The following is a 109,658-nucleotide window of genomic DNA, read 5'->3' as shown; positions in this document are numbered from 1 at the left end:
GCTGTCACCCCGCTGTGCCTTAACACATGCAGTGTTACCTATGGCATGAGTTTTTCTTGTCTGCAGCTTGAGGTGCAGTTCCCCCCCAAACCCCTGCACTGATCCTCTTGAAACTTGGCAGGCTTTGTGACCTCAGCAAGAGCTACCAGCCCTGCAGTCTTGAGCCCTGCTGTGCTGTAACACAGATGTGACAGGAGTCTTGCTTTCAAGAATTTGGGGTGCAGTTCCCCCCAAAACCCTGCACTGATCTTGAAACTTGGCAGGATTCATGCTCTCTACAGAGTCTACCACCCCTGAAAATTTCATCCAAATCAGACAAAAAAATAACAAAGTTATAGATATTTTATTGTTTTCCCATTATACCCTATGGCCGGATCTCCGAGGCGGCTCAGAAACGCTTTGGGAGCTTCGAACCGCTTCAGGAAGCCCAACGAGGCCAGCGCTTCAACTCGGACACGCTGCTTCAGACCCCGAGGCATCCAAAGCTTCTCCAGATCCGAAGATCTGTCCAAAGCCTCGCACAGCCCTAATGAATACATGCAGCAATACACTGTAGGATTTTTTTTCTCTTGAGTTGGAGCACGTGCTAAAATTCAACTGGAGTGCATATGCCATGATGGCTCTTTGGTTGACACTGATTGCCCACCTGGCTCCTGACCCACTCAAGACTGCTGAGTTCTTTCAAAAGGCTGGCCCTGAGAGAGACCCTATCAGTCCAGCTGGCAGGACAGGATGCTTTATCCATGCACTGCTGAGCTTCTCCATGCACATGGGAGGAAGATGACAAGATATCTTTAGTTCAGGGCTCTTACCCCAGGCCCTGTCTCTCAAACCTCTTCCCAGGGTGGGCAAGTGGCAGCAGTGTGATGAAGAACAATGATAACTGACACTAACTGGCCTCCTTCCTGGAAGGTTCAGTGGAGGAGTAAATGGGCTATGGCAGTCTAGCTACTTCCTTGCAACAGAGATGGACATCTGAAGCCTGAGGTACCTTAGAGGTGTGGGGCATCTAGAACTTGTGCTACCTTTCTGATATCCCTAGAAATTTATTTTTTTTAAACAAAAAAAACAAAAAAAAAAAAAAGGAGAATTCAAATTTATTATCTGTGTTGCAGTAGCTCCTGAACTGGACACTGATGGCCACCCACAGTAGTGGCTTATCAGGACTGTCCTAAGAAAACACTAATTGCTTCCAGTTTGGAACAAAGCCCTGGTGACTCAGTGGCACTCCTAAGAGTCTGCACACCCAAGGTTGTTACCTGAAAATGATAGTGGCAAGAGATAACAAATGATACTAGACCTAGAGCTGATGTAAAAAGACAGCTAAGGAACAGATTTCCTTTGGAAAATTAATTTCCATCCTATTTGACTCCACTGATATAAATCTATCCTTTTTGTCCAAATGTGGTTTTGGAGAACCACTGTAGATGGGCACTGGTTTTTGGGAATCAACTTCCCAATTTCTTCAACTCCATTTTTCTCATGCAGAATCTTTTTCCTAGGTCCTCTCTCAATAAAAAGGCCTAAAGAGTATTTTCATCTCCTGATTCAGTTGTTATCAGACCTCAGAACCAGATGGACATCCTAGTGGCAAAAAGGAGTGGATTCTCCATTCCCTCTTGCCAGTGAAGTCAGGAGTAACTTCACTGAACTCAGTTACCCTGGGCTAAATGAGATACAGCACGGATGATGCTTAACATTTTACAAGAGAAAGAGTCCCTCTGGCTTGTTGTCCCCATGCATTAGGAAAATATAACTTGAATGAATAAGAGTTTGACACCCTGTCAACTGCAGCCTCTGCACCCTGCTCTCCTGTCTGCCAGTTTGTAAAGGCAAAGTTCCTCCTGTATCTCCAAGGGATTAGAAAGAACTGTTAAGTGCCAGTGCTGGCAGCATTAGATTACGAGGCCAAGCGATGAGTGAAATGCATAAAGCTCTTCAAGACCTTTCATGCTCCTAGTACACTGTATTTCTTTTCAGTATTCAGCCCTTACTCTGCAAAAGCTCGTTTGTTCTTCTGACCCAATTTCCTGAGATGCTTGTCAATGCTCTTTGTTCTCATTGCAAGCACGAAACCCCCCGGCTCTCAGATGGCCTATTGTATGTTACAGTGAGGTGGCCTTGGGTCAAAACCACTCTGTGGCAAAGAGCCAGCATGAAGCTTACACACCACTTAAATCCCACTTATACCCTCCAAAATGGGCAGAAGTGGAGCCAGAGCTTTGTACTCACCTTCCAGCTTAGGTACAATTTTCATCCTTTGTGCTTGGATGATATGGATACAAGTGACCCTGTCGCAGGAGAGGCGCTACAGAAACAGGCTTTTCAGATTGCTTTTGTGTAGACTGCCTGCCTACTCGGTGATGTTCAGCACAAAGCTACACCTACAATGCAGCCATCTTGGTCAGTGGGCTACTTTTAGGACTTACTATTAATAGAAATTGGAAATCTCAAACATGTATTGTTACATTCAGCCTTCAAAGGAGTGAGGGCTTAAGGTGCTCAGTTGTCATGGGGTAATCTATCCTGGCTGTACAGAGTACTATGGCCTGTCTCCATTTGAATCCTGTCTTTGGCAAAAGCAATACTGATCCTACAAGGATTATCAGAGGTGTATTTTGCAGAGGGCAGACAAGCCTGCTGGCTTTCCCTAACTACCGCCAATGCTGTATAAAGGGTCATTTCTTACCTGAGGCTAGCCCGTTGGGTGCTGTATCTTTTTAATATCTGTACTCTAGACCAGGGGTGAGCAACCCCCAGCATGCATGGCCATTTTGCTCAGCACACCACCGCCAGCTCAGGCTCTAAGCAGCTGCTGCCAGCCACAGAGCCCAGGCTGCTCCCAGCAGGCAGCTGGGAGGCTGCAAGGCCTGCTGCAATCAGACCAGGCTCCATGGGCTGGCTGCAGCTGGGAGGCTGCAAACAGCTGCTCCAGGCTCCAACATGTTGGCACTCCAGCACCTTCCAAGGTAGACATTGTGGTTTTTTTTAGCACTCCAGCCAAAAAAGATTGCCTACCCCTGCTCTAGACTGTTCCTCTTCCACAGAGAAACCCACAAGAAAGGCCATAATGAAAATGGTCCCCTGTTTGCTCTTGGTGGAACCAGGTGGCCCGTCTCCTATGAAGTGAACTGCTGTCCTAAATCCTGTGTATGAAGGAGGCAAAGTGGCTTCCAGAAGTATCCCTGGCATCCTGGATCCTAAAGCTGAATTAACACATAAGTCTTCCCCTCCTTGGGGTAGGCACAGTGGGCAGGCAGGTTTCAAAATGGATGGAGAACTAAATCTGTCCTTACTAACAAGATGTCTTCTTATCATGTTGATGGACTTTTTATGAGTTTGCTCAGGAATATTGGCCCATTGGCCCTGCCTTTTAAGAAAAAACAGAAAAACAGGATACATGAAACATTTAAAGGTGGGAGGGACCTCAATGCAAGTTGGAACAGAAGGGCAGAGGGTGGCAAAACATGCCTAGTAGGCCACTGCCGCTGAGCTCAAGCATAGCCTATGGGACTGCCCTAGTTTATGCTAAGGCTTAGACTAACCTCTGGCCTAGCACAGAAGTTCTGCAAAGGTGGCCTATGCCCACTCCAGTTACAGCAAGCTCAACTGTGATGCAGCTCCCAATCCTTCCACTGCAATTTGGGTGAGACTCGCATACATTTTAAATGGATGCAGATGACAAGCCAAGGCACAAAGCAGTGCAGACAGAGACATGTAAATGCATTGGGCCTAGGTCTTCATTCCCTTATCCTTTGTGTAAAACAGCACAAAATGTTGCTTGCTGAGAACAAGCTCTGCAGTGGTGAGTGCAACCACACTGAAAAGCAAGAAAGAGCCAGACTCCAGAGGATATACACAGAAGGGCAAGCCTTGGGATATTTCTAGCTCTCATCCCTCACAGCATCATTTCTCTTACTATGAAAAAGATTCTGTTGCTGTGAGTATCATTATGAAGCAGGTCAAATCTCTATGAAACCTGGGAACATAGGTACTAAATGGGAGGAAATAGAGAAAAGAAGGCATCATTCCTTTATTTCCTAGAAACAGTTAAGTGAAAATTCACTGCAATATTTAGTATTACAATAGAGTATTGAATCCTTCCTGCTTGATTAATCAACCAAGAGCTTGTGCTTGGCAGAGTTGTTATTATTATTATTTAGATATGTTGCTTTGCCTGGGGACATTTTGGTTTGGTTATTCTAGTCAACAAGGGAGGAACATATCTTTAAGGAGGGACCGACTGACTCAAGGGATGATCCCTGAGCTACAGGTCCCCTTGCCTCTAGGCCAATGGCTGGATTCTAGCCCAGATGAGCAGCAGGGAAAAAATACATCCTGATGGATTCACAGTGGCTTGCATGCAATGGGTTGGGTAAGGCTCAGCCTGTTCCCACAGAATATTAGGCTCACGTCTAGCAGTGCTTTTAATGACATCAAGAGGTTGCAGATACTCGGCAGTTCTCAAGATCCCATATCCAAAGTGTGTATGTCCATATCCAAATCCTCACATCCAGTTCCCGCCACCCTGAGTGTCTATATCCAAATCCTGAGGGTCTAACCAAATCCTCAGCCTCCGCAGAGCTGTTTAGGACTAGATAAGCTCAGTCCTGGCACTGGGAAGACATACTGCAGGACCCAGAGCCTGAGGTACAAAGCAGAGCAGGAGCTAAAGGGCTTTTTGGCCACTCAAATACTGATTCTTGGGGCACAGAGGGGCACCCTAAGCTCCAGGATTCACAGGGAGTGCAGGGCTTCTTCCTGGTCGGCTCGGAGGCCAAGCCCAGCAGTGCAGCCCCCGACTGTGAACAAAGGCTTACCTGTGCCCCAGGAACAGGTAGGCCCAAAACTAGCCACAGAACCAGGGGGCTGCCTGACCTCGGCCTCTTCACCTCCACGTCCATGCCCGGGGAAGGTCCTCCATGAATGCCTCCAAAATTGCACCAGTCGCCTCCTGCGACCTGCTTTTTTACCTCGGTGTCCCTCCAGCAGAGCCCTTCCAGAAGTTGGCATGGCTGGTGCTTAATTAAATTAGCTCTTGATGATGAGGAGTGCAGGTAGGGCGTGGGGTAGGGGCTGGAAGGCAACAACAGAGCGCTGCGGAACTGCCCCAGGGGAAACTGAGGCAGGCAGTGAGAAACTCACTGAAAGGGGGCCGCAGGCTGAATGGGGTGACTTTGCCCCTGGGAACGGAGTGGGTTTTGTGGGGCTGGGCTGCACTGCTGCAGGTCGGGGGCTTAGAAAATAGATGCTGGGCCAGGGTACGCTTGAGGGTGACCTCAGGATTGACCCTAAGGAGCAGCATAGACGATGCTGGCGTGTGTGAACATTTGTAAACAATGGGCCTGACTCTGACCTCTGTTCCAGAAGCAAGTGCCATGAAGCACAAGAGCCAGATCTGGTACCCTTTGCTATAAGCAGAACTTAACTGATTTCAAAGATATATCCCACATGGGGCAGCATCAGATCCAACGTTTTGAAGTACACACAGAGACTCAGGGTACATGCCGAGGCAGCAAGGTGGGTTTAGCATGGAGCTCAATGTTTTTAAAGAATGGGAAGCATGGCCTGATGGCCTGCAAGAATTGGGCTTGAGGACCCAGGAGATGGTTTCTAGTCCTACATGACCAATGTTCCTAGTATTGCAATAAGCTTTGTATGTGCAGTCTCCTACCCCCCAGAAACTCAGACATCTGCTGGCATGGGCTCCTGGCAAATCACCCCCCTAAGGAGTGACATTAAGCATCATTTGGAGCAGAAGATACTCCAAGGAGATGCCTCTTCCACCTATATTGATTATTATCAGAACTCATTCACCTACAACCATGTCATGCTGAGAAAAATCATTATCCAACATGATGCACATTCTAGGACACTGATGAATATTACAGATAGCTAGATTCCTCCACTCATGTACCTTTTGCTGGACCTCTGGCATATTTACTTTCTTAGGAAATAGTAATAGATAGTCTGTGCTCATGTTAAGTGGCCAGAGGAGAAAACTGTTTCCTGTGCAATGCTGAGCACTGTTTCTTCAAGGTGTCTCTCTAACACACTGCTGGATCTGGCTCAAGCCAGTAGATAAGTCAGCTCGCCAATCACAGACAATACCGGGATCGCCACATGGAGGTTTCTGAAAAATCACTATCAAAAGCCTCCTTCAAATCCTGTTCACAGCTCACCTCTGTGGTGATGTTTATGCAATCTGCAAGTCAAATGCAGCAGAGAGAAACTCTTGATATCCACTATAGCATTCTACTAGCACTAGATCAAGAACCTTAGCAATGGAGTCAATCCAGATCACTGTCATACCTCTTTTTTATTGAAACAGGAATGAACCAGTTGCAAATAAGAGCAGAATTTGGCCAACGCTTTGCATCCATCTAATCAAGAGAAAACTGCAGATAATTAATGAGTAGATCATTTTTACTTCTGAATTCCAAAGGCTTTCTAATATCGGCAAAGAGCACAATACTGCCCCATTTCCTAATAGGATGAACGCAGCTTGGGTTGCAAAGAATAGCAAAACCTGAAGCGCTACCTCAATACAGACAGAACTCCTGCATCTGCAAATAAATCAGTGAAAACCATGTAGATTCACTGCCTTGAAGCAGCTCAAGTTTTCAGTCTACAGGCTTTAGAGCATTTGATAAAGGAAGGTCAGTTTTGTTGTCCCCACTTTACAGGTAAGGCACAGTGAAGTAAAGGCTGAATTCCAAATCAATGTCAATTGGAGTTGGGTATCCAATTCCCTTTAACAGCTCTACAAGTCCCAGCTGATATAGCCAGTCTAAGTCACACAACAGGTCATTTGAATGTAACATTTACTAGGGCTGTACGAAATTTTGCCGACCGTTTCATTCCGACACTGTTTTGACCAATTTCGAGGTCGAAACAGCAAAATTGGAACGAAACAAAGGCCGTAAAAATTCCCTCAAAACAAAACAGGGCACCAGGAAGCAGCCCAGCTGGACTGACTTCCTATTCCCAGCACAAGATCCAGCAAGGGGCTCTGCTCTACATCACACTGAGGGCAGGAAGCAGCCCAGCTGGGCTGCTTCCTGGTGCCCCACACTAGATCGCGCTGGGAGGCAGCCCAGGTGGGCTGCTTCCCAGTGCCCTGCCCTACATGGGAACACACTGCATATCCGTGCTACATCTCCCCATCCCCAGCAAAACTCGAAACAGTGTCGAAACAGCTTTTCTGTTTCCACAGAATGGAACGGAACAGCTGTTTCAACTCAAAATGAAATTTGAGATGAAACACTGTTCCCTCAAACCGTCAAAACTGAAGGGGAAACAGAACGGTGCCATTTGGAAAGAGCCATTTGACGGCCGTTGTTTCGTTCCAATTTTGCCATTTCAACCAATTGCGAATGAAACGGCCGGCGAAATTTTGCACAGCCCTAGTAAATGATAATTATATTCAAATGACCTGTTGTATGACTTAGACTGGCTATATTAGTTGGGACTTCTAGAGCTGTTGGGACTTGTAGAGCATTGATTTGGAAGGAGAACATCAGGAACCTGCAATCCATGGGACGTCCAGCAGTACAGCACAGGTAAGCAATAAGGGGCCCACTGGGCATCAGAGCCGGGGGGCAACAAAGGCGCCAGTCACAGGGCTCAAGTGCCTATATACTAATGCTAGGAGCATGGGGAACAAGCAGGATGAACTAGCACTCCTGCTTGCAGAAAACACTTACGACTTAGTGGGGTTAACAGAAACCTGGTGGGACTCTACCCACAACTGGGCAGTATAGATTGAGGGCTATAAGCTGTACAGAAAGGATAGATAGGAAGAAGAAGGGGAGGGGTTGCGCTTTATGTCAAGGAGCGTTACACATTGACCCTTATCAAAATGGAATTGGAGGAGGAAAAAGTAGAAGGATTGTGAGTTAGGATACGTGGAGGTCAAGGGGAAAGGGATTTGGTGGTGGGGGTCTGCTACAGACCCCCACATCAAGGCAAAGAACTAGATTTGGAACTCCTCAGGCAGCTCGGAGACCATAAAGACTAGAGAAGTGGTAGTCATGGGGGACCTAAACTACCTCAGGTTGCAACCCAAATGAGGGTTGTGGGGGCAATGCCGGTGGTGCCACACACACAAAGGACAAGATGTGCCGCATGCCAGGAGCTCCGCCACCCCTGGGCCACCACCAATATGCGGGTCGCAGCAAAAAAAAGTTAGGAACTACTAGACTAGACACTCTGAATTTAAGCTAGCAGGATGTACCTTTCTAAGCATACACAGCAGTCTGCAAAGCACATAAGATGCACCCCCTGCTGCAAGGTACTTTTTATACAATTATAATGAGATTTACTTAAAAAAAAAAAATCTGTTTTCTGGTTTATTAAGATGAGGGGAATAACAGTGAGAATATTAAGCACCTAGATGCTGTTGTTGACAAGGAGATTCTCATCTTTAGGTGGCTAAATGCCTCGGGTCCATTTTGCAAATAGAATCTGTGGAAGAGCCAGGAACTGAAGCAGGTAATTCTTCTCTCTTTCTTCACAGCTGCTCTCAATGCCATTAGCTAAGCAAGAGAGTTGCTACCACACTTCCCTCACCCACATCTCTTGCTCTGTCTCTAACTTTTTCTCTCTCTTGTGCTTCTAAATTTAAATCACAATTCATTTCTGCTCCCAATGTAACATGAATCACAGATTAAAACTGAACCTGGGCTGCTTAGCTCCGCTCTTAGAAACTACAAATACCTCTACGTCCCAGGAACCAGACACTTAGGTTCAGCTGCCACAGCTTGCTGCAAAGGGACAGTGTTGATTACTAGCACCCATTTCAGTTGATGGGAAAATCAGCTTCTCCCTGGCTCCACACACTGAATGTTCACACTTGAAGAAATGAAATTCTGCTAGCATTGTGTCAAGATGTGTCCCACACGCTAACACAAGGCAGCCCATTTGGAGAAAGCAGCTTTCTGTAAGACTACTTTGTAATCATTAAGGGCATTTATACATGTACTCCAAGAGCGGGAGACTCACTTTAATTAGAGCGGATCCAAATGTGCAGAGAGGCTGCTCCGATGCGTTGCAATTACAATGCGTGCAAGTAGACTCCATAAATCGAGTCTGCTGGAGTGTGGTAATTACCGTGCTCCAACAGACTCCAGTGTCACATGTATCAGTGTCCCCTCACTGAAAAATGGCAGTGGGGGCACTTTAACTAAAGCTTATCCCTGCCGCCATCTTTCAGTGCAGGGATGCTGATACACATGACACTGGAATCTGCTAGAGCAGACTTGATTAATGGAGTCTGCCCCAACAGACTTGATTAACTGAGTCTGTTGTGATGCACTGTAATTACAGCGTGTTGGAGCAGCCTCGCTGCCCATGTATAGGCACCCTAAGGCTGTAACTGTGTAGCACCTATCGGGCAAAAACAAGATGCTCTCAACCAGCACTCATTTAAGCAGCGACATTAAACCGTAAAAACATCTGTTTGCATCAAACATATCTCCCAGTCAGATTTTTCTATGGTTCAGATGAAGGGAGGAGGGAACTGACACAAAGATCCACCAATTCCACCCTTTAGGCAGATTCAAACCAAGGAGATAAACATTTTCACTGGCACACACACCAAGCAAAGCAGGCAGCAAAGAGGCTTTGCAGGACGTGCATTCTGCATACTTTCGCCTTCTGAAGCATGGCCAAATGTGACAAACAGTCCAGGGGCTGAAGCAAAAGGCAAATGAATGCAGACCAGTGTTAGAGGAATGAACCATTCCCATCATCCTTGAGTCATGTCTATGACACAAGTGATAACGGGCTTTTGTAAAAATACAAGTGCCCAAAATAAGAGTCACAACATTGTTAGCACTGGAGATAAAGGCCCTGAAATGCCCATAGACACCAAGAGCAAATTGTCACGTCCATGCTAGAATTAACCATGCCTGATATTCCTCAGCAATGAATTGCTAAGACTATCTTTGTTCAGTCTTTTCTGCTTGGCTCTAATTAGCACTGCTTGATATTCATAACTGGATATTTAAACAGTCTCTAGTTCATATGAATATGGATTAAAGTAGTGGTTCTCAACCTTTTTTTGTACTTGGACCCATTTTTAAATATCAGTGGCTAGTCCCAACCCAGCGCCTCTCACTCCCAACCCACTGCCCTGCCTCCAGGCACCAGCCATGCAGTGTGTGGGCCCCAAGCAGCCCCTTGCAGGCTGGAGCTCTGCCAGCCTTCGAGGGAAAAGCCAGTTTCCCATGTTTTTCTCCTTTAAAGGAGAATCCATTTTTAAAGTCAGTTGATCCATTTTTTAAGTTTGTTCATGACCCTTTCATATATTCTTGTGGCCCTGTTCTGGGTCAAGACTCACAGGTTGTGAAATGCTGGGTTAAAGCATGGTATCATGGAGGATAGAATTAAGTTCTCCCAGGTGCTACCCAGGGAACCTCCAACAACAGTCACAATATAAGCTAGAGATGAGCGACAGCAGGCCAGGCCAAAGTTTTGGACACCTGGAATGCTACAAATTAGTCCTAGACAAATTTAGAAGTCATACTTATTCCTGTTTCATGACGAGCCGTAGAATGGGAGTGAAAGAAACATGGAAGGCCAAATGATTTCCTTATGAACTCTCAAGGAAGGTTTTGGTGTCCTAATGCCACATAGTTCAGTGCACAGAAACTGTGATGATGAGTCATTTGACAGGCCGAGCAAGCGGTAGGACACACAATATTAAAGCCAATTTCCTATGAAGTTTTCTTTGACTAAAGTTAAGAAAACTGAACAGCTAAGTAATGGGGAATTAGGAGGAAAGGGATTGCTTGATGTAGGCTCATGCAGAGCCTTTGAAGATGGCCAATTACATAAATACCAACTCCATTAACAAACCCTCCACTGCTGTTGTTAAAAGCGAGGCACTCCATGCTCCTTACTAGGAAAAGCTGCTTTTTGCTCATCACTGAGCTCCTTGCATAGAAGTATTGCAAGACTGAGGCCCGTTAGTTCTCTGAAGATTGCACATGCATTTTGGATGCTCCCTTTCATAATTTCATAGTTGGTAGGGTCGAAAGGGACCTGAGCAGATCATCAAGTCTGACCCCTGCCATGGCAGGAAAGAGTACCGGGGTCAAACGACCCCAGCAAGTTGTTCATCCAGCCTCCTTTTAAAGACCTTTAAACGGTTTCAGCAGAGCTAAAGATCCTTGCAACATTCATCAGATTAGTGCATTAAGTGTTTTGTTACAGCTTCACAGGAAAGGTGCTAATCCATTTTATGCAGTTTCTCAGAAAATTTTTCCTCCTTTACAAACTACAGGACATCAAAGTTTTCAGGTTTCTTGGGCGAGATGAAATCTTCTGTTTTAAATGGTCTTCACTATAGTTAGATTTTACATTACCGACACACCCTTTTTTCCAGCAAAGACAAGAACTGGGAGGTTGGTCAGTGCTATGTAGAGGCTACTGTCATATAGACAGGATAAATAAAACACAGGCCCACTTTGCTGTTTGAGGTCAGCTTTGAGATATAGCTGTGAGGCTGTGGATGGACAAAGTTGCCCGATATTGCTCTCTGTACCTGCGATGTGGATAAACAAAGGCTAAAGTCCTGAGAAATGTTCATCTTGTGCTTTTGTGCAGCTCTCTGTATTATAAAAACCAACCAGATGTCACAAGTCTTGCAGATCTGCAGTAAACTAAACTACTCAACTCACATCAAGGAAAAGCTTGCAAGGACTTGTTTCTACACTGCACCATAAACCACAGAACTTGCCCCCAACTCATGCTATTGGATTGACATTGATCTCGTTACATTATAAAACCTGAAATGACTTCCTGGGTGCATCTACACATTGATGAATGTGCTTTTGCTAATGCACATTAAATTTAGTACCTCCATTGTGAGGTACTAGAAAAAGGCGCATTAGCTTACTTTAATGTGCATTAGCAAAAATGCATAGTTTTTCTATGATGCTTTAATGCTCATTAAAATAGGCTAATCCGCATTAAAGCACACATGTAGACACACCCCCCGAGTCCCAATTCTAAACTAAGTCCTGAAAGTGGAATTAGGAGGCAGTCCACTCTTGCTGTCAGTCAAGGTTTCCTGGCACTGCGAAAAGTAATTTTCCATTTGACCTCAACCACTATTGCCCTAGCATCTGTAAATGGCCTTAACAGTGACTTCCTGAAGCCATAGTAGAAGTGCTCATGGCGCAGCTCTGTCAGATTCCAATGAATCTGCAAATTCTGCTAAATACCTTGTCACAAGGACAAAAAAAGGAAGGAAGTGACCTCCTGCTTGAATGTTTATTTGCAAGGTAGGCAATGGGCATTCAAAAGGTTGTTTTGTAGATGCCAATGGCACCTTGCACAGTAGCAACCTAATTATCAACCGAGTAGTAGAGATATCTATAGACCTTTTTTTTTTTTTATCATCTTCCATTCTGCAGGCTGTCAGGAGATGCAAAGAAAAATCAGTCTTCAGGGACACCAGACTGCCTGCAACTCTGGCAGGGCAGTCCCTATGCTTCCACATTCCTTGCTTGTCTAACTGCATCCCAGCTATGCAGTTGATCCAAGAAGATACCACCCTAAGAAATCTTTGCTTGCTGGGGACATACAAGCCTTAAAGCCTCTCCTGAGCCTGTTCAGCTCTGTTTTCTGGTGGAATCTATATTTGGCATAAACTGATCGATGCAACTAGAACAGACTTTATTCTATTATAAGCAAATAATGTGTGATCCCAGCTAGCTGTTTCTATTTAAGCAACATGCCTGAGGCTCGTTACAGCACATTAGTGTAGAAATGTACTCACACAGTCACTCTTAATTCACCGTTAGTGTCTGACAAGAGTAGGTGTTCGGGTTCTGGAAGTGCCCATCTTTCCTTAGCAGGGAGGAAACAGAGGGAGGACACAGGGCATTAGTGAAGAGATCTACCACTTGATTCACTGAAGAAAAAAAAAAAGAGATGACGTCTACAGTACAGTGTAGCAAGATAGAAGCTTGTGGACAGTGAATGGTGGGAAGGGGTTTGTGTAAGTCTGGTGTTCATAGTCTCAGATTTACTCCCCCCCCAATGTTCCCATTCATCTGATGCTAATTTGTCCAGAATCTGCGGGGCAGACAACCGAGTGACCTGACCTGTCATACCTTCTTTGAAGTCAATGGAGCTATAGTACAATGAAGCTGTGCCACAAATTTCAAGTGCTCCTGGGAAGGCACCGTCTCCTTTGCTACTTTATTTGTGATTCTCAGCACTACGCAGACTTTTTTTGAGTGACTATGTGCCACTGTAGTAGAATCAACAACAGCAAAGGATTAACAAGAAAGGAGACATAAATGAACCAAAGGCAGAGCTTGAAATAGAACCCAGGGGTCCCACACTTGCAAATACAAATCATACCTTGTTCTCTTCATCAATGGAACTGAAACACCTTTACAAAAGGAAGCTGATGTCATTATCCTCTTTTGCAGATGGGAAAAAAGCAAAGTGACTTGACAAAGTCAAACAAGACACCGGTAGTAAAGATTGGAATGGAACCTGGTCTCCTGGGCCCCAATCCAATGCTCTAACCACCAGGTCACCCTGCTGTCCCCAGTAAAATCTTTGAAAACTGAAGCAAAGTCACACAAGTCAGGAGCAGCACTTAGAAGCACAGGACTTCTGGTTCCCAGGCCTTTGGCTCTTGCCAACAGACCCTACACTCTTTTGGTTTTTATGCATTTTCTGCTTGTTATTATGCATTTTCTGCTCCTTAAAGAAGCAGTGTTCACAAGAAAAAATCTCCTGCAGTCAACAGGAGCTACCAACAGTTGGAGTTAGCAACGCTGCTTTATTTGTAGGGTCTTGTGTTGCTTTATTAGTTAGCAGGGGAGACAGCTGGAGCCAGTAATGAGTGTCAAAGGATGTAACTGGGCCCCCCAGCACAAAGAAGGGAAAAATACCTTTCCTAATGGGAAATCCTCCAAACTCTGCTTACTTTATTGACCAAAGTCTAGCAGAAACAGGAAGACAATGACGATCATTGAAATACCAGTTACTGTCACTGGAAAATGCATCTTTAAGGGAAAGTCTGGGGGGTTGTTTCTGAAGAGCTACCATCTTGGTAATTAAGCATTATAGACTGATTAAGCAGTATGTAGTCATCCTCCATCCAATTCTTTCAGCACACACTATTAGTCATGTGCTACAACTCCGCTAAAACTTGTCAACGTGCCTGTGGTACCCAGAGCAAACCATCTCACTTTACGCATAGCCAAATGGAATATTTTCCTCTTGATGCAGTACATGTCATGCTCCATTTACACTGTGAATATCTGGCCATATTCTCTCTGAATCCACTGTCATCCACTGTAGTTGAAATGCACTAACCAAGCTAATTTAGCAATGCCTCTGCCAGGATGGAATCCAGCTCCCTCTGCCTTTGCAGTGCTGAAACAGCTTGCAGCAAAGCATGCCAGGGCTTGAGCCTAGGGTACTCAACAGCAAAGCTCAAGCCTCTACTTGAATTGTCTGTTCTAGGTACTTCCAGTGTAGAGTCTGATCTATTTATTTATGGCAACCTTAACATGGTTCTTCCTGGCAGCATGCTTACCATTAGCAATGCCATCAGTATGATGACTAAATGCTATGAAATGGGTTTGAGGGCTCATAAGCAACTCAGGTAAAGGATTCAAGCAAAACAGCCAACTCCAAGAAAAGCCTAGGCTCACCCCAGTACATCTGTCACCTCAGTGCTGAAGACCTGCAAAATGAGACTGCCGGACCAAGCCACTATGCAAAAGGAGATCAATGTCTTTCTGCTCCAAGATATTCACTTAGCGGGCACCAAAAAAGTGTTGAAACACCCCACTTCAGGATAGCAATGGGGAAGAGCCAATGCCACCCAGAACATGGTCTGGCTGCATGAGGGAGACTAGGTTTGGAACATCAGCCTGATGGACTCAACCCCTTCAACACATCACATGTGACATCATCACATCATCGCACACTCAGCTGCCCATTTTATGGACAGAAAAAATAACTGCCCTTATCTCTTAGTCAAAGATAGGAAGAAGGAAAAGAGGATCATTTGAAGTTGGCTTCCCATCTTATATTATTATACAGTACCATTGCCTTTTGGTCTGCAGGCAGCACACACGAGTAGGATTCATGATACTTGGGTTTTACCCCCTCACTCTGCCATAGGGTTGCTGTGTGACCAGAAGTAAGACACTCCACACCATGTGCCTCACAGTTTCACCATCTGTACAATGGGGATATTGCTACCTTTCCAACTGTCTTTCATGCAGGCTTTGAACTTTGCAGAGCCAACCTATTAAATAGGTACTTTGCGTCGGTCTTTCATCAGCCCCATGGGACGCCCATGCCCGCTACTGGGCCAGGAAGTCCGGGTGAGGGTGATCCCCTGCCCTCCATTAATGCTGACTTCGTGAAGGAACATCTTGAGAAGCTGGATACCTTCAAGTCAGCCGGCCCTGACAATCTTCACCCCAGGGTACTCAAGGAGCTGGCGAGCATCATAGCCCAGCCTCTAGCGTGGATCTTTGAAAACTCTTGGCGCTCTGGTGTAGTGCCCGAAGACTGGAAGAAGGCCAGTGTGGTGCCTATCTTCAAGAAAGGGAGGAAAGTGGATCCGGCTAACTATAGGCCCATCAGCCTGACTTCTATCCCAGGGAACATCTTAGAAAAGTTTATTAAGGAGGCCATCCTTAATGGACTGGCCAGTGCCAACATCTTAAGGGATAGCCAGCACGAGTTTGTTGCGGGTAGGTCTTGCTTGACCAATCTCATTTCCTTCTACGACCAGGTGACCTATCACCTGGACAAGGGAGATGAGATTGATGTCATATATCTTGACTTCAAAAAAGCCTTCGATCTGGTGTCCCATGATCGCCTCTTGGAGAAACTGGCCAATTGTCGCCTTGGGTCCTCCACGATCCACTGGCTGGAAAACTGGCTCCGGGGTCGGACCCAGAGGGTAGTAATTGATGGAAGTCACTCATCATGGTGCGCTGTGACCAGTGGGATCCCCCAGGGCTCTGTCCTTGGACCCATACTGTTCAACATCTTCATTAATGATGTGGACACTGGAGTCAGAAGCGGACTGGCCAAGTTCGCCAATGACACCAAACTTTGGGGCAAAGCATCCACACCAGAAGACAGGCGGGTGATCCAGGCTGACCTGGACAGGCTCAGCAAGTGGGCGGACGAGAATCTGATGGTGTTCAATGCCGATAAATGCAAGGTTCTCCATCTCGGGGAAAAAAAACCCGCAGCATCCTTATAGGCTCGGCAGTGCTTTGTTGGCTAGCACTATGGAAGAAAGAGACTTGGGGGTCATCATTGACCACAAGATGAACATGAGCCTGCAATGCGATGCTGCGGCTAGTAAAGCGACCAAAACGCTGGCTTGCATCCATAGATGCTTCTCAAGCAAATCCCGGGACGTCATTCTCCCCCTGTACTCGGCCTTAGTGAGGCCGCAGCTGGAGTACTGCGTCCAGTTTCGGGCTCCACAATTCAAAAAGGATGTGGAGAAGCTTGAGAGAGTCCAGAGAAGAGCCACGCGCATGATCAGAGGTCAGGGAAGCAAACCCTACCATGACAGGCTGAGAGCCCTGGGGCTCTTTAGCCTGGAAAAGCACAGGCTCAGGGGTGATCTGATGGCCACCTATAAGTTTATCAGGGGTGACCACCAGTATTTGGGGGAATGTTTGTTCACCAGAGCGCCCCAAGGGATGACAAGGTCGAATGGTCACAAACTACTACAAGATCGTTTCAGGCTGGACATAAGGAAGAATTTCTTTACTGTCCGAGCCCCCAAGGTCTGGAATAGCCTGCCGCCGGAGGTTGTTCAAGCGCCTTCATTGAACACCTTCAAGATGAAACTGGATGCTTATCTTGCTGGGATCCTATGACCCCAGCTGACTTCCTGCCCTTTGGGCGGGGGGCTGGACTCGATGATCTTCTGAGGTCCCTTCCAGCCCTAATGTCTATGAAATCTATGAAAAGAGCTTGGTATTATCCTTTTATAGAGTTGCTCCAAGCTTGAGTGCACAACTGGCAAATGCAAATTTGTTCCTTATAAAAAAAAAAACAAAACAAGGCAGCTAGAGCTTCTGCTGATACCTCCAGCAGCTTGGTCATTCTTGCATCCTTAGCATTTCCCTGTGCATAAACTTGACAGTGGAGTACTACGTTCAGATTCTGTTACCAGTCCTAATGAAAAAGGCAAAAGGAGCAGGAGAAAGAAATGTAAAAAAATTTTCAGTTTGTTGAGATATCACACACAAGAGAAAAACTTTCAGGGCTGGGTCCACAATCTCTTTGCAGACAATGACACTAAAATGGAAAATACCAGTACAGAATTAAAAATGTGTCCTGAGAGTCAACCTACAGTACCAAGTGGGTAACTGGAAGTTGCTAGTGGTGACTGGTTGTTCCTAACTTTAGGAGAACAAATCCCTCATATTGACAACTAGGGAAAAATATGAGATATGGTCCTTGACTACTAGCAGAGACCTGAATACAAACTACACCCTAACTGCCCTTATGACCTGTCTTCACTCACTCATTAGACATGCGCAAATCATTATATCCACACTAAGCCCAACTATACAATTCTATGTCTCTTCAGATGGCAGTCTCCAAGAAAGTTACAGTGCAAACACCAAAGCGTAACAGAAAAATAAAGCTTCCAAAGCACTGCGTGTAGCACATAAAAAAAAAAAAACCTACTAGATTTACTAAAAATAATCCATGACAATCAGGAAAAAGTTGGAGTTGGCTGCATATGAGGAAAAGATGGATTTGACTTAACAGTAAAAGTAATTATGATACAGCATAATCATTCAGCCACAAGGAAGAAAAAATCATGACCTTGGCATTTACAGTATAAATGCATCCAAGTAAAGAATCCATTCATTAAGCAATTTAGTATGATAGGCATCTTGGCCAACACAGTGAGGACTGACCTCCAGGGACAACAGTATGAGACTCAAATAGCTTAAGTCTTAAGCCGAAGAACAACAAAGCTCTGAATGAGAGTGTATCAGACTCGCATCCGTCGCAGGTTGGGCACAGAGCTGGGAAATCATATTCCCCACACTTAGTAGTGAGCTATATAAGCAGTTTGGCCAAGATCCTCAAAGAAATTCAAGTGCCCAATTTGAATTTCAGTGTCAGAGCGTACACACTAGATTGACAGGCTGAAGTTCCATGACTTGGCATGGGTTCCAAGTGAATCTACTCTTTGTACATCTGAACCACTTGACCAGTCAGTAACAAGCACTGCACTGCCTTTACATCTTTAGCTATTGCATGGTATGCATTGTACCTTACAATCAAAGGGCTTGAACACACAACACATTTACATCAGCATAACTTACATCCATTCTGTACACTGGAATCCAGAGCAGACAGGCAAGCAACTTATACCAGACCAGCAGGCTATTATACTGCACCTCATCACTAGGTGTGAGAAGAGCTAGTGTCAAGCTGTTTCCTATAACAAGTGGTTAGGGTATACTGTGAACAACTGAACCCTTTTCTGGTGTAATGTTACTCCCGATTCTTTCAGGGACAGTTTTACCACAGATCGGTGTGGAAGTTCCACAGATAGCGGTTACTCTGTGTGTCTGCTCCTAGTTTACTACTGTCGAAAATGTCCATCACACTGGCATGAATGTCGCACGTTCCAATTCTCAACAACTGCTCACATTCAACACTCAGTCATAATTGCCCTGGTCTATCAGCAAGGCAAGTTAACTCAATACTGTGCTTGGTTAGCATCTGTGGAGTGACAGATAGTTAAAGTCACGGTCTTTGAGCCCTTTCAGATGTGACAGAATGAAAACAAATACTAGGATCTAATACTACCAGAACAAGCTCCACTACATCTTTACACAAACACGTGTCATTTTTTCCAAAATATATATCTAAATTCCTTCTAGATGTATATTTGATTTCTACTTTATTACTGACACTAGAAATGAAACATCAGACAGCCAGTATATCATTAAAAAAAATGAAAAAGAATCAAGGCTTTTTCTCATTATTTGCTGTCCAGCTGCAAAACGTCAGCTGCTCACATATATCTTTCCCCATTGGAAAGAGGTACTGTCAAGAACGGACACGAAGTAGTCCAGTCTCCCATAATGGGGCAGAACAGTCCCCATGAGTCACCTTTCTGCATCAGTTTAAGACATTATGTCTCAAGACACTGGAAAATAAAATCAACTGGCATTTTAATTAACCTCCTTCAAACAATTCCAAGGAGCAACGTAACATGATCCTATAATCCAAGTACAATACCAAAGGAAAGAGAGAAGGAATCAAAGAACAAAAATAAGATAAGCTTGGGACCCACAGCAAGTGTGAGGTATATGCCCTGGTTTGTAAAGTCACCTTTACTTTCCCAAGTAAAGTGGAAAATCTGTGGCACAGCTTCATTGTACTATAGCTCCATTGACTTCAAAGAAGCTATGACATTTCAGGTCGCTCAACTGTCTGCCCCACAGATTCTGTACAAATTTGCATCAGATGGATGGGAGCATGGGAAAGTGGGGTGGGAGGGGTGTAAATCTGAGACTATGAACACCAGACTTACACAAACCCCTTCCCACCATTCACTGTCCACAAGCTACACTGTCCTGTAGATGTAATCTCTCTTCTTTTCAGTAAATCAAGACAGAATCAAGTGATCACCTGTAAAGTAGTTTATATTCTGCCCCTTCTTATTCTTCTTATCAAAAGCTGGTACCAGCTACCCAAAGAGCAAGTCAGAAGGGACTGGGTCATTAGAATAAGCATATAGCCACGCTGGCTGTAGCGCTAGGTTGGGAACATCTAGCATAATCACCATGGTAGCACAGAGGTCAGGATGGGTTATTTTGCTGTTACTACAGTGTGGACTTGCCTTTGATGTCAAAAGCTTTGGACAAGGAGACTGGATTAGTACATCATTATCTAGATTGACTAGATATTGTTTGTTGATACATGGCAATTAACAGCTGAATAACCAAGTACTTAGAGCAGGTAGCATAGTACTTTCAAGTGGTTTTGGCTAATGTCAAATCAGTGTTCTCGAGCATGATACAGTCCAAATTGATTAAGGCTGTGGCTTCTGGCTTTAAGAAATGTCAGTTCCAGCCAGACACATTCTTAATTATATCATTGAAATTTTGCCGTGCGGTGTCTGGTCTAAAGGATTCAACATAAAAGGAAGACTGCAACAAGCATACTATCGATCCATCTACTCTAGTATCCTCCCTCTGATAGGGACCTGCAGCAGAAACTTCAGAAGAAGGGTCAAGAAACGGATGATTACAGACCAACCTGTCCACGGGGAAAATTTCTTCCAAACTCCAGTGGGGAGCATCAAACCTGCATACAGGATTAATACGTGCAAGTTGAGAAGTCTCTGCAAGCAGCAACGCTTCCAATATTTTCTGCCAACTCTTCAATCACTATTCTATTACTGTCTAATGTTTCCCAACTGTGCATGGCAAGATGAGTTAACTATCCAGCTGTTCAATATAAAATACATGAAGCTGCAACAGATTAAAAACTAGCTTCTAATTGGCTAATGCTACACTTCCTAGGTACTGCTCTGACAATCAAAGACATTAGAAATTAAATATGCTTGAATACCAATGTTATGCTTCCCCTGAAATGTAAAAGGTGAATGCAACATTGCATTTAAGTCACGCATTCATTTATGAGCCTCATTTTAAATACAATGTCCTTATCTTTCTCTGACATTACACCAGTGTAATTCCACTCATTTCACTCATCTGTGTTGGCAAATGAAAGAGAGACAGACCTCTAGCTTCTGGAGAAAACATTTTAAAAGAGAGGTTCTGACCATTTTAGTAATAACAGCCAGTAAGGATCAAACAATTTCAGCCATTCATTGTTCTTAAAATGCACAAATCCCCAAGTGATGGATTACCTGCAAGGCAAGATTTCTATGCACAGTGCCTTGCTATTCAGAATTCTGCACAAACTTAATTTCCACCCTCCTCTTTCATCCTTCCTCACAACTGGGTATCAAAGCACACACAATAGTTTTCAATGCACAATTGTTTCACTGTTGGAGTCTCCCAGGTACCAGCTAGTCAGTACTGACAGCCAAAATAGCCAAAAAACAGGAGACAAATTGGACCATTTTGGAAAAAAAAAAAAAAGAAAAAAAATTCTCTTGCCTCCACTTCAATCCATGTGACTATCTGCATCTCCATTCTCCTCCAGACCTCTCCTGCTCCTCCATATTAATAAAAACTCTGACAAACACAGTCAGAAGACCAATTAAAATTGCCCTTACTGAGAAACACTGAACATTTTGGAGATGATTTGTCTTTCCCAATCTTTGTAATGAAAGATTCCCAAACATCTTCAACCTCTGTATCTCCCTCCTAATGCTGCATAGATCCTGAAAACACCTGAATGTCTCTTTGCCCTAAAAGTGGCACGGAAGTTGTATACAGCATGGGGGTCATCTATGCCCAAGAGAAAGACATCAAGTCGTTGATTTGAATTGATCTAATAAAAGATATCTATCTAGTTTACCCAAAGAACCTTGCCTGCCTGCCTATGTCCTTAGACCAACATGGCTACAACCTACACCCCTGAACCAAATTGTTGAGGCATTCGAGCCCCTGTGTTGCTGAAAGACATGAAGCGACAGGGAGAGTTTCTGTGAACAGTTTAATGACAGATTTCAAATGTGTTCGAGTCCACGGATGATCAGCACTGCTTTTTGCAGCTAGTGGCTGATTTCTGAAAAGGTCAACCTGACAACGGGAGAACTGACAGCCCAGGGAAGAAAGAAGTCCCCAAAGTTTAAGTTGGTACTAAGCATTTAATTCCTTCTACCACCAGCCACCTCACTGAAAGCGAGTCAGGTCCGACTGAGCACTCTAGTACCCATCATTTCAAAATCTGAATTCAAGATGCTGCTGTTCTGCTTATGAAAACAGACCATACACAGGTGATTAAAAGATGAGCTGCATTTTAATAAATCATGGGTATCTTCCTGGAATATTACTCCAATTCTAAGATTGGATGTAATCCACTCCCAGCTTCAGGAACCTCACACACATGCACAACTCTGTATGGGCTGGGAGGCTGATAAATATACAGCAGCAGTTACCTTCAATAACACCTGTGCTAGGAAGCTCTGACCTCCACAGTGGGGTGAGCAGTACCTCATCCAAAACCAACTTGCACGTCCTTACATGGTTGAGCCAAAGCACCAGAACTAAGCATCTACGACTTTCCCTGCAGGTACGAAGTTTACAGACCATAAGCAGTCAATATTTTGCTAAGATCTGTACTATTAAAAGTTGAAAGCTTTAAAAGAAAATCACCAAGGACTGAAAATGTAACAAGTATGGAGTTATTGGTCCTTCCCGCCAGAAAGAATTGTGCCTTTCTATGGGTCAGAGAGGTTGCATAAATTGGAAAATGATTTGCTCATCTTGGTGAGAACTATGTTCCTGCATTCATGTTCCATCAAGACTTCAACAACCCCACACACCTTTGGAGAGAGAAATTGTACAGAACAGATGAGGAAACAAAATGCGTAGTGAGGAAGTGCGTAAGGGGAAAATATTTAGAAGTAATCCTAAGAGATACAGTCTTGGGACTGAAGAGCAATGCTTCTGTACTTCTTCTGTGTAGGACCACTTATTGACTGGGTGCCAGCAAGTAGATTTTAAAAATCTGAACAAATGAATGCATGTATGATATTATTCAATTTTCTTCCCAAAAGCATTTATGGCCAACATACGTGAAACAGTCTGGCAAAAAAACCACTGGAAGAGAACTCATCTCACGATCAGGGTCCCAGCATGGCATTGGGGTGACCAGACTGGGTTGCTTCTCCTGCCGAGACACCGGTCAAGCCATTTAGCCTCTGTCCCTCAGGTCCTCCACCTGCATAGTGAAGATAATTACACTTCCTCCCAACACAGCTATAGGGAAAATACATTTAAAAGATTAGTGAGGGACTGCATATACATAGCCATAATAGAACTAGGCATACAACATCATTTTGTTTGAAAGCCTTGAATTGTTCTTCTCATTATTTTTTTTTTTCCAATGGTACATAATCAACTCCTCAGATATTTTTAATGTGTTTCAGATTAAGAGAATAAGGGTGCCGGACAATCTGTAGTTTGTCTTGATGTAAAATCAGTTCCTGTTTGGGCAAATCAGGAAATGGGAAATCTAATTGCCGCTTTCTTTGAGCAGAACCAGACAATGCTGTCCATCTCTGCTACACGTTAAGACTGTCACAGAAACAGAGCAGCAACCACCAAATAGCAAGTAAAAGCTTAATTTACTCCTCTAAAGGATGGTTCCCTGTTTGGGAAATCTTTCCAGTAGAGCTGTATGCAAACTGAACCATGCTACTGCTATTTAGAAGTGATATGGCATAGATCAAAGGTGTATTTAAACTACTGGTGCATATACCCCATATAATCAATGTTTCAAATTGTTGAGTCTCCTTGGTGTGTGTCAAATCCCAGAATAAGTTCACAAAAAAAGCTGTCTTCATTCATTTTGAACATGGGGAAGACAAGGCACATCAGGCTGGAGTATTTTGATCCAGCTTACTGGTAGGGTTATGACAATAACCTGGGTCTCCTGAGCTCACTCCAGTCCCTGACCCTAGAACTGCACTGCTTCTCCCTCAACAAAGTTTAGTTTTTAAACAAATATGGGCAAAACAACCTTGTACAAGTGGGGAAAGTAAGGCACAGAGGAGGTAAACAGCTTGCCATAAAGATGTGAAGACCAACCCAGTAGATATCAATGGTGGGACAAAAAAAAAAAAAAAGAATGCAAGTCTTGAGGGTCAGTGATTCATTTACATCATACTGCCTTGACATTTGAAAGCACTGAAAGGCTTTTGATTTCCTCCTAAATATTTATAAAGAGTATTTGAAGATGGGTGTAATAGATCCATGCAACTGAGAAATGGAACACTTGGACTTCAGTCCTGCTTCTAACCACAAATCCCTCTGCTTAGGCAAATCACTTGAGTGGACTACCTCTGCATCCTATCTGTACAAATAGGATACCATCCACCTTCAGTGCCTCCCTGGCATGTCTTGGCAACTTGACCCACGTTCTCAAAACATTCTGAAGATTAGAAGACTCTACTTGTCTTACTGTACTGAACTGTAAATGCAACGTTTCACTGGGAATTAAGTTGTCAAAAACACAACCTTCAAAGCTGTAGGCTTTTGAAGGTTATAAACAGAAGTTTTACTTTTGGGCTAACAACTTGCAACCGTGCTTATTTTCTATTGTCTTTCCTTTTCTACAACGTATTGTCTTCTACTGCCCTTAGGCACCACAAGTCTGTCCCTCATACAAAGATGTTCAACAAGCTTAAAAGATCCTCCAAGTTTAGAAAGGTATTTAAAACTCTCAGATTTGTATTCATATTCTTTTTCCGTCACATTGTTAACTTCAGCTCCCACTGATCACTGGCTGAATTGCTTAGGAAGACTGAAAACAACCTCTACTGAGGAGAGAAGGTCATGGATATCTATTCATTCCAAAAGTGCAGTTTCCTAATAAAACCCTGATTCACATTCAGTTTCCATTAAACATGCCAAATTATTGTTGTGGGCATACCCTTAAAAACAAGTATTTGCATTGTCAATTACTGAATAAAGTTTAAATAATAAAGCTTATCATCAAGTGTTTAATCCAAAGGCTAATGACAACATCAGCAAAATGGGTTTTAGATCGTACCCCAACAGGACAGATTTCAAGTTCACAAAGTATTATTATGAATAACTAGTCTGACCTCCTAAATAGCAGAGATCACAGAGATTACAGAAGTTCACCATGTTTTACCCAGAAGTCATTAACTTCTGGTTGAGCTGCAGAGTTTTTTTTAGGGAAGACATCCAGTCTTGAGTTTACTATGCTTCTGTCTTATCTGTTCCATTGATGATGACCCTCATTTCATTCCCTACCTTATTTATAAGTCTGAATTTGTCTAGCTCCCCACATAGGTAATTCTGAACCATTATCTAAAAATGCTGTCCTCCACCCACTTTAATACACAAATTAAATGTTTTAAAAGTCAGCATCAAATTCCCGTTACTTCTTAATGAGCTAATCTAAACCTGAAAGCTCACTTTCAGACATGGACTAGACAACTTAGTTTCTAGGCAAGATCTACAAGTACCATGGAAGGTCTGTAAACAAAACACATTACTAGTAAAGCAAGTTGCTTTTTTAAAAACTTGGCTTGCATGAAAAATGAGTGCATCAAGTAGCTTTAATTTTTAGTTAAAAGGAAACAGTGAGAAGCACGCTGAACAACTCTGTGGAATGATTCCTGTTGCAAAATTTGTACTGATCTAGGAGCAGAGAGGTGATTACCCAGATTAATCTTAAATCAGGCAGAAGGTAGGGCAGGGTGGCACCTTATGAGCACCTATAAACGAGCATGGAGGCTGCTCCGACACTCTGGGGCACACTGGAGCAGACTTGAGTCCACTGGAGTGTGGATGAGCACTTTAGTTCAAGCACCACCACTGCCATTTTTAAATGGCAGGGATGCCGATACAAGAGACAAGGCAGCACTTAGAGTGGATGTCAGAGCTGCTTTAATTAAGTACTGCCCCCGGAGCATGTGTAAAAGTGCCTAATCAAGTGCCTAAAAGAGACTGACTGGTTCAGAGAGGCACAAGCTTTCACAGGCAACAACTTCATCAGCATCTGAAATGGTAGGCTGGTACCTGTAAAAGTTCATGCCTCCCTGAACCAGTAGTGTCCAGGGTGCTACCATGCCCTCCATTCTACTAACCTAGCATGAATGACTGGGGTAGCAGGAAATTATGATTTATAACCTACAAATAATTTCAAAGACTTCTCCTTAGCTTTTCTTCCAATAAATCATTCTGTAACAGGAGGGATGTCAGGGTTGCCGCGCTCTCCCCTGCCACCTCCTTTACCGTGCCAAGCTGTCGGCTCGCACCCAATTCTCGCCCGCCACGACCTCGATTGTATATATTTTAATAGGGAGGCTGCCTTCCTTCTTCTTGTCACAACCCAAGTTGTAAGTTTTTGTTTTGTGTGCTTCGGCAAAGCTAAATTGCTCCCCGCTAAATTGTTCCCGCCAAATTGCAGCTTCTTTGCACGGTGGAGTTTTCTGCTGCAACAGAGAACCCCGGGTGCAAAAGAAGTTCCCGCCAATTCATAGCTTTCTTTGCAGTGTGCATTTCTAAGTTGCAGCACAGTGATGCACGTTGCAAAGAGTTCCCGCCATTTGTATTCTAATTCGAGCCCCATTATTGGTTTACGTTAAATTATTCACACGTGGCAGCTAGCGATTGGCCTGCTAGCCGTATAAAAGGCTTGTGTGGTTTCCGCCTTAGTTGGAGGACTCCACGAACACCAGGAGAAGGAGACTTCGCGCTGTGTGAAGATCTCTAAGCGCTGCGGATCCTCACGGACCCAACGCATTTTAAGCAGGCAACAGAGGTCTGATCAGCCTCTAGCCTCTCCCCGTCGCCGAACGATCCTAGACGTATCCTTCCCTGCGCGCCAAAGAGACGGATCCACGGAGCCTAGCAAACTTCGTGTGAGTGAGTGTATTCAGATCTCTTTACCGGACGGATTTTCTCCGGTTGGTCCGACAGGCTCGCGGTTTAGAGCCTCCAACCGGATGGGCTAGAAGAGTGTTCCCGGAGGAACTCTAGTCCGCCTCTCTTCTTTTCTATCCGCAACTGTAACTCAAGCAAGTTTTTTCAGCCTGCACCGCGACCATCTCGGTGTAAGTAAACAATCTTAAAATCAACCGTTACGTGTCTGTGCCTAATTCTAGCTCGGCGACCTCCCTCTCCGACCCGGCCTGCCCGGGCTGCCGGCCACAGCCCACGTGCAGAGCGACGAAAAGGGCCCGGGGTCTGACCCGGCCTGCACGCTTCTTGGCCACGGTTGTCCGGTTACTTCTAGTTCTTCTACGGTAGTGTGTTTTCTGTACTCCTCAGCCTTATGGGCTATGCATGGCTCCTACCACCCCAATACTACGCCCCAAGCCTCGCAGATGTGATAGAAGTTGTTAGGCCTCTCTCTTCGCGCCCTCTCTAGCGCTCGGGCTCTCCAGTCCCGTCTCTCTCTCTTTCTGTGCCCTTCTCTCCAGGGCCTTCTCAACAGTACCACCCTTCTCTCCAGGGCCTTCTCAACAGTACCACCCTTCTCTCCAGGGCCTTCTCAACAGTACCACCCTTCTCTCCAGGGCCTTCTCAACAGTACCACCCTTCTCTCCAGGGCCTTCTCAACAGTACCACCCTTCTCTCCAGGGCCTTCTCAACAGTACCACCCTTCTCTCCAGGGCCTTCTCAACAGTACCACCCTTCTCTCCAGGGCCTTCTCAATAGTTGCCCCCTTTTCTGAGGCTCACTACGCCTGCACTGGGGCTTCTCACAATGCTCCCTTCTCTGGGGCTTCTCAACTGCCCCTCTCTGGGGCTGGGGTTTATGTACCCCACATGCAGCACCCTCACTGACGCTGGGATCCCCACACTATTCTGAGTCCCCTACAAGGCCTCCTCCATCTCCTAATAGCCTCTCCCAAACCACCGGTGTAACAAATAGTAACATAAACACAAGCCTCTTGGCTACAACATGAACACAAGCCACTAGCTATAACTATACTCAGGCCTACCAGGTTCTGTATCCTACCGCGGTGACCAACGCTGCTCTGGCATTCAAGCTTAGCTTCTCTTTCCTGGCAGGGAGCTCCTTCTTCCTTAGCTGCTGATAGGAACTGACTCTGGCCTCCTGCCCGTGATTTATATAGGAGCCAGGCCCTGCCCCTTTCTTCAGCTGCCTAGGCAGGTGTGGGTCATTATCCCACTAGTTGCCTCTGCAACCAGCACCCGAGGAGTCTTCCCTGCTCTCTCAGTAGCAGGCACCTTAGTGCCCTGCTACACATTCTATAGGAGAGAAAATGCACATTTCAATAAAGTGTATTTAAAGTTCACTCTCTCCATCTAAATATTGCAAGTGACTGAACTGGCCTTGGATTCCATTAACCTGGGGGAAGATTTTGCAGAACTATGTCCCTCGTTCATTTTCTGCTCCTTACATAGTACTGTTTGATCCACTGGGTGAAGTACTATTTGCTCTCAGATTATCATTACACTCTTAAACCACAACTGCAAAAGAAACAATTTAACTGGATTGCAGAGCTTTAAAAAAAACAAACAAACCCATTGTTACCTGTTCTAGAAATGGCAGCATTCACAGGAGAGCCGCACAGAGTTTAGGTGCGACACCGTTCATGTAATTCTGTCCCCGTGAGGAAGAAAGTAAATACAACAGCTGTAAAATGAAAATTGATGCTTAAAATGTCATCAACTCGCAAACAAAAAATTTGCAGGACCGAATAGAGTGACTAGTAGCAAGCCAACCTTTCCCATAGTGAGCTCCTTAAGGAATTGCATTGGACAGTCAAGGTGTACACCTTTCTTGACATAATAAACCTCACTTCCTACAATGGTAACGTTGACACTGCACTAACAACTGGAGGTTTGAACTATGGGGAGGTCATACAAGCATATAGGAAGTGACAGCCCACGTCTCAAAGTCTGCAGTACAAAATCTTTGTCTGCATTACCAATAATGCTTTAATATGGCCAAATAAGTTGATACTCATGATGTTTCATATCTTGGTCAGGATTTAGGATCTTTTAAACTGAGAGCAGATTGCCAACAAGCAGCTCAACATCCAAAGAGAGATCCTCAAGAGGGTCATGCTAATCGATATATAACAACAGTATATTATGACAGCAGTCCTATTGTCTTCAGGAAGTAGCACTGTGGACCTATTTTTTTCTTATCACAAGTCCAAGTCCCAACTTAAATGGGAGAAAAAGGTAGCTAACGATTAGCAAGTCCTACCTAATTCATCTAACACAGGAGACTCCAACCTAAAAGGCATTAGCATTTATAAAACATTTAGTGTGTGCAGAGAATGAATATTTGGTATCTATAGAAAATGAGATAAGTTTTTAATAAAATCACTGCAGCTATGGAATCACATAGCTTAGCATGGTTCAGGAATAGCTTAGGTGCTTATGTAAAAGTAACTGCAGTTACTCTAGCAAGTTTTAATACCAATCCTCATGCTTCCGAAAAGGTCCCTTTGCGTCTCCCTGTTACTCTCCCTCATTTTGCCACTTGGCTTAGGACTGATTTTCAACATATTCAACAGATCATGTTATTCAAAATAGCTACCTGTGACTGGAATTCAAGCTTCTGTTCTTACCCTCTCTTTAGAGCTCATTCATTTTGTCAAGAGTTTTCACAATATGGGACCATCTTGTCCCACTATTTTAAGAATACATCCCAAATGAGCAACTGCTTAAAAAGAGACAAGATACCTATGACATCCATGTCCATGCTAATTTTCTTTATCCTCCTGGCATTGAAAATACTCAAAGAATGTCACTATGGCCTCGTTCCTGAGCATTTGTTCCTCGGATATTAGTTTTGCACTTCATGTCTTCTTTCCTCCCCAAAGATTTTCTATTGCAGTTTTGTTGTATCTATTGTATACCAATAGATACTCACCCTTCATGATGATCTTTTCATGCTAACTTCTTTTATAGTCAGAGCCTAATGTTCATTTATTGTTTAGAAGACAGTTATTCCTGTTATTTAGTCATTTCAGGAAGCGAGACACTTTCCAGTGATCATTTCAAGTTTGTCTCTCAGAAGCATACAGACTTACATTATCTGCATAATGCAATTCCAATAGCAACTGATTTACCCCTGTGGAAGGCACAATATGAAAAAGAGCTGTTGAAATTATCCTAACTGCTATGCTTTGAAAAGCCCAGAGTACCTGGAGACCAAAATGAAACAAAATTACAGAAACTTAAAAATAAAGAAAAAATAAAGAAAGAAACTTCTTTATCTCTGAAAAGGAAACCCACCAATAAAACCTACTTTTTCAAGCAAAAGTTTAAAACATACACCCAGAGTGACCTGGTTTTTTTCATAATGTACATGTCAAAGCCCAGAATTCCTAAATCAATGAAGATAGGTGCTTGGTGCTTCAGAAAAAAAATCTAGTCTCTTATTTAAGACCCTTAATAGGAATTGGGCATCTAAGTTGAAAATTTCTGCCTCAGGCTCCATGAGGATAAAACCATGGCAGAGTTCCCCTGGTGGCATTAAAAAAAAAAAAAAATCAGCACCTGTCAGGCAGGTCCCACACAATATGCACCACCCACAATCACACACAACTTTTACAAGGTCAACCACAAGACAAAACAGGCACCTCTGGCAGAAAAGGAAAGACATTAATGAGAGAATTAATTCCACTTCAAATGATTTATTCACAAGTTGCCACGTTTTGCTAAACATGTATTTTATCCTTGTTAGAGTGTACAAAGAGTTTTATACTTTTCTAACAATATCAACTTTAAAAATAGGCTACAGTGGAGGCAAGTCTCACTTTGCATCCAAAATTCTGTAAATAGGAATTCAAAATATCAACAAACATAAAAAAAAATACCACTATGTACAAAACCAATACAAAATGTACATCTTATCCTTGACTGAAACAATTAAACAACAAACGAAGAAGTTAATCCCTTATTCTCAGCTCCTATTTGGGATCCTGTGACCTTGCATAACTGATGTGAAGTTTGTGTTAAAACATGTAACTCAAAAGGCACTCAAAGGTCACAAGGTCCTGAGCTTAAAGCGGGACATGGATTCCCAATGAACAGTTAAAACAAGTCACAAGTTACAAAAAAAAATACTCAAAATATTTTAAAACTGATATTTGGTATACCCAAGAATATTAGGATTCCTTCAAATCCTAGCACAAAATTTTGATTATGTCAATAGAAAGACACAAGAGACAAAGAGCACACCTCGCAGAATTCAGTATATCAAAAGAAGACATATGAATGACTTGTCTGAAAGTTTCAAAAATTGACCTTCCTGTGGTTACTCTAAAAAAAAAAAAAAACCAAAACAAACAAAAAAAACCCAACAGAAAATAAAAAAATATTTTCCACAAAGTTAAAAAATGAACTAAGGTCAAGGGGGTGGAGAAGCATATATGGGACACGAAAAAGGTTAAAAAAAACAAAACCCAAAAATCAGGTTGGAAAACCTGTATTCAGTTAAATAACAGACGTTAAAGGGCAAAATCTAAACAGGCCTATTTTGCCCTGGTGCAAGGACTAGCATGAGTTTAATTTGAATCTTAATATTTACATTGCAGTTATAAAAAAGTACAATCTTGCGGATAGCAAAGAAAACATTATTTTTTACTCAGATATAATGAGTGCTCCAGAATTTTATATCTAAGCTAGTACCATCATTCACACTGACTCACTGTCATCACTTAGGCTCAGATTTTGCCCATAAAAAAGAGTAACAATTCAAATATGGAATGGCTCTTGTCTGAGATGCAGAACAGAAAATACAAGCAAACAAACTTATCGTATAACTAGTTTTGGCCTATATGGTTTCAGATCTTCCTTCAGATATGCATAGGAATATACTGAGGCTAAGAGTAGCCATGTATATTTGCTACAGTATAAGGCCTTTTATTTGCCATAGCTTTGTGCGTCAGCAGGGCATTTAAATTAAAGCAGGCATACAGAGTTATCAAAGTGCTACTATGTTTCACTGAACAGATCTCAGGTTTCAGAATTATCAAGTGGTCCCTCATTCTCTGTCTTCTTCTCTGGCGATGTGTATAAGAAGTTACAGCAGATAAAGAGAGGAAAAATCAGAAGTCTGCTGTCCAAGTTCATTACTACTTGTTCCTGCAAAGCAAATATAAAGGAAAGTTTTCAGTTAAGTTTAGAACAATAAGTATTAAGTCTAAAAGGTGATATACTAAATATGTGCAACTCTCTATACAAGTACGGGAATAGACTCCAGTAAAATTATGACAGGCTGTGAAATCCATCTAAGACTGTTACCCACACAAAAAATAACACCTGGAAGTCTTCACTGAACAGCCACTTGAATGAAGTCAAATAGAGAAAACAAGAGCCAATCTAAAGTGACATAACCCCCACCTTTCCTTCTGAACCACTCTAAATTGATCATTTTTAATGCCATTAATTTGGGCAAAGCATTTTCTAAGGACATTTTACACGTGCTCTGGGACGTGGCACTGGGTGCTTTAATTAGCAAGCTGCGCTAATTAAAAGCTCCCACGCATCATGTGCATCAGTGTCCCCGTGCTGAAAAATGGTGGCAGGATGCTTTGAACTAAAGCTCATTGAACATGTTTCAGTTCAAAGCGCCCCACTCGCTGCCATTTTTTCAGTGCGGCATGCTGATACACGTTACGCAGAAGGCTGCCAGAGCACGTCAATTTCTGTGCTCCAGCAGACTCGATTAATCGAGTCTGCTTCAACGTGCTGGTTTTCCAGTGCGTCAGAGCAGGCTCCTCCACGCCTGCAGGAACTCTATTAGGCCAAAATACCATCCCTTTATCTCCCCCATATGCCCACAGTCAGGGCCTCCTGGTACTGGGGTGGCCGAGTCATCTCTACCAGCCAAGTATAAGTGAAAGGTAGAAGGCTCTACAAGGTATTTCTAGCTATTTAATAGGTGTATTGGGTTGGGTCTCTATCTTGGAGGGGCTATTCTTTTTGGCAATTTAAGCAGTTAGCATGCTTAACATTGGGGAAAAACCTGGGCAAAACTGGAAATGCATCCCTCAGGAAGCTATGAATGTAAGAGAACAAAACCTCTGTGCACCTAACTCACTAAGTATCAGTATCTTAATTTCCCAACTGTAAGATATCATTACATATAAAAGTACATTCCCTCAACTAAACACTACTGACACAACAAAGAAAGAAGTCTCAGGAACATGTAACCCTGAAGTAATGAATTCAACATGCCTGCATGGTAGCCTGTCAATAGAACCAGTCGATGCCATACTGGTCTTGTCAGTCATCTTCAGACCCACAGATAAGGAAGGTCATCACGCAGAAAGACAATCATCCTCGACTGTGGCAGACTGCCGATGACGACGCATGGTAACTATGCCCCAAACCTCCATAATACTTATTTTATGTCGAGGTTATCAAGGCACACCCCCCTATCCACATCTTTCAAATTCATTTTGAATTTGTCCTTTAGGCACCTCAGAGACTGATGGATCTCAGATGCCAAGTAATTTCTTGGGACATGATTAAAATACAAGATTCTCATACAGTTGCTATTTATCAAGCAATCGGATATTGTAATTGAAAGACTGGCACGGACATATTTCAGTCAGAGGCAAATGTTTACCTATGACGCTGCGGAAATAAGCCCTCTGCCAATCATTTCTTAAACCTGGTTCACCTGTCCCTAGCATTACAACTGTTGGGGAACCCTCAATCTTAAAGCTATTAAGACGACAGTGCACGTGCCAGCAGGACCCTGCTGTATTCCAGAACTTGTATCATCTGACTAGTTTAATTACAGTCAGGTATAATATAATGTCCATTTAAGTACCCTGCTTTAGTTTTTCCTTCTAAGTCAGTCTTATTAACTTCAGCTTCCTATTGTGAACACATTCTTAAAATTCTACGCACCTACAACTTTTTCTTCTTTAAAAGGGTATTTTTTTCTTTTCACTTGCTTGCTGCTGTCATATCTAAACCTCCCAATTACCAGTTGCAAGACCCGAACATACCTGATCTTTCTCCAGAGTTAGGATCTGATATCCTGTGGTTCTACTGCAAATGGGTTTCCCACTGCTATCAAAAGAGGCTAGACGTAACCTAGGGATATAATGCAAGTTAAATGACTAGATGCAGCCTCCTGTAACTTATTTTCAGGGTAATGGAAGAAGCCAGCTTCTCAGAGGGAGACTAACATCTCCATACAGCATATTTTCTGGTTACAAAACCACTGTTGTTCACCAGTTAAAATGGGAAATCAGTTGAGATGGTGGTTTTAAATCTAAAAATTGTGAGTACTGAATTCTTAGTCACTCCTCACCTGAATGCTATGTTTCTCCGGGGCTGCAAACTGACCGACCCACTGCACGGCTGATTCAGTGTGTTCCGTTTGAATATGATATAGCGGTTTGTATACGTAACAAGCAGGTCAAAGCCAAAGTTGAATCCAGTCCATCGCCAGCAGTACTAGAGGACACAGGAAAAAGAAAAGGCAGCTTAATTACTTGTACTCTTATGTCAGCTACAATTAATATGAGAATTACACCTATATAGCAACCTGCAGGATCCTGAAGTACTTCAGAACCTTACATATAGGTCAAGGTCCCTAACCTGCAGTAGTCCTGCATTTACCTCTGCATGGAAACCACTGAATTAAACAGACCGATCATGGATGCAGGGATCAACTTGCAGCCAGTGGCAGAAGAGGGGATTTTGAAGGGTGGGGGTAAGTACCTTTTTAACAGCACACAACATAAGAGCTCAAGAGCTGCCATTTACTGGATCAGACCATAGATACATCATGTCCAGTTCCCTGCCTGACAGTGGCAGAGACTGAATACTGAAAGGGAGAGTGAACAGGGTACGACAAGGATGTTTTCCACTGTTCTTCTCCCACTTGCAGCCTCCAGAATTTGAGGTCTATGGAGTTCTGATTCAGAAGCTGTACCCCTAAACTCCCATGCTCAATAACAGCTGAACTACACAACAGTATTCAAATACCTCAGAGGCTGCCATGGTTTCCCTGCTTTACCTGTGGCAGGTTAGAGTGTTATGTCTTGTGCTGTGTCAGGGTTGACAGTAGTTTTACAAAGAGCTTAGATTATGGATTTGTTTAGGATGGTTTGGATGGGAATGGTCCTGCCTCAAGAAGGGGGTTGGGACTGGATGACCTCTGGGGGTCCCTTCCAGCCCCACTTCTCTAGGATTCTACGATCTATGACCACTGCCACATCCACTTGAAACTCCAGAGTAATACAGGCAGACAACTCCCCAACCTGGAATTCAAATCAGGACATCAGTTTTCACAGACACTTCGCTCTTGCATAGAGCCATGGAGTATTAACTATCAGGACTCCAATTTTATACCACGGGTCGAGGAAAGGTGTTATACTTTAGTAACATATCCAAGGAGCACAATTCCAGAGCGCCACTGGCTACATAAATCCATACAATTAATTTCAGGCACATTCTCAGGTCAAGTGAGCTCAGCATTCAGTATGAAAACAACTGCATCAACATTTTTAATGCTTTTCTGCCAGGCCTGCTATGTAAGGATATACACAATATGTTGCATATATTAAGCATTCATCCAAGAGGCTGAATATCAAACTGTGATAAAATATTAAGTGTTGACAAACAATTTTGTTGTATAAGGTAGCCATAAATGGCACTGTGGGCTTCCCATCTTTAATATGGGAACCACTTCCACAAAAACATGCTCAATTTCTGGATACAAGTTTGTTCTTCAACGATAGCCAGCTCTGCAAAACAGATGCGTTATGGACTAGAGTGACTATGCATCTAGGTGGTATTTTTATACTCGCCTCTTTGAAAAATTAAGTTTTAACAAAACCAAAACTTCAGTTAATTTTCAAAAGTGATAGATAAACCTGTGCCTCTCAACTAAGTTTCAAATTACCACTGCAAACCTCATTCTTTTCTTTATATGCTCCACATTTAGACTTCATTTTATGGCAAGAGCACAATGATTTTAATGGCATTTGAGAAGGTAAGAAATGCCATTTTCCCTGTGAAAGCAACGTTTTCATTATCATTTTTCTTTTTGACGCCACTTTTGAAAAAGCCAGTGAAAGCTTGGTGTTTGAAATGTGTAATACATTTAAGTAAGCTTAACTTAACACACTAAGGCGGAATTTATACTTACATCACCATCCTTTGCAAGCTTTCTACCACACCTCATGCTGTTTCCTTCAAGTTCTTCTTTATTGATTTCCTGAGGGCTATGAACAAGAAAGATTTGACAATGAATTATCTGTAAGTAGTAAATAATTTGCAAGGAAAGCCTTTATGGCATTCTAATCTAAATCATCTCCCAGATCACAGCACACATTCTGATGGATTAAATACATCTTTTACAAAAGCTGTAGGAGGCTGGGGTGATGCATGATTGACAGCCCAGAGGTCACAAGTTTGAGGACCTAGTTGAAGTGCTCACAGCACAGCCCTGTCAGATTCCAATGAATGTGTGAATTCTGCTAAATACCTTGTCACAAGGACACAAAAAAGGAAAGGAAAGGACAAAAGCTATACCATTTAGTTCAGTTTTTCCACCCCTCTTATCACTTACCCTAACCCTGTGCTGTTTTGCTTCTGAACTGAAACCATAAGCAAGACAAAAGCTATGCAAACGTCAAAGAGAAGATCACCTTCTACAGCTAAGAAAAAGGGCAGACACTGAATTTGGATTCTATCTAGCTTGAGACATTTCACCTCAACTATATAAAAGGTTATTACTACCAATTTTAATAAAATACTTGTTCATTTGTACAGTGGAAAGAATCTCTGTTGCAACTAGGCTGCCTGATGCCAATCAGTCAGTCATTTGTTATATGATCCAAATACCACCTCCAAGTTGCAACTGTGATCTTGTTGGGGAACATGCGTGTAGAAAATATACCCTGTGATCTGTTTATCCTCCTAGTACAGACAGATTGAAAGACTGCAACAAAATTAACCTGCAAAGCAACACACACAAAAAATCATCTAATAGAATGTTCATTTTGGCAGTCATTGGACTTTCGAAACTATAATAGAAAAAATAAATCACTGTTGCCGTTAGAGAAATGACTGTGCATCTTTGTGGAAAACCAGTGTTATGAAGGTACACTTCAATGGGGAATGATTTATACAATTTCACAAATACATAGCAGATTAAGTAAACTTTCTACACAAGTTATACCGCTTTAAAGGTCCAAGTAGTACAATCCCCTTAAGGCTGGTGCAGCTTTGCCAACATAAAACTACTTTATACTCACATAACTATTCTCATCTGACACAGGAAATATCACTAAGTTATACTGATACAAAAACTGTGCAGACCAGGCACCAAAGTCCTCAAAAGTCATACTGTGGTCTGCAGGGGGGTAGGTTGTAGCCGTGTTGGTCTAAGGACATAGGCAGACAAGGTTCCTTGGGTGAATCTGATATCTTTTATTAGACCTTCCTGGATGGAATGAAAAGTAAAGAAGCCAGGGGCTGGGGAGTCAGTTGTCAGGCAGGTTATAATGTGTCAGAAATCCAACGTCTATATTTAGTCCATGATATGAGGAAATACCAGGTTTCGTTGAATCAATCCTAAAACCGCTCGTCACCCACAAAGCAGGTTTTGTACAAGACACTACAGACTTTCTACGGAAACTTAAAAACATAGACCACCTTCCCAGCAACACACTCCTAGCCACCATGGACGTTACCAGCCTATATACCAACATCCCACACCAGGATGGTATCCAAGCCTGCCTTACATATCTACAGGAACAAGATTACAACTCAGAATACAGACCCAAAGATATTACTGACCTTATACACTTCATCCTCACACACAGCAATTTCACTTTTAATAATCAACACTTCCTCCAGATGATGGGAACAGCTATGGGCACTAAAATGGCCCCACAGTATGCCAACCTTTTTATGAGCCACCTGGAAGAAGACTTTCTCAAGAACTGCACCATCAAACCCTTGCTATACTTAAGATATATCGATGACGACATCATCATTTGGACTGAGAACCCGCAATCTCTGATTGAGTTCCATGAGAAATTCAACAACCACCATCCCTCCATCCGACTTTCTCTAGACTGCACCAGCATCTCCTTTTTAGACACGATGATCAGTATCCAGAATGATAAAATACACACCACGTTATACAAGAAACCCACAGACCAACATACATATCAGCACAGAACCAGCAATCACCCTAAACACACCAAAAAAGCTGCGATATACAGCCAAGTCCTCAGATACCGCCGCATTTGTACTGAAGAGAACACCCGGGATTACCACCTCACCAATCTTAAAAAGGCTTTCACCCAGCAAGGACACTCCTCCAGAGAGGTAGATCGCACTTTTGAAAGAGCCACCTGGATACCACGTGAAGAACTGCTGCAGTACAGAACACCCCCCCCACAAATCACACACCGCTGGTTATGACATATCATCCCTCTCTTGAACCTGTATGAAAAATCCTCAAACAACTGCAACCCATACTAGAAAGAGACCCTATTCTTAAAAAGATCTTCCCAGAGCCACCCATCCTAGCCTTCAAACAAGCACCGAACCTCGCCAACCTCATCACCAGAAGCAAACTTCCTCAAGCCCAGAACACACCAAAAGGATCCAGACCGTGCCATGACAAGAAATGCAAAACCTGCCAACACATCTCTACCACCCCTACAATCACTACACCCCACAACAGAGCCATCAGCATCCCTGGATCTTACAGCTGCACCTCCAGAAATGTAATATATCTCATCCAATGCACCAAAGGCCCTGATGGAAGATATGTAGGAGAGACCAAACAACAACTGCGCACCAGAATGAACGCACACCGGAAATCTATCAAAGACAGAAACACCCAATTACCGGTGGGGGCACATTTCTCACAAGGAAACCACTCTCTTGCCAATCTCTCAGTCTTGATCCTCAAAGGAAACTTGCACAACACTTCCCAGAGACGAGCCTATGAACTCCATTTCATCAACCTGCTGGGTACTAGAGATCATGGAGTAAGTATAGACATTGGATTTATGACACATTATAATCTGCCTGGCAACTGACTCCCCAGCCCAGCCGCTGGCTTCTTTACTTTTCATTCCATCCAGGAAGAGCACACACCAACTGCAGAAACGTCCTTAGCCTGACGAAGGGTTTTTGAACCCGAAAGCTTGCTTAATAACTATTCTCCAACTATTTGGGTTGGTCTAATAAAAGATATCAGATTCACCCAAGGAACCTTGTCTGCCTATATTGTGGTCTGACTTTTAAAGAAGCATAAAGCAGTTAAACCAGATAGGGAAATGCTTCATCTAATAATATCTGCAAGAAACTTTACTAATAAATACTTAAAATTGAAAATATAAATAGCTATAAAGAAACAAATATTAAATTACAAATAAAAACTCTCCCAACAAATTAAATCTGTAATCTACCAATTTAAGTGTGATGACAGTTTTTAAATCTCGAATAGTTAATGAAACACACAAATTGGGAATGCTAAAAACTCCTTTTCTAATGGCCAAAGGTGTGTATATTTAAGTACTCCATATATCCTAACAGAATAAGTCTTATAACAGCCAAGATAGTACCAGACTCCATCTTTGCTAATGACCTATTTGATAACTGAGCAACTTCGCAAAGAACAGTGAATGAAATGTTCAAATCCCTTTAATCACTGGCAGGACTGCCTTAAAATAAAGGGACGGTGCTAAATGTCATAGGCAGTTTTATTGCAAAAAAATCACTTAATTCTCTTTGCACCCATTACACTGTACACCATGTGAAAAGACCATCAACCCCACTACTTAATACTGCTGTGCAGAAAACAAACCAAACCATTTTCCCATTCTGTTCGGACTAGTTTCTAGTTTTGGTGAACTCTATGGGAAACTCAAGTACTTCAACGGCTGCACTTCAAAGACAATAGAAAAATCAGGGGAATAAGGGAGGAGGAGTTGAGGATAAAATAGCCACCATGGACAAAATCAGGAAAGGAATAAGTTTTCTCCAAGTAGAAAATGCTAACGTTACGATTCTTAAGCTATAAGTAAACAAACAAACAAAGCTTCAGGACTGACTGCATTATCCCAGCCTTGCACCTGCCCTGCCTCTTCCCCCACCAGCAATAAAATACTGTTAATTATAGGCAAGTTGAACAGAGTACAACAAAAAGCCAGGTATGCTCCTGTCTGGCTCTACTGATGCAACAAAACTGAAGTTCATGGGGATATATAGGTAGCTCTTTAAGTAACAACTAACTATTATCTCTAAGTAACAACTAACTCCCCACAAAACATTCAAATACTGTGCAGGCCATAAAGAAAGTAGCTTTCTATCCCCATTCTGCCTCAGTTTCCACATTAAGAAATCAAGGGATCTGCTTTCAAGTTAGTTCAGGGGCAGGCAATTATTTTTGCCCACGGGTCACACAGGCAGTTCTGGGGAGCTGCCGTGGGCCGGTCAGCACCCCACCCCACAACAGCCCCAAGCCCACACGCCACTGCCAACAGCACCCAGCTCCGCCCCACCTTTTTAGGCAGCCCAGGTGGCAGCAGCTTCTTCTGGCTGCCACCGCTGCTGGCCCCAGCCCTGTGGTACTGGCAGGGACCTGCATGCACAGCCTCAACCCCACCCTGCCCACATCTGCTCCGGACTCGGCCTGGTGCAACAGGCTAGCTGCAACCCGCACAGACAGCCCTGCCCCGTGCCTGCTCCACACTCACCTACCCAAGCTAAGCAACGGCAGCAGCCAGGCAGAAACTGCTGCTCAGCATGGGGGGAAAAGCACCTCCTCCCTCTCGCTGCTGCCAGGATGCTTCTTGCTGCTGCCGCCTAGGCTGCCCTGCCACTTCTGTCTGCTCTGTCACCACCACCTCCAGGCCACCCAGTGGGGCAGCTGTGTAGAGGAGTAGCATGGCAGCCTGGGCACAGACTCTAGGCAGCTGTAGCAAGGGCCTGGCAGTGGTGAGGGGGAGAGGCTGCTTTTCCCCACCCCCCCATACTGAGCAGTAGCTTCTGCCAGGCCGCTGCCACCACTGCTGCTGCTTAGCTTGGGCAGGTGGACCAGAGCAGGCACAAGGCAGGCTGGGTCGGGTCAGGGCTGTGCATGCAGGTTCTGGCTGATCCACAGCTAGTCTGTTCTGCCAGGCTGAATCTGGAGCAGGTGTGAAGCAGGCCAGGATCAGGGCTGTGCATGCAGGTCCCTACCAGTACCACAGGGCTGGAGCCAGCAGCAGTCAGAAGGAGCTGCTGCTGCCTGAGCTGCCTAGAAAGGCAGTTCAGCTGCAGAGCCGCCCCAGCCCCACCGTGTGCTTAGAAAGCAGCATGACACGTCACGTGACAGACACTGCATAGGCCAGGCAGGACCAAAGGACCCGCCACGGCTGGACAAAGGGCCGTATTTTGCCCACCCCCAAGCTAGTCAGTGTGGAAAAGGAACAGAAGGCGCTTCAAGTGCCAGCTCTGTGATCAAGCACCAGACTCAGTACATTAATTTGCTGAATATGCTCTCATACTTTAAAGATTATTCAAATGACAACTGTAAAATTATAACTAACGAATGTTAATTTAAGCTTCTATTCATTAATATCACAAGTCAATTACCCTCATAAAAGCACAGCAATATCAAAGATAACACTTCTGTCAGCGTTTCCTCTGATATAGTTTCATAGTAGCTAGGGTCAGGAGGGACCTGAACAGATCATCTCGCCTGACCCCCTGCCACAGGCAGGAATGAATGCTGGGTTCACAAGACCCCAGACAGGTGATCATCTAACCTCTTTTTGAATTTACCCAAGGTAGGGGCGAGGACCGCTTCCCTGGGAAGTTGGTTCCAGATTTTGGCCACCCTAACTGTAAAATACTGCCTTCTCATCTCTAACCTAAACCTATTCTCCATCAGCTTATTACTCCATCAGCTCAGTTCCCTGTCACCCCAAATGGTGCTGGGGAGAAAGGGGCTCTGCTTATTTGCTGCTGATCTCCCCTGATGAGTTTGTAGGCAGCCACCAGGTCCCCCCTCAGCCTCCTCTTGCTGAGGCTGCACAGGTTCAGGTCCCTCAGTCTCTCCTCATAGGGCCTGTCCTGCTGCCCTCTCACCAAGCAGGTGGCCCTCCTCTGAACCCTCTCCAGGCTGGCCACATCCTTTTTAAAGTCCGGTGCTGTACTTCATATTTCCCAAACGAAGTACAGCTACCTATCACAGAAAAAGATACAGTGGGAGCAAAACCGCGTTATATGGTGGTGTTGTCACACAATAAGCAAATTAAGAGCCGATTCAGAACAGAGAATAGTTTTGGCCTCTATACTATGCTTCACTAGTCCCTACTGTATCACTACTAACTTGAACAACATCATTTATTTTGAGGAAAAAAGTGAAAAAGATACAAAGGAAAAACTCCAGTCGTGTGAAAGCTGAATGAGAAACAACTTATATTTGAGGTTGAGTGCACTATCCCACCAATATTTACTTAATTAAAATGACTGGGGTTCCTGCCTCCCCCTGACCCCTGCCACGTTCTTCTCTCATTTGCAGCTTCCAGCATTTAAGATCTAGGAAATTTGATCCAGAGGTTATATCCCCAACTGCCATGCTCAATAACTCCCTTCCCCCTCCAAGAACTTTTCCAATTTTCCTGCGGCTAATGTGAATAAGTTACTATTCAGACCTTCACATACATCACAAAGGAATGTTGCTGGTGATAAACACTGATGTATATGACAAAAACCACACAGAAAATAGTATTTGTCTCTAATCGTGATGCAGAAAGTAAGTAACAGGTCCTTGACAGCTTTGTTTTGCAAAAAAAGGGAAATCAACTAAGGCTTGAGCAAAAGTGATTGTGAACAGATGCAAACCCTGAGTGCAAAATATTTAATAAAATAATCCATTTCTGCTTATTTCTCATTTTTCTGTAAGTTCTAATGTTATGGCAGAGAAAGGTGTATACCAGAGAAAGGTTTTACTTCAAGTTAGAAAAAAAAGAAACCCTGTAATATACCTACCCAATATCATTGTCTTGTTCTGCTCTGAGCATGGCAAACCACTGCTGTTTGTAAACAGAGGACAGCCATTCTAAAATTAAAAATATATATATATGTATAAATGGACATGGGGTATTCTTGGGGAGGTGGCAGAAAAGAGATAATCAAAACATTTAAAACATTTAAAATAAAGAAATTAAATTATAAAGAGTTGAATAAATTTTACAGTATATAAATAGCCAAGTCACACCCTGTCAGTTAACATTTCACTTGTATTCTCTCCCTGTAACACTAATCAGAACTATATGATGCTGCAAGCATCAATAAAATGACCATGGCTGAAACTTAAAATTATATTGGTCTGTTCTATCAAGCCAACACTATTCCCACCAAAATACCTATGCGACTAAATAAAGTATTTTATCTGTTTACCAAGATCAGTTAAACTGGTAGACCACTAATAAGATACATTACAAAGCAGATATTCAATATCTTATGTCTAGGTAGCATCCCTTAAATAAACACATCATAATTTAAGCTTAGAGGCATTATTTAAAGAGATGGTACCTAAGCCTCACGGTGTCAAATAAGGTATGGAAATGCAAACAATGAAAACAATAAGTGAGGTGTAAAAAAGCCACAAAGATGAAACTATGACAAGAGTCAAAGTAAAGGGAAGGCTGTAAACACTGGGGACATGAGAGAGGCTAACACGTTATGGGATGGATTATTTTTTTAGCTTAATAAGAAAGTTTAACGGCTACAATAACGTTAGCAGTAAAAACAGGAAAGTTCCAAGGTCAAAACAGAGAATCTATGGCCCAATGGCATACAAGAAGAAAGAAAAGATCCATGCAGAGAAGCAAAGTGGGGCAAATTTACTATTCTGAAGATAGGAGAGAAGGGAAAATAAGCAAGCAGATGAGGACAGGTGCAAGGTACAAAACATCTACTGAGAGTTGGAGGGATATTTAATAGGTTATAAACAGGAGACCAGTACAGTTAGCAAAAAGGAAGGAATGGCATGCACACTCAGGTCCTAAATCATTTCTGTGCATGAAACGCGGGGAACCACTCCTGACTGCATTAACTGCAATGACAAAACTCAGACTGGACTTCAAGTATCCAAAATACTCAATAGAAAGTGAACGCTATAAAAGGTGTTTCAAGAAAACCAGAATTAGAACTCCAGACGTGTTCTGAAGAATAAGGAGGGAAGTTTGGAGTCCAAGGTACTATGGTTTTTATACTATTTTTCACTTGCAAATTCTAACTGCATCTCACCTGTTTACTTAGTTGTACGAACATTACCAGGGAAGTTTCTAAAATAAAACAAGTTTTATTCTGCGACTGTTGAACTATAGTAAAACAAGACAAAGTTTTATTTAAACAAAAGTGAGATTTCACTCTGAAATAAGAATGACAAATACCATTGGATTTCACTCCTAAACTTCTTGTCTAAATGCAGAAAGCCTCACCACAGTGTCTATCATCCGCTCCACAACAGGTTATTCTCATTATTCAAAAAAATTTAACTTGGAACAATGTAAACCATTTCTACTAAAACTTAATATAGTTTCTGAAACTACAGAAGTTTTCAAGTATCAAAAAAAAAAAAAAAAATGTGTTGCCGACATCCAATTACCAGAGTAAACTACTCAAAAACAAACTACCTGCATTCAACATAAATCCATTAAATCCTCCCCTCCCCCAGAAAAAAAGAGTCATTCCCAGATTGTTCAGTAAATGAATATTACCAGTTCACAAAAAGCATCAAGCATTAAAATCCAATTGTATAAGTTCACTCAGCATTAAGGTAACCATGCTACAAGCCTATTACTTTTAAGAAGCATTCTTGACACATTTGCTTACATGAAACATTTGCCACCCAAAGCATGTTTTTAACAAAAGTCTGAATGCTTTATGCTCAGATCTGGTCTCCTGTAATATGGAACCCACTTTAAAATAAAAGTCACCACAAGCCAGTTCTTTTCCTACGTGCAATCCTGCCACAGTCAAATGTTAACTTAAACAAGTGTTGGCTTCAGCTCGGGAAGTGCTCAGTTAAGTCATGGGAGAGAATGCCAGAAATTGTGCTGTCCATTTGAAAACACCGCATGACAAGTTGTCAGAAGCAGCAATTTGCCAATCATCTCTTTTCCTGGACTGGAGAAAGGAACCCAAAAATTCTCCTTGACACCTGCTTTTCCCTTCTCTGTTGTGTCAGAAGACAACAATACAGGATCTGACAACAAAGCAAGTCACCCCGAATGCTGAAGTTCATCTTGAATGACTTAAGAAAACAGATCCTTCTTTTAGCACAACAGATGCACAGAAGTGGCTTCCATTTCTGTGCTCAGGCTTTTCCTTTTTCAAGATGGACAAGAAAAGCAACAACAACAACAAATGAAAATGAGTGCACTGATAACAGATTTTTTGGGCCGATATTGATAGTCAATTTTTAAGGAGGCATATCGGCCAATACCAATCCGATTTCCGATACAGCTGCATGCAGCTGATAAGTCTGTTGTGGTGGAAAGGGATAGGGGAGGGAAGGGGCATGGGGCAAGCACTGCCCATCCGGGGCACAGGATGGAGCCACGGCTCATTTGGGGGGGAGGGCATATATCCCCAGGTCTGCGAAGGGCTAGGTGGGTAGGCCGCAGCTAGGACTGTGCCAGGCTCTTTTTGGCCAAGGCTGGGCTCGGGTCAGGGGCTATGGAGAGGGATGCAGACACCCCAAATTTCACCATAGCCCCATTCCCAGCACTGATGCGCTCCCAGCACAGGCCTAGCTCAACACTCCACCTCCACCCATATACTCGGAAGAGCCAGGGCTGTGCTGGGTGTGCTGCAGCGGGGCTATGGTGAAATTTGTAGTGGCTGCAACCCCCTGTCCAAGCCCAGCCCCTGCTGAGAAGAGCCCAGCACAGCCCCGGCTCCAGCCTGCAGCTGCATCTCGCCTGCCCTGCCCAGATCCAAGGGCACATGCTGTGGCTCCATCCCATACCCTACCCTACCGCACCTGGGCAGCGTGCCTGCCCCTGCCCCCTCCTTCACCACGGAAGGCAATGATCTGCTCTCCCCCCCCACACCCCTCCATCACAACGGACTTACCAGCTGCACACAGCTCTGCTCCCTCACTGTCTGAGTGCTGTGCTGAGGCGGCATGCACACACAAGCATTTATCAGCCAAATCGGGTCAATTTCCAATACAGCTAATTTTCTTTATATCGGTACCGATCCAATATTGGACCGATGTATTTGTGCACCTCTTTAAAAAAAAAAAAATTACATATTACAGATCTCTTGTGTTACAAGAGATAAGAAATATTAGTGTGAGTTGGTAATGTCCAAGACTGAATTCCACCATATCTTTTGCTGGCATGTTCTTCAAGTATTTATGACAGTTATTCTTCTTAGACCAAAACTGGTAAACTCTCTTCTAGCAGCTCAGCTTTTAATTAAATCTACTGCAGTTCATTTGGCATTTGCCCCTCAAAAAATCCTCAAGTTATTATAAATTCAGGGATCAGAACCAGATTATAACTTAATTTTAACCCTTTTCACATCATACATCAATATGGACTTGGAAAATTAAAAGAGCGCATCCTAAGATTCACAAATAATAATAAAAAATAAGATTATGCCTAAGGTTAGCAAAAGTTAAATGTGCAGCAGCTCTATTATGCAAAAAGTAACTGAGGAACTATATTGGCTTGGACAAATCGGCAAGTAAGGAGTGACCAGATTAATGACAAATAAAAGTTTATCAGCAAAGGTCAAAAAATACCTACTCCAGATGACAGGCACAAAAACTGACTGGGACTGCTGGGATAGAATCAGCTCATAAATCAAGGCCCAATTTCACAGTAATCCATCATTTATTGTTACCATCTACTGCCTCTAAGTCTTTCAAGGTAACTGGAGTCTCTATATTCTTCTGCATTAGCTTTGGCAAAACAATGAAGGGAGTCATTAGTGGAAGCTTTAAATTCCAAGAACAAACCAAAGATCATGAAAACTTACCCTGACATAAGAAGGTAGCACAACGCTTAAGGAAAAGGGTCAAGGTGATAACTTTCCTGTTTATTAACAGGAATGGGGTTTGCGGAGGATAGTCTATCCCCAATACCTAAAATACAACTGTAAGCAGGGGCAGCCTTTTAAAAAAAACTGTTACGGCAGAAGTAAGTTTTCAGGAAGGATTTCCTGAGAATGAACAGAGAAGCAGCTGAGAACTGTTTGGTGGGAAAGCTGGGAATGAGAGGGAGAGACGGTTGTACAGGCCCTAAAAGCACTGAGCAACCAGATAGGATGAGTCGATACCAAAAAATGGATGAGATAAATAGCAAAATACATGTACAGGGCCACAAAAAGAAAGATGAACCTGGTGAAGACAGTGTTCAAGAACAGGAGCAAGGGATTTGATAAAACTGACAGGCTACAAAGATCATCTCAGCAATTTCACTTTATATGCTGTGAGTGGGGCTGAGCATGGAAGCTGGAGACAGAAAAACACCACAGGAAATGAGAACATGAATGAAAGAGATTTAGCTGTTGAGGGAGACAACAGGCCCTGAAGACACCGCAAAAAGAAAAACAGCAAGATTTGGGTATAGCAGAAAGAGATGGGCAAGAGAAAGGGGCAGGAAATAAGGATAACACATTATTGTGCCTTTCACCCTTCTTATAAGGAGAAGGCTGAACAGCTTGATAGCCTGGGAGTCAAACTAGAGCAGTTTGGCTTTGGTCATGCTAATTAACTTGACTGGCAACATCCAGGAAAGGGTATCACAGAAAGGCAGAAATGCAGGACTGGACAGAGATAAGGAATGGATGTACAGGTGGATTAACCTATCATGACTCCAATGTTAAATGATGCTGTGCAAGTGATGAATGAGTATAATGTTAAGAAACAACACAGAAGTCAAGGAGGATGAAGAAGATAGCCCTTAGAATAGGCCAGGACAAGGTTATCAGAAAAGTTAGCAAACAGAGTTTAACTTGAGCAAAGGCAAAAGAAACACATTCAAGCCGACCCAAGGTGGAGCTGAAGGAAAGGAAATCAAGGCAAGCATTATATAACTGGCAGAAACAGGCAAAAACCATTCCTTTTGAGCTGAAAGGAAGACATGAAATGGAAGTCATTAGGCAGGTGCTTCACAAACAGGAAGACTTAAGTGCCTGGGACAGATCACATTCCCCTGAAACAAGAAATCATTTACCCGTTTGCCTGGCAGTGGCTCAACCAAGTGTACTGTATTACAGCAAGAAGCTAAAGCCACCTGCTTACCTCAAGAATATGCCAAAAGGATGAGCACGAAGAAGGGTATTGTAATTAATGCTAAATCTGGGTTGAATTTAACAAGCATTAATGACGTATTTTCTTAATTTTTATACAGGAATATTAAAAAAAAAAAAGAACAGAAATGAAGTAACTAAGCAGCAGCCAGATAACTGTTGCCATGATAAGAATATCGGAAGGGCTTTGTTCTCACCAGACTGCCATCTGTTGGAAAACTAGCACGTGCCTTTTGAGATGCTAGAAAAGATCACAAGATTTTGTACAATTTTTTTTTTCCTTTTTAGAAAAGCTTTTATGACATTTTTCACTTTTCAGATGCTTTTCTACCACCAAAACCAGCTTAGTGGAAAGAAAAATAAATAAATAAATGAATCGGGGAAGGTTTCCTTTTTTGAAAATAAATAAAATATTACATCATTACTATTATTCAAGTGCATAGATCCACAAGGCAGTTTATAATCCTGTTTACAGAACAACTGAGCTAAATATATGGGAAAACGATGGTCAAGTGGACACTTTTAGTATTAGATGTATGCATACCTAATGTTAAGCTCTTTCTGAACCTTGCTGCAAAATAAATTTCGGCTAATTTCTTTAATAAAACTGAAGAACAAAACTGAACAAGGAGGACACATTAAGCTTAACAGTTTCATTCATAATTACTCTACATTAGAATCAAAAGAAAATACAGAAAGGTGCCCGACAAAATTTTTCTTACCTGAAGGTATCAGAGCATCTCTCTCAACAATTCTTGCTGATGCCAAATCACTGATGATGTACTGCAATCTCAAATGTTTGAACACAGGCAAAAATATGCTGCCTTGTTCAGATTCTAGAAATGCAAGGTCACCCCCAAAATCTGAAATTGTTATAATACAAGTCAACCATTAGGGCTTTGCTAGAAGCTGTTCATTTTTTATAGTCTCCTAAAACATATACCAAAACTGGCAAACCTAAGCTTGTGTGTACTGCTCAATTAATGCAATTGCAGAAAGGCAATATTCCATTTTTCAAGCAGTTAATCTGCAAGTCAACAGATTTCTAGCTTTTTTGCAAAGGTTATGGGCATTCAAATTGTAGAAGCAAATCTATTAGATCAAATTTTTTATCTTCTTAAGCACAAAGCATCAGAACAAAAGCTGAACATTAGGGCTGTGCAAAGCTTTGGGTGCTGATTCAGCTTGGAAGAAGATTTGGCCTCCTCAGAGGCACTTCTGATTCAATCTATCAGCACCCTCAGATTCTGGGGGGTCGTGGCAGAACCCGCCCTGCAGCGTAGAGCAGCAGGGATTGCCACACCTCCCTCCCTCTCCCCCGCAGGAGCCGGTGAGTCTAGGGCTTTAAAAAAAAAAGAGCCAGGATCTGGAGCCGGACGGGACAGCCATTGACAGGGCTGGGAGAGCGGGTGGAGGACGGGGCCTGTCCGATTTGGAGAGTCAGCCAATTCAGCAGCAGTTGACTCTCTGAATCAGATTCAGCCAAATCGATTTGGGACAGTGATTCAAATCGCCGAATTGAATCACTGTCTCCTGAATCGGCCAAATCAGAAGCAAATACAAGCCGCTTCACACATGCCTACTGAACATAAAAAAAAAACAGCAAAGCAGGGATTGATTTGAATTGATTTTTGCTTCACCACACAGCATCAAAACAGTTTAACAAAAGATTAAATAAGAGTAGGAAAATTAAACATGCAGAGAAGAAAATGAACATGTCTTTTGTGCATATGGGAAAGCAGAAAGAGAACTACATTTTACAGTAGGCATTCATGTTCTAGATCAACCACCTTGCACAAACTCTAAATCTGTACTTAAAGAGTCATACCTTTTCTACGCTTGGAAAACCAGGCATCAGCTTCAGCTAAGAGTTGCTTTAGTGAGCCATTCCAAGAAGGCACTAGCTGAAGGAACATCCACTAGATAAAATAAATAAATAAAAACCTGCTGTAAGCCTATTTTGGATTTTTTTTATTTTTATTTTTTTTTTTACAATTAAAAAAAAGTTGTACATACTGGAAAACATTATAAAAATGCATTAAGTTGCATTCAGTAAAAAGCTCCAATATTGAATTCTGCCTCCAAGTCTTTATAAATCTATTCTGCATTGGTAAAATGAATCTGTATGTGCTAAAAGAGTATTTTCTTAGTGCAGTTGTTTGTAAGAATCAGTTAAAGGTGGTGTCTAAATGGCAGCACCAGGGAACCAACGCATAAATCACCCATAATTTGATTATGAGTTGGTACAACCCCACAAAGAACCAAAATGTTTTAAACAATTTTGGCTAAATCTGTTCCTATTAAAACTTCACAGGTTAAAATGGTCTTATGCCAAGAACAATTTGCCCCTCTGCAGTACCTTCTTCAGAGCGGTATATACATCCATCTCCACCTGCATTACAAACAGGTTAGAAGAGCTGATCAGCTGTTTCATGAGGTTTATGCTGGAAGAGACAAAACTGCACAAATTTATGTGTACAAAACTGAAAAGATAACCATGCAATGATTTTCATGTCATCAGCCAATAAGAATAGAAGGAGAGATTTAAAGAAGTTAATGCTAATTGAGAAAACCTTATCTACACAACCAACTTTGAGGATTGTGATTTCATACCATAAGAAAAAGAAAAAAAGCAAAAAGCTAACTGTCTGACTCTCAAGGCCATGGCCAGAAATTTCTAATATTTCTGTATTTCTATTGTGCTATTGTAGCACTGAATGTTTATTCCAGAGCATACTTGATCAAGCTATTATTCAAATTACCTAAAATCTGAATACCTGAGTTCCTTGAAGAGTTCAACACTCTGGTGAGTCATCAGGTTATTCAAAAGCCATTCAAGGCACCTAGATTAAAAGCAAATTAGGTCAGAATTCAAGATTCCTAGATGTTACAGAGTTTCGTGTTAAAATGATCGAGTCCTAAAACCAACCGATTTTAAAGCGTCTAACTGATTTAGTTCCATATCACTGCCTGGATTAAAGGTTTTAATCTAAACCAGCTGGATAATAATTAGCATGGCTTTGATATGAATGAGCATAAACTTCAGAGGTTTTTAAAAAAAATAACAACACTTTTCAAAAAAGCAAGTTTATGTGAAATAACTCCTGAATGTTTCAATCTGTTAGTGCTGTGCAGGACTTCTTCAAGGGCACAGGCGAGGCAGCAAGCACAGGGAAGGCTGGACAGTCTGAATTCAGAAACCAAAACAGGGTAAGAGCAGTGCACCACAATCCCGAGTATTGCAATAGTCTGAGCATGAGGATGGAGGGAACCAGGTACTGGCTGGAGCACACTGCTCTTCAAATCCTTCCAGGCCTCTAGCTGGTGCACAAATGAAGCCTGTAGGAGCATAGTAATCCAAACAAGTTTTAACACAGAACAGCCAATGCCTATGCCAAACTGAGAATGTCACGTCAGTTTTCTTTACCATTTTGCATAAACTCCTGACATTGCATCTGAGTCTCACCCTTCCTTATCCATGCACAATCTCAAATGAGTGGCAACGGGAAAACTCAAAACACAAAACTGTCTCTACCTGACCAATAATCTAAATCTAAAAAATAACTCAGGGAATTAACTCAGACCTTAGTTGCCATGAAAAAAATGCTATTTTAAAATAAAGTAGCTACATAAGAGTTTGTTCTTACTTTTTCTTTACAGAGTCTAATCCATATGTTCCTGCAGAATTGTAGTAGCCACACACAGTTTTTGCATTAATTGTTTCCTTCATTGTCTCACCGCATTGCTGGATTAAGCCATCCTGTGAAAGAACAAAAATATTCCAAGTTCTTTCCCACATGATAAATGCAAAGACTTTCAAAACGTATTATATGCAAAAGCCAAATAAGAATTAAGCCAGGACTAGTCTGGACTCATGAGTGCAGCAATACACAGAAGGTTCAATTTATCCAAAGTGTGAAATCCAGCACCGTGCTTTAAGAGTATGCTTCCAGGGCACACTGAAGCATAGATGAGAGATATGCAAGTCAGTTCTGATACCAGAAGCAGTCTAAAAAGCAACAGCAGAGGGCTACTACAGACGCAGTCGATATTTTAGCTCAGGGAGCCTGTAAGTATATTAGGATTTCAAAAAGCTATGCTGGAACTTAGCTTGATCTGACAGAAATTTAAGGAAAGTAGGGTAGCAAAAATAAATCCAAACTGGCATCTAGAAATCCTGACCTCAGAATTCTTTAAAATTATTTTAGGGCTCCCCATCATTTGAAAAAAGGTATTATCATTAATAAAATAAACACAACCAAGTCTTTTAGAATAAAGGAAATTATAAAGTCGCAAGGATTAACACCGTAAAGGTGCTACAACACGTACTTTTCTTTGTTTACATCCTCCGATTAATCTCAATACGCCATTTTATGATACAATCAGAACTTAAGTTTGAAACTAAGAAAACTACCTAATATTTCTATAAACACTAAGCCTGCTCTTATGGATGGTTCTGAAAAAGTCTAGAAGAAACAGTATGCATACCTGAATACTTCTGTTTAGGGGCATGCTCTGCCATTATAGTTTGAGTTTCTATATGTTCCTAAACAAAGCACATAAAATGTAATGCAATTTCTACTCATTTACACTTACCAGCTGCAGCATGCAGGCTGCTGCTAGAAGGGCAACAACTCGACTGGGTTTTATTAAAACATCATCTCTATACAATGAGCCAAAAGCTACCTGTAGAGCTGAAAAAGCAAAACTGTCAAATCTGGAGGGAAACACAGAACCCCATATTTAATACCTTAGAATACACAGTATGTTGAAATGCTACCTATCCCTTTCAATTCATGTGTTTGCTACAAATTTAGTCCTGTAAACTTGGGTTCAAAAGCTAGAGTTAAAGGAAATGAATGACCCTGAAAAACAACCAAGTGCCAACTAAAAAAACTGCAGGTACCCCATGCCCACAAATGAGCCAGTCTCTTCCAACCGGACAGGTAGAACTATTTTTAACATGAGCATTGCTCTTGCAGCGCTGTATTCAACTACAGACCTGGCACTCAGGAGACAGAAATGATATATTTTGGATTCCCAAGATTTTGAGAACTTTGACTGGTTCCTTTTCTTATGATTTTGCTTCTTATTTAAAAGTTACCCGTTAAGGGCAACGAAACGGAGCTAAAGAGGGTATGCCTATGCCCTCCAAATTTATATCCCTGCATGCAACTGCTCTGAAGAGCTACATATGGCTCCAGAGATAGGAGGCAGCCTATTTTTTTTATTTTACTTCTCGAGTCAGATTCTAGGTCTACAGCTCAACTCTTATTATCTGAGGATAAAGCATGTAGAAAACATGAGTTAATGTATTTATTTTTGCTGCTGGTTTGCCAAATCTTCTTTTCACTCCCCCAACAATACATTCTACCTATCAGCAATAAGAGACATGTTGGAAATGTCACTATATTTGCTAACTTTGCATTAATTTGCTGTTAGCAAACTTACAATTTTCAAAAGAAAAAAAGTCCTTTGCTTACCTTCTATATCAATATTTTGGTCAGGGATCTCCAGTTCTATGATTTTCATGCTAGACTCCCTCCAAGAGCCACTGAACATACTGGAAAAGTAGCCTGACTATAGAAGAATAAACAATTTCATTCAAATAATGAATTTGGAAAAGCAACAAAACTATTACTATTAATGATTTTACTTATGGAATTAAGTGCATTATGGGGTCAGTAATTTACTAACTGTGAAGATATTAAAATATCATTTCTTGTCAAGAAGGACTAACAGTATTTCTTCTATTTCTGTGGAAAGTTTTATAAACTTTGACCTTATCCTGAAATATGGTTACCCAAATACATATTTTAATAATTATTTTCCCCAAACAATTCAGTTTTAAATAGGCAGAAAACCTACAATAAACATTTTCCATTACAAACCATGATTTCTATAGCATATAATGACACCCAAAGGTTAGGTCTTTAATAATATTTGTTAACAAGAGATCCTGCAGGCACTGGTTTTCTTAAACCAATTTAGGGAGAAAAAGCATGCAAGACATACAGATTGTGGTCTCATACGAAGGACACATGTGTCTCTAAATACGTGTAGGTCAGTTCATACATACGCACACACATCCACCATTTATACAAGTATACCTTTTTAAATAAAGTGTAAGGCATATAAAACTAGAATTTGATAGGTTTCCATCCAAATGAAGTGAAAAATAGTGCTCTACTAGGATTCATGATTTTCCATTCTCAGTAGAAGGTGTGCCAGTGAGATGCTATCATTCAATGAAGTTTACCTGAGAGATTAAAAAAATAAAGTCTATTTGTACAGTAGCATACCTCCTGCATTCTTAACTCAATATTTCCACAGGTGGCAGCAAATTATACCCAAGGTTATCAAAAACCAGAAGTTCACTCAACTTACTCCTATTCTTCCATCACACCTCCTAGGATCTGGTTAGGTTGATCCATCACAGGAAGGTTAGTACACAGATGAGCTACAGCTGGCTCATGCCTACTGTTCATGCAACATTTTATGTATCAATAAGCAGCAAACAACTTTATCTACATCAGTCAGATCTGCCATTCATATGTACAATAGCATCTCAGTGCCATCTAGTGGGGAAAGGACAGAAACTCAGAACTAGCTAGGAAAGTTAAATTAGATGAGCAATCGCTAGGACATAAGCACTCCATTCAGTATGTCAAGGAAGGAGCAGTAACTTCAGCAAGAATAAGTTATGGATATCATTTAAGTTAAGGAAAAACAAATATCAGTCCACCTGGTGTCCAGTTTAAAACAGTCTTCCATCAGTTTATAACCATGAGACTGTCTTCCCTTGGGTTGCCCTGGTGAACAGATGTTCTCCCAATTCCTGATGCACACCCCTTATGTACTTATAGGCTGCCACCAAGTCCCCCCTCGAGCCTTCTCTTCTCCAGGCTGAAGAGTCCCATGCCTCTCAGCCTCTCCTCATAAGGCTTGCTCTCTTAACCTCTAGCAGTCCAGAGGAGAGCGATGTGCATGAATAGAAGTCAAGAGACTTCTGAGGAGAGGCTGAGAGGCATGGGACCCTTCAGCCTGGAGAAGAGAAGGCTCAGGAGGGACTTGGTGGCAGCCTATAAGTACATAAGGGGTGAGCATCAGGAACTGGAAGAACACCTTTTCACCAGGGCACCCCAAGGGAAGATGAGGTCTAATGGTCACAAACTGCTGGAAGGCGGTTTAGACTGGACGTTAGGAAAAACTTATTTACCATCCGAGTCTCCAGAGTCCGGAACAGACTCCCCCCGGAAGTGGTGCAAGCACCTACCCTGGATACCTTTAAAAAAATGTTTGGATGCTTATCTTGCTGAGGTCATTTGGCCCCTTGCTGACTCCCTGCCCAATGATCTCACAAGGTCCCTTCCAACCCTAATGTCTAAGAAATCTAGGATTAAGGTCAAATGCAAAGAGAGAGTGATATAGTACGTAAACTACTCTGGAGATTTATCTTGAACAAAATAATTTCTCCTTTCAAGAAATTAAGAGAAAGTTAGTGTGGTACATATTTTTATTATTTCAAGCACAGTATCTTGGAATTTAAGCTGATAATTTCAACGCATGATTAATAATGAATCATTGTGCATGATTAATAATGAATTACCTTCACATACATGGAACACAGTAAACTTTTAAGTAAGAATTCTGCAAACTTATTATATGATGGTGATAGCGCTCTGAGTGGAAAAATGAAGCGTCACAAGTAGACTGCAGAGCCAAGGTCTAACTCCCTGTCTGAGCTTGAACTACAGAACTCTTCTTCCTTCTTGGAACACAACCAGTGCCACCTCAGAAAAAAAACAAGTCATCTTTTCTTTCTGCTAATTTTATGAAGGGTCTGGAAAAAAAGATTAGATTAATTTTGGAACAGAAAGTTGGAGTTGTTGTGGATTTATTCTTTCTCCTAGCTGCTGGCCATGAATTACAGACATCCTCCTTCTTCAAAACAGTTTATGCCATAGCAAACAGCTGACACTTACGTTGCTTCCAATTTATTTGAAAATGCTATTCCAAAAAGTAACTGTTAGAGATCTGAACAGTTCTCTCTCTTAGGCAATGCAAGGAAGATCATGCCTTATAATTAGAGAAGGATGTAAAAATATGCATAGCAAATTAAAGTCTGCTTTTATTAGAAATGAAATCTAGCAAGAACACGAAGAACTATCACTGCATAGCTTTTCTCCTAATATGGATTAGCATACTTATGCTGGGTGAACATGTTCTATTTTTCAGTTCCCATCAAAAAACACTTTAAGTCACTAGGATCTAGAAGCCTGGCAGAATTCTACTTGGTTACTTCTCAAGTTTCTTAAGACAATGTCCTTAGCATAAATATTCTCTGGGCTACAGAGAGAGACTGACGTTTTAACTCGGTGGTTAAAGTATTTGTGTGGCACGTGGGAGAATGCTCCGAGTCACACAGAGCAGGGATAATATGAATTCCAGATTTCACATATAACTATGGGTTACTGTCTCTTTCAAAATAACCAAGAACGGTCTTACATTTGTCCCAAGGTGAAATAGGAAAAATACTTCCAAAACCTAGGAAATAAGCATGAAACCATGTGCACATGTTTTTGTAGGGAGTTTGTCCAATTCTCCAATTTTGATTTTCAGGGGGAAAAAAAAAAAAAAAAGTCTGCACAAAATAGGAGTCCACTTTTCCCAAATAATGCTTTCTTGTTTTTGACAGAGCTGCGGTCTAAAAACTCTTTAACAGCATGGCATAACGCAAAACAATCAGCCAAACCTGCTTGCCCCTCCTTTTGTGTGCATTTTGAAACTATATGATGATTAAAGTGGTGTTTCCTGTGATCATGACACGTGACACCATAGCCTAACTCTACCGAAAGTTCTCTCTTAGATGTTATAAACAAAGAGAGAATAAAATTGGAAGTTGGAATATTCTGACCTCACTCATTTGAAAGAACTTTCTTGACAGCCGTTTTCACTGCACCCCCGAAAAACCATTTTCTTAACGTTTATAGGGTTTCATCAACAGCAAAGCAAATTTTTTCTATGCTGGAAATTGCAACTGTAAAACCAAGAAATCAGCAAGGGAAATTTCAGGGAAAGCACCTGAAATTATTTTTCTCTCTTTAAAAAACAAGTAGATTTCAAGGTAACTTTCATTTTGAGGGTACTATGACTGAACTACAAGTACAATTTTCAGTGTTGAGTAAAAATAAAGTAAAATAAAGTTTCTCCCATTGTGCTGTAACAACTGCCCCAAGCCTTTGCATGAATATTGCCTCTACATTAAAATGCCTGTTGAAATGCACCTTATTTTCCTCATTCTTCCATGCACCCGTTTTATGCTATATGCATCAGTTTCTGACATGAAAGTAAAATTTTAAAAAGTAGGGGGGGAAAAAGGAAAAATATTTAATTTTTAACTAGGTGTTATTACTTAAAACGTGCGACTTTGGCCGTTTTTAATATTGAACTCTCTCAACTTCAAATCTGGAAAATCCAGAACATATACAAAGTTCACACAAATAGCTTTTTACCACACAAAGGGCATTTATTCTGATTTAAGAAAAGCACATCTAGTACCCTCTGAGGTATTTTGCAGGGACAAGACTTGCTATACCAAACCGTCGAAACATGGTCGCACCATCATAAAGTTGAAGTTTTTGATGTACTAAGTTTAGGAAACTGCATTCAATATGATCACAGCAAGTGAGCAGTCAGCTTTGCAGGGGGGAGATACTTGGTGCCTGCTGGTTCTAAATCGAAGCAGTAGTGAGCTGGCATTTGGCCTAGACTTCATGTGAGAGAGAAGGAATAGACACCTTCAGACTCTGGATTTAGGTCTTTCAACTTACTGGAGTCCAAATTTCAGAACTAAGTCAAACCCCATCTATACCTGCAGCTTAACACAAGACATCCAATACCACAAGAGGAAGCTTGCTCAATGCATCCACCTCCCTAAGTATCTGTCACTGCACCTAAGTCACTGACGCACATGACACACACACTTAAATTTACTGGCCTCCATATTTACTTGTAAGCTCTTTAAGCATGACTTAAAACCTGCAGATTCAAAGTAGAAGCAGTAATGAGACACAAATCCTCTACTTTACACCAAAAAACTAAGACAAAAAACATATTTTTAATGTGAATGCAGTTCCTTCCTTTTTTTAAAATCAGTCATCTTGGCTAAGAATGGTACAGAAAGGAACGATGTGGAGAGATGAGTTTCCAAAGCACAGCAGTGCTTACAAACCTTGCCCTTTATAAGGCAGCTCTCATACATGCAGCTCTCATGTCCAGCTGTGAAAACTTACTAACTTCCTGCAAGTTCATTCAATTTCAACATGTTTGGCAAACCTCCATTAGAAAAGTTACAGAAAGTTTTGATAAAGATGAGCAAGCAACTTTTTTTTACAGCTCTCCTACTATTACTGCTGATACCTGGATAGAGCGCTGGGCCAGTAATTAGCAGTTTTAGGGGCCTCGGGCTAGTGAAGATGGGAGACAAAGGAAGTTACCATGTCATTCATTTTTCAAGTGCCCTCTGTCACCCAATAAAACCATGATCATGGGAAGCTGTCACCCATTAGTGTAGCAAGCACATTCTGAACACATCCAAAGGACAGGACAGTGAAATGTCTTCTCAAAAGAGCAAGACTCTACGTTCAAAAATATAACATGTGGCCTGAAGGAAATAATTACAAAAGGCAAGCATGGAAAACCTGTTTTCATAGGTGAAGCAAGACCTCCGTTCTGTAGCAACTACAGTTTTTGATACTTCAATGATTATAATGATTATATGCACTGATACTGCCTGGAAGGAAGACTTCGGACCAGGTCTGTATTTTAAATCTCCAGAACGTGGCTGCATTTACCATGACGTGAAATCCTACGGTGAGGCCAAGAGAAGAAAAGATGACTTACCTGACACAAGTATATCTTGTGCAAGTTCCACTCCTCTCCCAGAGCACAGATCTTAATATCGCTATTTTCACCGTTCAGGAACAGAGTCTGATAAATATACTTGGATGTGCTTTTGAGTTTTTTCCTGCATCGAAAACACAAAACAAAGGGACGAGCCCACCGTGAAGTTTTACCATGGGGGCAAATATTACATTTTTGTCCAGCAGGCATTATTTCCATCACCAGCCTAGCAGCTTGCTACCAAAACATGCCTGCCCCGTCCAGTTTACCCCAGACAGAGTACTCCAGTGAAGCATGTAGGCCCCCCCAAAAGGCTGCACAAACTGACTCATGTCAATAATGGTCACTACTCAAAAAAGCCTGCAGCTAAGCTTCTGGCATCTCATTTGAGCTATTGCAAACTCTGTGCCTTGAAGGGGCTCTTGGAAATGGTCGAGACCTGGTCAGTTCAGGGGCTGGCTGCTCAGACGGCAGGACTGACCAGGCCTGGAAAGAAGGCAGAACGGGGACAGCAAAGCTGAGGCCATGACAGCAGCTTAAGCACCTCACTGATATCGACAGACATCATTGTCCGTCATTGATATGGGTCACCTCGCTGCTACCGACCGACATCGCTGACAGACATATCGATCCGATCTCAGATTTACCCCGAGAACCGTGTCTGCCCGTGTCCGTAGCCCAACACGGCTACAACCTGCTGCTTGTACCGGATACGGGGATGAAGGTGCTGGCTGGCAGCGAGCGCCCAGCTCCGGGGTATCCGGCAGACAGACCCCGCAGGCTGGCAGGGCATCCCCTGGAGCTCACATGACCTCCCTGTTTACTTCCTCCCTGCCCTCGGCTCGGCTTCCTACAGCCCCATGGTAACCGGGCAGCTCCCGGGAGAGGCAGCAGTGACGAGCCCGGGCCCCCTGCCCTGCCCCGCAGCCCGCACCTCCGCGGGGTGTCGAGCAGCCCGTCCTCGCCGTCGTTGTCGCTGTCGGGCGGCCCCTCGCCGCCCCCGCGCTTGCGCTTGCCGCCGCCCGCGTCCCCCTCGGCCCCGGCGGCCAGCAGCAGCCCCGCGCCCGGCCCGGCCCGGCGCCTCAGCACGCGGCTGCTCAGCGAGCCCATGGCCCCGCCGCATCGGGGCGCCGCCGCCCGCCGCCAGCGCACCGCGCCGGACAGGTCAGCGCAGCCCGCCTGCCGCCATTGTCACTGCGGCGCACGCCTCAATGCGCACGCGCCGCGTCTGGGGCTGACCGGACGCACTGCGCAGGCGCGGCCGGGGAGCGTTGGCGCCCAGTCCTCGTCCCAGTGCTGGGCGCACGGCGCAGGCGCAGGCTGCAGCACGTTTCCACGCCCCCATCCCCCCTCGGCCGCCGGAGCGTTGCTGTCGCAGGAGCGCGCGGGAAAAGGTCAGGCTCCGGGAGAGAGGGGCGAGTGTATGGGGGACGGGGGTCTGGGCTCACCCCCACCGCAACCCCTGTCTTTTGGCAGATTGCAAACGCACCCCCACCACACCGCTCAGCTTTTGGCTTCGTGCAAGCAAGTCCTAACCTGGCAGGGAAAAGGTAGCTGTGAGAAGCAGAGACTAGGAACGGGCCTTGTGGAATGCAAAATCGGGCTCGGGCTCCCAAGCTTGCCCATGTCACGTGCACACCTTGCGCATCACACATGCACACACCTCAGGTCTCACACACTTCGCACCTCTTTCACACCCCTTCTCCTCATGTTTTGGCATATTGATAACTCCAGGGAAAGTATCCTACCAGGAAACAGGATAGATGGGGAAAAAATATATGCATGAGAGAAGCACTGGGCCTTGTGGAAAGAAAGGGACTGGTCCAGGCTCACCCACACACTTTGTTTCGTAGAAGGGTTTGGCAGTTGGTACGGGGTTTGCATTTTATTACTTCAAAATGGTGCAAGGTTGCAGGAGAGGGGCAAAAACCCTTTACTTAAATGATCAGCACTTGTCACTGTCATAGGCTGATTAATAGCTCAGAGCAGCTGAGGACTGCTGGATTTAAGGCAGGGTTTGTAACCCTGCTGCTTTTCAAAGATGATGATACACAACATGACTGGGAAACTTCCCTTGACGACTATGTTACACCAGTTATCTCATGCTGCAAGAAGCATATAAAAATGGGACTTGCTGTGTGTGTTTAAAAAAACAAACAAGCTAGATGAAATGCTTTCTTCAACGCAGGGTGGAAGAGAACAGCCAGTCTCCGCTTCATCCGCAGGCTGCAAGGGACCAACAACAACACTGCTTCTTGGCAGGGTAGGGCTTTCTTCCTAATACTACATAGGCCGGGGGTAGGGAGCAGAATGATTTCCAAGTGGTTAGGGCAGCAAGGTGCTGACATGAATCCCAATAAGCTCAAGCCAGCCATCTCTTAACTTAAAACCTGGGATGTCACAATAACATTATTACACACATGCCATTATGAAATAGGAGAACAGAGTAGCAATTTCTGGTGGAGAATGAAAAAGGCTTCCAGCTTGTCTTTAACTATTGTCTCTCTCAAATCCTGTTCAGACATACAAAGCAGTTAAGTGCCAAGCACTTTTTTTTTCTGGTTTTGTTATACATTTACCCTTGAACACAGCTTTGTAGATTACCTATTCCTGCTGCTTATTCTTCATGTTGGGACATAAGCCCCTCTCCTTGTGAGAAAGCAAAGATGCTAAGAATAGGTTAAGCCACAGGCTCAGTCCTTACCAAGAGGATTGATGCCTGCTGTCTCCAAGAGCATTATTAACTCTAAAATCCATACTTTGTGACTTAGCTAAGGTGGACCTACAGAGAGCACAGCTCAGAACATGCCGTGCAAATCTCTTCCCAAGGAGGTGGACCAAAGCCAAGCTTCCCCATCTCTCAAGTTGTTGCAAGTTTCTAGATTGCTTATTACATCCATTCTTTATTTCACTTTTGTACAGCACTGGCTGCATTGTTTCTTTCCTTTCTATAAAAAGGTCAGGTGAATTTTTAGCTTATTGGAACTGCTTAAAATTAGGGCCATACAGTGGAGAAAGGTAATGCAGAGGAAAGGGGAGGAAAACAACAACGTAAGGATATACAGAACATGGGGATGTGCTTCTCTTGCATTGTTGAGTGAATACATCTTTCATAAATAAAAATAAAGACATTATTACATTGACAAACTGAGCAGCAGACAGCAAGTTTATGCTTCTTTTTCCGAGTTTCATAGTGCTTGCAAGACAGGAAAGCCAACAGCCAACCAGATCTACCATTTCAGGGCAGAAACCCAGAGCCTAAATGATTTGTTCAAAACCTCAATCTAGAAATGGTTCTAGTTATACCAGTACAATATATGCATGCAGAGCAGGTCTGAAGCTATTTGAAGGGCCGGGGGGGGTGGGAAGAGAAGGATCCTCTTGTGAGCTGTTTCTCAGCCACAGCCACAAGCTGTGCATAGTTTAGTCTTCCCCACCACAGAGACAGAGGAGGACTTTCCTGTAGTGTCCTGAAGTATCTCCCTGAAAAAAAAAAGAAAAAAGGAGAACACATCATGAGGCTTCCAACTAAAGCTAAGGTTATATGGCATCATTTACAGCCTACCAAGATCATTGTAGAACAGGGGCAGGTAATTATTTTGGGCAGAGGGCTGCTTACTGAGTTTTGGCAAGCCATCATGGGCCACACGAGAGGCAGCCAGGGACGGATAAATATTAATTTTCTAAATTTTTTTAGGGGCCCCGCGGGCCGGATAGAATGGCCCTGTGGGCTGCATCTGGCCCGCGGGCCACATTTTGCCCACCCCTGTTGTAGAAGCTGTCCCCAAGAGAACTTGCAGGTCTTTGGTAACCAACTGAGGTTGATGCCATTTAGGGGCTCCATTTTACAAAAAGGGAATGAGACTTCTTGTTTGAAATTTATAAATACAGCTTCAGTCCAAACAGAGGGTCAACATGGCCAGCTCAAGTATACAGGAAGACTGTACTAGACAGAAGGTAATACTACTGTATACAGGAAGCAGTCTGCCTCCTACAAACTCTGATGCCAGCCCCAAATTCAAACACATAGTTTGCCATAAGCACTCATGTTAAACCAAGACACTTGCAGTGTAGCTGTACTCAGTAAACTAGTCTCTCTCCTTCAGGGCTGGCAGTTTGAAGGGTCTTTACTTATATTCACATAAGGCTCATTTATATGACCTTAATGTAAAAGGAATTTTATGGTAAGTGATAATCTGTCTGGTTATGACCAAGTTTTTACAGGCTGCCTCAGTGTTCTAGAGAGAGTATGAGACATTGTTGATCTTTGGAGTTGGGGGGGGTGGGGGGGAAGTCAAGCTGGTCACATTGATTAAAGAGAGTATCTTTTGCTGGTCAACAAGCTGGTTTACAGTTTAAAGAGCTAGAAGCAGGAAGTGAATCAAGGCCAGTCTTTTACCTGCATCCTCATTTTTCAATACACAAAAGCATAACTTCAAATCAGTTGTTTTTAGAAACACATTTAGGGTGCAGGAGATCTGCTATTAAACCAATGCTAGCCCATCAGGGTTTTAGTTTATTTTTATCATCTGGACATATTTAGGTCAGGCTCTTGCAATGGTGGCAAAAGAATTTGGGTGCTTATGTTCTCAAGGCCCCTTTGCTAATTCCAGCCATAGGTTTCTAGCGAGAGAAAAGCTTACCTTGATGAAGGAGTAGAGAGATTTCCCATACATAGACTTGAATTCGTTCCTGATGGACAACATATCAATTTCACAGCGGGACACCATCACTCGAATCAGCGTGTCATCATCCGTCCCCAAACCCTAAGGAAACAGACAACCCTTGTACCAAAACTGAGAACAGTCTAGCTCAGGGGTGGGCAAAATGCGACCTACAGGCCGGATGTGGCCTGCCAAGCCATTTTATCCAGCCCGCAGGGCCCCTAAAAAATTTAGATAATTAATCTGCCCTGGGCTGCCTGTCATGCGGGCCTCGATGGCTTGCCAAAACTCAGTAAGTGGCCTTCTGCCCAAAATAATTGCCTGCCCCTAGTCTAGCCTCATCCTCTTTGGAAGCTCCCTTCAGGTAGTTAAAGGCTGCTATCAACTACCTGATAGCAGCTTTTAACTACCTGAAGGGTGGTTCCAAAGAGGATGAAGCTATACTGTTCTCAGTGGTGGCAGATGACAGAACAAGGAGCAATGATCTCAAGTTGCAGCAAGGGAGGTTTACGTTGGATATTAGGAGAATCTCTCTCAGTAGTAGGTTGGTGAAGCTCCAGAACGGGTTTCCTAGAGAGATGATGGAATCTTCATCCTTGGAGGTTAAGACCCAGCTTGACAAAGCCCTGGCTGGGATGATCTACTTGGCGACGGTCCTGTTTTGAGCAGGGGGTTGAACTAAATGACCCCCTGCGGTCCCTTCCAACCCTCATTTTCTATGATTCTGTGAAAACTGTGCTCTGTAGACAAGTCAATCCTCTAGATATTAATTTCATGCATTGTTCATTCAGCTACCATTCACTGCCTTCCAGTTTGTTTGAAATAAACAATTTGCACATAAAAGCTTTTTACCTTCATGGATTTATATAATCTTTCTGCAAAATACGCAGGCGTATTTCTTACACATTTCACTGTGAAAAAGACAAGAAAAAGAAATAAGTTTGAAACCAAGAGGGAGTAGGGAATTTTTCTAACTCTTAAGTTAAGACAGCCTTTGGTGATAATTACAAGTTATTGCTTCAAGCCAATCTGTGTGGCAAGCCAATGAGAGGTGCAAAGCTTTGTTTGTCCGTCTCTTTCTAGGATCTGAGGCAAAACATGCACATCTCCGGCTATAATCAGAGTGACGGTCTAGGATGGAGTTTCAAGGCCATTTGCCAAACAAAGCAGGTTCAGTGCATAATCCCTGTGTTTAACTTTCTGGTTAGCCTACTTTAAGTGGAGGTTTTGGGCCTCTGTGTATAAATTGCTTAATATTTGAAATGTTCCTTTGTGGCAAGTCTCAGCCCACGAGTATCAGATAGCAAAATAAATGAAATAATAAAATGGAAGCTGTAGGACTTCTAAGGCCACTTGCTATAGCTGCAAAGAATCAAACTGAGTGACCTATACCAGGAATAGAGACAGTGGATGTCCACAAATAGCAGAGGTGCGGGTAATGGAAATGCTAAGAGAGTGGGTAGACTAAAGGACACAACATTTTTAGGAATGGATGCCCGCCTTAGCTGGAGTGAAACAAGTTCAATATTTTTTCTTTAGATAAGATGCTTGTGTCCTCTGCAGTGTAAAAGGAAAAGGATTTTGAATCAACTGCACTTCAATTTGAGGGTACTAGTAGTTCTTTTCCCATTATACTTGTTAATTAGTCAACTAAGTATATAATCCCCAAGGTAAAAATAGGACACTTACCCACAGCTACAAAGACATTTTCAAGATCACCTGACATCTCAGATTTAATGCTGTCTATGATATCCTTATCTGTGACCCTTTGGTATTCATCAAAGACTGGAAAAAGAAAGCACAAGTGGAAAACCGAAGTGAGACTTTCAAATGCAATACACAAAAAATATTACCCCCAAGGATTAGTTTGCCAGAATACCCAGCTGAATACCTAGTGTACACTTCACTTTATTTAGTTTGAAAACTCCACTGGAGATAATAGTATAAAAATTAATTCATTTGATCTTAAGGTTGGGTATATAATCTTTGAGAATTGGCCGATCAATAACAGCTGGAAATACTGCTGTGAATTATTAATGGTGACAGGGGTTGCTTAGGACTTGTTCACAGCCTTCCACAACAATTATTCCACCTTAACTCACTATGTGAATAGTCCTGAATCAGTAAAGGTCTGAATTGTCTCAATTCCTTTGCCAAGTAAGTTAATAGTCCATCTATAAGGAATGGAGTCCAGAATAAATAAATAAAGCAGCCCATCCAATGCAAACTAAACAGCTTGCAATGCAGGCACTTGTGGATGGTATTCCAAATAGCAGAAATATGGAATGAAAAGGGTACTGCTACCTGCAATGGTACAAGTAGTGCACAAGTGAAGATGGCCCCATTTGGGACATCTCTTCAGAATTTCTGCTAACAGGCTACTGCACATTTCTCAGCAAACTGAGAGAGAAACTGAAGAGTAGAGGCACAGTCTGTTGTACTGTAGTGGCCGATGAAGCATCATTACAGCTCAGCACCACACACAGACAAGTGAGCACAGAGTAAAGATAACTGGTACCATTCAGCTTCTTCTTTCTGCACAGTTATAGTGGAATCTTACTCCAGAATAAAGAGCATCCATTTAAGAAATCCTCCCAGAGCTCATCTCTCTTTCAGCTCACGTTCTACCTCAAATCAGGATTCATTTTCTCGATGACAGGTCCTTATTTTTCCTTTTTGGGATCACATTCTGCCACAAGAGGGAGCTTTATTCCCATCAGCACTTAGAGTCCACCAGCTCTACAGGAGCCATTATCAAGTTCATACAGGATGCAGTTGGAAAACATCTAAGTTAACTGATAAGAGCTTGTACTTGGGTCTCTGAAGAAGAATTTTGCCAAGAAACTTGCTCCTACACTCTGTTGCTTGCTAACTGTGGCTACCAGAGCCTTATCTATCTCTGGCTTAAAGCCTAGCATGCAAGTTATTTTGACAGGTGCAGATCTCCTCTCTCAGCAGTTTCTTTTGGGCTCAGAAGGGCAGGCACTGAATGAAAATGGTTTGAAGCAGACATGTCCCCTTGGAACTGGGTCTCGGCTGCACTTTGGGAAAGGTCTGTGTCTATTTATCCAAGAGATTTCTATGTACCTAAAAAGGTGTCTTTTGGGAAAAAATATAACAAACTGCTAAGATTTTTTTTACCTCTTATTAGGTGAGTTCTGTTCCTTGTACAGAGGATAGATAGGAATTGTTCCTCATCGGTTCCAAATTTCTTCTCCCCGGCATGGTAGAGGCACTAGAAAGCAGCAAGACCATAGCATAATGTGGAAGGTAAGGGAGAGAGGTCATGTTCCTTGCCCAGGAAAACCCAGCTTTCTCACATCCCATACCAGTGCCCTGCACAGCTGACTGCTCTGGATATGTTCTAGGTAAAACTAATGTCCAGAAAGACTATGAGCTCAGCAAATACCAGAAGGAGGAACCATATCCTCTAAGAAAAATCCAGATTACTACAGACCTGGGCATCTTGCTCAGCAAGGAAGTCATCCACTTCACATCCTATGTCTCTGTTTCCCTGCAAAAAAGGAAAAATCCTGCATTTGAACCAGCCTTTTAGAGTGCTTCCCAGATCTGAGTTCAGTAAAAGCTGTTCTAAATGTATCCTCATGTTCAATAAACTTAAAAGGCAGCTGAACTATTACCAAGGAAAAAAAGGAAGGGGCTATAGAATATTATTTAAGCATCTGGTATTTTTTGCACCCCTCCATGTGAACCACACAAACAGATTCCATCTTCCAAGAAGCATTGCAAATGAGACCAAACACAATAGGTCATCAAACACATGACATGGAAGGTGGCATCTAGACAGGCCTGAGGCAGACCTGTGGAGGAAGCCATTGCAATAGGAGAGAAGGTGATACTTGGGGATGCTGTCCCAAGCATGGAGACACAGGGTAAAAAGAGCACATGGTAAAGTAGGGAGTGAGAGAAATGCACAGATGAAAGGGAAGATCAGCACTGCTGTTTAATACTGTCTACCTGATTCTCCTTCATACCAGTATAACTTTAATGACTTTGGTGGTGCTACTCCTGACACATTAATTTAAGAAAGGGGAGCATTGGTGTGGTTAGCTTATTGTACCTCAGTAAATAAGGTAGATGGGAAGCAAATTAGCAACCAAAAATAATGTTTTCTTAGGCGGCACTCACAGTTAGTAGAGACACCAGCACCCTTCGGAACATGCCAGATGTATCAGATATGACGTCTCTTTCAAGGCTACGTCCATATACTGGCAAGACAAACAGAAGTGGACGCGGTTCATGTCACACACAGGAAACAGTTCTCATTGGTCTAGGCAACACAATAATTTTCAAAGGCAAGATCATAACCAAAATCTGGCAGGCAGAACTCTGGTATCAAAGCACCTTAGGTGCATCTACATGTGCATTAATGCACTTTTCCCAATGCACATTAAAATTTAGTTTAATATGAAGTAATAAATAAATGCATATTAGGCTGGGTTACTGCAAAGTGGGGCAAGTGCATGATTTTTTAGGTGATGCTTAATGCACAGTAGCCTATTTTACCATGCATTAGTATATTAGCATGGCTTCATGTGCAATAGAATAGGCTACTGCACATTAAAGTGTATGTGTATATGCACCCACTAACTCTGAGATCTGATGAAGCAAGAGCTGTTACCTTGCTGATCATTCAGGCTGCACACAGACATTACAGCCAGAAGTTTGAGGGGTAAAATTGCATTAGAAATGGCCCCCGATCTAACTTTGTAATTAGGTGCTGAGAGCCTGAGCTAAGGTAAGTCGGGGGAGGAAGAATGGGGGGCTTTGATGCATTGGGGGGCTAGCAAATATGCAGGGGAGCTAAGGGGATTTAGGGTGCCAGAAGGGTCTGCAGAGGGAGTTGGGAGGGGGATGACCAATGGAGCCAAACCCCCCAGGATTTTGACCCCACCAAATTGCCCCTGCTCCTGCAAACTGCCCATGGGGGTGTTTTAACAGACATTCACTGGTCCAGGGAGCTGGCTGAAGTAAGTTGGGGTGGGGGAAGGGCAGGCAGATTGTGGGGAGGGAGAGCTGGTGGCTTCGCAGGGATGTTTGGTGAGATCAGGGGGGTTCTCTGTCCGTCCTGGGCTATTTTTAGCCTCCCCCCCCCCCCCCCCCCCAGCCCTTCCTCACCTCCAAACGAACAACCTCCCCACAATCTTGCCTGTCCTTTTTCCCATTCCAGTTTACTTCAATCAGTAAATTGGCATTAGGACCAACTTGTGGTGACATGATGTTTAGAAGGCTTCACTGAAACTTAAGCATACACTTAAGTACAGTTTTTTTGTTTGGTTTTTTAAACCAGGGCTTAAAAATCAGAATCCCCTACATACTTTCCCCACAAACTACCCCTCAATCAACCCTCCCCTCCCCAACAAAACAGACTACCACCAATGTACTAACATTAAAAACCACTCATAAATTATATTACATACAACATCTGTAGCTTTCATTAATGCACTGGATTTCTTCATTAGAACGTGAAGCCAGAATTTCAATCAGGCAGCACTCATCTGTTCCTAAGCCCTAAACACATGACAGAGAAACACAATGATAAAGCAACTAGCCAACAAAAAGACTGGCTCTAGCACAAGATCATGCAACAGGTTTAGGTTCTAAGGAGCACTCCCTCTCAGTGACCCTTGGCAAATTGTCTGACTTCACTGCCCTGGTTTCTTTCTGCTAAATAGGAGTACTAGGTCAGCTACTTTTTGGAATGGATGTGATGGTTCTACATAGACCCTTTTGGAAATGCAAGTTGCTATGTTAATACTATATTTATAATTAATAGACCATGTAGCTCCTTCAGCAAAAAATCCAGTTTTACATAAGGTAACAGATTAGAGAACTATGAAATGACCTTGCAGTGTGAAATATATGGTAACTTTCACCTATATAATGCTCTCCCACCTCCCAGGCCATCTGTCATCTTATCATGCTTTAGAATAAAAATTTCATTAGACTAGAAGGCATGAAAAGGGTTTGCAGGTTCAAATGCATGAATTCTCTTCCAGTTCTCATCCCCTTGATATCAAGGGATTCATTAGATTAGAGCGACTTTGGAGTCTGTAGCACACAGCACTCTTCCTTCCCTGAGGGGTAGTTGTGAAGCGAGTTTTCCTTAAATTATGTCATAACCTACCTAAGCGTTTGGCAACACATGATTTACAAACCTTCATAGCCCTTCTCAGTTCTTGTGCATCATACACAGCTGTAGGCATCATCATTGCAATAATCACTCTCCTAAAGTCTCCGCACAGCTCACACTTGAGATCATCAATCAAGTCCTAGAAAGCCAGGGTTGGATGTAGAAGAGGAGAAAAGCATTACCCATCAGAGCAAAATGGCCACATCTTACATATGATGCCCAGCCAAATGCCAGCCTGGTTACTTCAAAGACTTCCTGCTTAACTCCTCCTTAGCATTCCCACAGCAGAGAAGTTGTTTTATACTTCCTTCTTCAGGATCATGTACCATTAGCTTAATTGTTCCATCATCAGCTTCTCTGGCCATGGATATGCATCAAAAGATTAAAAGCATCCATTCATTTCAACTGCCTTCATTTTTGGGTGCCCTGCTTCACCTCCAGTGCCCGATTTACATAGCTGCTGGGTACTAGAAACTTCTTAATTCCAGTTTTGCTATTATTTAATGTGCCTTAGTAATTGAACCCAAGTACCCAAAAAAGGAAAAAAAAATTACTCCAAGTTAATGGAAACATGGTAGTGTAGGCTTTAAGAATTGACAAAGAGCCTTAAACCTAGCAAAGTTTTCCACCTAGATTTTTTAAAGGATCAGGGGAGAAAACCTGATTTGAATGGAAGTTGGTGCCTAAATACTTTTAAAAGCCTGAGCCTTTTTGTGTATATAGAAATTGTATGGTAGAAGAGATGCTAATGAAATGGCAATCATAGCTTATGGATTCTGAAAGGATAGCTAGATGCATCTCACAGGGTCACAGCAGGGTTCTTTGAAATTGGGTGTACTTCGTGTCAAAGGGAAGCTAATCTTTTCTTGGGTTAGTTTTATCAACTCATTGGCATGGGGTATTAAGTAGCTCATATAGGCAGTAAATCAAGGCAGGCATACATATAGATTGCTCAGCCAGATTTCAGGTGGATAATGGAGATCAGCTATTCTCCAACTTTTCTTGGCTGCAAAGCAGCACAGGAACAAACATTACAGTAAGCTTTCTGTAAGGCCAACAGAAGCGCACATCAACTTCTGTACTTGGTATTAATAGTCAACCCAAATTATGTAGTCCAGGAAAGGTCTACAAGGCATAATCAAAGTTAGAGGCCACATACCCGGCCAAAAGTAGTTTTATAGGTTTTTGCAATTTCAAGGCGTTGGCACAAGTTTCTGCTGGTCAGGATATCGATGATGGCATCCTCATCTGTACCTGGGGGAGATATAAGAAAGGCCGACCCAGGAGGTTAACACTGGAAACAAAAGGCCACTGCTAACTCATTGAGCCTGACAAACCAGTTTACACACCTTCCAAAACCTGGTTTTCCCTGGCACTAGAAAACTTGACCTAAAGCATATGTTGGGCTGGCAGCTGGCAAACACAAGGAGATCAAGTGAGGATTTCCAGTACTGAGGGCATATGCTTGAGCTAAAGCTTCTCTACATTCATGTCTTCTGCAACAGGGCTTACAAAGGGGCTTATTCCTTTTGTATCCCCTAGTTCAGAAATGAATTTTTCAGGACCCACTTTGGATGTTGTTCTTCACTTTTGCCTAAGCTGCCTTCCATTATACCGTGTGTAACAGCTATCCTGTTGCATTCCAGAGAATTAGGCATTTCTTGGAATAATGAAGTGACCCCTAACATTTATTTGTAAATAGCTTTGTAACCAGGAGAGGAGAGAAGATTACAAGGTGTTGAATTTTGGTTCTATGGAGCAGCAGGAACCCTAGAGCTCCGAGAAAAAGAGAAGGATTTAAGCCAGGGAAAAAAAGATAACAAGCTCACCACATCCCTTCATGGCTTTCCTGAGTCTATATGCATCCTCTGCAGCATTATAATAAGAATTGAAGTTAGATTCTGTTTTGCCTGTGCCCTGGCATTCAGCCTAAAAAAAAATTTAACAGATATAGTGTAAGACAGACAATAGAAGAGTAGAAAAAAATCCCAGTTCAATTTAATTCCTCCCACCAAGGCTTGAAGTATTTGCCTTCCAGTCCATTACATTTATTTTCCAGCTGAGAATAAAGGCACATACACTGGCATGGTGGAGAGGGGGAAATATGACTGGCTCCTGCCTGCACTGCAATAATGAAGTAAAGAAATTCATTCTCCACAACTGGTATCCAGGCACCTATGTGTACTCCAAATGTTACTCCCTCTTCGGTGACCAATCTTTTTCTGGGTAACCATGGAAGCAGCAGTATCCCCAAAGACAGGTTCTTCTGTGGCACTTAAACCAGTGGCCCAAGAGCATCATTGTCATTTCACAGATAAGAAAAAGCTTCTGCCTGAAGTACTGCAGTTAATTGATCAAGGAAGCCACTTAGGAGTACGATAGATATCAGAACCACTTTCTCCTGGTTCCATTCTAGTACCCTTTCCTTTGAGTTACAAAGCCCTGCTTCTGTTTTGGTGGAAGTCAACTCTTTACATATTTCAAGTAGTGCAATATCAGGACTGTAACAGATACATCTATCACCGATGTAAGATGATCCTTACTCTAGCAACCATATGCCCTTTTATAATTTTGCTGCTACATCATGGGTTTAATTAAATATTATTCACACTGGCTCCATTAATCTAATCAACGTTGGCCCTCAGCTCAGTAGCAGACAACAAACACTCACCATTGCCACGGTGGCTTGTTAACAGATGAAGATCCTTGCACAGATGGCAATCTGCAATAGAAAAGAGGTCTTGAAGAATTGGGGAAAAAAAAAGAAGTGTCCTGGGAATAAATTAACTGTTCTCCCCTCTCCTACTTGCATCTACCCAGCAGTAATTTAGATTAGTGGGGATAGTATTTTCAGGGGATAGTGAAAATAATCGTTTTTACTGGTTCCTTTCTTTGAGGGGGCAGGAGGTGACAGCTCACCAATATTTCTGCTAGAATGGCTTCCATTCATCCTCCAGACAGTGGCTAGGGTCCAAGTTGAACTGAACAAATAACAACACCTTAACCTTCAACAGGGTTAAGGATTATAGCAAGTGCCTACTGCATTTGGGCATGCACAAAGATTGAAGACTTCAGAAGCCAGAATTATTTATTTCAGGGGTAGGCAATTATGCAGGCTGGAGGGCCGCTTAGAGAGTTGTGGTGACCTGTCTTGGGATAAGTCAACACCTCACCCCCCAGATCGGATTAGTATCTGCCACCCCTTACCCAGCAAAAATTCTGGGATTGGGATTGCAGGGCCATGACAGAGCCAGATCCACTCCCCTCATGTCCCTGCCCATGGAACCGGCACCTGTCACATGAACATACAGAGAGCCCCATGCGGTCAGCACCCCACAATCCCAGTTCTGGCCCAGGCCCTGCCCCGCTCCCCACCAGCCTGTGACCCCATCCCCTGGCTGAGTGCACCCTCCCTGTGCGGGTCCTGGGCTAGTCTCCATGGAGACTTCCCCCACCTGCTCTATTTGGTGGCCCCAGCAGTGGGTGTGGGGCAGACAGGCCAGGGGCCCAGGCAGTGAGGCCAGCAGCAGCAGAGACTGGCAGCAGCAGCTGGAAGGAGCCACCATTGCAGGGGCTGCTGAGAAGTGAGTCTAGCTGCCATGCTACCCTAGCTCTGCTATGCTTCTGGAGCAGCAGGACTGGCCACCCCCCGCACCTGGGCTGGACTGGGCAGGTCTAAGGGACCCACCATAGGCTGGATAAAATCCCTTGGCGGGCCAGATCCAGCCCATGGGCTGTATTTTGCCCATTCCCCGATGTATTCTGAGCATACATTTGTCTCTTATTAACTTAAGGGCATTGATTTTGTAAAGGAGCCAAAGGGTGCTTGAGATACCATTTGGGTGCTGGTGCTTAATTCCCTTAAGTGCCTGGAAAAATTCTGGTAATGTCCAATGCACCCTCCTTAACTCCCTCTATTGAGCTGGGTCAAGCAAGAAAACACATTTGTTTTGTGCTGGTACAGCATGCCACAGAATGGAGGTTCCACTCCATATGAAAGGTGCCCCTGCCACTGCTGTGCTATACCTAATGAATAGGAGACCCTGTAGCCTAAGGCCCAGACAACATTCAGCAAACGAGAACTGTACCTGAACACATTCATTTTAGTTCTTCTGACATGGTTTTTACCAGGGTTTCAGTTCTCCATAACCTCCAGTACTGTGCTCATCACCATTGCACCCGAGTGCCTTCCCACAGCATATTAAGCAGCATGGCTAAAGTCATGTGGTGTTTGCTGTCCAGCTCGCTTCCAGGATAGCAGCATAGGGCATGGATTACCTTGGGGGGGGTTTGTTTCTTTAGGTTACACTATATGTTCCGCTACGTTATATTAGGGAAAATAGACAGAATGGGGAAGCCCCAGTGTCTAACAGTCTGTCCTTATAATCTATTGCTTGCAGTTTAAGAGATAAAACACCAGATACTCAGCTACTATAAAACAGGCACAGTGTCAAAGTCTATGCAGCTAAGATGATTACCCCCTGAAAAGGATGTAGTGTAGTAAAGCTCATGGTACATTATCTCCACTCTTAAAGTTTTGTAACTATTGTGAATGCAAGTCCCACCATCCCCACTAGCATAAAAAAAAAGATTTAAGCCTTTGGTTCCATACAGCTATGGATAGTGTATCATTATGTCCAGGTCTCTCATGCTATATATATTTTCTTTATTCTGTACAGACTTGTCATTCTCATGTTTATTAGTATACAATATTTATGCCTGCAGAGATGTATGGTCATTTAGTTCCACTAAAGCACCTGCTTCTTATCGGAGACAGGCATTTGGGCCAGAGGGACCTTAGGTCTAACCCACTACAGTCATTGGAGTTCGTTACCATTGAAGTATAAAAGTTAAACACATGGTATTTTAGAACATTTGTTTCATTCTTGTCTTTTTGCATGGTAGAGACTCAAAAGGCATTTCCCCATCTGGGCGATGACAGTTCTTAGGAGAGGTATTTTTGGCTTAAGTATTCAGAAATACCTGGTAATGATAAACCTCAATTCTAGGGAGTTTCAACACGCATCTATTAGAAGGTTCCAGTTTTCCAAAGGTGCTAACATTTTGCATCTACACTGCATTTGGGTGCTCAGCACCTCTGAGAATTAGGCCCCGTCTGTCTGAGCTGGACCACTGGAAAAAGATGGAGTGCAAAAAACAAATACCCCCTCCAACCAAATCAGTTGCCATGTGGTATGCAGTGGGGTTACTCAGCCTGAGCAAGGATAGGAAAAGAATTGCCCCAAGCCATTTCATGCATCTAATGCTTCACTGTTATGCTTTTCACAGTTTTGCTTCAACTTGCATGGTTGCTTTTCAGTTGTTTTTGCTCTCACTACAGGGAGGAGGAGCACAGTGCACTCCAAAGACTGCACAAAATCCTATGACTCAGCCTTCTCATGTGTTGTTTGTTTTGTCATCCTCCTCCCGGTATGAGCAAAGGGCTCAATGGAATGCCTTGTTGAGGATTTTTGGTTGCTGTTGTTCTAAATATACCTGCTGCTATGCATTTATGCTAAGAAGGGGGAAGGTGCATGCAGGGCGAGTGAAATTCCAAATGCATCTTGAACTACATAGAAACAGACTACAAGGAAAACCAAGAGATGAGACTTGGAACCAAATAATCAGCTCATGTAAGAGCCGATTTATACCAGATGATCTGGCACAGGATGTTAATCATCTTTTTCAACAGTCATATGTATGGCAGACATGCCACATGGACCCTGGTCATTTAAAAAAAAAAAAAAAGTGAAAATTAACCCTCATGTTATGTAGAAGCCAAAAAACAAACTATGCAACTCAGCTTATTTCCTTGATGCTAGACCCAACTGTTTGTCCATTCAAGCCAATAGAACATGTTTGCCAATGTAAACTATTTACCACCGCAGAAAGCCATAACCATGACAATGAGTCATATATATCATATAAGAAACTGAATAGGTTCCAAGTGCATAGCCACAATCATTTCCAGATCTTCACATACTATCTATTATCATCATGTCTGGAAGATGGTCAAAGTCCTCACACTCCTAGTGATAATTCAGCTAAGACAGAGATTCTCACTGCCTCAAAAAAAAAAATTCAAGACGAGGCAATAGATGGAAACAGAAACTAGAGAGTACAAACTCACAATAAGCTAGTAGGGGTCAGCATTGTAGAGAATGGTCTCAGCATATCACCAGCCAAATTGTATCTGCCTAAAATCCAGACTATCATGGAAGTCAAAGGGACTATTCAGCATCAAGAAGTTAGATCTGAGCATTTGCATAATCAGGGTCTTCGGTGGTACCCGAGTCTGAGGTGACATCAGCTAACACTAACCCATTTCAGTGCCAATCCAGCACTTCACTGGTACAGGAGTCATTGCAGTTGCAGGGATGGGATGCAATACAGAATTGTAAATTTAAGAAGCAGCCCCTCAACCATACTGTTTGCTAATGAGCACTAAGAGTTGGGTTCCCCCCGCCCCCTGTTTACTCACGTGTACCACCAGCAGAAGCTTCCTGGGAATTAAATTCACGTTTACCTTTTAGCCAGTGGGAAAGAGTGCCCATTTCCCCATCTCCACAGGCTTATATAGCAGTCACTCATGTACTAAGAAATAGGTGGAGCAACACCTAATTTTGGGGTTTGTTTTCAAAAGGAAGACATCTGGAATAGCAATTGCAGCACATGAAATTCCATGATTGCACTTCTAGAGTCATGTCATGTGCTGACATTCCTGTTCAGGTTGTTAGCATTTAATTGCATACCCTCCCAAATTAGAAGGAACTTACTCATGAAGACAAATGGTACAAGGACAGAAGGGGATAAAGTATGCAAGTGAATATGAAAAAAAAAAAAACAAAAAACAAAAAACACACACTTTTCCTAGTCTCATAAGCAACAGCTAGTTTTGTTCAATTCTTAAATTCTGATCAACTAGAGGAAAGTTCTTTCTGCCTGTGGTGTTTCTAGTGAGCATTGGACCTGAAGCTGGATTTCATAATGGGAACTCTGATACTAGACAGCTGGCATCCACCTACGGTGTGGCACATGTGGTATCCACCTCCCGGAACATACACACCTACACCCACACCCCTGGCTCCTCCAGCATGTTGCTTCCTTTCCCAGGGAAGTTAGCTAAAATTCCCTTCTTTGTCAGGCTGGAGTCATTCTGAGGTAACTTCATTGGCTTTAATGGGATCATACCATGTTTACATGAAGAAGCCAGAACATTTTTTTGGACCCCAAGTTAGCTTAAGAAGTGGGCGGTCTTATCTTGCTCACTCTACTATGCCCAGAGCCGTGTCAACAATCCTGTACTCAGGAAGCAACACAATCAAGAACATTTTCACACCTAAGTGAACTGGTAATTTTGAACCAAACTCTACCAACACTAATGCAAGAGACATGCAAGTTATCAGTACATTCCTGAGACTTGTTCTCAAACAAGTACACATTACTTGTTCCATTTTATTGGGTGTCCATGTGTTCTTCAGGCCCCAAACTTTGTAGCCTATGGATAAAAGAAATATTAGAAAAAGACAGACTCTTCAAATTAAATATCAATTAGGCCTTGCTTGATGTGTGTAGGAGGTGGATTACTCCATACTATAATATTAGTACAATAATATTTGCAGGGTGCTCTACTAAATATTAAGCTACTTGCTCCTGTACGTGGGGAAAAAAGAGCACAGGTTCTTTAGTAAGCGCCTCACATTTTTGTTGGCAAGCTACAGGAACACTTCTTATGCCAACAATGGATAGTGGTAGAGCAATCAATCATTCTTAATAAAATGCCAAGAGCAGCCCCTTTCCAGAAGAATCCTGGGAGCCAATTTAATTATAGCCAGGAATAAAAATCTATCTAATCTATATTGTTCCCTTGCAAGCTGCTCTTGGTGTCTGTTACCTGCAGCAGAAGCTTCCGAATTCTAGTTCTGCAACTGAAAAGTGTAATTGATTTTTTTTTTTTTTAAAAAAGGTAATTGCTCCCCAACCTTGTTTCTAAGGCACCAAGTCCAAACAAAGCATCATTTACCAACTTCAATGCCTACGAACATACCTGAGGTTCCTATAGGGTTAGGATCAAATAATTTGTGGTGCTGCTGCAATTAAGTTTCTTGCTATTATCAAAAAGCCCAAGTATAACCAAGGGATCTAACAGAAAAGTTAAATACTTGGGACATCCTGCAGTAGCTTATTTTCTGAACCAAGATGACAGTTTCTCAGAGCAAACATGTTCATAATTATGCTATTTAGCCAAGTCATCACCACAGTGGGTGAGCCAATTGAAACAGGCATTTAGCAGAAGTACCAGCTTTAAACACTCCCCCTCAAGTTGAATGTAGATGTCCGATCATTCCTTATGTTAATGCTGTATTCAATTACAGCATAAAAGACTGCTGAAGCCTCAAAAGTTACATATTTATAACAACGTAGCTTGATGCAGTCCAAAGCAAGATTTGTACTTACTCACATCATCTTTGGCAAGCAAGCTTCCTGCCACACCTCATGCTGTTGCCTTTAATTATTTTCTTGTGGTCTGTGACTATATAACGAAAACCTTTTTAAAAAGGTTAGTCAAAGAATGATTAGTCCATTTACTATTTACTTGGAAATAATACAATAATTAAGAAGACCAAGACATTCTAGCAACTCGCTTCTTAAAATCAGAAAGCTAGCTATTTTTATTGTCTTTATTAGATACACTGTCCCCTAAAAAAAAGAAAAGCAGCAGCAGTGTTCCAGGTCAGACGAGCTTTTCTTTTTTATTCTTTGACTAGCTCTTATGTGCAAACCCTGTTCTTCTGCACCAATTTAAAAACAAACAAAAAAACCCACACATTAAAATTATATCACTGAGATACTTCATATAAATATTGAATTCTATGCAAGAATATATTGTATTCACCAGCTATAAATTGCTTCAAAACCCAATTACTACTTAGAAGATTAACATAGCAAGGAATCCAGTATTTAAGAGTTTAGGCTAAATTTGTCCCTGCTGTATCTTTACAGACTTCAATGGCCTTACACAAAGGATCATATAGACACTTTACTAGTACCTTCTTAAAAAGACAGTATACATACACATTTGTCTCTACCTTGATTAGTAATGGGTTAGCAGAGTTGATCAGCCATTTCATATGATGAGGTTTATGCTGAAAAAGACAAAGCACTGCATGCTATTAATATATCTTAAAACCAGAAAGCCAACCACTAACTGAAGCAAAAACAAAAGCAAATTAAAATGAAGTGAAGTCAACACATGGTTGCAGTCGAGTGATAGGTTAACGATACATTCTAATTTCCTGAGATCAACACAGTGTCCAATTCTGAACAAAACAGAGTAATATGAACATTCATGGGTAGGGAAGGAGAAAGCTTAAGTAATCGGCAACTGAGCAGGGATGCAGAAAGAAAGCATCTTTTCAGCCCTAAAAAGCATTAATTTTGAAGCAAGTTATAGCCTTAAAATAAATGAGTGGGGATAGGGCAGGATTTCAGTCCTCAATTAGAAAGATGTCTCAAACATTAAAAAAAAAAAAGTCTTAAAAAAAAAAAAAAAAAGGGAGTAAAATTGCTTTCCATAAAAACAACGTATAAAGTTCGGGACCAATAATGGAGGAGAGCAATATTAAATATGTCCACAGTCTTCTCAACCATCAGTTGAGAAAACAGGAATTACATGATATACAAGCTTAAAAAAAGGTCAATATAAACTATAAAAAATAATCCTGCAATGTTTGTCAGTGTTTGAATGTCATTAGCAGCATTTTTATTCCTTCCAAACCACAGACTATTATATATCATTCAATTACCCCAGTTAATTGGACTTCTACCCCAGTTACTTGGGATCTAAATACCAAATTTTGATTAGTTCACTGCCGAATTCACCACATGATTTAAGAGCTATTTGTAACGGGGCTCTCAGGGCTGGTCTTCCAGTGGCCCACCCACCTGTTTCTAGGCCAGCCACCCACCTTCTTACCTGCCACACCTTGATATACAATTATGACATTAATTAGGCAGGAGACTGCCCATTTCTTGCCCTGATGCCAGGGGATGCTATCCACAGCTCTGTTCCTCCCCTACACCACAGCCCAAGCCTCCCAGATGGCATCCACTGTTCTTAACATCAGTCTCACACTGGGCCCCAGAATCCTCCAATCTAGACCCAGCTAGATCCCTTCGGTCAGGTGGCCTGCTCCACCCCCATTCTAAGCTGCCGAGCTCCCGGAACTGTTCCCCCTCTCAGCTGTGGTCCCCCTAGCACCTTTGGCTACACTGGCCCTGGCCCACCTCCAAGGCCAGTCAGAACCCCAGGCCCTCAGCTCTGGGCATCCCTCACAGTGGGCCCCTGGCCCTTTGACCCTTCCAGTCCTGGCCCCAGCATTGACTAATTGAAGGTGTTTCAAGTCAGGTCTCCGAGTCTCTAGCCCACTCTCTAACCAGGGTCCACCTTAGCCCAACTATGGGTTAACCCACCCAGTTGTGGGAGCTGGGGTTAGGGGGCCCCAACCCACCTTTCACCAAGGTGGTAACTGACCTGGTATTTCCTGGGGGGGGGGGGGCACACCACTGAGAGCCCCTCCAGGCCACCCACTCCCAGTAGGGTGCAGTTTTAGGTCATGCCTAGGACCAGACACCTCCAAACCATCCCCTACAGCTCCTCTCTTACCCCCAATATTGCACACAACCAAACAATGTTTCTATCTAATCTACTAGCAGCCAACTGCTCTGTTTATATAGGTGGCCAGAGATCTAAAATGGCTGCCACAATCAAGCACCTGCTGGCTGCTTGTCTCAGCCCTTAAAGTGGCAGGCACCAACAGTGCCCTGCCTCTCTATTCAAGGAACATAGATGGTAACTCATGAACTCCTAGCCCCATAATGCCTAGATCTTCAATATCTGATGTTAAACAATCAAACCCTAAAATAAACCAGATATTAAAGCTTTTAATTGATGTAGTAATGTCCAAAATGATTTTAAATTGCTATTTAATAAAGTTTGCTTTTGAATATTGCTTTACATTTCTTTAATTGCAAAGCTTAAAAAATGGCAATTATTATTTTAGCCACCTCTACAGTGGGAAGTTGATTAATAATTTCTTTGCATTTCCTAAAATAGACACTCTCAGCAGCCCTTTTTGAAGAAGGGCATTAATTTCCATGGAATAGTAACAGAAACAAAACATACAAACTTCTTCAAAAGATCCATGTTATTCACTTCAAAAAATAGCAGAGGGCATTGACTCAGTCATACTGTCTATTATTTAGACAATTCACGTCTTCAATTTATGTAAACATATAATCTTTTTATACTGGAAAAATTTAAGACTTGCTTCAAAATACTTTACAGCAATTATTGTAAATGTGAATATTAAATAACATGGAGTTTGTCCACATGGGTAAATTGCAGCTTCCTTGCTTTGTATTTTCATTCACAGGACTCTGAAACCAGTTGTCTTCTAAGAATCTGAATAGTACAATTGCTTTGTTGTTTAGACAAACATAACTGAACTTGAGAGCTAGATATGCAGAGCCATGACATTTAAAACACCTGCACATTGCAATCCAACCATGCAGTCGTCATTCTCTGCCTGGCATCAGACTCTGATGAAGTCTGATCTGTGCTGATCAAGATGTTTTAGCACACCCATGGGTAACAGCCAGATACAATGGGCTAACTCTAAAATGTAATTAAGAATTTTTTTTTAATTAAGCTGTCAAATAAGCTTTTGCTCAGATTTGGCATGTTTGTGACAGTTCAGTGGTGCCATCTTGTGGAGAAAAAAAATAAAACACATTGAAACCTGAGTAAAGGGGCAGCTGTATCAGATGAGACTATAATGAGATGGCTCCACCCCTGACATGACAAACCAATTACTTCATCAAGATCAGTTACAGATACACTTTTTTATTAAGGGAAATAGTTTTATTAAGAATATTGATTCAGTTCTAAGGCTAATAGATAATGACTTAATACACAGACCAATTTGATTTAGAGAAGAGAAGACAGAGGGGATTTAACAGTAGCCTTCAACTCCCTGAAGGGGTGTTCAAAAGAGGACGGAGCTGGACTGTTCTCAGTGGTGGCAGATGACAGAACAAGGAGCAACTGTCTCAAGTTGCAGCAAGGGAAGGTTAGGTTAGATATAATGAAGCATTTTCTCACTAGGAGGGTAATAAAACACTGTAACAAGTTATCCAGAGAGGTGGTAGAAGCTCCACCCTTGGATCTTTTCAAAACCTGGCTAGACAAAGCCTTGGCTGGGATGATCTAGTTGGGGATGGTCCTGCTCCTAAGGTCCCTTCCAGCCCTAATTTTCTATATTTCTATGATTTCAACTCTGGGTCAAGATTTCTTCTTGCAAAAGGCTTCTTGAGAGGTCAAGTATGGCATAAAACTTTCCATTATCTCAGTAACCTTTTTAACATTATAGTTAAATTTTAAGCACTTTTAGTAGCAAAATACTTTCCATGTGCATGAAGGGAACTCTTAACCCCCCAGAAGCAATTCTACAGACCTGTTATGCAATAATGGAAAAGTTGCACTGGGAAAATGCAGGTGTCTAGAGGCAAAGGTAAGACAGCAAACAGGTCTAACACTCCGCCTGTTAAAATCATTCTTTCTTCCTAGAAAACTAACAGCACTGGAAACAAATCTCTGTTTTTCATTTGGGATCATTTTATGATGCATCTAAAATACATTTGGAAACACTTTAGAGTTATCTCTTACAAGAAACAATGGCCACAAGCTAGTAGAGAGCAGATTTAGACTGGACATAAGGAAGAACTTCTTCACAGTTCGAGTGGCCAAGGTCTGGAACGGGCTCCCAAGGAAGGTGGTGCTCTCCCCTACCCTGGAGGTCTTCAAGAGGAGGTTAGACGAGTATCTAGCTGGGGTCATCTAGACCCAGCACTCTTTCCTGCTTATGCAGGGGGTCGGCCTTGATGATCTATTGAGGTCCCTTCCGACCCTAACATCTATGAATCTATGAATCTCTTCTAGTACAACTCCCTTCTATAACACCTCTCTTCTATAGAGGTGATGTTTTGCAGTGGCATTGTACGTAAAACTGGTGGTTCATTACAAGGCAGAAAAAGTTTGCTGCTGTTTCAGAAACATTAGTGTTAGCCTGAAATCTCTTTTTCATAGCGTAGCCCTACCACATAGGTGGGACACGCAACATTTTATGGCTGTCTTAGAGCATGATATGGCCTCAGATTTTATGACTTCAAAGGGTTGCAGTGAACTTAAAAACACCCCTGCAGTCACAAAAGGGTAGGATCAGTGATGAGGCAGAACCCCAACTTTAAACCAGAGATCTAAGTGACTATTAAATCTGAATACAGTTTGCTTTTTTTTTTTTAAGCAATTACAGAAATGAAGCACTTGCAGAGTAACTTCTAAAGTATATCACTGCTCATGAGCTTTGTCCTTAGAAGGAAGAGTTGTACTTGCATTTCCAACACACTGCTCTGAAAAAGGAGTGACTTGTTGCCTTCTGTTTGCTCCTTCACACAGTGCTCTTTATTTTGGAAGTACAAGCAAGTTAATGCTTGTACAACTACTGGGAAAACCTGGCCATTAACTGTGTTTAGAGGGCTGAAAACATTAACAAATAAGTTGCAGCATTTTGTCAGTTGGATGCATTTCTCCCATATCAATCCTTAGTGAGTTTGCTCACTGAAGATTAGAGAACTGTATTGCACTGAACTCAACTTTACTTAAGACTAGGAGCCTTTTGTTGGGAGTCAGGAACCAAGATTCTGGCTCTAATATAGAAAGGACCACATCATCCTTTTCACAAGAAAAGCTCTCTCTCTCAAACACGATTACAGTCCTAACACCAGGATTGAAACAAAAGTGGATCTGCTCCCCCCGGCTCTCTGCTGGCAGGGGCACCCACACCCTGCCCCCACAGTTCCTGCCCTTTGTAGCCCCCTGCCTTGCAGTCCTCTCAGGGCAGTTGGTACCCGTGGCCCTACTCCCTTCCCAGGCTGCATGAGAAGGGCTCTGTACTGAGCTACTTTTCCCCCCGTAGCCAGTGAGAGGGCTGGCATGGAGGCTGGCAGCCAGCTACAAGGGGTAGCTTTGGTGCTGCCAGGTGCCTGCTCCTCTGGCTGGCCACTGCCTCCCTGCCTCTCTTCTGCAAGATGCTGCTATCTCTAATTCCCCTGCAGGCTCCCAGGGGACTTGTCTGCAACCCCCAGCTGCAGTCTGTTAGGCAGGTGTGTGCAAAATACCAGGGCTTATTGCCTTCCTGAGGGACTAAGCCAAGCCAAAAGCCAGCTGTGCTGCTGGAGGGGCTGTCTCTCTGGCTGGAGGGGCTGTACCCCTGGCCCAAGGGGCTTGCTGGCCTGAACAGCCCACATGATCCAGAGAGCTGTGCTCAGGGTTGAGTTTTCCCCCAGATCAGCCTGCCAAGGGTTGAAACTGGCAGGAAGTGGTGTTTGGCCTGGGAGTACATGGATGTGGTAGCGGGCGGGTTCTGCTCCTCAAGGCTGGGACCCTCTTCTTAAGGGGGGGTTGACCCAGCCAGGCCACCCCCACCTGCCCATCAGGCTTCAGCCCCATGCTGTGAGACAGGCCAAGCATGGCCAGCTATAGCAAATAAAGAGCCTTCAACAGCCATCAGCCCCTGTTGTGATGCAGGCAGGATGTGCCCAGCTGTGGCAACTAGAGGACAATGGACATTCACTTAGAGGTGAGATTTTTCACATTCAAGGGATGGTTTTTACACTGGCGGGTGATTGCTCACCTTCCAGGATCTGAGGTCATGGGGATGTCCTGACCATTTGAGCCCCTGTTTCATACCAAGTATCACACAGCTGCTGTTAGAGAAGCAGGCACATGCTGGGACCCACACCTCTGTGAGGACCACACTACTTCCAGCAGTCCTTCCTTCCCGGCACCCTATCAGTTGTCTCGGCATTACTGCTCAGGTACCCTGCCACCCTGCAAGTCATGGCTTCCCACTTCCTGCACGCAAGCAGGGAGACCCAGGAGCTGCGATGGGTCCTGCTGATCGCCCTACATGACTCACCATAGGATACAGTACATCACGTGCGCCCTGCTGAACCAGACACGGCATCAGGAGGCCCTGGAACATGTCCTCATGCCAAAACACACTGAGCCATCTGCTCTGCCTGTGCTCTCCTGCCTGCCAAGCATCTACGACTGTACCTCCAGATTCTTCCCGGATGATGATGATGAGGGCATCCTGGATGCTGTGAATGCTGGGGTGCTCTGGGAGCACCTCAGGACTGTCGATCACGATGTCTGGGCATGCCCCATCAGCACCAACTGGTGGGAGCAGATTGTCCTTGGCATCTGGAATGATGAGCTCTGGCTCCAGACCTTCCACATGCGTCGGAACACCTTCAGGGACATTGTTGCCCAGGGGGCCCCTCACTTTGCACACCGGGACATTGCCATGTGGCCAACCCTCAGTCCAGAGAAGCGGGTGGCCAAGCTGTCCTGGAGGTTTGCCTGGTCATTCAGGATGTCCTGGCAAATCGCTTCATCTTCCTCACCAACCCCCAGGAAGTGGTAGCTGGCTTCCAATGCGTGGGCCTCCCCAACTGTGTTGGGGCAATGGGCAGTACCCATATCCCAATCATGTGCCCACCCCAAGGTGCCCAAAAATTCATCAACCACAAGGGTTACTACTCGGTCATCCTACAGGGTGTCATTGGCCATTGGGGCTTGCTTCACCCACATCTATGCTGGCTGGGCAGGCAACACCCATGAAGCCCATGTCTTCCAAAATTCCCCACTCCCAGACCTGATGGAGAGCGGGCACTATGTCCCTGGGCTCCCTGACTGTGTCATTGGCGATGTCATCCTCCCCCCGCTCATCATTGGTGACAGCTTACCCACTCCTGCCTTGGCTGATGAAGCCCTATGTGGGGCAGCTGAACCACTGGAAGGAGCACTTCAATTACTGCTTGAGCAGGTGCTGTATGGTGGTCCAGTGTGCTTTTGGCCGACTAAAGGCATGTTGGCGGGCTCTCAGCAGGCACCTCAAGGTGGAAAAGGAGAACCTGCCACGACTCATCATCACTGCATGCATCCTCCACAACACCTGTAAGTCCAGAGGAGCGGTATTCCTGGACTCCTGGGTAGAAGAAGCATGGCTTGCTGGCCAGGCATGTCAACTTGAGGGCATGCAGCACAGGAATAGGGCAGAGAGTGAGTCTTCTGCCACTGTTGTGGGGCCCCGGCACCGCACAACAGCAGGCTGGCCATATCCACAAAACAGTGACGACTACCTTATCAACCTTGTGAACCAGAGAGACAAGGAGCAGTGGCAGGTGCTCCATGTGCCTGTGCCTTGGCAACGGGTCATGCCTCTCCAGTGCCTGAGCCACAAAGCAGGTTTCGCGGGAATGTAGCGTGATGAAGACGCAAGCCTTGCTTTATACTGTTGTATTTGCAAACTTTTATTTTTAATAATAAAGAAAACCTGCAGAATATGTTCCCTCCCTCTTCCCAATTCACAGTAACTTGAAATCTTTGAAGGGTGTGTGTGTGGGTGGGTGGGTGGCTGGGAGGAGGTGCGGAGAGGGATGGAGGGTGGGAGGATAACCATGGCGTGGTAGGTTGGGATGGAGGGAAAGTTGGCGGCTGGTGGAGTGGGGTGGTCTGCTGCACAGGGCCATAACTGAGTGAAAAGAGAACCATGGCCCTGAGGCATGATATACAGGGCCTCTCAATGTGGATGTGACACGCTGTCGTCCTGGCAAGGGACCCTCAAACCAAGTCCCCGTGGCCCAATCTCCCCTTTCAGGTGCTGGCAGCCTGGCCATCCGTTGGTCTGGGCCTCCACCCTGGCCTTGAAATGTTCCTGTGGCCTTTTAGGGCTGGTTTGAAAAAGCTTTGGGGGCCTGGGCTTTTGGGCAGAACCTTCGCTGGGGGGAGTGGGTGGAGCCATAAAGGGCACCATTGACCCCAATGGCCCTGGCTGTTGCCCCAGCAAAGTGTCGCTGGGGTATGGGTCAGTATGTTGTGGGCACTGGGCGCCTGCCAACACACCCCTAGCTGGGAAAGCAAAGTGCTCTCCAGGGCATAGGGCGCTGGTGCCATTCAGTGGGGTCATAGATAACTGCTAATTTGTTCAGTATCACATGGCTCAATTCCCTCTCATGGCATAGCAACTCAGTGAGCTCTGCTGTGGTGCATTTTGTCTCAGTCAAACTGTGTTTGGCTATCTGGACCCCCTGCTTGTGCATCATGGCTGCCTGCTCCTCCACATGGACCAGCCTGCCTATTTGCCCTCTCCTCTCCACATCCTGGGCCTACAGCTCCTGGTGCCAGGAGTCTGCAGTGCATGCACAGCATTCACAGAGTGAGACCAGAGACTAGCATTTCTACTTTACAGACTTGATGATGTCTCTTGACATCACTCATGCGTTCAGCAGATGTTTGCCCGGCCAGCTTTGAAGTACCATCCAGTCTGCCGACCTCCCATGCACAGATGCAGCGTCTGCAATCAGGGGAGACACACAGCTTTGTGTAAGTTTGAAACTTGCAGTGATAAAATGTACTATAAAGGCAGGCTTCCTGGATCCTCTCATTACTCACCTGGACACAAATGCAAATATACCTTGGTGAGCCATGGTAAGTCCTTTGTCGGTACCTCATACCCTACCCCCACCAGCCAGTGCATTCTGCTTTGATGGCATCCTGCAATGTGAAAATCCGCCTCCAGTGTTACCTGTCACAGTGCTATGAAGTGCTCACACTACAGGATCAATTTGCAATAGCCAGTGCTACCAGTGGTTTGCTCAGCTGTTGACTGGTCCAGGAGGACAATTCCCAGGATCCTGTCTGCTTAACAAGTGCCATCATGCAACCCTTGACTTTCTGAAGCCCCTGTATTTCCATTACTATTTTCTATGCATCCATCACTTTCTCCACACTGGATTTTTTTATTTTTTTTTTTTGGGGGGGGGGGGGAGGCGCGGGAGAGGGGCTTTGCCTACAGGGGTTTGGGGTTGGGGGAGAGGATATAGAAGGGGAGGGTGCGCCCTGTAGCAGCAGAGGGTCGGATTGCACATTTCCTATGTGAGAAGGGAGAATCATAGGCAGCCTTTTGGAAAAAGAGAGTTGGGTGGGTTTTCTCTTTCTTGCTGGGGTGAGGCAGCCAGTTATCTGCTGACTGACAACATTTTAGAAACTGCCTGCAGTGCTCAATAAATGCCCTGAGTTCCTTATCCATTGTTTGCTGATGCTATTATTTCTGTCCTGGCTTCTCATGGTTTGACCTCCCAATAGATGTGAGAACTTGCAACAGTTAGCCAGATGTATGTTCCCATTGTTTGAGAGGAGCTGTTAATGGCCCTATTTTGGCTGAAGGCTGGCTACTGGCTTCTCTGCAGCACTGAGGGATTTTTGGGGTGGGGCAGGGGGGCATGAGAGGGACGATCTGTTCCCTGATCAATTCTGAACCCTACTTCACTTTGGTGTCTGGCTCACCTAGTAGTGCATGGGCAAGGGGGATCAATTCACTCTGCACCCGTGCTCCAAGCAGATGATAACCACAGGGTTGGCCAGATTCTGCTGCAGCTGCCACCACGGGCCCATTCCTCCCAACCCCACTCCATCTCCACCACATGTACCTACCCTGTGCCCCTGGTTCTCCTGACTGTGTGGAGCTGTGGCTAGCTGGCACAGCTGATGTGTGCCCAGGACTGATGTGTGTGCCCTTCCTGTGGGCCTGAGTCATCAGAGAAGGGTGGGGAAGGCAGGTAGTGGGTCGCTCAGGCCGTGGCCCCTGTGCAGAGAACACCATATGAGGGCCCATGTACTTGGCTACCGTCTTCTGGGTCAAGGTCAGAGGTTGTGGGGGCTCCTGAGAGGTGGAGGACACCTCCTGGGAATCCATATGTCTGTCGTCAGAGCTTACCTCCCTGTTCTGCGTCCCACACTCCATGGTCTTGCTCAAGGGCAGGAACAAGTCCTGACAGCAGATTTGCAGCTGTAGCTGGACCTCTGCTCCCACATCCTGCGACGAAGCAGAGACCAGCAGCAATGTACTTGTCTCCTCCGGGGCCGGCACCAGCTACCATGCTTCCACTGCAGCCTCTGGGACTCTCTTGTTGAGCATGTTTCTCTTTCCATCATGAGGTGACCCATCATTTGGAGGAGTCCCTGACATCAGATCCTCCTGCCCCTCATAGTGCCAAGCATGGGGTTTCGGCAGCCCTGTGCATGGCGAGGATGTGGGAAAACACCTAGTAAAAGGCCATGCATGGTATACCTTTGGACCCCAGAATGCTTGTTGGCATCCCATACCTGGCTAAAATTGCTTTTCATCAGCTTCATCTTTGTGTGACATTGCTTCCAGGCCCTGTTTTGGCCACAGGTTTGTGTCTGCTGGGCAATGCTCATATAGATGTCATTGTTATGGTGCCTTTTTCTATAGCTGGCATAAGATCTTTTCCTCGCCCTAGATGGCAATGAGATTCCTCGCTCCCCCTACTCTCAGTTGTAACCATGGGTTTCGATGCTGGGGAGAGGGGAGAGCTGGTCTATTCATGGTCTGTGATGTAGCTGGTGGGACTATGCCAGCAGGGCTGGCACCCTATGGCAGTGGCACTTGCACCCCAACCCTCTTCCCCACTGCCACTCCCTATCAGTTTTAGCGCCTAGCCTGGGAGGCACACTGACAGCCTGTGGCAATGGGCCTAGGATCCAAGCCCCACTGCTACAGGGCCTGTGCCTGGATCCCATCCCCAGGCCCAATGCCAATTCCTGACAGCGCGCTGGCCGGGCCAGGTGTTGAAACTTGCAAGGAACAACATTGAGGTTGGGGGCGGGATCTGAACCCCCAGTCCGGATCAGGCAAAACTTGGACCCCATCCCAGGTAGCTGGCCTGAACCCCTAGCCCACCTGCTGCTGCTACTGCATCTCTGGGTGGGGGCAGGGGTACAGCTGGGCAGCAATTGGAGGTTGGGGTGGGCCCAGCTGGCTCCTCCCAGCAGGAAAATGTTCCCAGTGCCCCATGGCACCAGCATGGAGGGGGCATACTCCCTGCACCACCCCCCTCAACAGGGGACTGTCAACTAGCTCAGAGAGCCCACTGTTTCCCTGCGGTCCTGGGGCCACATGTGCTCTCTCCCGCCTTCCATGGCTGCACAAGGAGATTCTCTGCCTGCTTCTTGTGGCAGACTAGGGGCATGACAAATAACCCTCCCAGGGAACTGTACAGAAGTTCCCTAAGGCACTCTTAAGCAGAACACCTTAATCTACTACCTAATTAAACAAGGATTACTTTTTTGCACAATTGGCCATTTTTTAAGTGCTCTGCAGCCATGCACTTGTGTTTGGTCACAGCTGTAGAGCACTTTCAGGGGCCAGATCAAGCAAAAATTTTCACTTCGGTCTGTAGTTCTGTACATCCCAGCAACAGGGAACTGGTCCCTTCTCTCCCCCACTTCTTAGTGGGGGGCACATTGTAGCACTGTATTAGTTTGCAATGTGTTTTGGCCTGGTGCTGTGTGAGAGTTTGGAATGAATGATTGGTAGGACTCTCTGGTTGGATGCTTGCCTGAAAAGGTAGCAGTAAAATAGGAAAATGAACAGGAACAGCAATTGAAACAATAGTGTCTTGTAGGGCCATCACTACAAGGTAATGTTAGCATCAAGAAGCCCAGAGATGGGACAGGGAGGGTGTTACAGAACACAAGTTGTTGGCCCTGCGAAACCTTATATATTGTAAGGAAAGTACCAGCAGGAATTTTACGCAGCTTAGAACTTCAGCCAGTTGCCAATGAAGAGAGCCCATATATTAACACAACTTCCCTCTTTTCTTTTTTCCCCTCAGAAACATGCAAATTTGCAATCTGGCCTGAAGGCTTCTTCTGCCAAGCCTGCCCTGCACAGAAACCAAGTCTTGTCACCATCATAACTTGCTAGTCCTGATTATGCACCTATGCCAGTCAGCAGCATCTGAGTTTTGCTGAACCTAGTGGCAATGGGCACAGGTAAATAATGGCTTGCTTGTCCTCTACTCAGTCAAATTCTCTCTCAGCAAAGGGTTGCTGTTGGCACAAGCAAATCTAAGAGTAAGTAGTGACCTTCCTCTTTGTTTTGGGGTGGGACTTAACATGCTAGAGCAAGTGGAAGGCAAGACTGGTAGGGGAATTCTGTCTGTCCTTTGTTACATTTATATACCTGCACTGACACCTGTAAAAGTAAACAACAAAGCTGAAAGGGAACATAATGGAGTCCCCGGCCCTGCATGGAATAAGCTGTCTTATTAAGACATGCAGGAGGGAGATGCCAGAAATGTGGCTTTCTCCCCCAGGAGCCCTTCTTTCCTCAAAACTGCAGATACTCGAGGGAATAAACTCCCCCACCCCATCTTACCAGGGGTCAGGCATCCTCTCACAGGCATAGTCTAACAAACCATAAGCCAGTTATATCCAACTGGCAGTTAGTAACATGCACCATTATTAAATATCAAAAGAAGCATCATATGCTAAAACTTTTTCTCTGCCGATGATGTCCTGGCTTCCTGACAGGGAATGGAGAATGTGTATGTCTTGGTTTTTTAGGATTTTATGTGGACAATCATTAAAGATAAAACAGTTATTAATGTCATTGACCAGTCCTTTCCTCTTGATCCTGAAGTGTTGCAAGTTGATCTTTTAGGCAAAGTTTTGTAGTTCACTTGTTCCTGCTAATTATTCTCTACCTCAGGCTTTAACATGTCTCTTTGATGAGGCAGACAAGTGTAGTACATCGTAAGACAGCCTCGTGTGTGGAGGGGGCTAGGAATCCTTTTCAAGCTCTAGCCTGAGGATAAGTCTTTAAACAACTAAGTGTTGCTGCTGTCTCCAAGATATCTACTAAACTAAAACACAGATCAACTCACTTTGCACCTTGCAATTAAAGATAGACCCACCTACAGCATGGTCTGGAATATGTTGTTAAAATTTCTAACAAACTGAATCAAGACAAAGTGAGATGTAAAGCACTTTGAATTAGGATTTCATTTCTCAGACCTCCTCTTCAATCCAATTCTGGTCTGTGTACGTTAGAACATCTTCACATTGCTATCCCCACCAGGTATGAGCTTGCAAGGCATTAATATCACTTGTAAGAGGGACATCTCTGCTGCTGCTTCTGCTTCCCCCTATAGTGATTGTGGGGGCAGCCAGGGCTAAAAGGATTGAAGACAGAAAAAGTCTGTGGGTGAGGCCCTAGTCTTTATAGGACCTGACGGGATTTAAGGACTCTTCTTCTTTCCTCCCACAAGAAGCAAGGGGTAAATCCTCTTCCTGGTCATGATGCAAGAGAATCTTCCAGGGAAACACTGGAAACTGCCCAGAGGCCCCGTCCCTGGGTTTTACTGTGATACGGGGAAACCTGGTCCATATTCTGTTTCTCAAAAACTGATGCAAAAATTCAGGAAAAGGGGAAGATAATGCAAGTATAAACAGAACATGCTTCATTCATAAAACACACATTTGGTAAGTGAAAGTAAAGAAATAACTGCTTTATTAAACTGAAAAAGGGTATAATGTGTGGCAAGTCATTTAATAATAATCAAAGCCAGAATGTATTTGTGAGCTGCCTGTAAGGGCAAATTCCTCTAGTTTGTGTAGTGCTTTAGAAGCATTAAACCAAATGTCTCCCATTCTCTACAAAGTAAGGAATGTATTTCCATTTTTAAAGTTGCAGAGGGAGGAGCAGAGAGAAAGTGGTTAATAAGGTCACCAAAAGGGCCCAAGACCAAGTCAATGGGAACCCGACTGTGAGAACAGTGAGTGGAAGGCTTGCATGTCTAAGACAGTAGATCTTGTTTTCTAAAAGTACAGCTCTTGGGAGGAAATTATCACTGCACCGCTCGGAATAAAAAGCATTAAGGATTAGCTCTTCAGAACAGTACAGCTATGGTCAATCACGGTTGATCTCATTTTGCTTCACTCACTGAAAGAACAATGCCACGTCTTAGCTAGGATTGTACTGTACCATAGGTTGGACCAGACACCAGCAGCAGTCCAGCCAGGGCAACACTGGTCTTCTTCCTGGGAACATCTACATGTGCATTTATGTGCTGTAATTATAGCGCATTAAATTTAGTACCTGTAATAACAGGTACTAAATGCGTTGTAATTGGTGCTACTGTGCAGTAGTGCCGGCACACATCTTCTAGGTGATGCTAATGTGCAATAGACTAATTCTACAGCTTTCACTGTGATGCACTAATGCGCAGTAGAATTAGTTCACTGCATTTCTGGTATCTCATGTAGAGGCATCCTCTGAGAAGCAGAGTAAAACTACCACATTTTGAACTTCCTGCTGCTGTGCCTAGGTAGTTTCCAGTATTTCAGCCGCGTCACACATTCCTAACCTCCACTGATAGTTTGCCATATAAACACCTGTTTAATTATCCTACTGCAAAGGCACTTCTTAGCAACAAAGACAAAATTTTAGAGTAAAAACACCCAATGGATTAAGTTTTTCTAACACAAGTTGTGGATAAAACACTGAATAGAAGGGTTTTGAAGAAGACAGCAGTGCATAATTCACAGGGCCCAGTGAGAAACTCCAGTAACCTTAGACCTAGTCTACACAATCTGTCATGTACTAGTTTGCCTGTGAAAAGTGGCTGATGTTCTTAACTTTTTACAAATATGCTAATATAACCCTTACCAGAAATGCAGCTATAGTGGTGAAATGGTACCTTGTATTAATGTATTTTATTCCTCTTACAATGAGGCAGAAGTGCCCTCATACTAAAACATTATATCCCTATTGTAGTGCAGCTAAAGCATTAAAATTTTTGCTTTTAGATAAGGCTTTTGGCATGAAGGCAGATAGATCAAGCTTTAGTTGCCATTAAGACTTTGGTAAAGTTCTCCCTTTGCTCTGTCCCAAGTAAACTTGTTAGTTTTACAGTGATTACATGAGTGGACAGAAGGTGGCTTGTATTATATCCCTGCAGTTCCTGTGAAAGGCAACATAGACCTCACTTTGGTAATAAGTTAGTGTGTAAGAGTGTCCTAACAGACAAGAAAGTAGTTGTTGTATGTCATGTTTTGCAGCCAACTACCCTTCTGCTGCACAGACAACATTTCAAACTGTAAAATAAAAGTCTGAGACTCTGGAAAATATTTACTTCTCCAAACATCACATAGGTCTTTCCAAACCTATTGGACTTAACTGAGGCAGGTGACGTTGTTAGGGTGTCCAGGGCAAAACTGGCTTCAGTAGCACAATTAGAGAGCCACTGCATAATCAAAGTAATAGAAGCTTATCATAAAAGCCAACCTGAATTAGCAGCAGCTGGCCTACTAATAATAACCTAAAGCTATTTGAAAGAAAGAGCTCTGTAGTATTTTTCCTCCCCACCAGCCTAATCAGCTGTACATGACTTAGTCTTCCCCACCACAGAGATTGAGTAGAACTTTTCTGTAGTCTCCTGAAGTGTCTCCCTGAAAGAGAAGTCATGTTGTTATTATTATTATTATTATTTAGGGTTTTTTTTTTAAATTGGTCTTTTCATACTCTTAATATGTATGCGTTAGCCTTGCTCAAGTCTCCTACCATGCAGGCACTGGTGTTTGTCCTTTGAAGCCATAACTGATAGCTAGGCTAGGGGCAAGGGTTAAAGCAAAAACCATTCTTAGACATGGGCTGCATCTCACAGACCATGCACAGAGGATGCAAGGTTAGGCACAACAATGTAGAGTCCTCCAATGCCTTTTTCTCAGTTCTCTGAAGAAAAGAGAAGCTCTGCTGCAGTGGACTAGAAAAGACTTCTAAACCATCTGAGCACAAAAGGAGTAGATTCCCAGATACATGACAGTGGATGAAGGACACATTTGTGTGTGGGTAGGGCCTTGCTATAGGAATGCTTACTCTCTGGCTAGGGTATGCAAGCACTACAACCTGGGTGCAAAGTATCTGAGCTAACTGTGCAATATATATAATTATTTTAGGCAGTCTTAAAACACTGAAGGGAAAATGAGTGATTTTGCTGAACTAACCACATCAAAGTTAATGTGATTAAGGAAGATATTTTGATCAGCAAGGTGACTGTTGTTGTAAGAGTGAGAAAAAAAGTGTAAGATGAAGAGAATCACATTCTGGAGAGCTACATTACCATCTTTTTATGCATAAATTTTATACATAAATAATTGTACATCTATGTAAAATTAATTAAAAACAACATAGGCCCTGGGCAGCCTACCAATAAACTAATGCCATCCTGTTGCAGTTTCAGGTCATTTTGCTCATATGTTTAGACTCAGCTGCACTCTTGCAGTGGAGCCTAAGAGATTTAGGCACCTCTCTCCCTTAGGCTACTCTGCAAATTCCAGCCTTGGATTCTAGCAAGGAAAAGCTTACCTTAATGAAGGAGTAGAGAGAGTTCCCATACATCCTCTTGAATTCATTCCTGATGGGCACCATGTCTATCTCACAGCGGGACACCATCACTCGAATGAGTGTGTCATCGTTTGTCCCCAAGCCCTTAAAGAAAAGGTAATACATGTATGGATAGTGAACATTATGGATAAGTCAATATTGGTTTTATCAGGGAGCATTTTTCTGGATTAATCCGATCATTTTGCAGTATGACAGCTCCCTATCAAGAGCATGTAACCAAAAAATGCCAGTTTATTGCATAATATCCTGGAAAAAGAGCTTCAATTAAATAAGTCAGGTTGTCCCTATACTTCCACATTTCTCCCTCCACTCCCAACCTGGCAGCATACAGTTCTGCTGTTGAATTAGGTGCTTCCCTAAATTCCCCCCCAAAATTCCACATATTCAAAAGCTATTTACCTTCATAGATTTATATAATCTTTCAGCAAAGTATGCAGATCTATTCCTTGTGCAATTTACTGTAAAGAGAAGAGAAAAAGGGAATTCAGTTGAGCAGAAATTGGAAGGGGAAGATTTTCTATATTAAAAGTTTGGGGGCAGAGTAAATGACCAAATGAAGGGCTAAGGCTCCTATCCCACAGTTAGATGTGTCAGAAGTTTTTGAGAAGTGCAAAGGTCTGCCAGTAGATTCGTGAGCAATAATGTGGCTAAAACACGTACACCTCCATACTGAACTGGAGTCTCCTCACCCATTGCAATTCAGTGAGTGTTTTAATGACTGTAATTATAAGTGTCAGCCCCTTTAGCAAAAGTAAACTGAAAGAGTGGATGGAAGCAGAATTTCTATCACCTTTATCCAGGGACGCACATCTCACAAAACCTATGTTTCAAGATAAATACTTTTGCTTTAGACAAGATGCCTAGGCAGAGTGTAATGTGTACATCCAGAATTCTTTCTGTGCCTCCATCTGTCCTTTCCTCCTACAAGCTTTGTCAGCCTCTCCTTTCTCTCCTTCAGGGTTTCCTTATGGTTATTAAATAAGTCAAACTTTAATCCCTAGCTTCTAACACAGGTGTCAGAAGCTGTCATTTACCATGCTACTCCCCTGGTAATGTATGGAGTACTCAAACAATCCTAAATCTAGAGCCAGGACACTCACCCACAGCTAATAAGGCATCTTCAAAATCACCAGACATCTCAGATTTAATGCTCTCTGTAATATCCTTATTGGATATCCTTTTGTATTCATCAAAAACTGGAGGAAGAAAAAAGAGACACGCTAATGCACACACTAATGCAGGGAAAATACTGACCAAGATTATTTTGTGCAACACAATGTACTGAGCGCCAAACATCTGCTAGCAAGAGCTGCCTTTACACTCAGAAGAATTCAAGTTAATTTTTGAGTTACTATGTTCTGAAGTAGAAGAAACTGAGATGAGAATCTATAATGCATGAGGGCTTTGAGGAAACACTTCTGCATGTCTAAAAATAATGTGTGTGAAAAGAAACCTGGAAAGTACTAAACATCTTACCTTTTAGTAGGTGAGTCCTGTTTCTTGTACAGAGGATAGACAGGAATTGAGTCTCATCTGTCCCCCATTTCTTCTCCCCTGCTTCATAGAGGCACTAGAAAGAATCAGGAATGTAAAGTGAGGCTATGTCTAGAAACTAAAATGAATTTAATAGCCACAAAGGCTGGCTTTTCACTTTCCAAAACACCTAAGCATGGCAGGATCTGGATTTATCCCTAACATATGGGGGGGGCATGAACAGACCCCAGTGCCAGAGAGAGGGGGCGCCGTGGTGGGTCGGGGGGTGAGCAGACCCCAGCGCCAGAGAGAGGGGGCGCCATGACAGGTGTGGGGGGTGAGTAGACCCCAGCACCAGAGAGAGGGGGTGCCGCGACGGGCGGGGGCGGGGGATGAGCAACCTACAGGGTTTCGGGGAGACCTTCAGTACTGTGACTGAGCAGGAACTTGAGAGCAGCCTCCCTATCCATCATTTATGACAGCACCATGTGGCAGGCAAGATTAGTAGGCGCCCATAGGGCAGAGCTTGCATGGTCACTGCCCTAGAAACATCACAGCCATCTCTGGGGTGGCAGTATTGTGACACTCCTTAAAAATACAATTAGTAAAGAGTCCAGGAGCTTTTTCAAATACTTCCTGTGGTGTGAGACAGATTGCTTTCAAAGGATACAAAGAGGTACTGACCTGTGCATCTTGCCGAGCAAGGCCTTCATCCACATAGTGTCCCTCATCCCTGTTTCCCTGTAGAAACACAAGTGGCTTGTATTAGATTCACGCTTAGCAAGTGACTAGTGGAAAGGAATCCAGCACGCTTCCTGTTAAAAAGAAGCTACTGAAAGTACGTAATGGAGATCTATTTGAAAAGTAGAGGTGCAATGATAAAGATTTTCTTGGCCAATACTGATAGCTAATGATTAACCAACCATATTGGCCAATGCTGATCCAATAACCAATATTTAGTAATAGCATGCATACACACGCACACACACATGCACCCTTCTGCCTGCACTGGCCTTCAATGAGGAAGGGGGTGACCACCTTATTCCCACACACTGGACACTCACCCACAGCCCGACTCCCACACAGTCCGTGTTGCCATCCTGGGTAGACGGTGCAGACTCCAGTGCGGCACCCTGTGATCAGTCCCTGGTGCCACCTCCCCCTCCCACTGCTCGCCAGGACCTGTAGTCTGTTGTGGACTTGGGCCAACAGTAGGGCACGGGGACTGGACTACACTTGCCAGAGTGCTCCAGGCATGCAGCCGTAATTATCAGCTACATGACCAAACAAAGCTGATAACATAATTTCTCTTTTTATCAATGCTGATCCAATAGCCAACCGATATCTCAGTGAAAAGCAATTGAAAAGCAGTTGTAATTATGCAATATGTTAGTTGTCAGTGAGGAGAAGGGGCTCTGGAGTATTACAAAATGGTTTGTGTCATATTGAATGTAATAGTTTGAATGCTTGTAAAAGCTGCCCATTAGCCAGTTTAGACAAAAGGGTGAGGTTCATCTTCTTATCTAGGTTCATTGTTTTACCTGGCCTTACAACAAACGTGCTTAAAGTCTTGGCTCCTCGATCTTATCTCTAGCGGCCTTTAACAAGCTATCCTAAGGACCAGAAAAATGACCTTTAAGCAAATATTCCCAGAGATCAAAACCCTAGGAGCCTTTTGAAAGGGGGTTGTAAAGGAAATGTCACCACAGTGGTATGGAAAATCTTCCAAAGCAAAATTTAAGATAAACTAAATAGTCAGCGGACAAATTCCATTGCGGAAGGCAAACGGACCACCTAGCAAAAAACCCGTTGAGTAAGATCTGAGCCCAAATTTGGGAGTAGTGACAGGTTTGGGTAGGAGGGGCCCAAGATGGCAACTCACCCAATAAAAACTGTAACCTACTGTCCCAATTTGGAGGTAACCTCACTTGCAGAACAACGAAGGAAGAATCGCAAGTGTAGGCCGGATCAGACTGATCACCTGAACCACCCTCTCCGTGAACATGAATCTCTTAGTTCACGCTGAAGCCGCAGAGCGCCCGAGTGGGACCGAAGGAAGAGGACTTAGTCCTATTAGTATTGAGGCCAGCCCATTGAACCGTACTACTGAGGAATGAAACCATATCTAGGTGTTTGGCTTCTCAGAATTCTAGGATTGTAAGTATAATATAGTAATAACTTTTCTGGTTCAAATTATATAGTTAGTTGTAATTGTAATTGTTTTAAAGAAGTGCATTTAGAGTATCATTCCTTATATATATATTAGTTATCGTGTTTTTTATGTTTATGGTATTTCTTAAAATAAAATTGTGTTGTATAAATTAAGTGTGAAATCATTGTGAAATTGTGCAATTAGCTGAACATTTCCCCAGCCAGTGCATCAAATGAATCAGTAAATTGTGTGGGATCTTCTCTATTCCATAATCCACTAGAGACAGTTTGGGTTTTGATTTTTTTTTTCTTTTGTATCTTCTCTTGATGTCAATGGGAGCTGCAGTGACTTGGTAGTTTTAAGGACAGCATGTGATCATAAGCCTGCACTGCAGATCAGACCAATGCAATATACAGGGACAGAGAAGGGTGTTACAGAGAGATCAGCAGAGGAAGATGTTGCAATTGAAGATGATAAAACAAGATGCTTGAGGAAGCTGCTGCAAACATGGGGACACAGGATAGGAGAGTGCACTGCAAAGCACAAAGCTGGAGAAGGAAACTGCAGGAAAAGGATCAGCACTGCCATTTGATACAGTCTGATTCTTCTTCATGTTAGCATATCTCTGACATGAAGTGTGTTACTCCCGACCTGTGTAAGAGGCAGCAGTCAGGTCTGGTGCATGCTCTGTACCTAAAAAGCCTTAATCACAGGAACAAAGTGAGCACATCTGAATATGCAACAGCAGTAAAAAATAGAACATTTTGTTACACTGGACTTACTGTTGCTAGAGACACCAACACTCTCTGGAACATGCCAGATGTATCTGAGGCAATGTCCTCTTCAAGGCTATTTCCATATACTGGCAAGAGAACACACATAAGCCCAGCATCAAAGCACTATTTAGCTGAAAGAGGGTGTCTTATCCTTGCTGAATCACAACTAGAGTTTTAAGATTCTGCATTTCCCCTTCAATTTCTGAACCTAAATTCCTAGGAATTTGGACCTCAACCTTATTCTACGTTCCTTATCAACAGCACAGCCAACTTCAGAGGGTAGAAAACGAGTTTTCATGGGAGTCGTGTACCTTTAGATCAACGTACATTGTGTATCACAATGTTTAGCCAATGCTATTATGAGCATGAGACCTTTGCTGGCTGAGAGGTTAAACATCCGGCCAGACAACTCTTTGTAGGGAATGAGAGAAGGGGCTTTTCCTAGTGGTTTCTATAACTAAATCATAAGGATAAGTGTTTAAAGTTTTGTTTCAGGAAAACCCTCCTAAGCACGTGCTTAAATCCCACAGATTTATATAGTATTTAATGTGCTAAAGCAATTTCCAGAATCCAGGCATTAGTTAGGATCCTTTGCAGACTTCCTTCCATGCCCCCACCACAGATTGCTCTCCACACGCTACCATTATAGCAGCCCACGGTTTATGGTACTTACGACGTCTGTAGGTATCATTAATGCGCCGGATTTCCTCATTAGAACGGGAAGCCAGAATTTCTATCAGGCAGCCTTCATCTGTTCCTGCTCCCTACCCGAATTGCAGAGAAAAAGGATAATAATGAAAGTTGCTTCAGTCTACTGGTAAACACAGACGGAGTGTTTCAAGCAATGGAATGAGAATTAGCTTTCCAGAGTAAGAGGCCAGGTGCTGGCAACCACCCTTCTTTGTACAGGACACTTCATTTTTCTGCCTCAATTCCTGTGCAATGGAAATAACGTGCCAGGCACTTCATAAGATGAGATGCTTTTCTACAGAATCTCTGGATTCTCCAGGGTGCTGCTACATGGTTTGTGAATAGGCAGCATAGCTGTTCCAGTGTTAAATCCAATTTTACAAAATGCTAGCAAGAAAAAGGACTATTAAACAGCCCCATAGCATAGAAGGTATTTACATGCTGGTTTTTAAGTCCTTTGCTTTGGAATGCAACCATATGTTACAATGTTAGCTCCTTATTCATGTTAGCATGAAACATGAACTACTGTCAGATCTCATTGTGCAAAAGTGATTACAGGTTAAATCACCAAATGATATTTGGCTCCTTTCTGTAGCTTTGATCTGCCTCAGTATCACGCTGTGCTTTCCAGAAGCCTGTTAAGTGACGTAACCAAAATCTGTCACAAGGGTTCCTTCTCCATCCCTTTGCAGGGAAGGGAGAGTTGAATGGGGAATTTTCACCTGTCTCATCTTTTATTGGGTTTTTTTGTTTGTTTGTTTGACTAGCATTTTGGTAATATCAGCGAGGAGTGACAAACCTTCATGGCCCTTCTCAGTTCATGCACGTCGTACAGTGTGGTGGAGGTCATCAGTCCAACTATCGCCTTCTCAAAATTCCCACTCAGCTCAGATTTGAGGTCATCAATCAAATCCTGTGAAGCCAGCGACATGAGGGAGAAGGAAGGTCCATAAGAGTAAAAAGCCCACAAATATTGCACAGCCTTCCTGGCAAAATCCCAACTGGGATGATTCCAGGGCAGGCTGTTTCCATATGCTCCTTGCAGTCCACCATCAGAGAAGCTGGGTTGTTTTTTTTCCCCCCTCTCCCAGATTTCAACAGCTCAGCCATTCACATGCTAACCTGTGCATATGAACTTTCTGGCTTAGTTTTGTGTTTGCTAACTGCTCAGCACCTTGGAAAGAAGCCAATGTGGCATCAAAAGAAGCCAGGCAAAATTAATAGCTACTTGAGAATTTGGCCTTCAAAACCTGAACTGGAATCTGTTACCATCATCAATCTCTTTCAGTTGCTCTAGTGGTCAATGAACTTGGACAATGAACTAAACCCTTATTGCTACACAGATTTGACTTAGGCAGGACAGGCAACAAGCAGGGACAGAAGAGAATTATAACAGTTACGCTGCATGAAAAGCTGGAGGCAACTTGGTCACTACAGAATTTCAGGAACCAGATGGGCTAAGTGTCACAGCAAAGGTCATTTGCAGCATGATCTCTGGTTGGTCTTACAATCATACTGTCAGGAAATGCCAAAGGTCCACCATAAGAAGAGAATAAGTGTTCAGGAAGATTGTTCAGCCAGATTTCTGTTGTATTTTGGAGGATGATCACAATGGCACTAGACACCTTACAATGGTCTTTGGAGGAGCAGCTGTGCTGCAGTGAACACAAATTACACTAAGTTTCATGCCAAAGCCAGAAAAAGCCTGCACTTGCAGCCCCCTTAAAGAATAGAGTATCACTAATATCCCACTTCTGTTGTATAACCCAGGTATCACCAACATCCATCCAATGCCAGTTGCAATTAAAAACAGACATCACCTACCCTGCCAATCGTAGATTTGTAGGCGATTAAAATTTGCTGGCGCTGGGGACTGCTCCTATGGCTCAAAATATCAATGATGGTATCTTCATCTGTACCTGAGGAGGGAAAACCAGCAAGCCAGTGCTAGACTGTTAGGATGCAAAGCAAATAGGAACACTGAAGCAGGCCACTCTGTTCCCAATCTGATAAAAAACATGTTTTATCTTTCTAAAGCCTACTTATCCATATGCCTGGGGAACTGAATTTAAACCCATTCTGAAGACATAGCCTGCCTCTCTCACTCACCACTAGCTTAGAGGTACACTGGCCTTAAGATCTTCAGCATCCCTCCTTAAAAATGGATTTTATCATGACCTCCAGCTGTGCTACCAGTGGTTAAGATTAACTGTGATAGAAGCAGAGTCCTCCCAGGGATGGGAAATCTCCATGAAATGTGTACAAGATGAAGAAAGTGGCACTGTTAAAGTATTGTCTTGAGCTAGCATCCCCTCAGGGTGCAGAAAGAACTATTTTAGGAGCAAACAAAAAGCTGGACCTAGAGTTCAGGTCAGTGCCCAGCCCTGCCACAGATTTCCTGTGCAACACTGGACCAGTCACTCGATTGCTCTCTGCACCCCAGTTCCCCACCTGTTAGAACGACAACAGCAATTCAGAATGGCTAAATGCCATTTCCTTACTTTGCAGGATATTGCAAAGAGACTCATTAATGTTTGTGAGTAACTAAGGGCACCTATACACGAACAGTGAGGCTGCTCTGATGTGCTGTAATTACAGCGCTTTAGAACAGACCCAATTAATCGAGTCTGCTGGAGCATGGTAATTACCGCCCTCCAACGTCTCATGTATCAGCATCCCTGCACTGCAAAATGGTGGCGGGGCATTTTAACTAAAGCTCATTCAAGCTTTAGTTCAAGCGCCCCTGCTGCCATTTTGAAGTATGGGGATGCTGATACATGAGATGCTCCAGGCGCTTTTAATTAGCGTGGCTCTTGGAGCGGCTCTAATTACAGTGCCTGCCCACCCTCCCACACTCCCAGAGCATGTGTATAAATGCCCAAAGGTGCTATAGTGGTAGTAGTAGTAGTAGTAGTAGTTTATTTACAGCTTTTGCCAAAACAGTATAATAAAATGAACAATGAAAATAATATATGGGAAATTAAATAACGTTTATACAAATCATTATTTTTAGTAAAAACATACAATAAGGTTATCTGTTCTACTAGTTTGCAAAAAAATAGATGTTACAGTAATGGGAACAGTAAGTAAATATTTAGGCTGACAGGCAGGCCCCAGGCGAGTAAATATCCAAAAAGTATACTTCCTGGAGCTGTGCTAATGGTACTGCACTCTCCCAGCCCCTGGCATTATATTTGGCCCCTATACATTCCTCCCTGTCATTCCCTCTGGAGTGTAATCTATCTACAGCCTTCCTGTGTTATACCTGCCTAACAGCTTTCATGTTCCACTCCAGGAGAAGGTGCATTTTGTGAGTGAAGTGATCCCTACCCTGTGACTACAGTCAGCATAGAACTGCATTTCTGGGCTAGGGAACTATAGCTGTGCAGCAACCTGGTGTTTTAAAAAACAAGATGGTTAGAAGCATCTGGGAAAAGAAAACGCTCACCAAGTCCCTTCATGGCCTTCCTCAGTTTCTGTGAATCTTCCTCTGCATTGAAGTAGGTGGTTGCTTTGATTGTGCCCTGGTATCCAGCCTAAAAACAGAAAATAGCAGTTACTGAAGGCAAAAAAAAAAAAAAAAGGGGAAAATGTTGAGAGGGAAAAAAATCAAGTTAAATAGATTTTCCTGGAGAGGCGATAGTGGTGAAACCCAGCCATGACACTTAAGTTAATTGTACGTTTTGATTGTGCTGGCAAAAGATGCTGTTCATCCACACAGAGGGACAGCAGAGATGAGTTTTCATTGTGCCACAGCCCCCAAACCCTTACCCCCTTCCATAAGAGACACTCACCCCTACAAGAGGCTTCCCTTCTAGGTGAGGATTAAGCCACATAGCCTGGCTAAGAGGGAGAAATATGCCCTGTTGCAACCTGGACTGTGCTTGTTCCATGATTCAGTAAGGGAATTCAGTTTCTGAGCTGGCAGTCTGGCACTTATGTAAAGTCCAGTTGTGGTTGCTGCTGCTTCAGGGAGCTGTAGTTTTCTGTGCAGTGGTGACCGAAGCACTTTCCCCAGTAGTAAGCTATTCTATGGCACTTGTATAATGGTGCTTATATACTGTCCTTAAACAAAGGGGAAACTGAGGCATGCAGAATTTGAGGAACCCCAATGAATCCATGAATTAATAGCAGAGTAGAGATTAGAGCCAGTTTCTTGTGACTTCTCTCCAGTGCTGTGTTTCCTGGAGCACCCAGTCTCATCTAAGGACCGGCTTCCCTTTGAGGTCAACAACAAAACTCCTCAGTAACTTAAACTGCCACATGCTGAGGCTTTTAATAATACATATAGGAACAGGTGGGGGGGACTAAGCTGCCAGCCACAATGTACTAAGAGCATACACACATGCAGAATACACACATGAAATACCTAGTGACCTGTGCATTCCCTAACCTATCTTTGTAGTAATTTTCCACTTCCCCTTTTAAATCATTAGTCTAGGGATAATCCTTATTCTGCCCTAAGAAAATAAACCAGAGATGAGCACACTACCAGGGTGGCCAGTAACCTTCCTGTTCTGTTAATCTAAGTAAATATCATTACACTATCTCCACTGATCTGATCAATGTGGGCACTGAACTAAGCTGGCACCACATGGTACCAGAGAACAAATGCACTCACCATTGCTATAGCAGCTGGTTAATCTTTAAATGTCAGGGCACCCACGCAGGAGGTTATCTGCAATAAAAAGAAATAGGAAAGTACAAAACAAGGAAGTGACCTGGAAAATAATTAACAGAGTTCCCCAACTCTGCTTCCACATGTACTGTAGATGAAGGGGGCTGGTACCACCTAACACAGTAAAGACATATTGGAACCACTTCATTTCTTTGAGGCAGGGTTAGGTGGCAGTCCAACAACATTCCTGCTAGGATAGCTCATGTTAGTTGTTGAGGTAACTGGTAGAGTGTGAATAATACCAGACAAACAGCTCTCGTGACTGTTCAAGAGAGGGTTAAAAATTACAGTAATGTTTACAACTCTTTGGCATTTACAAACATCCAAGACTTCAAAAATCTGAATGAACTATTCTGTACATCTGCTCATTTCCCATGGATGTAAAGACTGTGATTTTCAAATGAGCGGCAGGGAGCTGGACATTTTATCTGGAAGTTGGTGCTTACCTCCCTTATCCAAGGGAGGTAAGTCTGGGTGCCAGTAATTGCTGCCTCATTAGTTCTCCCTGAAGAGCTCTATGGGGCAGGAAATGTGTTTTTGTTCCATGTTAGTACAGAATCCAGCACAACAGGTGCATAGGCCATGACAGGGGTCTCTGCCACTGTTGTAACACAAACAGTGAATGGGAGACTGTAGCATAACACCCAGCCAGCACTTGAGAGAACAAACCAAAATTAAAGAAACAGAACTGAATCTTACAGTGAATGTTCATTTCTTCTGAGAGCTGGGGTCTCAGTGTGGAGCAAAATAAAATGCCAAACTAACGATGATCTTGCTTGCAGTCCTAGTAATCTACCATATTCTCTCCATTCCTTATATACAGAGAGGGATTATAAAAGCATCATCAACTGGACTTTAGTTTTAAGCAAACAGTCGGGTCTTGGGGAGCGGGTCCCCCCCTCCCAAAACATGAATCTGCACATTCTAAAATTAGAGTTACAAAGCACTCCAAAAGGCATGGCAACATCAACCAACCCTTAGTTACTACTCTGACCAGCAGTTAGAGACTTAGCAGTTCAGAAGGCTAACTGGCCTGCTTAGGAAAGGCAGGATGGTTACCCCGAGTCATTTCACATGACTCTGACAAGTCCATCCATGCTGTATAATTATGCTATTCTGGGGTAGCTGAACTTCCCATGTGGCTTTTACAAGTGTATTTCTTGTGTCTAGGCAGGCAAGGTTCTTTGGGTAGAGGCGATACCTTTTGTGAAACAAACTAAATAGTTGGGAAAAAGTTCTTGCCAAGCTTTTGGGCACAAACACCCTTCTTCAGGCATTGTGTATAGATAGTTTGGTATGCAAAACTCTAGAACTCTTGGTTCAGAGATGCTAACTTTTATTAAACCAACTAAGAAACTGCAAAAAAAAAAAAAAAAAAAGAACCCCACAAACAAACAAACAATCTTTTTCTGCAAGCTTTCAGGCGCACACGCTCTTCCTCAGGCTCAGGGAAAATATTTTGGTTGCACTCGTGACCACAGTGTTGGAGTTCCCACACTGTCAAGTTCCTTATTGTATGTAGTTAGAACAAAAGAGACAAAGACTGTTTTATTCCTTCCCTAACACAGTGTGCCCAAAAATCTGAAATGGGACAGGCCAATGATCAGGAAGATGTAAAAGGATGGAAATTATCAGAGCTATTTAGATGAGATGGTAAGGAAATTAATTCTGTTACAGAAGGGGCCTAGTTAAAATCTTGCTTTCTTTGTACTGCTGATGGAACTGAGGCTCCAGTTCAGTAAGTTACTTAAAAACTTGCTTGAAGTTGAGCTCCTAAATGGTCATACTGACTTTGCTTATACTATTTTGTGATCTGGAGTCCGATTCTCTATTGTCCTGCATCTTATCCAATTCATGTAGAATGGGCATAGATACCATTGTTTTATTGACACTCACACCTGTTTTGCATCGATGCACCTGGCTTTTCCTGTTGCAAAGCATTGGGCACTCAGCCCTTTAACATCCATTTCAATGTCTTCTCCGCTTGATTTCACTTGCAATTTTCTCTTTGTTATATGAGTTTCTCTTTAGCAAAGCCAAATTCACTTTCAGTTCTTGAATGGCAGTTATTTCACGCAGAAAAATATTGGCTTAAAAATCATGAAACATTCAATTGATGGTAGGTTTGGTAGGACCAAAACATGCAAATGTACAGCCTAGGTTGGACTGATCATCCCTTTTAAAACCTGAGGTTTTTCTGACTTCATCCCACTGCCCAGGCTGCTGACAAAAGCAGGAGTAACACTGAGGCTGGTGTTTGAATAGGTCAGTGGAAATAATGAAGGAGAACCTTATTTACATGAACAAGGGGAGGGAGGAGGGAAAGGGGAAAAGCCTCAAACAAAGGAAACAGCATAGCAAACAAAGAATACAAGAAAGACACAAGCCCACAAGATTCAGGGCAGATGTTACTGCCGTTCCATTTATGCTGCTGTTAATTAGGAGATGAGGATTTAAGTCAGTGAGGAGACCTATTTAAGAGAAGCCATGCTGATAATTTTTTTTTCTGCATTACCAATTATAAATTTTAGGGCCTGGTATTAAATCCAAGTCACATGGGCATAAAATTCAACCCCCTTTTTGTGGCAGCAGCTCCCCACTACCCACTCTTATCTACCCAAGCCTGAGCTGTTATGATTGCACCTTCATTAGAGATATACACATTAAAAAGAGTCAAAAGGCAGCACCTGTGCCACCACAGAAACCCTAGGGCACAATCCCGCCAATACTCTCATCCCTAATTATCTTCGTTGCCCCATGAACAGCCTCACTTGAGATGTGAAGCAGATGTGCATGTTCATCTGGATGCCCTCCTGCAGTTTAGTGTATAGCAAAGTACGAAGGGCATCCACGTGGTATTAATGTGATGCGAGAGGCAAGGGTTCCTTAGGGCAGTATGTTGTATTGGACCAACCGCCACCTCTAACCACACTCCTGCCACCATGGAGAAAACAAGCAGTGATAACACATCAGACTGGACACCTCCCGGAAGATTTAACCACATACTGGACTGTTACGGAGAATCCTAGAGAAGTCAGGCTGGAAGAGACTTCCAGAGGTCATCTAATCCAGTAGTTCTCAACATGTTACGGACCAGGACCCATTTGTAAACATCAGTGGTCAGTCCTGACTCGGTGCCCCTCACTCCTGACCCACTGCCCCCCACCCTTAGGCCCCAGCCCCACAGCGTATGGAGTGGGTGGTGTGTGTGTGGTGCACGGCGGGCCCGAAACCATGGTTTCCCATGTTTTTCTCCTTTAAGGGAGAATCCATTTTTAAAGTTTGTTCATGACCCTTTTATATATGCTTGTGACCCGCTTTTGGGTCACGACCAATAGGTTGAGTAAACACGGATCTAGTTCAAACCTCTCTTTGAGGCAGGGTCAGCCCCATCCAACCATCCCAGATAATCCATCGTCTACACTCTGCGCAAGATGATGGGCAATCTCAAGGCGACACAAAACCCAGCACAGGAACCTGCTGTGGGGAAAGCAGGGGAACCACAGCACCCACCGCCCTGCCTCTGCAAAACACGGTCAAGGTGACTTATTCCCACGCAGCGCCGTACCTAGACTCCTGGCGGCCCCGGATGAACTTTTAGTATTGGGGCCCCCTTTGGCAGAGACGATGATGATAATAATAATAATTTTAAAATTTCCACTTTCAGGACCCCTTTCTGTCTCACCCATGCCTGCATCCGGCCCGGGTCCTACATACATCCACTAGTTCAGGAGCACAGACCTAAGGCAGATCTTGGACAGTGTGTTGGCCTCTAGCCCAACAATTAAAAGCAACTGCCCAGGGAAATGCTTGCCTGTGGCATTGTTTCTGAGCAGTGACAGCTCCCGCTGCCATGCTGGCACTGCGGTTGGGTGCCACCTTTACCCTGCGCTTTCCGAACAAGGCGGGCAGCCTGAGCCAGGGCCAGACACGGCGAGACAGGGCTGCAGCAGCCAGCCCGTGCACCCTCTCCCTGCACCCGGGCCCTGGTGCCAAGCCGGGCTCCCTGCCCCAGCTCCCCCAGCCCACGCGGGTCCAGCTGCAGCCAGCCCGGCTCCGCGGGCCTCTCACCTGCAGGGTCCTGCTCCCGGCCCGATCGCGAGAGCTGTGCTCTGCGGATCCTATACGAGCTGGACCCGCCCTGTCTCGGGGTGGAGAGTTCGCAGCCGTGCAGTCTTTGCTGACGCTGGGGAATCGCTTCTCTCTGCCTCCCTCCCTCCTTTCCGGATAGGGAGGGTAGCTGGTCCTTCGCCAGCTGGCACCGCAGCCCTCGCTCAGCTCCTGGAAGAAAAGGGGCTGTGCTTGGCCGCAGATTAAGCTATAGTGGAGCGTCCAGATGTGTGAGCACATCTGCTTCATATATAAAAATAAATATTTGGTGGGGAAGGGACATGGGAAGATGATCAGGGATGAGAGCATTGTTGCTGCATTCTGCCCCAAGGGGTCTTTGAGATTGAACCTCTCCACGTTGAACTTGACTGTCTTGAGATAAAAGGACAAACTGGGGGTGTTTTGCCTTTTCAAGGGCTAACTTTAGAGCAGGCTGGCTCTATAGTGGGAGAGTCATTTCTGTCCAGCGACATGTGCCAAGTGATTATCCCTGGTCTGAATTCATTGTGGGGTTCACCAGTGAAGTGCGTAATGTTATGCTGGGTTTTTGGTTGTAGCTGTGTTGATCTAAGGATGTTAGATAGGCAAGGGTTTTTTTCAGTAGATGTGATATCTTGTATCGTTATTTTGTTATTTTTTATTATGTACTCGGTCTAATAAAAAAAAATACATCTGCTCAAAAAAC

General features: G+C 43.4%; 3 protein-coding genes and 1 long non-coding RNA gene across 15 annotated transcripts; 1 reads left to right on the top strand and 3 right to left on the bottom strand.

Annotated features, from left to right (window-relative positions):
• Positions 1–30,335: 30,335 nt before the first annotated feature.
• GMCL1 (germ cell-less 1, spermatogenesis associated) lies at positions 30,336–60,049 on the bottom strand. 5 transcript variants are annotated; one of them, XM_059730596.1, is made up of 14 exons: positions 59,814–60,049; positions 58,880–59,003; positions 53,458–53,554; positions 52,571–52,668; positions 51,622–51,734; positions 50,737–50,817; positions 50,334–50,433; positions 49,803–49,893; positions 48,697–48,837; positions 42,692–42,761; positions 35,835–35,910; positions 33,990–34,135; positions 33,682–33,769; positions 30,336–31,804 (listed from the first exon to the last, which is right to left on the bottom strand). In XM_059730596.1, the coding sequence occupies exons 1-14, from the start codon at positions 59,987–59,989 to the stop codon at positions 31,676–31,678; spliced, it is 1,530 nt and encodes a 509-aa protein (XP_059586579.1). In that variant the 5' UTR covers positions 59,990–60,049; the 3' UTR covers positions 30,336–31,675. The 5 variants fall into 5 exon arrangements, with proteins under 5 accessions (XP_059586579.1, XP_059586580.1, XP_059586581.1 ...); XM_059730597.1 differs by having other exon boundaries at positions 50,334–50,418; XM_059730598.1 differs by having other exon boundaries at positions 50,752–50,817.
• Positions 60,050–60,209: 160 nt separating this feature from the next.
• Positions 60,210–67,007, top strand: LOC109282017 (uncharacterized). Its single transcript, XR_009463336.1, has 5 exons — positions 60,210–60,273; positions 61,068–61,142; positions 64,627–66,595; positions 66,695–66,813; positions 66,912–67,007. It is a non-coding gene; the product is annotated as an uncharacterized LOC109282017 (long non-coding RNA).
• LOC102561986 (annexin A4) lies at positions 61,755–80,470 on the bottom strand. Of its 7 annotated transcripts, none has more exons than XM_059730589.1 (16): positions 80,232–80,470; positions 78,787–78,843; positions 78,155–78,245; positions 77,143–77,195; positions 72,369–72,419; positions 71,527–71,626; positions 70,857–70,951; positions 69,723–69,836; positions 68,985–69,075; positions 67,693–67,772; positions 67,001–67,057; positions 66,685–66,778; positions 65,233–65,328; positions 64,396–64,454; positions 63,523–63,645; positions 61,755–62,362 (listed from the first exon to the last, which is right to left on the bottom strand). In XM_059730589.1, exons 5-16 carry the CDS (start codon positions 72,369–72,371, stop codon positions 62,303–62,305), a joined length of 972 nt encoding a protein of 323 aa, XP_059586572.1. In that variant the 5' UTR covers positions 72,372–72,419; positions 77,143–77,195; positions 78,155–78,245; positions 78,787–78,843; positions 80,232–80,470; the 3' UTR covers positions 61,755–62,302. The 7 variants fall into 7 exon arrangements, with proteins under 7 accessions (XP_059586572.1, XP_059586573.1, XP_059586574.1 ...); XM_059730590.1 differs by having other exon boundaries at positions 78,159–78,245; XM_059730591.1 differs by having other exon boundaries at positions 80,364–80,468.
• An 11,712-nt stretch (positions 80,471–92,182) lies between these two features.
• Positions 92,183–109,054, bottom strand: ANXA4 (annexin A4). Of its 2 annotated transcripts, none has more exons than XM_014609797.3 (13): positions 108,935–109,054; positions 104,807–104,863; positions 103,634–103,721; positions 102,010–102,104; positions 100,985–101,098; positions 100,169–100,259; positions 99,502–99,581; positions 97,252–97,308; positions 96,571–96,664; positions 96,195–96,290; positions 95,494–95,552; positions 95,056–95,178; positions 92,183–94,139 (listed from the first exon to the last, which is right to left on the bottom strand). In XM_014609797.3, the coding sequence occupies exons 2-13, from the start codon at positions 104,807–104,809 to the stop codon at positions 94,080–94,082; spliced, it is 960 nt and encodes a 319-aa protein (XP_014465283.2). In that variant the 5' UTR covers positions 104,810–104,863; positions 108,935–109,054; the 3' UTR covers positions 92,183–94,079. The 2 variants fall into 2 exon arrangements, with proteins under 2 accessions (XP_014465283.2, XP_019338215.2); XM_019482670.2 differs by lacking the exon at positions 108,935–109,054 and adding an exon at positions 105,563–105,633.
• Positions 109,055–109,658: the final 604 nt, after the last annotated feature.

Source organism: Alligator mississippiensis, chromosome 7 (genome assembly GCF_030867095.1).
Source record: "Alligator mississippiensis isolate rAllMis1 chromosome 7, rAllMis1, whole genome shotgun sequence".
In the NCBI taxonomy this organism is placed as follows: domain Eukaryota; kingdom Metazoa; phylum Chordata; order Crocodylia; family Alligatoridae; genus Alligator; species Alligator mississippiensis.
Note: the sequence above shows the minus strand (reverse complement) of the source record. Positions and strands in the feature narration are given on the sequence as shown.

Coding starts and splice junctions, on each gene's coding strand:
- LOC102561986 (XM_059730589.1), bottom strand. Junction 65,329..66,684: donor CAGAACTCACCTAATAAGAG/GTAAAAAAAATC, acceptor TTCTTTTTCCAG/TCTTTGATGAATACCAAAGG. Junction 62,363..63,522: donor CTCTCTACTCCTTCATCAAG/GTAAGCTTTTCT, acceptor TTTTTTTTTCAG/GGAGATACTTCAGGACACTA.
- ANXA4 (XM_014609797.3), bottom strand. Junction 101,099..102,009: donor ACAAATCTACGATTGGCAGG/GTAGGTGATGTC, acceptor CTGGCTTCACAG/GATTTGATTGATGACCTCAA. Junction 95,179..95,493: donor GATTATATAAATCTATGAAG/GTAAATAGCTTT, acceptor CTTTTCTTTAAG/GGCTTGGGGACAAACGATGA.
- GMCL1 (XM_059730596.1), bottom strand. CDS start 59,989: ATGGGCTCGCTGAGCAGCCGCGTGCTGAGGCGCCGGGCCGGGCCGGGC. Junction 52,669..53,457: donor CCAAAATATTGATATAGAAG/GTAAGCAAAGGA, acceptor TTGCTTTTTCAG/CTCTACAGGTAGCTTTTGGC. Junction 31,805..33,681: donor TAACTCTGGAGAAAGATCAG/GTATGTTCGGGT, acceptor TTTGCTTTGCAG/GAACAAGTAGTAATGAACTT.